The sequence below is a fragment of the Chlorocebus sabaeus genome, chromosome 23, assembly GCF_047675955.1.
Source record: "Chlorocebus sabaeus isolate Y175 chromosome 23, mChlSab1.0.hap1, whole genome shotgun sequence".
NCBI lineage: Eukaryota > Metazoa > Chordata > Mammalia > Primates > Cercopithecidae > Chlorocebus > Chlorocebus sabaeus.
Window position 1 is genome coordinate 48,953,874 of NC_132926.1, and position 127,030 is coordinate 49,080,903.

The window sequence follows — 127,030 nt, forward strand, 5'->3', positions numbered from 1 at the left end:
CCAAAATGCCTCACTCCTGTCAACACTGCCCCAAAAAGCAGTCAGAGGAATGCTTTGGTATACCTGACACTGGCCACAGAGTTAAGAATGAGGTGTTGTTATAACATCAGGCACCACACTTCTTTAACACTAATTTCAGACTCATCCAGTACAATCCAGTGTATCTTAGTTTTTTTCTATCATCTGTCAGCTGCTTAACATGTACAAATTGGCAGGTTCATGACAGATATTAACACAACACACAAGTGATTGTGAATGAGCTAAAAAGAACTTTTAACTCTTGTCCTAGGAGTTCAAGCTATACCTCAAAATTATACAGAACATCTCCCACCTGAATAAACAGGCCAGGATACAAATCTTTACACCAAAATTAACAAGGATTTAATTCCCAGTTAAATTTACCATGGCTATCTCCAACAGTATATCTACCCAATTCTAATCTTCTGAAAATTATTTAGACCCTGATGATTGGGGTATTCGTGAACAAACTTTCAGAGCCTCCAGGATTAAAGCCCTCAGTTAACAACTTACTCTAGGCAAGGGGGTCTATTTTCCCAAGAGAAGTACATGGCATTTATAATGGGAGCCCTTTTATTGGGAGATAGGGAACAGAACACAGGTGAGGGTGAAGGTGAAATATGAAGACGTTCAGAGCACACCTTTGTTCCTCTGCCGTGTTAATCCATGCTGTGCCATGCTCCAACCCTCACAAAGAGGGAGACCCCATCCCCACACCAGGCAGGGAGCCTTTAGAGCTATCTCCATAACAGATTTTTAAAGCATAGTTAGAGCTCCTGCCATGTAAGTCATAATGAAAAGTCTGCTGGATAACTAGAGCTGTAGCTATAGCTCAACTTTCCAAAACAAACTTATTCTTGTAGACACATGGTTAAACACAAAGGAGTGAAGCATTAGCTCAGTAAGACTAACTGGGCTTCTAAATAGTACCATTATGAAAAAGATACAATGCACTTAATTTCTGTATCTAACTATTTAGAAGTCAAAATGCTCCATACATTACCTATTTCCCCTCCCCGAAAATCCCCTAAAAACTGACTAAGAAATCTTCAGTATTCACTTGCTCTAGTTGATATTTAGAACAAAGTTGACAACTTAAAGCTTTATAATAGTCTGTTTTAATAGAAACAAGTGTTGGAATCAATCAATGTCCATCTCAGGAAGCTTCTTGTCTGACTCCGAAGGCACAGCTGTGTCTGTACCCTGCTCAGCAGCCTGGGGGCCTGGGTTGTCTCCTTGTCCATCCACTGGTCCATTCTGCTCTGCATTTTTTTGTTCCTCTTTTGGAGGTTCCACTTTGGGTTTAGGCTTTGAAATTATAGGGCTACAAATACTTGTCAGCTCCTGGAATGGGTAAGAAAGAAAACCGTGGTTTCTTATAAAATTAACAAATTTTACAAGACATGCTAAACCCAAATCTACCCTCTCCCACCACCCAATCCTCAACCTAGAAGCTAAGACACTATAATAAAGTTCCCTCCTAAATGTCACTTGAGGACTATTAATAATAAGGCTGTCAAGAAAAGACTATTTAAAAAAGTCTTAAATTACCTTAATTTTAGCTTCAATCTCTTTTGACTTGACAACTGGATCCATGGTCAAACTCTGCTTGTTCTGCAGATTTAGCTTGTTATTCATCCACTCCATTGCCTCATTTGTGCTTTTTTCTACCTTCGTCATGTCAGCAGCATCCAAATGATCATACTGGTCCTCCTGCAACCAGGAGACAGTCAGACAAGTGCTAAAAGGGTGATACCCTCCCTCCCAGCAAATATTGTCTAGTTTCTGCCATTTTTCAAAAACTTATAATCTTTCAAAAAATAAAGCATATTTAGCCTCACAATCTGAACAGACATTATTCAAAAGAAACCTAATCCCAATTTTTTAATACACTCAGGATAGACTTAAATTTTAAAAGCCAAGAAAATTCATAAGGTATCAATTAAAAGGCTTCAACAAGATAAACAGCAGCACCTGATTTATACAAAATCTTATGAAGATAATTTCACAATGCAAAAAAATTACATTAGATATGACAGCTGAAGTTTCAGCATGCTAGTTTGGAACCAAAACTATAATGAATACTGTTTTTAAAAGAAGGCCTTTCATGTGAACCTGGGAGGCAGAGCTTGCAGTGAGCCGAGATCACGCCACTGCACTCTAGCTTGGGCAACAGAACAAGACTCCGTCCCAAAAAAAAAAAAAAAAAAAAAGAAGGCCTTTCAGGCTGGGTGTGGTGGCTCACGCTTGTAATCTTAGCACTTTGGGAGGCTGAGGCAGGAGGATCACTTAAGCCCATAACTTCAAGACCTGGGCAACACCATGAGCCCGTCTCTACAAAAAATACAAAAATTAGCCAGGCATGAGGGCCACATGCCTGTAGTCCCAGCTACTCAGGAGGCTGAGGCAGGAAGGTCACTTGAGCTCAGGAGGCTGAGGATGCAGTGAGCTACGATCACACCACTGCACTTGAGCATGGGCAACAGAATGAGACCCTGTCTCACAAAAAAGAAGAAGAAAAAAAAAAAAAAAAAAAGGCGGGGCCTGATGGCTAATGCCTGTAATCGTAGCACTTTGGGAGGTCGAAGTGGGTGGATCATTTGAGCTCAGGAGTTCAAGACCAGCTTAGGTAACATAGTGAAATGACATCTCAAAAAAAAAAAAAAAAGACAACCCCAGTTGGGTGTGGTGGTACATGCCTACAGTCCCAACTACTGAGAAAGTAGCTGAGGCAAGAGAACTGCTTGAGCCAGAGAGGTTGAGGCTGCAGTGAGCCGAGATTTCACCACTGCACCCCAGCCTGGGTGACAAAGTGAGAACTTGTCAAAAAAAAAAAAACCACAAAAGCTCAATTTATCACTCAAAGTTTCTTACACTAACAATACGTCAAGAACCTGGGGTATAATGGAGGAACTTTATACTCCAAAGTCTGAACATTGGAGTCAGACTTCTGGCTAAATGACAGTTCTCCCAGTTTAGTGACCCTGAATGTTGCTTAAGGAAAACGAGGCTTAAAAAAGTTGGAATTTATCTATATATGTTGATACCACCCCCTACCTTATAAAGGTACTGTGTGTATAATTACTGGGCCTCAGGTGTTCTTAGAAAGACCAGGATAGAGCATGTTAGGTCAAACACTAATGAAAAGGAAACTGAACAACACTGTTCAATTCCAGATTCCATTAAAGAGATACAGCAAATCCTATGGTTCTTATTAAGATGTTATAAAACATTCCACATTACATTAATATCCAAAATAAAAAGTGCTATTAAACAAGTTAATGAGAACAAGAGAAAAAACTGCTATGTAAATGCCTCAGAAGTTAACTTTAAAGGCCGGGAGCAGTGGCTCACGCCTATAATACCAGTCAGCACTTTGGGAGGCCAAGGCAGGTGGATCACTTGAGGTCGGGAGTTCAAGACCAGCCTGGCCAACATGGCAAAACCCCATCTCTACTAAAAATACAAAAATGAGCTGGGCGTCATGGCGCATGCCTGTAATCCCAGCTACTCGGGAAGCTGAGGCAGGAGAATCCGCTTAAACCCAGGAGATGGAGGTTGCAGTGAGCCGAGATTGTGCCACTGTAGTCCAGCCTGGGCAACAGAGCAAGACTCCGTCTCAAAAAAAAAAAAAAGAAGTTAACTTCACTAAAATAAGAGTAGGAAAAAGAAAAAAAGTTACCTTGTTTTTGAAAGAGCTGATTATTTTCATATACTGTTGGATCTGTTTCCCTAGTTCTTCAAATAATTTTGGTCGTTCTTCAGATTCCTGGAACCGTATCTTAATAGGTTGACCTAGATTCTTAACAAAAGAATACACAAAGTCTTCATATGGCAGTTCGACGATCCAGAGTACTGATTTCACTAAGATTGGTGATAAAGTACATTTAATCTCCGTGTGCTACATATAAGAAGTTAAATATATTTCTCCAGGCCTTTGGAAGTATGAAGCTACTTCAGGAGGGGAATGAGACTATACCTCAGTATTGTTCTATGTGGAATTGCTTCAATTTGTCACCTGAGCCCTTATTCTCAAAACACAGCATGGAGACCACCAAAAATTAGGTGCCGCCTAATACAGATACGCAGTACTAAAGTATACTTGCCAAAAATAAAAAATGCTTTAATTTAAAATTTTAAACACCTGAATCTGATGGAGCCTCTAAATGTAACCATCAACTTGACAAATAATATTAAATACCACCATGGAGGTGAAAATCAGCAAAATCCAACTACAGGAAGATCCTACAGGACCAATGATCCAATTTCCTCATAAAATAAATAAGGAAAGGGTGGGGCAACACGGGGAAATGATGGAAGAAGAACTATAGACACAGTTATAAGCAACATCAATAAAATCTATGAGCCTTATATGGATACTAATTCAAACACAAAAATCATTTATGAAATAACTGGAACTTGAAAACAATACAACAGCGATATTAAGAAATGCTTGGTCAGGTTCCATGGCTCATGCCTGTAATCCCAGCACTTTGGGAGACCAAGGCAGGAGAATTGCTTGAGTCCAGGAGTTCCCATGCCAGTCTGGGCAACACAGGGAGACCCTTTCCCTACAAAAAAACAGCCAGGCATGATGGCACACAGCTGTAATCCTAGCTACTTGGGAGACTGAGGCAGAAGGACCGCTTGAGCATGAGGTCGAGGATGCAGTGAGCCATGACCACACCACTGAACTCCAGCCTGAGTGACAGAGTGAGACTCAAAATGCCCCAGTTCCACAAGAAAGTAATCCAGAGCTAAAATTAAAGAGAAATGTGAAAAGTTCATTCTTGTGCATCTGCAACCTTTTCCAAACGGCCTCAATTTTATGTAATTCTTTGCATTTTTAATCCTAATGTTAAAAGATGAGATGCTTTAAATACAAAACCAGATGCTGTGGCCAGGCATGGTGGCTTCACACCTATAATTTCAGCACTTTGGGAGGCCAAGGCAAGCAGATCACTTGAAGTTAGGGGTTCGAGACAGCCTGGCCAACATGGTGAAACCCTGTCTCTACTAAAAATACAAAAATTAGCTTGGCATGGTGGCACATGCCTGTAATCCCAGCTACTCTGGAGGCTGAAGCCTAAGACTCCCTTCAATCCAGGAGATAGAGGTTGCAGTGAGCTGAGACTGCGCCACTGCACTCCAGCCTGGGTGACAGAGGAAGACTCTGTCTTATAAAAAAAAAGAAAACCCACCAGATGCTTTGCTTTTACTGAGAATCCAAACTACATAAACAGAAACAGTCCTGCCCCAACTGCATTCCCTGTGCCTTTAGGGCAGGTACTAAGTCTTGCTAGTCTTTGTATCTCTTGACACCAACAATGCACTAGACATCCAATTCAGTGAAGTATTATAAACCTAAACTCAATTTTCAGAAAAATCATTTTGTTATTACAAGGTTCTAAAAGTGAGAATGACAATGAGCCTAAGTCATAAAGGGTTTAGTTCATCAAACATCATTTTCAGTCTGTCTTCTTTACTTGAGAATTCCTCCCAAATCTGAGGTCCTCAGAGGAAGCTTCAATAAGGGTTCTGGATACCTCTACTCTCAAGAGTCACTTACTTTTAATTCAGCCAACTTATCGACATAAACTTGCTTTGGCTGGTCTTCTCCATCCTCATACAACCAATTTTCAGTATCTTCTAGTTTCAAAGTAAAACTGTTACGATCCTAATGATAAATAAAATATTATAATTAGGTCATTCAAAAATTACATCCCAAATACAGTCAGAGGCATAGAATATAATGATGTATCTGGGATTTGCTTTAAAATACAAAGGGCAGCCAGGCGCGGTGGCTCACACTTGTAATCCCAGCACTTTGGGAGGCTGAGGCACGTGGATCACCTGAGGTCAGGAGTTCGAGAACAGCCTGGCCAACATGGTGAAACCCTGTCTCCACTAAAAATACAAAAAAAATTACCTGGGCATGATGGCGGACACCTGTAATCCCAGCTACTAGAAAGGTTGAAGCAGGGGAACAGCTTGAACTCAGGGGGCGGAGGTTGCAGTGACCAAGATGGGGCCACTTGCACTCCAGCCTGGGCAACAAAGCAAGACTCCATTTCAAAAAAAATAAAATAAGATAAAATACAGGGGGAGGAAGGAGATGGGAGACATAGAAAACAAGGCTGGCAAATGTTGGTCCACTTGATAGGTATGGGGGGTTTTATTATATTATTCTCCCCGCCGTGGAAGACTTTGGATAAGTTTAAAAATTTCAGAATTAAAAACTGCATTTAAAAGCAAGTGTGGCCGGGAACAGTGGCTCATGCCTGTAATCCCAGCACTTTGGGAGACTGAGGCAGATGGATCATCTGAGGTAAGGACAGACTAGCCTGGCCAACATGGTGAAACCCCGTCTCTACTAAAAATACAAAAATCAGCCAAGCATGGTGGAGCACGTCTGTAGTCCCAGCTACTAGGGAGGCTGAGGCAGGAGAATCGCTTGAACCAGGGAGGCGGAAGTTACAGTGAGCCAACATCATGCCATTGTACTCCAGCCTGGGCAACAAGACCGAAACTCCATCTCAAAAAAATTAAAAATAACAACTGAGTTAAGTACCCATCAACCAATGAGTAAATAAAGCAAAAGTGGTAGGCTGGGCGCAATGGCTCACGCCGGTAATCCCAGCACTCTGGGAGGCCGAGGCCGAGGCAGGCAGATCACGAGGTGAGGAGATTAAGACCACCCTGGCTAACATGGTGAAACCCCATCTCTACTAAAAAAACACACAAAAAAAATTAGCCGGGCTCAGTGGTGGACGCTGTAGTCCCAGCTACTCGGGAGGCTGAGGCAGAAGAATGGCATGAACCCAAGAGGCAGAGCTTGCGGTGAGCCAAGATCGCGTCACTGCACTCCAGCCTGGGCAACAGAGCAAGACTCTGTCTCAAAAAAAAAAAAAAAAAAAAAAAAAAGAAAACATGGTATATACACACCACGGAATACTACTGAGTCACAAAAAGGAGCAAAGTAATGTCTTTTGCAGCAACTGGATGGAGCTGGAGGCCATTATTTTAAGTGAAGTAACTTGGGAATGGAAAACCAAATACTGTTGTTTTCACTTATACGTAGGAGCTAAGCTATGGGTACCCAGGAGCATACACAGTAATATAATGTACTTTGGAGACTCAAAAGCGGGAGGACAGAAGTGGGGTGTGGGATAAAAAAACTACATCTTGGGTACAACGTACAGGACATGGATGACAGGTACACCAAAATCTCAGAATTCACCACTATATAATTCATCCATGTAACCAAAAACCACCTGTACCCAAGAGCTATTGAATTTTTTTTTTTTTTTTTTTTTTTTTTTTTTTTTTACAATAAACAGGAAAAAGTGAGCTTTAACAATTTAAAGAAAAATACAGGCCGGGCGCAGTGGCTCATGCCTGTAATCCCAACACTTTGGGAGGCCAAGGCAGGCGGATCACCTGAGGTCAGGAGTTAAGAGACCAGCCTGACCAACAAGAAGAAACCCCATCTCTACTAAAAATACAAAATTAGCCAGGTGTGGTGGCGCATGCCTGTAATCCCAGCTACTCAGGAGGCTGAGGCAGGAGAACTGCTTGAAGCTGGGAGGCAGAGGCTGCGGTGAGCCGAGATCGTGCCATTGCACTCCAGCCTGGGCAACAAGAGCAAAACTCTGTCTCAAAAAAAAAAGAACGAAAGAAAGAAAAGAAAAATAGCAGATAAATAACAATATTCGAATGTGTCAAAAGTGATTTGTGAATATGATGCACAAAGACCAAACTTTGCAAAACACTGTGCTAATAGACAAATTTATAAAATTTTGTGCCCCCCCCAAAAAAAACTGTTTTTAATAATTCTATTATACACATATTGCTGCAGATTTCCCTTCTAACCCATTTAAAGATGTTCACAGAAAACACACAGTAGTTAGGCATATTGCGGCAGACTTACATCTTCACTCACAAACTTCTCATATTCACCACTAAGCTTGTCTCTCATTTCATACACATATTCCTCCACTGCATTCTTAGCATCATTCCGCTCCTTCTCCAGTTTATCCTGCATGATCATCTTACCCTGAGAATAAATATTATGTATAAATTAATTAGACATTAGGACAACCGAAATCATTTCCTCTTAAATACCAATATAATTATAAAAGTAGAGCCGGACGCGGTGGCTCACGCCTGTAATCCCAGCACTTTGGAGGCCGAGGCAGGCGGATCACGAGGTCAAGAGATCGAGACCATCCTGGCTAACACGGTGAAACCCCGTCTCTACTAAAAATACAAAAAATTAACCGGGCGTGGTGGTAGGCACCTGTAGTCCCAGCTACGCAGGAGGCTGAGGCAGGAGAATGGCGTGAACCCAGGAGGTGGAGCTTGCAGTGAGCAGAGATCACCCCACTGCACTCCAGCCTGGGCCACAGAGCCAGACTCCATCTCAAAAAAAAAAAAAAAAAAAGTAGAGGCTTTCTTCCCCAAATCTTTTTAGTTCTGCAAGTCACATAACAAACGCAAGTGGGAAGACTAATCCTTGACAGACTTTGAATATCAAAAAGAGTTTTGTGGGTGGGATTAAAAAAAAGAACATAGAAACATCAAAGTATAGACACTCAAAAGCAAAATTAAAGAATTTAAGACAAAGAGAACTTTAAAAACCTCTTGTTTTTAAAACACCTATTAAATGAAAAAACCTATTGTTTTCAATGTCACTAAGTGATATCCTCTGCTGTATTATTTATTATGAGATAACAAAAATCAAATTCATTCATGCAATATAAATGCTGAAGTTTCTATAAGACAAAACTATTCTAAGATCCAGCGGAAACCTGGTAAGAAACCTCACAGACAAAAATTAATTCAATAAATGTGCTCACAAATCCCAAACCTTGCATCTCTCAATAAGAGTTACTATATTTACATACTGACTGGCAACAGAAAGGAATAAGCAAAATACTGCCACCATCAATGCTATATGATTTCTCCTACTGATCAACTTCCATGACCGCCAACCTCAAATATCCTAATCTCTAGTGAACAAATATACCCACGTATTCAAAAATGAACAACACCTCCCCTACACCAAAGATATTATATGTCAAAATTTTCACAACAGAGCTTCTAGCAATACAGACATATTAGTACCACCATAGAAGAATTGAAATAACATGGGATCTATTGCTTCAACTTGCCCTTAAACTTAATACCATGCAAAAGTCTAAATTATTTTCTCGAAGTCCAAACAATCAAAAATGCATTAAGTCACTCAACGCAGAGTCTGAATACGATAGTAACATTAATTTGTTAGTAGCTCATTGGTCCAACAGACTTTAAATAACAACCTCATTTTCAATGTACAAGTTGAGCATCTCTCTGTCTATCTGCCATAATAGCTGATTCTCAATTGGCAGGTCCACAGTACTGGTCTTCACTTTTGCCTTCTTGGCTTGGGGTGGTTGGTCCATCTTTTTATCCTTTGATCCAGCTTGAGAGGTCTAAAACAATAGAAATCATTAAGAACAAACACATATACAGACTACCTTAAACTTCAAAATGGGTCATGTTTGAAAAGCTGTTTTTGCTTTTTTTACTTCGTTCTCTTTTGATGATGATCTAAGTAACTTAGGACTACCATAACATCTAGAAAATAAAAAATAAGTCAATACGATGAGGTATCTAGAGCAGTCAAATTCATAAAAATGGAATCAGAATAGTGGCTGTCAGGGGATGGGGGAGGGGAATAATGGAAAGTTATTTAATGGGTATAGAGTTTCGATTTTTCAAGATGAAGTTCTGAAGACTGGTTACACCACAATGTCTATATACTTAACACTACTGAACTGTACATTTAAAAGCAATTAAGATGGTAAATTTTACAAAATACCACTCTCCTATAATCCCATATCAATATATAATCACTATTAAAAATTTTTCTCCTACTTTTAAACATATAGACATGCAAATGAAGTTAGCGGGGAGGGTATGAAATTTTTATGATCAGTAACATATTGGTAATTTGATTTCTATACTGTCTATAACTATTTACATTCTCACAAGGAGAAAACTCATTTCACTGCACCCTATCCACAAATGAGAATTCATTTAACATCATCTCACTGTTATTCAGTATGACTTTCTTTTAACCTTTTTCAGACACTTACAAGCCATACTTATTTCCTCAAACTGCCTAGTAATATTTTATCCACTGTTCTTTTAGGATTGCAGTGTTTTTTTTCCCCACAAACAACTGACTCTTCTAGTTTGTTTGTTTGTTTGAGATGGAGTCTCGCTCTGTAGCCCAGGCTGGAATGCAACAGCACGATCTCAGCTCACTGCAACCTCTGCCTCCCGGGTTCGAGAGATTCTCCTGCCTCAGCCTCCTGAATAGCTGAGATTACAGGCGCCCACCACTACGCCCAGCTAATTTTTGTATTTTTAGTAGAGATGGGGTTTCGCCATGTTGGCTAGACTGGTCTCGAACTCCTGACCTTAAGTGATCCACCCACCTCAGCCTCCCGAAGTGCTGGATTACAGGCGTGAGCCACAGCGATTCTTCTAGTTTTTTCTAACTGTATTATTTGTCTATATGTAAGTTTTGACTGTCAAATATATCCATATCTTTTCCTTTGAGATTATTTATGTTGCTTTCATACCCTGAAAGCCCTTCCTCATCCACAGATTAGAAAAATATTCACTTCAAGCTTTCTCCTTTTCAACTTTGAACCTTAGAATTCACCTGGAATTCAATTTGTTCTATGATAAAGCAAAATTGTAATGTCATTTCCCACCTCCTATCAAACTAACAAGTCGGCTGCTGAAATTTATCTATCATTTCTATTTCATTTGCCTTTAGAAGCAATACTATGCAAAAGGCACTTTAGTTTCTGAGCCATCTCAAGGAAGCCTAGATAACTAATACCTCTAGAACCCCCCACAGCTCAAGGGCATTGGGGAAGGGGCTGTCACTTCTCCCTTCTCTTCACCCACCTTCCACAAACACATAGGAGAACAAGTCTTTGTCTCTGCCACTGCTGCCTCCATCCCACCCAACAACATAAAGGGTCTTCCATCTTGAAAAAGGCCTGACCCAACTAAAGAATCTGTAAGCACCATTTCCTTTCCATTTTCTTTTTTAATATTACTTGCACAGCTAAAGGAAAGCAATTAAATTTTGTTAATTGACATGAAAATATATAACAGACTTAAGCCACTTTAAGGTTCTGTCCAACTTTTTTAAATGCCACATTTAAATTAGAAATTTTTTAAAATTAGAAAACTTTTTAAAATTATAAACTCCTAAGATGGCAAGATTATACACTGTAATTTTATAAATAACTTAAAAGATATTTTCAATAAAATTTAAACATGACAACTAAAAACTAAATAATAGGTTGTAAAGGATTCATTCAAAAATGTTACTACTCTTTTTGAAATAAATACATTATTTACATTATTCACAAAATACATTTAAATCCATTATTCCATGATTTAAAATAACTTAAGATGCAGTCTTGCTCTGTCGCCCAGACTGGAGTACAGTGGCACAATCTCAGCTCACATAACCTCCATCTTCCAGGTTCAAGTAATTCTCATGCCTCAGCCTCCTGGGTGGCTGGGGCTACAGGCATGTACCACCCCACCCGGATAAATTTTGTATTATTAGTAGAGATGGGGTTTCACCGTGTTGGCCATGCTGGTCTCAAACTCCTCACCCCAAGTGATCCACCCACCTCCGCCTCTCAAAGTGCTGGGATTACAAGCGTGAGCCACTTAACCAGGCCCCATGCCTTTTTATTAAAAGATGTTATTTTGGCTGGGCACAGTGGCTTGTGCCTGTAATCCCAGGGTGCCGAAGCGGGAGGATCACTTGAGGTCAGGAGTTCGGCCAACATGGAGAAACGCTGTCCCTACTAAAAATACAAAAATTATCCAGGCGTGATGGTGACCCCTGTAGTCCCAGCTACCCAGGAGGCTGAGACGTAAGAATCACTTGAACCTGGGAGGCAGGGGCTGTAGTGAGCCGAGATCACGCCACTGTACTCTAGCCTGGGCAACGCAGCTAGAGTACATCTCAAAAAAATTAAAAAATTAAAAATTAAAAGGCATGGATTATAGATAATTTTGAAAAAATTTTCAGTTTCATTATTGTTTATCGGTAATGAATTAAATTATGGGTAGAATGACTTAGTATAAACCATCAGAAACCAGCATAAATAAATCACTAGCCTAGTAAAACTAGGCTTCCTGAGTGCTTTCTTCCCATGTATAACCCAGGAGAGAGTTTAAAGGCCATCTTGCAAATAGCACACTACAAATATCACTACAAAATCTTGCTAAAAAAATTGTTCAAATAAACTGAGTTTCTCAGTATAACTATCTTTCAAGACACTGCCCCTCAGTCAAAACCATGTACTTTAAAAAGCCTGCAGTGCATACTCTAAAACACAACTCAGCCGGGCGTGGTGGCTCACACCTGTAATACCAGCACTTTGAGAGAACAAGGCAGGTGGATCACCTGAGGTCAGGAGTTCAAGACCTGCCTAGCCAACACAGTAAAACCCTATCTCTACTAAAAAATACAAAAAAAAAATTAGCTGCCATGGTGGTGTGCGTCTGTAATCCCAGCTACTCAGTAGGCTGAGGTAGGAGAATTACTTGAACCCGGGAGGTGGAGGTTGCATTGAGCCGAGATCATGTCATTGCACTCCAGCCTGGGCAACAGAGTGAAACTCTGCCTTTAAAAAAAACAAAAAACAAAAAACATACAACTCATACCTCCATTTCTTCAGACTCTGCCTTATTTTCTGCTGGTGTCTGCTGCTGTTGCTCTTCAACATGTGGTTCCTCCTGGTCCACTTGCATCTTCTGAAAAACAGGTCAAATTAAATCTTGCAATTAGGAAGACTAAACAACCTTCATTACACATTGACAAAGTCACATGGTTATGAAATTTCTGCTGAATTACCAGCAATCAGAAGGCCTATGCTTAAATTCCAGGTAGGCCACATTACCTATAACACAGAAATTTTCCGCTCTGGATCTTAGTTAATACATTTGTACAATGAGGATAACACTTGCCCTGCCTTACCCTTACATAAAGAAGAATGACTGTGGAACTGCTTTGTACATCATTAAGTACTCACAGTTCACCATGTGGCATCATTTAATACAATCTACAAAATACAACCTGAAGAGAGCATAAGCTTCTCCAGGCTTCCTCAAAGGTATTTCCTCTCAAAAGTTCCAACTTTTTCAAATAGTTCCTAAGTCAGCCTCTCTTCATCCTCAAAAGTATGACCACTGCATGTGCTCGGGGAGGTGAACACATTAAAATTACAAAGCCTAAGAACAATGATGAAAGAAGAGGTTTGTGGAGAGCCTGAACCAGTGGCTTCTCAATGCCTGCAACATATTAGAATGACCTGAGAGGCTTTTAAAACTACTGCTACCTGGGTCTCAGCCCAGACCAACTCCAGTAAAAACTGTGGGAATGAAACCCCAGCATTTGTAGTTTTGTCTTCCCAGAGGCAGGGTCACACTCTGTCACCCAGGCTGGAGTGCAGTGGTGTAAACAGGACCCACTGCAGCCTCAACCTCCTAGGCTCACACAATCCTCCTGCCTCAGCCTCCCATGTAGGTGGGACCACAGGTGTGTGCCACCACACCTGGTTAATTTTTACTTTTAGTAGAGATAAGAGTCTCACTTTGTTGCCCAGGCTGGCCTCAAACTTCTGGGCTCACGAAGTCTTCCTGCCTCAGGCTCCCAAAGTGCTAGAATCATAGGGAATTTGTAGTTTTATAAAGCTTTGATTCTGATGCACAATAAAGACAACACCCAGTGCATAATTCCAACAAATGAGTGTACAATCTATTCTACTTTTGAAAATAATTAACTGAGACTCAGAGCATTCAATAACCAGAATCAAGAATAACTCAAGTTGAGAAGTATAAGATCTGAAAGGAGAAATCAACTGTGTTCCATTTCTATACAAATTCTGCATAAAAATCTACTGCTGGTTCACTTATATTGGGGGAAGGGCAAACATATAAATCCACTCTCACTCAGCAGCTCTGTCACAACGCTCCTCCCTTGCTACCAAGTCTACTTGCTATAATTTCTAGCCAAGTCACCTCTAGGCCATCACAAATGGTATACAATGTCTAGATTACCTCTTCCTCCTTTGCATTCTGATCTGTTTCCATTGGCTCCTCATTTTCCTCAGATTTGTGAACCTCCACTAAGGATGCACTGGACACACTGAAAATGCCATGGACATTTACTCGAACTTTGACTTTCACTTTTGAACTGGAGCCATCAGACTGAGGAGTGACTTTCTGAACTGAAAACTGAGCTAGGGACATACGAGAGACAAAAGAACACATAACCTAAGAGGATGAATTCAAGCATGAATATACGCCTACACTGTTACATTATGTCTACTTTTCAATGATAGCTCAGTAACATGATGCTTAAAATAAGCAAAATGGGTCCTCTTAGAATCTTATTAAATCATCAGATTTCTTTCTTCTTTCAGTCTCTTATTATCCTGCCCCAATTAAGAACTCAAATATCTCCCAATTCTTTCCTTTCTTCCAATTTCTATTTATCTTTAAATGGTACTTTCAGATTAATTCCTAAAACATATTTGTCACATTCTCTACTGAAAAAACAAAACAGAAGAAAAAAATGATTCCACACTGCTTGTCATTTCTCAGTAAATTGCCATTTCTAGATCCAGTTACTGTACAAGGGTTTTATTTACATTTTTCTTCATTCCCAGAACTCTGAAAAGTATCAATTATCACTGTTATTCCTGGTTTTACAGATTTACAGATGGGGAAAACAGAATAGGTTAACTTTCCACAGCTTCTAAATGCCAGATACTCCTAATTCTTTACCCATATATTCTAGGTCTTTCTAGTTTCTCTCTCTCTTCTCAACTAGTATTATTTCCAGAGTTTCTCAGAGTCTATAAATACTCTAGATAACACGGTTCTGAAACCTAGGATGCTTTGATATTGTATCACCATCTCCTAATGATTTTCTGTATATATCTTTTTTTTTTTTTTTGAGACGGAGTCTTGCTCTGTCGCCCAGGCTGGTGTGCAGGGGCATGATCTTGGCTCACCGCAAGCTCTGCCTCCCGGGTTCACACCATTCTCCTGCCTCAGACTCCCAAGTAGCTGGGACTACAGGCACCCATCGGCATGCCTGGCTAATTTTTTTTTTGTATTTTTTTAGTAGACACCGGGTTTCACCGTGTTAGCCAGGATGCTCTCAATCTTCTGACCTTGTGATCTGCCAACCTAGGCCTCCCAAAGCACTGGGATTATAGGAATGAGCCACCACGCCCGGCGATTTTCTGTATACATCTTATAACTGTATGTTAGGGTCCAAATTGAATTTCGTTAATTCCTTACAGTATACAGCCCCACCTTATACACAAGTTGTAACTACAATGTGCGTTAACCAAGAAAAACTGCCGATACGATGGGAGATCCAATTAAATAATAGCCATTTGGCTGGTTCTAAACCTGTTAACGAGACTGGAAGAGGTTTTCTTTTGTAACCTAAGCCTCTAAATTTCAGAATACCGTACTTGTTCTTTCTACTACGCCAACTCTCCAAGTAGATAAGCTCTTTTTTTTTTTTTTTTTTTTTTTAAATGGAGACAGGGTCCCACTACGTTGCCCACTACATGATCTCGAACTCCTCGGCTCAAGTGATCCTCCCACCTTAGCCTTCCAAAGTGTTGGGATTACAGCTGTGAGCCACTGTGCCTTTTTTTTCTTTAAATTCCCAACTCTTACCTATAGCAGGATCTGGATAGGGCAAATCCTGAGGAGAGCTGTAGTAGGCCTCAAGAGTGAAAGGTTCCTTTCTATAAAATGTAAGGACTTTAGAGAAAGGAGCAGCATGATTTTTGGAAAAGACTTCACAGTCACTGAATGGAGGAAAAAGACAAAAACACAAATTCAGGATATTCCTAACACTTTTACCCATGTGTTCTAGGTTTGTAATTATTGTATAGTGTTAGTTTCTCTCTCTTTTCAAATGGCATTATTTCCAGATTATAAGAGTTCCCAAGAATCTTTATATATAAAGTCAGTAAAAAAAGGAATATACGTCAATCTGCACATAAAAGGCACCAAGGATTTCAGCAGAATCAAGTGTGAGAAACTAAATAAGGACACAAATTTATTCTGACTAAAATAAATGATCACTTTCCTTCATGCACTATGATAAAATGTTACGGATTTATGTAAACTGAAATGAAGAGCAACATATTACTCAGATCTAATAGTCAACTTTAGGTATATAAATGATTAATAAACATGATACCTTGATCCTTCTTCAGCTGGAGAATTCCATCTCAGAGATATTGGATATGGTACTACATCAGTGATAGAAAATTCTCTGACTTTGAAAGCAGGCGATAAGATGGCGCACTAGAATAATTTTCAAAAATTCCATTTAACAAGTATAGACATTATAAACTGAATAATATCACTAAACCTACAAATGACTTCAGAAATCAATGGTCTTTTTAAAATATTTACATTAGTAATTTAATGGTGTCTGAACAGTTTCACAAACTTCTATCATGTCAATCACCTATATAATCTAGCTATTCCTTACTATTCCTTATTTTTCTATTAACCCCAACCCTTATTTAATTGATGTACACTATTTCATACAGACATAGGTAACAGGCCAAATTCTAGTCATACTTCAGGCTCAGAGTTACCTATGTTTCTAGTCAATTAATTCATCTTATGTGCTATAGAGTACAATTACTTTTAGGAACATCACCTCTATTTTAAAACAAAGGTTTTGGAATCTCAACACCTTGAAACCACCCTGAGCTAACCCCAGGTTATTAGATACATAAACCACTGCCATCTTGTTACAATGATTTATAAACAGTTACCTATAAAAGAAAGAATATTCACCTGCAATGCACAGCCTCGAGTGACAGCTTCATCAGCATTTAATGTTGTACTAAGTTCTTTACCAAAAAATTTGCTAATCTTCTCTTTTACCGCAGGGATTCGTGTAGCACCACCAACTATCTCCACTGCATAAATATCTTCTTTCTTTAACTCTATTTTTAAAGAATTAGACAGATTTTTTTAATGAAACGAAAGAACAGTAACATCTTACCACGATGAAACAACTCAGATGTATAACAAAACTCCTCCACTCCCTCACCCACCTCCACAACACACATATACTCATGCCCAACTCACAGAGGCATGTGGCATCTGGAAACAAGTAGGTGTTTTAATTCTTAAAATAATGGGGGAAGGGTAGCTAGTGGGATTTAGGAGGTGAGGGCCAGGAATACTCAAATGTAATGCAGTGTACAGGTCCTGAATTTCTCACACGGTATCACACAAAGAAGTGTTAAAACATCAACAGACCAAACAAATATGTTAGCCGTCAGGAAAATAAGAGGGCCTCAAAGCACTGAGTTACTCTGACCTGACATTAAAAGAAAAAAAAAGGAGAATCACATCTAGCTACTCCAGTGTTCTAATCCAACACATAAACATAGTCCACATTAAAACACAGATAGAGGCCAGGCACGGTGGCGCGTGCTTGTAATCCCAGTACTTTAGGATGCCGAAGCGGGCAGATCACCTGAGGTTAGGAGTTCAAAACCAGCCTGGCCAACGTGGTAAAACCCCATCTCCACTAAAAATACAAAAATAAGCCAGACGTGGTGGCGCACGCCTGTAATCCCAGCTACTCAGGAGGCTGAGGGCAGGAAAATTGCCTTAACCCAGGAGGCAGAGGTTGCAGTGAGCTGAGATTGCACCACTGCACTCCAGCGTGGATGACAGAGCAAGACTCCCATCTCAAAAAATAAAAATAAAATAAAATAAAAAATAAAATACGGGTAGAGTTTCTTCGTATCAGAAAGAAAGAAGGTGTGTATCAATGATCTGCTGTTGCTCATAAAATATTTCTTAATAACACCTGATTTCCTTGTCACATTTTATCTAACAACCATTGATAATTTCTTGAGAAGGGCTATTTAAAGAAATGGCCTTTCCCAGTGTGGAAATAAGCCCATCTGCCATCATCACTAATTAAAAAGGAAGGCCTGTGCCAAGCTGACAGTATATCTCAACACTCTGAAATAGCAATCAACGCAACAGTGAAGTGCAGGTAAATGGTTTGTCAAAGATTTTGGGAAAATTAGTATATACTCCTAAATCAGTCACCTTTTACCCTGAGACAAAATTAAAGCATCTTATTAAGTATGTGGTTATCCTACCTTCCCTTTGCTGCAGCTCTCATCCAGCTAGCGAAGAATTCACTGACAGAAAAGCTTACAAGACTACCGTATCAGCATCGCAAAAGACAATTTTTTACCACCATTAAATAATTGTGAGGCTTATATCCAACTTTCAGTCTGAATTCAGTGTCTTGGAGAAACTTTTATTAGATTTCCCTAGACATTTCAAAAGATTACTTTGGGCAGGTGGAAGATACAGATTTTTAAAAAGCTTAATATATACTATTGAATTAGTTCACACAATAAAAATTTGTATCGCTGCTTACAAAGCTAAGATAATAAATAACAATTTCCAAAGAGTGTGAGATACGCAAACAAATTCAATCACAAAAATACTTACTGGTTTGTTCCAAAACACTACGAAGTGGTGGCTCCACTCTAGCTAAGAGATCATTGCACATCTCCAGAAATTTGCCTCTATAAAAAACATAAAACAAAAACAAAAAAAAACCACAGTATATTAAATCACATTCCACTTGTATGTGGAATAGATGGCTATAACAAAAAACAGTTAACGAATGCTGGCAAAATGTGGAGACACTGGATCCCTCATACATTCCCAGGCAATAGAAAATGAAAATGGTGCAGCCACTTGGAAAAAGTGTTTGGCAGTTCCTCAAGATGTTAAGAGAGTTAGCATACAATTCAGCAATTCCATTCTGGGTATACAGCCAAAAGAACAGAAAACACATGTTCACACACCAAACTGGTATATCAATGTTCACAAGCAGCCGAAACAACCCAGATGCCTATCAACTGTATGAAGCAATACAAATGAATGAATACAATAAGAGGAACTGATACATATTACAACACATGAAAACACTATGCTGGGTTAAAGAAGTCAAACAAGAACACAAATTTATGTGAAATATTCAGAATAGGTATATCCAGAGAAAGGAGACGAGTGGCTACCAATGACTAAAGGGAAGAAGAAGAGATGGGAAGGAAGGCTAATGAGTACAGGGTTTTTCTTTTTTTTTTTTTTTTCTTTTTTTTTTTTTTGAGACAGGGTCTCACTCTATTGCCCAGACTGGAGTGCAGTGGCACGATCTTGGCTCACTCTCACTGCAACTCAGTGAGCTCCCAGGCTCAGGTGATTTTCCCACCTTAGCCTCCCAAGTAGCTGGGTCTACAGGCATGCACAACCATGTCTCTTTCTTTTATATTAATACACATTTTTAGGTGTTTTAGGTTTACAGAGAAACAAACATGACAAGAATCTCCATATATCTTCTCCTCACCCCCAGCCCAGTTCCTCTATTAACATCTTGCATTAGTAAGGTACATTTGTTACAATTAATGAGTCAATGCTGATAAATATGATAGTTTCTATTAGTGTTCTGTGAGTTTTAACAACATATAAGTATTCACCACTTCAGTAACATACAGAACAATTTCACTGCCCTAAAACTCCCCTGTGCTCCAACTATTCATCCCTCCCTGCTCCAAACTCCAGGTAACTGTTTTATTGTCTGCCTAGTCTTTTTTTTTTTTTTTTTTTTTTTTTGGTGAGCGGGGGTTGGGGTTTTTTTCAGATGGAGTTTCAATCTTGTTGTCCAGGCTGGAGTGCAGTGGTGCAATCCCAGCTCACTGCAACCTCCACCTCTCGGGTTCAAGCAATTCTCCTGCCTCAGCTCCCTGAGTAGCTGGGATTTCAGGCATGCACCACCACACCCGGCTAATTTTTTTTTTTTTTTTTTTTTTTTTTTTTTTAGTAGAGATGGGATTTCACCATATTGGTGAGGGTGGTCTTGAACTCCTGACCTCAAGTGATTCACCCGCCTCGGCCTCCCAAAGTGCTGGGATTACGGGCATGAGCCATCGCACCCGGTCGTCTGCATAGTTTTGCCTTTTCCAAAATGTCATATAGTTGGAATCCAACAGTATATGCAGATTTTTCAAACTGGCTTCTTTTACTTGGCAATATGCATTTAAGGTTCCTCCATGTCTTTTCACAGCCTGATTGCTCACTCATTTAGGGTTTAAGAAGTAATGAAAATGTTCTAAAATTTAGTTGTGATGATGGCCGCTGAGCTCTATGAAAACACACACACACAAAAAAAATTCTTTTTTTTTAAATCACTGAATTACACATGTTAAAAAGGTGACTTCTAGTTGGGTGCAGTGGCTCACGCCTGTAGTCCCAACACATCAGGAAGCTAAGGCTTGAGCTCAACCAGGAGTTCAAGACCAGCCTGGACAACACAGCAAAACCCCATCTCTATAAAACATACAAGAAATTAGCCGGGCATGGTGGCACACACCTGTAGTCTCAGCTATCCAGGAAGCTGAGGCAGGAAGATCACCCGGAAGAGGCTACAGTGAGCCATGATCAAGCCATGGCGCTACGGTGAGCCATGATCAAGCAACGGCACTCCAGCCTGGGCAACAAGGATCCTTTCTCCAAAAAAAGGAGAAAAGGAAATGACTTTATTAAATTATATCTCAACAAAAAAGAATAGTAGGCTGGGCGCGGTGGCTCACGCCTGTAATCTCAGCCCTTTGGGAGGCCAAGGCAGGCAGATCACCTCAGGTCAGGAGTTTGAGACCAGCCTGACCAACATGGAAAAACCCCGTCTCTACTAAAAATACAAAATTAGCCGGGCACGGTGGCGCATGCCTGTAATCCCAGGTACTTGGGAGACTGAGGCAGGAGAATCACTTGAACCTGGAAGGCAGAGGTTGCAGTGAGCCAAGATCACGACATTGCACTCCAGTCTTGGCAAAAAGAGTGAAACTCCGTCTCAAAAAAAAAAAAAGAATAGTAAAGTATAGAATACACCCACCAGAGCATGCAAAACTTAAGGACTGCTAACATCAATACTGGTGAGATGTGTAGCAACCAGAGCTCTTACATGTTAGAAGTTTAAACTGTTTTACTTCTAATAGAAAAAAAAGCTGAAAAGTCACTGTCCATCAATAACAGCAAAGCTACAATGGCACAGTAGTTAGCAATACAGAAGAACAAATGACACGTGGAACAAACAAATGAATCTCAATTTTATGCTGACTAAAAAAATGCCTCACACAAAAAACTACATACTACATGATGCCACTTACAAGAAGTTACAGAATTGGCAAACAATCTACAGACTGGAAAATACAAAAAGCACATCAGTGGTTACGGAAGCCTGAGGAAACATTCCAACATAATGGTCTATTTCATAATAAAGGCATTAGTTACAAACATATGTGTATGTTGAAACTCAGCATATAAGCACTTAAAACTTGAGTATGTCATTATATAAAAATATATCCAAAAACAACGAATTCTGGTCAATATGCAAACTTTAGTATTTGAGGAGAAGTCTACATTTATAATGTCCGCAATTTAAGTTTCCGGAAGAAGTACACAGATGCAATGTACTTTGAGATATGTTAAAAACAAAACTGAGGCCAGGCCACGCAGTGGCTCACACCTGTAATCCCAGCACTTCAGGAGGCTGAGGCGGGCGGATCACCTGAGGCTGGGAGTTCGAGACCAGCCTGACCAACATGGAGAAACCCCATCTCTACAAAAAATACAAAATTAGCTGGGCGTGGTGGTGCATGCCTGTAATCCCAGCTACTAGGGAAGCTGAGGCAGGAGAATCGCTTGAACCCGGGAGGCGGAGGTTGCAGTGAGCTGAAACCGTACCATTGCACTCCAGCCTGGGCAACAAGAACAAAACTCCATCTCAAAAAATAATAATTAAAAATTGATGGTTTTATAGGATACATGAACAAATATGTAATAAAACAAGTACAGTAAATGTTAGCAGTAGAACTTAAGCGGTGACATAAGGACATTCACTGTAAAATTCTTCCAACTTTGTTTCATGTCTGAAAATATCTGAAATCAAAATTGTGAAAAGCAAAGGAAAAGACTGTAAGAAGATAGCAACAGCAGTAGAGGTTTTTGTTGTTGTTGTTGTTCTGTTTTGTTTTTTTGAGACGGAGTCTCACTCTGTCACCCAGGCTGGAGTGCAGTGGCACGACCTCAGCTCACTGCTACCTCCACCTCCCAGGTTCAAGCGATTCTCCCACCTCAGGTTCCCGAGTAGCTGGGACTACAGGTGCACACCACCAAGCTCGGGTAATTTTTGTGTTTTTGGGGGTTTTTTGGTTTTGTTTTTTTGTTGTTGTTGTTGTTTTTTGGTATTTTTTTGAGACAGAGTCTTGCTCTGTCACCCAGGCTGGAGCAGAGAGGCACTATCTCGGCTCACTGCAGCCTCTGCCTCCTGGGTTCAAGCAGTTCTCCTGCCTCAGCCTCCCGAGTAGCTGGGATTACAGGTGCCCACCACCACACCCAGCTAATTTTTGTATTTTTAGTAGACATGGGGTTTCACCATGTTGGCCAGGCTGGTCTCAAACTCCTGACCTCAGGTGATCCACCTACCTCGGTATACCAAAGTGCTGGGATTACAGGCGTGAGCCACCGCGCCTGGATGGTAGAGGTTTTTTGATAGTTTCTTTTCAAAAAGTTTAATTGCAATATAATTTACATGCTATAGAATTCACCCGTTTAAAGTATGTAATTCCCGCCGGGTGAGGTGGCTCACACCTGTAATCAGGTGAAGGGTGGCTATGCTCAGGAATTTGAGACCAGCCTGAGCAATATGGCAAAATCCTGTCTCTACAAAAAACACAAAAATTAGCCAGGCATGTCGGTGAACACCTATACTCCCATCTACTTGGGGGGCTGAGGTGGGAGGATCTCTAGAACCTGAGAGATTGAGGCTGCAGTGAGCTAAGATGGTACCACTGCACTCCACATTGCATGACAAAGTGAAAACTTGCCTCAAAAAGAAAGAAATAAAATCAAAAAGACAAAAATAAAGATGTAATTATTGACTTTTGGGCATGAGGTTTTGGTACAAAAATATTCTTAAAGTATACAATTCAGTGACTTCATATATACAGAGTTGTGCAAGCATTGCCACAATCAATTTTGAAACATTTTCAGTCTAAAAAAGAACATTTTCATCCCCCTTAACTGTTACTTTCCTCAACTCCCATAGCCCTAGGTAACCACTAAATCTACTTTCTGTCTATAGATTTGCCAATTCTGGGCATTTCATATAAATGGAATCATACAAAATGTGGCCTTTTGTGACTTCTTTCATTAGCATGAACTTTTCAATGTTCATCCATGTTTTAGTATGTAACTGTATTACATTTTTTTCAATTGCCAAAAACATCCCATTGTATGGACAGAGCATGTTTTCTTTACCCACTTCATCAGTAGATGAACATTTGGGTTGTTTCCACTTTTTGGCTATTATGAGCAGTGCGATGAACATATTCACATATGAGTTTTTCTGTGGACATGTGTTTCCATTTCTCTTGAATATGTATCTAGAAATACAATTGCTGAATAATGTGATAATTTGATGCGAATTTTTTTGGTTTTGTTTTTGAGAGGGTTTCCCTCTGTCGCCCAGGTTGGAGTGCAGTGGCATAATCATGGCTCACTACAGCCTCCATCTCCTGGGATTAAACAATCCTACAACAAAATTAGGTAACGACATATGCCCACAAACCTCAAAATACATATAGGCAGAGACAAACCACCCACAGTTGCAATTCCTGCTTAGTACCAGCTCTGTGCAAAATAAACAGAAGGAAACAAAAGGGTATATAATTGGCCTGAAAACTCCAGAATAACCTAACTCAGAGGGCCAAACTGAAAACAGAAGCTGAAATCAGCAGGGGTTGGCATGTTTCAAAACAAGTATAAAAGGCCCTAAGATGAGGTATTCAGGGACCACAGCAAATTGAGCCCAACCTAAAGTTACCTTCAAAGAAAAAAGAACTACACTGAAGAAAAACTACTGATTAAAAAATACAAACTAAGCGGGACAACACAGTAAACATACAAGAAGATAAGAGGCAGGGAAAACATCTCAGAAAGTTAAGCCACATTTTAAAAACATTTCACAAAAACAAAAGAGGAACTCACACTTATAATCCCTGCACTTTGAGAGGCAGAGGCGAGTGGATGACTTGAGGTCAGGAGTTCAAGACCAGCCTGGCCAACATGACGAAACTCCATCTCTACTAAAAATACAAAAATGAGCTGGGTGTGGTGGCGAACACCTGTAATTCCAGCTACTCAGGAGGCTGAAGCATGAGAATCATTTGAACCCAGGAGGCAGAGGATGAAGCAAGCCAAGATCATACCACTACACTCCAGCCTGGGTGACCTACTGAGACTCTGTCTCCAAAAAAAAAAAAAAAAGAACAGGCAAATCTATGGAGACAGGAAACATACTGGTAATTGCCTAGGGTACGGAGGGAAATGGAGAGTAAATGCTAATGGGTACAAGGTTTCTTTTTGGGGTGATAAAAACATGCTAGAATTAAACAGTGGTCACAGTTGCACAACCTTGGAATTGTACACTTTAAAATAGTAAGGTTTTATGGTATGTGAATTATATCTCAATAAAAGTGATACAGGAAATGAATGAACAAATCAGAATCAGAAAAACCTAGTAAGACAGGCAAGGAAGATCCAACATAATTATGTAGGAATTCCCAAAAAAGAAAACCACAACACTACAACAGATAATATAATTCAAGAAAACTTAAGAAAATTTAATTAAACTTAGATTTGTAATGTCAAACTATATAACAAAAAGGCACACTACGTACCTGGAAAAAAACTGATGCAAAATAACCAACATCAAAACATACTATAGTAAAATTATTGAGCTTTCTTTTTTTTTTCTTTTTGAGACAGGGTCTCACTCTCATTATCCTGGCTGGAGTGCAATGTGGTGTGATCATGGTTCGCTGCAGCCTCGACTTACTGAGCTCAGGTGATCCTCCCACCTCCGCCTCCCAAGTAGCCAGGACTACAAGCGAATGCCACCACATCAGGCTATTTTTTTGTATTTTTAGTAGAGACGAGGTTTTGCCGTGTTGCCCAAGCTGGCCTCGAACTCCTGAGCTCAAGCCGTCCGCCTGCCTCAACGTCCCAAAGTGCTAGGATTACAGGTGTGAGCCACCACACCCAAATGGACTTTCAAGAAAAAAAAAAATCAAAAATCTTTGGGCATCTAAGCAAAAAGAACAAGTGACAAATATCTAAAAACTATGCTGTCACACTTTGACAGCAATGTTATACACCAAAAGAAAATAGATTGTTACTGGCTGAACGCGGTGGCTCACACCGGTAATTCCAAAACTTTGGGAGGCTGAGGCAGGTGGATCACAAGGTCAGGAGATCGAGACCATCCTGGCTAACACGGCAAAACCTCGTCTCACTAAAAATACAAAAAATTAGCCGGGCATGGTGGCAGGTGCCTGTAGTCCCAGCTACTCGGGAGGCTGAGGCAGGAGAACGACATGAACCCGGAAGGCAGAGCTTGCAGTGAGCCGAGATCGCGCCACTGCACTCCAGCCTGGGTGACGGTGCAAGACTCTGTCTCAAAAAAAAAGAAAAAAAAAATAGATTGTTTCTGCATTTAAGACACTCAACAAGATAAGAAAAGCTAAGAAGGTTCTATCCAACTACAGTGACTTTTAAGTATAAACATGGCAAATTATCATCAACATGCAAGAACTTAAGGAACACTATTCACATGTGCTATCCCTTAGGAATCTGCAGCAGAATGCACTTCCAACATCAAAACAATGAATTAACACAAAGCTACTAGTAATCTACTAAAATAATCCAAAAAATTGAAAATAAGTGCTGACAAAGATGTGGAGAAACTGAAACTCAGTACAGCACTGGTGGGGTAATCACTGAGAAATATAGTTTGGAGATTCCTCAAAAAGTTAAACATAGAACTGCTGTATAAGCTAGCAATTCCACTCCTAGGTATATATGCAAAAGACCCGAAAACACGTACTTGTTCAAAAATGTCCACAGCACTATTCACAATAGCTAAAAAGTAGAAACCCAAATGTTCATCAGCAAATGAATGGATGAATAAACTGCGGTATTATCCATACAAGAAAATAACATCTGCCCAAAAAAAAAAAAAAAATTAAGTACTGATACAGAATGTGGATGAACCTCAAAAACATTACACTGAGAAGTTAGAACAAAAGAAGTCAGACACACATTACATGACTCCGCTTATATGAAAAATACAGAATATATAAATCCACAGAAACAGAAATCAGGCTGTTGATCACCAGGGACCGGAGGTAAGGGAAAACAAGAAATAATCACCTACTGGGTATGAAGTTTTATTCTGGGGTAACGAAAATGTTTTTCCATTACATAGAGGTGGCCATTGTACAATCCTGTAAATGTACTAAATTCCAGTGAATTGTTTACTTTAAAATGCTTAATTTATGGTACGTGAATTTCACCTCAATTTTTTTTTTAAGTGAAGAAACCATTAATTAAAAGAAATATACTGTCAAAACATCCGGTTTCATCAATTTAAACAAAGGTGAATGTTAAAGACTAAAAGGCACGGTTATCTCACACCTGTAAACCCAGCACTTTGGGAGGCTGAGGCAGGCAGATAACTTGAGTCCAGGAGTTCAAGACCAGCCTGGGCAACATGGTGAAACCCTGTCTCTACAAAAAATACAAAAATTAGCCAGGCGTGGTGGCATGTGCCTGTAGTCCCAGCTACTCAGGAAGCTGAGGCACAAGGATCATCTGAGCCCAGGAAACAGAGGGTACAGTCAGCCAAGATCATACCACTACACTCCAGCCTAGGTGACAGAGTAAGATCCTGTCTCAAGCAACAACAATCACACTAAATTAAGATTATAATGTAGAATATATAAGAGCTATGTATTCTGACGATGTAGATACAGTACAACTTTTTGGGTTTTTTTTTTTTTGAAGACAGCGTCTCACTTTGTTGCCCAAACTAGAGTATAGGGGCACGATCTCAGCTCACTGCAACCTCTGTCTCCCAAGTTCAAGCGATTCTCCTGCCTCAGCCTCCCAAGTAGCTGGGATTACAGGCGCCCACCATCACACCCAGCTAGTTTTTGTATTTTTAGTAAAGACAGAGTTTCACCATGTTGGCTAGGCTGGTCTCAAACTCCTGACCTCAAGTGATCCACCTGCCTCCCAAAGTGCTGGGATTACAGGAGTGAGCCACCACGCCCCACCACAGTACAACTAATTTTTTTTTTTTTTTTTTTGAGATGGAGTCTCGCTCTGTCGCCCATGCTGGAGTGCAGTGGCCGGATCTCAGCTCACTGCAAGCTCCGCTTCCCAGGTTCACGCCATTCTCCTGCCTCAGCCTCCTGAGTAGCTGGGACTACAGGCGCCTGCCACTTCGCCCGGCTAGTTTTTTGTATTTTTAGTAGAGACGGCGTTTCACCATGTTAGCCAGGATGGTCTCGATCTCCTGACCTCGTGATCCGCCCGTCTCGGCCTCCCAAAGTGCTGGGATTACAGGTGTGAGCCACCGTACCCGGCCACAACTATTTTTAAAAAACAGCACACAGGCAAATTCAGTTTTTAAAAAATTTGAACTACTTAGTAAGTATCTACTTAGCTCTTACAAACGTGTAACATTTCACTAGCAATTTCTGAAACATATTGGCTTACCTCCAGACTTCATGGAACACACATACACACACACAAGACTGCTGCTTAACAAAAACGAAAGCCATCTCTTGCAAGTAGGGGGAGAGGTGACTAAAAATTTGGATACAAGGCAACAATAAACATCATTTCAATTTTTTTACGGATAGCTCAGGCACACGTCTCCAAATACACCACCAGTCTTGCCTAAATTCTAATAGTAGAGTTCACAGTCAAAAGAACATCTTACTCCCATCATCCAAGCAACCGAACCAGGCAACAGTAACACTCTGGGTGTTTCTGAGGATAACCCCGAAATGTCAATTACCCAGAATTCTTGCAGCACTATACAAAAAGAGCTGTCACCCTCTAGTGAACCCAATCTTTCAAAAAGAAAAATTTCAGGCTGGGCGCAGTGGCTCACGTCGGTAATCCTCGTACTTTGGGAGGCTGAGGCAGGTGGATCACCTGAGGTCAGGAGTTTGAGACCAGCCTGGCCACCATGGTGAAACTCCATCCCTACTAAAACTACAAAAAGTAGCTGGGCGTGGTGGCAGGCACCTATAACCCCAACTACTCGGGAGGCTGAGGCAGGAGAATCGCTTGAACCCGGGGGCAGAAGTTAGAGTGAGCCGAGGTCGTGCCACTTCACTCCAGCCTGGGCAAAAGAGCAAAAACTCTCTCAAAAAAAAAGAAAAAAAAAAAAGAACAATTTCTTAATCACTGGGTAAATTCTTTTCAATTTAATTCTGCATTATAGCCCTTTGACCTGATTTTATGGAAATTTCATGTATGACAAATGCATATGTAAAGAACTACCAACATGTTGGAATATCCAATTAATCAGAACAAAAACATTAGTCTACATTATTAGAATAACCAGACCCAACTTTTCATAAAAAGCAGGGTCCTGAATGGTTTCTAATTTTTAAAACAGAACCAAAATTATCATATAACCCCCATGATAATTTTAATAACAATTAGTCAATTTAAGGTTAACATATGTGGAGAAAACTCACTGAACATTTTAACATCAAAATAGTAACATACTTACCTATTCATAGTTCCAGATACATCAACATCATTCATAAAACATTCAATGCTCAAAGGGAGATCTGAAGCATTTGCACTCATCAATTTCTTGAGTTTCTCACACTCCTGAGAGAGTCGTAATAATGCACGGATTTTGGACTTAATGTCTAGCTTGTATTTCTTCCCAAATTCTTCACAGAAGTGATTTACTAACACTTCATCAAATTTTCTACCTCCCAATGTTGAGTCAAATGCAGTGGCCAGAACCTTAGAGAAAAAATGAGAATTAATCTAACAATGAACCAATCAATTCTGAAACAGATGGATATATATTTACCTGGTAAGTTGCTTATTTAAAAAAAAAAAAAAAAAAAAAAAAACAGAGGGAGGATTACATTAAGGTTAAAACAAGGCAATGTATACATCATTTAATCCTTATTACGACCACAATGTAAAAATAGGCACCATAATCCCCAATTTACAGATAATGCTACAGACCTAGACAGATGAGATAAACTGCAGTTCACAAAGCTACTAAGTGGTAGAAGTGGAATTTAAAGCCAAATCTCCTTAATTCCAAAGTCCATGCCCTCCCCACTATACCAGTCTGACTCCCAATAGCAGTTAGATGTCCAAGGTAAAATATACTAACATGTCATGTACATACTTCTAGTCTACTCACTATCACAAAACTGAGTAATACCAAAGGCTCAACTCTCTGCAGTTTACTACCAAAGGATTTGTTACAGCCTTAGCTCACAGAAATATGTTTCTATTTAACCTGGAAGTCTAATTAGCCTGGGTTACCCGTTTTCAAATCTCTAACAGATTAGAAGCAAACTAGATCTAATTAGATTCAGTAACAGAAGTTAGGCTAAATAAGTGATGACATCCTTATGAAGGAATAAAACCAGTAAAAACAAACTCTTCAAAGAATGCTAAACGTCATGGGGGAAATTTTCTTAGTATGTTAACTGAAAAAAAAAGACAGGACACAGAGCTAAATATAGTGACTCCAATTGTTTTCTTAGAAAACTAGAATGAAATACACCAAGAATGGTAAGATTGTAAGTAACATTTATTTATTTATTTATTTATTTATTTATTTATTTAAATTTTTTGAGACAGGGTCTCACTCTGTTGCCCAGGCTGGAGTGCAGTGGCACAATCTCAGCTTACTGTAGTCTGAACCATCCAGGCTCAAGCAATCCTCCCACCTCAGCATCCCAAGTAGCTAGGACTACAGGCACACATCACCATATCCAGCTAATTTCTGTACTTTCTTTGTAGAGACGGGGTTTCGCCATGTTGCCCAAGCTCTTCTCAAATTCTGGGCTCAAGTAATCCCCTGACCTCAGCCTCCAGAGTAGCTGGGACTACAGGCACACCACCACACTCAGCTAACTTTTGTAGAGACAGGGTTTCACCACATTGCCCAGATTTTTCTTTACACATAAGTGTTTTCCAATTTGGGGAGATTTTTGTAATGATTATTTTTGTAATTTAAAAGTAATCAAAAGGATTGGAAAACTGACAGGTAACAGGTGACACTGAAGGACAATTTAGAAAAACAGAAGCAGATGGCTACTAATATACATCACTCTGATCCAAAGCCAGGCTAAATTATGACCAGAGTCTTCTGTTTAAAAAGATGAAAGCATAGCATAGATCTTAGAAATTCTATTAGGGATTAAAGTTTAAACACTGAGAATTACATTTGGCCCACCACTTACAGCTGTAAAAAAGCAAAAACACAAATCTCTCATTTCCCAATTATCTAAAAGATTCGCTTTCCTTTTATTTAAAAACAAAACCACCTAAAAACAATATAAACCAGAATATAAAGTGGAAATGTCTATTTTTCAAAGAAACAAGATCATAACAAATAAAGTCTCAAAATGCCTCCAAAATCACCAAATATTTAGTTTGGGGTAATCCCTCTCCACCCATCTCCAATGGGTACAAGGGGTTCAATTTAGACTTCAGCACCAAGAATTTTAATATGCATTTCAAATAATTAAAGCAAACACTTGAGAAATCCTTGGTTCTTCACCAAATTCTAGATAAACTCATCTAGACAGACAGAGAATTTTATACCTTACTGTGGAACTAGCATAAACCAGCAAACTCAACTGTGACAGAGATCACCCTCTGGCCCCTCCTTGCCTTCCATACTTCTGTGTGTACAAAACCGCTTACACTTTAGGCTTTCTAGAAATCTATAATTTCCAGTCCAGTTTGTTTTGGAATCCAAAAGAAACCCCTTTTCCAGAACACTCAAAACCTCAAGAGGACAGAGCACCTGTACCACCCTCTCAATCCCCAGTGTAAAATTCACCAAGGAACTACATGTTAAAAAATCCTCCTGCTGGGCACAGTGGCTCATGCCTGTAACCCCAGCACTTTGGGAGGTGGATCACCTCAGCCAAGGCAGGTGGATCACTTCAGGTCAGGAGTTCAAGATCAGCCTGACCAACATGGAGAAACCCTGTCTCTACTAAAAATACAAAATTAGCCAGGCGTGGTGGCACATGCCTGTAATCCCGGCTACTCGGAAGGCTGAGGCAGGAGAACCGCTTTAACCCGGGAGGTGGAGGTTGCAGTGAGCCAAGATCACGCCATTGCACTCCAGCCTGAGCAACAAGAGCAAAACTCTGCCTCAAAAAAAAACAAAAAGAAAGAAAGAAAAAAAATCCTCCGAATAACCCTGTAAGGTATGCATTATTTTTCCCATATCATAGATGAGAAAAAATAGTTGTCTCTCAAAATTTCTTAATTACCATATAGTAACACAGTCTTCTGGGGGAAAAAAAAACATGCTTACTTTCAGCTTTCCTCTATTAAATGCACATACAGAAACTTGATAAGCAGAGTGGCCCATGTCTACAAAAACTACATTTCTTGGTTTCTCTTCTAAGGCAGGAAGATCTTGCTTATAGATTCCATATGCAAGAGCAACTACAGAAGAAAAAACACAAAAATTAAACGTAACATCATCTAAGTAAATAAGATTCATTTAAGCAGGAAAAAATTTACGTATAATGAACGCAACTACATGTGTTATGTTTTAGAAATCAAATTCTTTATAAGCACTATATAATTTATTCAAGAAAAAAATTCTCTTCCAAGAGTTAAATAGTGACATTCACTTAGACTTCCTTATAGCTGCCAATGGACTCTAGCACAATTTTCCCCAAGCCATTTCCCCCATTTTCCAAATGTATTTTCCTGGACTTCTTCTACCCCTATACTATGTTTAACATCCCCACATGTTCTGTCCATGAGATGCTGCTTAATGTTCCATTCCTCTGACTCTACCAGTCCACAAGTCTAAGAGAAGACCAATCTTTAACCAAAAGCACTGTTCCACACGCTAAGTGTGCTCCTTCCCCAAAAAGCATGTGGTTAAATACCAAAATGCATGCTATAAGGGTACACAAAAAGTATTGGTCAGATTAATTCTTCACAAGTGACACAGTATCCAAAAACACCATGACACAGGTGGTAAGCAAGAGTAGCAGTGCTGAAAGCAAAATAAAGAGCAAGAAACCCTAGAGTTTTAAAATTTCACAATCTTCAATATTAACCAAGTCAAAAAATTAATCAATGGTCCTCCTTACCTGCAGTGGTTTCATTCATTAATCGCAAGCAATTAAGACCAGCAATCTGTGTTGCATCCATCACTGATCGTCTTTCTGCATCAGTATAGAAACAAGGAACCTATAAAAAAAAAAATGAATGTTTACTATATTATAGATTCTAATTTTAGTTAGTAAATTCCAAGAATGCCATCAAATACCTACAGCAATTTATTCTGTATATGATCAAGAAAATATTTCAAACTCGTAGGGAAAAGTTAGCATATTTAGTGTTAGCATTAGGATACACAATAGCGATACCATTACCTTACATACACACATTACATGGCAGACTAAAATACCAACAGCTAAAGTAGTGACTGCAGAGAAGAGTTAATATAGAGACCAGAAACTGCCATCCTTAGAAAACGACTGCTTGCATGTTGGTCCTTGCCTGCCATCTAGGATCTTGATTCACAAACAGTTCACTAAATCAACAGAAAAAATTTCCCTAAATGATTAAGAGTGGCTCACTGTACCTAAACTGTTTATACAAAAATGTAGCTTGTGCTGACTACCGGCTTTCCTTCTGGGAATCTCGAATTTTGGTTCATGCTAGGTATAGGGTACCAATGTGACTGACCCCCGATAAAAACCCTGGACTAGCCAGGCACGGTGGCTCTTGCCTGTAATCCCAGCACTTTGGGAGGCCGGGGCGGGTGGATTACCTCATGTCAGGAGTTTGAGACTAGCCTGGCCAACATGGTGAAACCCCATCTCTACAAAAAATACAAAAAAAAAAAACCACTAGCTGGGTGTGATGGCACATGCCTGTAATCCCAGCTACTCCGGAGGCTGAGGCTTGAACCTGGGAGGTGGAAGCTGCAGTGAGCCAAGATCATGCCACTGCACTCCAAGCTGGGAAACAAGAGCAAAACTCAGTTTCAAAAAAAAAAAAAAAAACCCTGGACCAGGCTCAGGCAGAATGCCTGTGGTAGAGGACATTTCACCCGTATTGTTACAACCTGTTGCTGGAGTTAAGCACATGCTGACTCTGGGAAGCTTGTGCCTGGTTTCCTCCAGACTCTGCCTCATGTGCCTTTTCCCTTTGTTGATTTTGCTTTGTATCCCTTCACTATAATAAATCTTAGCATGAGAATAGCTATATGCGGCCAGGCGTGGTGGCTCACGCCTGTAATCCCAGCACTTTGGGAGGCCTGTAATCCCAGCACTTTGGGAAGCCTGTAATCCCAGCACTTTGGGAGGCCAAGGCGGGCGGATCACAAGGTCAGGAGATCAAGATCATCCTGGCTAACATGATGAAACCTCACCTCTACTAAAAATACAAAAAAATTAGCCGGGCGTGGTGGTGGGTGCCTGTAGTCCCAGCTACTTGGGAGGCTGAGGCGTGAACCCGGGAGGCAGAGCATGCAGTAAGCCGAGATCGCGCCACTGCCCTCCAGCCTGGGTGACAGAGCAAGACTCCGTCTCAAAAAAAAAAAAAGAAAAAAACAAAAAATGAGAATAGCTATATACTAGGGCCTGTAAACCCTCCTAAGCAAATTACCAAAACTCAAGTGTGATCTTCAGGCCCCGCCCAAACATGACTCTTACCCAAAACCAGAAAAGACACTTAGGCATTCCAATATTTTACATATATTTTACTCCCACACAGAGTGTAATGCAGGAGCAAAGCTAGGGGCACTAGATGGAGGAATGGAAACAAATCTGGGAGACCAATGGAGAGGCGAGGAAAGGTAGGAAACATCTAAGAAATACAGCATCTGGTGTATCAGCCACTGGGGAATCAAGGTCACTGAATCTGAGCTTTTTAAAGGAACATAGCATTTTTATTCTTCTATAAAGAATAAAGCCCATTCCCAGAATGGTGTACACAACTATAATCCAATTCTTTCTGACAAATGTCAATTCTACTTTACGATAACCAAGGACCAAGGAATCCGTCAGGCAACAGACTCGGGGGTGAAAAAGCCACCTAACAGTCCATGCTTTGCCAATCAATGCACCAACATTAAGACAAAAGAGGCCACAAAACTAAAGTATCAGATAACAATTGCAGAATGAGGAGATTTGGTGGCAAAGCCAACGTAACCACACATATTTCAACAGTCCCTAAGGATTCCGCCATACTAAAGCACAAAGCTACAGCAGCCAGGCTTTCATCTTAAGAGAGATATGCAAAAGATAAAATCAATTGCTGCCATGTCTTTCCGTTTTTTGGATAATTTTTCTGAGACAGGGTCTCACTCTATTGTACAGGCAAGAATGCGGTGGTGTGATCACAGCTCACTGCAGCCTCAAACTCCTGGGCTCAAATGAGCCTCTCAAGTAGCTGGGACTACAGATGTGCGCCACCACGCCCAGCTTTTTTTTTTTTTTTTTTTTTTTTTTTTTGTAAAGACAGGGATCTCATCGTGTTGCCCAGGATGGTCTCAAATGATCCTCCTGCCCTCGCCTCCCACAGTGCTGGGATTAAACCAACAAGCACAGCCCTTGCCTTTGTCTTTAATGCTAGATACCAACAGCTAATACAAATAGAGAACAAGCGCCATTTACAATTGGGTGTATTCAACTAATTCAACAAATGAGTGACTACCCTGTGCTATGCTAGGCACTACGCTAGGTGGTGAAAAAAATCCAGGAAGAAGTGGGTAGGCTGAGATGAATGTACCTTGAAGAACAGAAGAGATTTAAATAGGCAGAATAACAAAGGAGGCCTGAGCAAAAGCTAAGCAGTAGAAGAAAGAAAGAAAATGAAGACTAGTTTCATAATTTTTTTTTTCTTTGAGACAGAGTTTCGCTCTTGTCACCCAGGCCGAAGTGCAATGGCACCATCTCGGTTCACTGCAACCTCAGCTTCCCAGGTTCAAGCAATTCTCCTGCCTCAACCTCCCAAGTAGCTGGGATTACAGGTGCCCACCACCACACCCAGCTAGTTTTTGTATTTTTAGTAGACATAGGGTTTCACCATGTTGGCCAGGCTGGTCTTAAACTCCTGACCTCAGGTGATCCACCCACCTCGGCCTCCCAAAGTGCTGGGATTACAAGCGTGAGCCACTGCGCCCAGCCTGACAAATTTTTTAAATAACCATTACAACCTGAGACAAAAAAACTTTACTTGAAATTAGCAGCTTTCTTCTCTCTGCTTCTTCATGCAAATTCCCAATAATGTATAGGGATCAAACTCACCGAAACAACACAGTCAACTACAGGCTTCTTAAGCACACTTTCGGCTGTCTCCTTCAGTTTGGACAAAAGCATAGCAGTCACTTGCTCAGTGGTAAAATTTCGCTCTTCCTCCATATATGTCACCTGCAAGAAAACAACAAAAACAACAAACAGGCTTAGACTTATTGTATTTCCTTCTTCATGTCCTAGTCCTAAAAGCTAAAATGAACAATGCCTCCCATTATCAACGCAACATTATCTCAAGAGGGGGTTGAAAAAAAGCTAGTTTTGCAAGTAATACCTTGAAGGTCACTTTTAGTTTTTTTTTTTTTTTGGAGGCAGAGTCTCTCTCTGTCACACTCTCTCTCTCCCTGGAGTGCAGTGGCATGATCACAGCTCACTGGAGACTTAACTTCCTGGGTTTAAGCAATCCTCCTGCCTCAGCCTCCCAAGTAGCAGGGAGCAAAAGCGCACGTCATCACACCTAGCTAATTTTTTTCTTTTTTTTCCTTGTAGAGACAGGGTTCTTGCTTTGTTGCCGATGCTGGTCTCAAAACTCCTGGCTTCAAGCAATCCTCCTGCCTCGGCCTCCCCAAGTGCTGGGATTATAGGCATGAGCCACCACACCTAGACTATTTTAGCTTTCAACCAAACACGATACTTGGAGATGAAGGACCACAATGTAAAACGACAAATCTTAAGAAAAGTTCCTTTGCAAAGGCAAATCAGTGTAGCTCACCATAACCCACACTGTCCCTCCATAAAGAGGCTGCTGGTAGAAACTATTTTACTATCTGACATACTATGTGTATTTTAATGTGTTTACTGTTTATTATCCATCTCCACAATTAGGATTCAATCTAATATGAGGACATGCATTTGTCTGACTGTTCATTGCCATAGCTCCAGCACCTAGAACAAGACCTGGCACAATAAATACTGGTTGAATTAAATAGTAAAAGATAGGCTGGGTGCAGTGGCTTACACCTGTAGTCCCAGCATTTTGGGAGGCTGAGGCGGGCAAATCACTTGAGGTCAGGAGTTCAAGACCAGCCTGGCCAACATGGTGAAATCCCCTCTCTACTAAAAACACAAAAAATTAGCTGGGTGTGATGATCCATGCCTGTAATCCCAGCTACCAGGGAGACTGAAGCATGAGAATAGCTTGAACCTAGGAGGCGGAGATTGCAGTAAACCTAGATCTTGTCACTGCATTCCAGCCTAGGCGACACAGCGAGACTGTCTCAAAAAATAAAATAAAATAAAATAAAATAAGTAACAATAATGAATGAACAAAGCTTCAAGATAAACCCCTATTCCAGATAAAAGTCTGCAACTTTGGTAACAGTTATGAATTTTAAATGTTGAAAGACTGCCTAAAATAATCCCATCCCATCCCACATGCCCATATTCCCCAATTACAATCCAGAATAGAACATGTTGCTCTCTTCTTTTAGCTGCTGCCGTAACTCAGCTTGCGTGCCACCTTCTCACTCCCCAACCCAACCACAGTTTATTCTGGTTTAGAATTGAACAGCTCTTACTATATTGCATGATGAAGATAGGGAAATATCCCTCCTAGTGCCCTTTCTAAATTATCTCTTTCTTCCCTGTTATTTGCCTAATTCTGAGGTCAATTCCTCCACTTTTAGACTTGCATCTACTTGTTTCCCAAATCTTCTTCCTAGTCTTTTTCTTCTTTGGTTCTTGCAATACTTATGACTAAATCTGCCAATACTTATCCTATTTCTTTTGTAACTAGTAAGTACTGCCCATTTCTTCACCTCCCTTTTTAACCCCTTTCTCTTTCCTGTGCTTCAGCTTCATCTTTTACTATCCCATTCAAACTGTACTTAATTACTATAGATATTTTAAGTAAACCCAGTCATCATTCTTTAGTTTTCAGAATTTTTCACTTCTAAATACAACTAAATTAACGGCTACATTGCAACAGTAGACTACCTTCTTCTCATGGTTCTCAACATCTCCTGGCTTTCCAGCCTGTTCTCCTGATTCTTGGTCTCCAAAACCAAATATCGCCATAAACTCACCTGCCTGGAAAGACAATCACGCCCCTACTCCCCCCTTGTGGATTCCTCTTACTACCTCTGAGTACAAGAAAGGCAAATGTGTCCACCCTATCCATCTCCCAGCCTCTTACCTCTTTTCTGTGATCAGTTCACTGCATACTTCACAAAGACTCCACTAGATGTACCAGAGATAAAGACCAAACTCACTTTTCCCCAGAAGAACATCTCTTTCTAAATTAAGTCCTATATCCAAGAGTATGTCCATCTATTTGCTAGTGACTTAAAACTGTGATTCCTGCCGGGCGCAGGGCTCACGCCTGTAATCCCAACACTTTGGGAGGCCGACGTCGGCGAATCACAAGGTCAGGAGTTCGAGACTAACCTAGCCAACACGGTGAAACCCCATCTCTACAAAAGATGCGAAAAATTACCCAGGTGTAGTGGCACGCGCCTATAATCCCAGCTATTTGGTAGGCTGAGGCAGGAGAATCACTTGAACCCAGGAGGCAGAGGGATTACACACCTGTAATCCCAGCTACTTGGTAGGCTGAGGCAGAAGAATCACTTGAACCCAGGAGGCCAGGAGGCGTGAGCCAAGATCGCGCCACTGCCCACCAGCCTGGGTGACAGAGCGAGAGTCCATCTCAAAAAAAAAAAAAAAAAAAACTGTGATTCCTTTGCCTGCTCTTCCAAGTCATTCCCTAAAATCACGCTAAAAAGGCCACTGCATCAGTGAGCAAAACAAGCAGCAATGGCAGTATTAACTTCAAATCATCACTATCCAGGCATCCAACCCATATTAAGAGCACCACCCACGGCTCCCAACCAAAATCCAGATCATTCAAAAAATGTCAAATAGTCTTCACCAGAAAAAAACTTTTCCTAAGCATCTGTAAGCATTTTCACTACAATGTGACATCAGAAAGGTACAGATAGATATTGAACTGATAAACTATAATACTGCATTTTAATTATAAGGCATTAACTTGACAACCTTACCTTTATACCTGTTAATCCTGTGGGCAACTGCACAATATCATATGCAAGGTTAGATTTTTCTGCCTCCACAAATGGATCAGAGAATGCTCGGCCATGGAATCTTTTAAATCCTTGGACTGTGTTCTTGGCATTCGAAATTACCTAAGAGAAAGAATATCAAAGAGTGGAAAAACTACTAATAATTTTTTTTTTTTATTTCAACAGCCTCATATTAAATTAGCAACATTTTAACTTTATACAGTCTCCTTGGTTTCAGTTTCTTCAGACACTAAACTTTTCTAAATGGTGCCCACTAGCATGTGAAGTGAGGGATGAGGGATTTGCACGGGTCTCAGAGCGGCAGGGCTAAAAACAGAGCCCTGCTCTTCCTATATCCCATGAAGTCAGGTCATTTCACTTGTATAAGTATTTTCTATTCTTAAACTTCTAGTAAACATTTACATAAAATAACTTGTAGCCTTTAAAAGTTGCCCATAGTTTATGGTTGAAAGTTTCCAGGAACCAACTCAGCAATACATAAATTGATTCAGAAATTCTAGTTAAGGCCGGGTGTCATGGCTCACGCCTGTAATCCCAGCACTTTGAAAGAGGCCAGGGCCTCATTTGAGGTCAGGAGTACGAGACCAGCCTGACCAATATGGTGAAACACTGTCTCTACTAAAAATACAAAAAATTAGCCGGGCATAGTAGTGTGCACCTGTAATCCCAGCTATTCAGGAGGCTGAGGCATGAGAATCACTTGAACCTGGGAGGTGGAGGTTGCGCTGAGCTGAGACAGGGCCACTGCACTCTCAAAAAAAGAAAGAAAGAAGTTCCAGTGAAACAAATTTCTCATAAAAGAAAAAAATATCATACTAAGTACCCAAAAATGAACACAAAAGGATATTGGGAGACTATTATTTGTAACAGCAGATGCCTAGAAACAACCTAAATGGTAACAGGGAAATGCTTAAATAAATTATAGTATATTCATACAATGAAATATATAATACGTAAAAGTTTTCAGAAGGTGGTAAGACAAATGTCTATATGATTTTCGAATAATGGCTGAACAAGTGATTTTCAAATTCCTTACACTTTTTTATCTATGTTTTCTAATTCCTCTAGAATAAGCTATCACAATTTATGAAGGGAAAATGCTGACAAAAACATTCAAAAAATTCCAGAATGACCATGACCTTCTGCTGAAGATTTACAGGCTCCTCCTCCCAATGTAGGAGATGTAAAAAGCTCCTATATCCCCTAGATGAAAGGGAACACACAGAAGTCCTTTTGTGAAACAGATGAGGCCTCCCAAATCATGTCTTCCTTGAGTAAGCTGCCAAACAGAAACTCTGTAACACAGTAACTGTATCAACCTAGAACTGGGCAGCCAGTTTAGTATAGTAACTGTTTCTCAATCATGAAAAGCAAGTTTAAAAAACAGGAGCCAGCCACTCAAATTTTAGAAGAGATCTCAAAATGGTTCAATATTGTCTACCTGCTATCTCCTAAAAAAATCTCGAACACTGTGAAAATGAACTATAAAACATCCAACTTAATTAAAACCAATTGGCCAAGTACCACTTTTTTAGGCTAATAAATTTTAGGCCCTGCCCCATTCAAAAACAGATTCACCCTATAGGGTTGCTCCAGGTTGAACCATAAGAAGGTCAAACATGCAACTCTTTAATTTTACAGATATCTCAGACACTTAGAATACAGAACTCTTGGGGTTCTGCTGCTCTGGTTATTCAGAAATCAGCAACTACATCAGGTTCCTGGTTTACAGAGTAAACTAATGGCAAGTCCTTTAATGTATTTCTAGAGGTATGCTTTCCTTCCTTTAGAAACTTGATTAATAAGATCAACACTTACCTTATATATGAGTAAGATGAAAGGCCCAACAAGACAGACTTAAGGAGCATGTAAAATATCAAGGAACAAGCAAGCCTTGCTTAATAAGATCTGGACAAAATACACCCTGGCAGTTTGCATTAAACAGATTATACTGCTAATGCTATTTTAAGGCTATGTGCTTCTCACTGACGCAGTGGTCCCTGGGTATCTGCAGGGGATTGATTCCAGGGCACCCCCTGAATTAGACCAAAATCCACAGATGCTCAAGTCCCTATACAAAATGACACAGTATTGGTCTATAACTTATGCACATCCTCCTGTATACTTGAAGTTGTCTCTAGATTACTTATAACACATAATACAAGGTAAATGCTATGTAAATAGTTGTTACACTGGATTGTTTTTATTTGTATTTTTTATTATTGCAGTGTTTCATTTTTTCCCAAAAATATTTTTGATCCACAGTTGTTTGAATCTACAGATGCAGAACCCATGGAATTCTGAGGGCTGACTGTACATGAGAACAGAGAACAGGTGTGTATGTCAGTTGTATACCCAGGGTCTACCAGTGCTAGGTACATAATGGGCATTCAACTACTTGCTGAGCACATGGATGAACAGAAGAAATAAGTCAGTTTAGGAAAAAAATGGAACTTTACCTGACTTTTAGCTGCTGCTCCAATTGAACGATTCTTAGGACCAAAAGAAATGCAAGCCCTAGAAGACAAAACACACACTTTAAGAACTAAATCTTACTGCAATAATAAATCCAAAAGCATAGCAGGCAAGATCTGAGTGTCAGCTAAAATGTCATATATTTTAATGGTACAAATCTACGATTTTGACCTTTCTATTGAGTAAATCTGTCCATGGAACGGGTTGCCTCTTACAACTGAGTCCTGTCATTTACATGCTGGAGCATAGGTCTGATGTGATAACTACCTGTAAGAGAGGTGGACTAGACAGTCTCTACCATTCTCTAATTATTTTTCAAGTCTCCTGTTCAAAATCCCAGTATAAAATAATGTACCCTCACATCAATGTATCAATTAATATTTTTAAGACAGCTCATAACTTCACCAAGAATATAGTCTACAAACCCAGAAAACAACTCTCGCCCTATTAAATAAGTAAAAAAGTAATTTTTCCAAAACTAGTTTCCAGGCACTCAATTTTATTAAGAGTTTCACTCTTAATAAAACTCTTATTTTTTAAGAGTCTCACTCTGTCGCCCAGGCAGGACTGCAGTGGCCCTATCTCAGCTCACTGCAACCTCCACCTCCCAGGTTCAAGTGATTTTCTTGCCGCAGCCCCCTGAGTAGCTGGGATTACAGGCATGCACCATCACGCCCAGCTAATTTTTCTATTTTTAGTAGAGACGGAGTTTCACCACGTTGGTCAGACTAGTCTCGAACTCCTGACCTCAGATGATTCACCCATCATGGACTCCCAAAATGCTGACATTTAGGCGTGAGCCACTGTACCTGGCCAGGACTCAGAATTTCTGACAAGGAACTTCATCCCCACTTTTGAACATTCTTCTAAATCACCAATTCATACAATATCTCCTGATTTAATCTATTTACTGCTTCTTTTAGAAAGGCGAAACTAAATCTGCTTGAAGGTTAAAAAAAAAAACATCGTGCTTATGATCAAAAAGCGCGGTGGCTCACGCCTGTAATCCCAGCACTTTGGGAGGCCAGGGCAGGCAGATCACGAGGTCAGGAGATCGAGACCATCCTGGCCAACATGGTGAAATCACATCTCTACTAAAAATACAAAAATTAGCTGGGCGTGGTGGCACGTGCCCGTAATCCCACCTACTCAGGAGGCTGAGGCAGGAGAATTACTTGAACCAAGGAGTCGGATGTTGCAGTGAGCCAAGATCGCACCACTGCACTCCACCCTGGTGACACAACGAGACTGTCTTAAAAAAAAAAGGCATTAATAAGTAAATTTTGGCCGGGCGCGGTGGGTCACACCTGTAATCCCAGCACTTTGAGGGGCCGAGGCAGGTGGGTCACCTGAGGTCAGGAGTTTGAGACCAGCCAGGCCAACACGGTGAAACCCTGTCTCTACTAACAATACAAAAATTAGCTGGGCGTGGTGGCACGTGCCTGTAATCCCACCTACTCAGGAGGCTAAGGCAGGAGAATTGCTTGAACCGGGGAGTCGGGGGTTGCAGTGAGCCGAGACCACGCCACTGCACTCCAGCCTGGCAACAGAGCAAGACTCTGTCTCAAAAACAAAACAGACAAACAAAAAAAGGCATTAGTAAGTATAAGTCAATTTTGGCCAAGTGCGGTGGTTTATGCCTGTAATCCCAGCACTTTGGGGGGCCGAGGAGGGCAGATCACATGAGGTCAGGAGTTCGAGACCAGCCAGGTCAACATGGTCTGTCTCTACTAAAAATACAAAAAAATTAGCTGGGTGTGGTGGTGGGCGCCTATAATCCCAGCTACTCGGGAGGCTGAGGCAGAAGAATCACTTGAACCTGGGAGGCAGAGGTTGCAGTGAGCCAAGATCACACCACTGCACTCCAGCCTGGGCAACAAGAGCAACACTCCGTCTCAAAAACAAAACAAAAGAAAAAAGCATAAATTTGGCTGGGCGCAGTGGCTCAAGCCTGTAATCCCAAGATTTTGGGAGGCCAAGACAGGTGGATCACTTGAGTACAGGAATTCAAGACCAGCCTGGGCAACACGGTGAAACCCTGTCTCTATTTTAAAAAAAAAAAAAAAAAAAAAAAAAAAAAAAAAAAAAAACACAAGGCTGGGCGCGGCGGCTCACTCCTGTAATCCCAGCACTTTGGGAGGCCAAGGCAGGCGGATCATGAGGTCAGGAGATCAAGACCATCCTGGCTAACACAGTGAAACCCCGTCTCTACTAAAAATACAAAAAAATTAGCCGGGCATGGTGGCAGGCGCCTGTAGTCCCAGCTACTCGGGAGGCTGAGGCAGGAGAAGGGCGTGAGCCCAGGAAACGGAGCTTGCAGCGAGCCCAGATCTTGCCACTGCACTCCAGCCTCACTGGCGACACAGCGAGACTCCACCTCAAAAAAAAAAAAAAAAAAAAAAAAAAAAAAAAAACTTAGCTGGGCATGGTGGTGAGCACCTGTAGTCCCAGCTGTGGCGGAGTCACAAGGTGGGGGTGGCTGAGGCAGGAGGATCACCTGAACCCAAGAGGCTGAGGCTGCAGCAATCTGTGATCATACTATCACACTCCAGCCTGGAGGACAGAGCGAGCGAGACCATAGTAAATAAATTTATGCAGGGTCATGCAATCTGAAAGCAATGAAGTCAGGACTGTAGGTGATGTCTAAAGCTTTGACTCTTATCCTCGCTGAACTCCTGATTCTTCCAAGTCAACAGAGTAAATAAGAGCTCTGGAACCATACTGCCTTGGTCCAAATCTGACTAAATTAGATGACCTATTAATTTGGCAGAAACATAAGCTTAAGAGCCCTGTGGAAACTGGTAGAATGCTGGGCCTCCCTGGGCTTCGGTGGTCCTTTACAACTAATGGCGAAGAACCCCTGTGAGCCAATCTCCCAGGGCAGCTACAGGAAGCCACACCTTCTATTAAATGACAGGAAGAACAAACATGGTATACCCTAGGACCTCATCAGAATTCCTCCAAATCCTAAGCTTTTGGGCCTAGAAAGTGCTGGGAGTAGCCCCTCAAAAGCAAAGGTGTCAAGCTCTGCCTTTCTGCAACTATGTCACCAATCACTAAAACAAATAAAATCTGTTTTAGACACTAGATGCAAATAAACAAAATCCTCAGTACCAAGTAAATGTCACTCCTCTCAAAGCCTATATTGCCCCTTAGGAAATTGCCCAAGGCAATCTTACCCACTTCCTCCACCTCAAAAAGGCTGCCTAGCATAAGCCTAACAATTGGCACACCTCCGTCTTTCTAAATACCACCAAATCTAAATTTCTAAGGTATATCCCACCATAACCCCAATCACAACATAACAAAACAGCAATGTTACTCATCTTCCATTGTTTCCTGCAGCCCTTTTTCAAACCTTTATCTCCTCAAAACAATTACATTTCCCAACTTTCCTGCAAATCCTGCTGAAGGGTTAATTTCCTGTTCTACATCAGTAACTCTGAAACCGTCTTGCTTCCAATTCCCTTCCTAACAAAACCAACTACCAACAAACAAAAATCTATATTCCTTAATATGGAACCTAAGGAATATGGAACTCAACCTAATCCCTTTTCCAGCTGTATTTCATCCACACAATCAACACAAGTTGAATAAAGTATCCCAATCTTCCTGCTTTTCTTATGTCACTTTTTACATCTGAAATGCCCAGTACCTTCATGTATTCTCTAGAAAAGGCATCTATTTTGTCTGTAAAGCCTTCTCACCCCACCCCGACCCCCAAATAAAAAGTAATAATTTGCCGGGCGCGGTGGCTCAAGCCTGTAATCCCAGCACTTAGGGAGGCCGAGGCGGGTGAATCACGAGGTCAGGAGATCGAGACCACTCTGGCTAACACGGTGAAACCCAGTCTCTACTAAAAATACAAAAAATTAGTCGGGCGTCGTTGCAGGCGCCTGCAAGTCCCAGCTACTCAGGAGGCTGAGGCAGAAGAATGGTGTGAACTCAGGAGGTGGAGCTTGCAGTGAGCGGGGATCCCGTCACTGTACTCCAACCTGGGTGACAGAGCGAGACTCCGATTCAAAATAAAAAAAAAAAAGAAAACATGCATGCATTGCATGTGAATGTATTGTTGTTTAATGAAGTTTTTCAGTTGTGTGTGCGTGTACCAGGTCTTAATGAAAAATGTAAAATCTGAAGTCTTCTGTTACAGATACATGCTGTCTAATGAAGCAGCCATTAGCCACATGTGGCTATTTAAATTATTTAAAACTAAATAAAATTTAAAACTCAGTTCTTATAGTCAAGGTTGCAGTGAGCTATAATCACATCACTGCACTCCAGTCAGAGTGACAGAGTGAGACCATGTCTCCAAAAAAAAAAAAAAAAAAAATACTGTTTCACCTACTGGAACTGAAACCCAGTCAGCTACCTTCAAAATTATCTATTGATGTGGGATTAAAAAAAAAAAAAAAAGTACTACTTCCATTAAAAAAGGACAGCTGAAACCAGAGTATGATCAATTTGCTGAATTGGGTCAATATGTAAAACAGCACCAGGCGTGCTGGCTCACGCCTGTAATCCCAGCACTTTGAGAGGCCGAGGCAGGCAGATCATGAGGTCAGGAGTTTGAGACCAGCCTGGACAACATGGTGAAACCCGTCTCCACTAAAAATACAAAAATTAGCCAGGCATGGTGACGCATGCCTGTAATCCCAGCTACTCAGGGGGCTGAGGCAGGAGAATCACTTGAACCCAGGAGGCAGAGGTTGCAGTGAGCCGAGATTGTGCCACTGCATTCCAGCCTGGGTGACAGGGCGAACTCCGTCGCAAAAAAATAAAAAAGTAAAACAGCACAAATTGACGGATTTTGAAAACTAAAAGCTTACATAAACCTAATATTTAAATGAGATGAATACCCAAAAATAATAACTTGAATATTAGCGCTAGCACTAAAACCTAATTCAATGCTTTTTAGTACAAGTTTACCGTAGAAAATTAGAAAAGTATGAAGAAAAAAAATAAAAACTATATATACTTCCACAACCCTCCCCCCACCACAGAGGGCCACTATTAACATTTAGGTAAATACTCCTATGTAATCCTAATAAATCTAGTAAGTCCTTAAAAAAAAAAAAAGTAAAACTGATATACCACTATCAGTTTGCTTCTCCTCAATAAATGCTCTGAAAAGTCTTCAATGGCTGAATTATTCCTTGAGGATTTTGACACGGAATAAGCATGACAAGAACATTCAAAGGAAATATATCTACTACTTTCCAGTCAACAAGAACTTTCAAATTTTGCACAGTCTACATCCCTGATCCCTATCCATAGCAGGAATCCTCTCTCATCCAAGCAGGTCAAGCTTCCTTGTTTCATAGTTCTCATTACAGAGCCTTCTGTGCCAGGTGGTGTGCTAAGCAGCCTACACTTGACAATCCTAAATTCTCTGAGAAATGGGATTCGTATAGAGGAAGAGCTGATTCAAGTCAAGTCAATGTGCCCAGAAACGTACTAGAGTCTATGATTCAAAATTAGGACCGTCTGACTCCAAACCCCATGTATACACACATTTTGGGTTTTTTCTGGTTTTGAGACAGGGTCTCACTCCGTCACCCAGGCTGGAACGTAGTGGCTCCATATCTGCTCACTGCAACCTCCACCTCCCAGGTTCAAGCAATCCTCCTACCTCAGCCTCCCGAGAACCTGGGACTATAGGTGTGCACCACCATGCGTAGCTAATTTTTTTTTTTTTTTTTTGAGACGAAGTCTCACTCTTGTCACCCAGGCTGGAGTGCAATGGTGTAATCTCGTCTCACTGCAACCTCTGCCTCCTGGGTTCAAGTGATTCTCCTGCCTCAGCCTCCCAAATAGCTGGGATTACAGGCACCTGTCACCACACCCAGCTAATTTTTGTAGTTTTAGAGACAGGGTTTTCCCATGTTGGCCAGGCTGGTCTCAAACTCCTGACGTCAGGTGATCCACCTGCCTCGACCTCCCAAAGTGCTGGGATTACAGGCATGAGCCACCGTACCCAGCCTCTTTTTTTATTATTATTGTATTATTGAGACGCAGTCTCGCTCTGTCACCCAGGCTAGACTGCAGTGGCATCATCTCGGCTCACTGCAACCTCTGCCTCCTAGATTCAAGCAATTCTCCTGCCTCAGCCTCCTGAGGAGCTGGGACTACAGGCCCGCACCACCACGCCCAGCTCATTTTTGTATCTTTAGTAGAGGCAGTGTTTCACCATGTTGGCCAGGCTGGTTTCAAACTCCTGACCTCAGGGGATCCACCCACCTCGGCCTCCGAAAGTGCTGGGATTCCAGGCGTGAGTCACGCCTGGCCAATTTTTGTACTTTTTGTAGAGATGGGGTTTCGCCATGTTGTCCAGGATGGTCCCGAATTCTGGAGCTCAAGTGATCCCCCTACCTCAGCCTCCCAAAGTGCTGAGATTACAGGTGTAAGCTACCACACCCGGCCCTGTTTTGTTTTGTTTTTGTTTTTGGGATTTTGAGATTGAGTTTCACTCTTGTTGGCCAGGCTGGAGTGCAATGGCGTGACCTCAGCTCGCTGCAACCTCCCCCACCCCCCGCCCCGAATTCAAGTAATTCTCGTGCCTCAGCCTCAGGTGGCTGGGATTATAGGCACGCACCACCACACCCAGCTGATTTTGTATTTTTTAGTAGAGATGAGGTTTCACCGCGTTGGCCAGGCTGGTCTCAAACTCCTGACTTCAGGTGACCCGCCCACCTCAGCCTCTTAAAGTGCTGAGATTACAGGCATGAGCCACCGTGCCCAGCCCCGTTATGTTTTTTAAGAGACGATTCTCATTCTGTCGCCCAGTCTTGGAGTGTAGTACTAGATCACGGCTCACTGCAGCCTTGATCACTGACCTCAAGTGATCCTCCCACCTCAGCCTCCCAAGTAGCTGGCATGCCACCACAGCCTGTTAATTTTTTAAATTTTTTGTAGAGACAGGGTCTAGGCTGGTCTCAAACTCCTCAAGTAATTCTCCTGCCTCGGCCTCCCAAAGTGCTGGGATAACAGGCAAGAGTCACCACCGCCAGCCTTAATTCATTCCCACTTCTATACATCACTCAAACTATCTGAATCCTTTATTCTGTGTATTATCTAATCCTATTTGTTCAAGTCTCACTCCAGCCTTTCCTCATCACTTTAGCCTCCACTGCTTACATCTCCTTTGAACATATTTTAGGTCTGTATCACACAGCCTTGTCCATAACTGGACTCATTCTATTTACTGCTGCTGTTATTCATATTTTAACTACATTGATTACAACTAGACAGCAGGAATCTCTATCTTACACTTCCTCTATACTACACACAATGCCAAGTCGATGCTGCTTAACCCCTAAGAAGTACTCATACATTTGCTGTTTGACTGATATTGCTTTTCCTCCATTCCAAATTGCAGGGAGTTAATTCAAATCAAGTTTAAGATCTCTCTGTTCTAATCTTTAAGTCCTAGAAATTACATCCTTTTTCAGCCAGAGAATATCACTGTTTTCCCTTTCTTAAAAGAGACTATTGACCAAATATTTATGCACATTCTGAGAGGATATTATGAACAGCTGCAATTGGCACAAATCCTTTAAAAGGTATAGTTTCGATTTTATAGCGTATGCATAGATGGGCGCAGTGGCATGCACCTATAGTCCCAGCTATTTGGGAGGCTGAGGCACCAGAACTGCTTGAGCCTGAGAGGCGGAGGTTGCAGTGAGCCAATATCGCACTCCAGCCTGAGCAACAGAGTGGGACACTGTCTCAAAAGAAAAAAAAAAAGTATGCAGAACTACTCTCAGGATATTACAACAGCTGTTGCTCTAATTCACTTTCTTCAACAATTGGAGAAAATGAGCTTTTCAGAGAAACCGCAATAATTAGACGATCAAATACAACTAATAGGCAAAACTGGAATGGAAATAGAGACATTAATCAGAGTACTCTCTGGTTACTGCATTAGCCATGGACTAGAAAGTACCAAAAAGGGCTGATACCAAACAGACCAAACAACTCATACTTTTGAGATTTGCAGTTCCTAAAAACACAGCAAATTCCTCAGTAATTAACCTTTGCACTTTAAAAGTACACAGTTGCAGAACCCAAAAGGTAAACTTCCACAGATTTCATCTTACTGTCCTAATCTCATAAAAAATTAATAAAAAATACAATATGTAATAGTATCATTAGCAAATACTTTAGTAGTATTTACTGAATCCCAGGCATTATTCTGAGCACTATGGCAAGAAAAAGGTATGAGTTATAGTTTTAACTCATTATAATTCTCATAATCTCCAATGAAGTAGAGAAATCACATCTGTTCCTACTGCAAATTAATCCCTTATATTTGTGTAAAGAATTCTGGCAATATTACTGAAACTTTAAGTATATACAGTATATCCCTTACCCTAGCAACTTCACCTCTGGAAATCTATACAACAAAAATAAAAGCATTAACATTGTAACATAAATATGTAAGGCTACTTATTGAAGAACTATTGGTAACAGCAAAAAATTAGAAATAACCTGTTTGAATAAAACATGTTAGAGCCATAACATAGAATTTTACAGGCCGGGCATGGTGGCTCACGCCTGTATTCCCAGCACTTTGGGAGGTCAAGGCGGGTGGATCACTCAAGGCCAGGAGTTCGAGACCAGCCTGGCCAACATGGCGAAACTATGTCTCTCTAAAAATACAAAAATTAGCCACGTGTACGTGCATGATCACAACATTGCACTCCAACCTAGGTGACAAAGCGAGACTCTGTCTCAAAAAATAAATACTGGATCACTTCCCACCGCACCTAGATAAAAATCCTTATTATTATTTACAAGGCTCTGCCTAATTCCTCAGATTCATCTCACAGCATTCTCTCAAGCAGCTGCAAGAGTCGTGGCTGCTCTTCAATATATCAAGCATGCAGCTCTTGCTGCTCAGGTCTTTCCCACTTGCTGTTCCTTCTGCCTGCAACAACACTTCCTCAAACCTACTGTGACCTCCAAGGTAAAACCCTACTCATCCTCAGGTCTCAAATGGTATTTCTTTCAAAGCACCTCCTATCCAACTTATTTTTGAGACAGAGTCTCGCTCTGTCACCCAGGTTGGAGTGCAGTGCATGATCTCGGCTCACTGCAACCTCTGCCTACCAGGTTCAAGCCATTCTCCTGCCTCACCCTTCAGAGTACCTGGGACCAAAGGTGCCGGCCACCACACCTGGCTAATTTTTGTATTTTTAGTAGAGACAGGGTTCCACCATGTTGGCCAAGCTGGTTGCGAACTCCTGACCTCAAGCGATCCTCCTACCTCAGCCTCCCAGAGTGCTGGGATTATAGGCATAAGCTATCGTGCCAGATCCTTCCATCCAATTTAAATTAGACCAGCTTATTCTGTACTCTCACTGTATTCTGTACTTTTCCACCTTGCCCTTTACCACATTAATTACTATATATTTTTGTTTAGCATTTGGTTTAATCCACCAGCCATGTCCATAATAACATGATCTTATTTGTTCACGACAGTACCTCCAGTCCTTAGAAAAATGGCTACCACATCAGAGGCACTCAACATCTGATAAAATGAAGGAAGCCTAAATTGGGTGGAAAATCAAGGGTCTCTTCTGGACGAGACTCCACTGGCTCCTCAAAAACCTAATCCAGATTGTTACACCGACAATCTGAAAACAAGGTACTTCCACCATAGCAAACCCTCTAAGACTTGCATCTCATTTCCACTCTCACGTTAAAACAAACCCACAACATGCAGTCTTTTTGTATGTATGAGCTCTGAATCCCTTCCTCCATAACCGCTACCAAAAAAATAAAAATAAATCAACCTTCCCGCTACCATTTTCTATTTAGCCCAAGACTCCAACAGAGTAATCAAAGTGAATCAGTCATACAGTTCAGAAATTACTTGAAATGTATGGCATGCCTGTATGTCAATGAAAACTAGGAAAGAAAATATAAAGAAAACATGTAAGGAAAATTAAAGTATTTAAATGGAATTTTCTTATCACAATTTCATGGTGTATGGGGTCATACATCAGTGTCTTTGAGGCAAATTTTTTATTTTAAACAACTCAGTTTCAAATACAATTCATGGTATAATTGTTGCAGCTACTGTCTTTCTAAAAGAAAAACAGAAGCACGGGATAATAATCTAAAAGAATGGATAGGAACGCTGTTCTTCCCAATACTTGGGATTCTCTTCCTGTGCCTCCTTTGGAGCTAAAGTGTGTTCAATCACAGGGCAGGAAAGGACCAAGTCACTAATTAACTCAGCGCTTTAGCCTTTTCAGTTCCTTGGGGGAGACATTTTACAGACCCAAGAAAACACGGATCCAAAGATATTCTCAAATAAATACTAAACTGCTTAAAAACAAACTTTAATGCTTAAAAAAAGAGCACAATACACTTCCCTGGAGATGCAAGTTAGACTACCTATTGTTAAAAAGTACAAATAGGGAAAATAGACTGCTAAAGGGCACAGGGCTTTTGGGGGGAGTGATGAAAATGTTCTAAAATTGATTACAGTAACGGTTGCATTGTTTTGTGACTACACTAAAAATGATCACTTCAACTGGGTAAATTGTATAGTATATGAATTAAACCTTAATAAAACTGTGCCGGGTGCAGTGGCTCACTCCCGTAATCCCAGCACTTTGGAAGGCCAAGCTAGGCGGATCACTTGAGATCAAGAGTTCAAGCCCACCTTGGCCAACGTGGTGAAACTCCGTCTCTACTAAAAAAGACAAAAACTAGCCAGGCGTGGTGGCGCACACCTGTAATCCCAGCTACTTGGGACGCTGAGGCAGGAGAATCGCTTGAACCCAGGAGGCAGAGGCTGCAGTGAGCCGAGATTACGCCACTGCACTCCAGAGTAGGCAACAGCGAGAATCCTTTTCAAAAAAAAAAGAAACCTTAATAGAGCTGCTAACAAGACTAAAGTCAGCAAAGGGCCGGCAAACTACAGTTTTGGTTTCTGGGATGAGTTTTCAGGGGAAGCACCTGGGTTAGGAGGTGGGGAGGGTGCAGAAATTTGACAATCAGAAGGGAAATGTGAGACTTCCGAACAATCTAGTTTGGCTGAAACCTGCTGAAGAAATGTGACAAAAATTCGGGGTGAAAATAATGGACCTTAAAATTGAGTCCCTGGGGCCGGGCACCGTGGCTCATGCCTGTAATCCTAGCACTTTGGGAGGCCGAGGCGGGAGGATCACTTGAGGTCAGGAGTTCAAGACCAGCCTGGGCAACTCAACGAAACCCCGTCTCTACTAAAAATACAAAATTTAGCCGGGCTTGGTGGCACGAGCCTGTAATCCCAGCTCCTCAGGAGGCTGAGGGAGGAGAATCGCATGAACCCCAGAGGCCAAGGTTGTAGTGAGCCAAGATCATGCCACTGCACTCCAGCCTGGGCGACAGAGCGAGACTCCGTCTCAATCAATCAGCAACAACTGAGCCCCCGAACAGGGCGCGGCAGTTCATGCCTGCAATCCCAGCACTCCGGAAGGCCGAGGCCGGAGGACTGGTTGAGTCCAGGAATTCAAGACCAGCCTGAGTGAACATAGTGAAACCCCATTTCTACTAAAAATGCAGAAAATTAGCCTAGCATGGTGGCACAGGCCTGCAATGCCAGCTACTCAGGAGGCTGAGGTGGGAGAATCACCTGAGCCAGGAGCCAGGGAGGTCGAGGCTGCAGTGAACCAAGATCGCACCACCGCACTCCAGCCTGTAGCCAGAATAAGACCCTGCCTCAAAAAAAAAAAAAAAAAAAAAAAAGAATTGAGACCCTGAATGGAAAATACAGAACTTCTTATAAGGTTTTCTCTAAGAACATGACAATGGATTAAAATGTATCTACATGTATTCAAAAGGCAGACTTTTTTATTGTAACCAATGAATGACCTGAGTGACTCACCATTTTTTAGAGCTATGTCTGCGCTGGTCCCAAAACTTACTATGGGTTCTGGAAGTCAACGAGGGCCCTTGAGCCACTAACAATAGTGGCCAACACGCTGATTAGAATGTATTATCAGGAAAGTGCAACCCTATTGAGGGGTTAACGCGCACAAAACAGAGGATGACCCAATATAGTACAATACCCCGAAATAATGTGGAAAACAAAAGCGACTGTAAAGTTATCCTAAGAGCACCGGTTTTATTAAACTCCTATCCGTGCCACCCCAATCTCAAGATCCCGAGTACATCCGGAATCCGAGCCTGAGGCTGCCCCGCCCCCACTCACGTGGGACGCTGACCGCTCCACGGTCTCGAGGCTGGCAAGCCCCAGAACCCGTTCAATTCAACTATTATTAAGTGCCTGCTGTGTGCAAAGTTCTGAGCTCTCTGTTGGACTCAAAAGACTCAGTAGGACCTGGGCCTAGTCTCTGCCCTCCAGAAAAGAACCGCGATCCGTTTACATCCTACCCCTGCAGTCCTTCCAGTTCCTATCCGTGCCCTCCGCTAGTCCGCGTACCGGCCAGAAGCCTTCCTTAGGCCGGCTGGTCACCGGGGAAAAGGCCTCGCGCTTAGTACACACCCACGCTCATAGTGGGTCGCGGCCCCTAGTGTCCTAGTACCCAGTGGGGGTCCCTGACCCACCGGGACCTCGGCTGGAACGGAGGAGACTCCTCGGCCCGCGTTCCCCAAGCAGCGAGGGTCCCAGACTGGAACAAGCATTAGCTCCTCACCCCAGTGCACGCGGCCGGCCCGGCCCACACTTACGGCGTGCAGCGGTCGCTATACTCATTAGCGATAGTCTCGATGCCGCCGGCGCGGGCCACAGCGACGTAGCAGCTCTGGAAGCCCAGGTCTATGCCCACCACCGACATGGCGCTGGCTACTGCTCGGGCCCGGGTCCGGCCACCGAGACAGGACACGGACCCCGGCGGGGCTAGCGCGTGGAAAGCAGGCCTCTTGGGCCGAGGCTACTGAGGGGCGTGCGGCGTCCACGCGAGCGCCTAGGTCCTTCCCGTGGGGACTGCAACCGAGACCGCTGCTCAGGCCGGCTCCGGCTCAGTGGCCGCAGAGGAGGCGCCGGTAGCGGGGGCGGAGAAGATCTCGAAAGATCTCGTTTCGACGAGAGCTGAGCCGCAGCACGAGAACTACGAAAGAACGGAATGTTCTCGCGATATCCCGGCTCAAACGCTTTTCCCCTTCAGGTCCCGCCCCCAGTACGTATGAATACGTCACGTCCTGGCTCAAGAACCTGGGAAAGGACTGGGTGGCTAAAAGATGGCTGGGAGGTGCAATTGGCCAACCGAGCCTGCGCGTGGAACCCGCGGCGCTGCACAGCTGCATGGAAATGTGGAGCACCTCCCTTTCCCGTAGAAAGTAGGCGAGCCGACTTGAGGGACTATACTGAGGAAGCCCTGCGGCCTACTTCCGCCGTTGTTTTTTTTTTTTACTCTCAAAGACACTTCCGGTAGTGGAGTGTCTTGCATTCCACCTTGTCGGGCGCCTGGAATGAGACGCGAGCTGCTCTGCAGATCCCACAGGGTGCTTTCTGTTCTTATCCCCGGTAGGGGAGAAGGCCGCCGTTGGAACGCGGCCCTTATGTCCTGTTCTGTCAAGAGTCTAAGATCACACCCTCACCAGCGGAGGGAAGGAGCCCACTCCCAGCCACACCACCTTGTTTTCTTTCGCTCAGCCTTGTCGCGCCGTTCTCTAAGCCACTCGTGTCCTTAGATCAGATTGAGGGGCCCGCAGGGTTTAAGCCTTTAATCCCCAGCACATTCCAAGCACCTACCCTGTGGTAGGCCCTAACTTGGATGCAAGGAACATAGGCAAGTGATACGCTGCCTGGCCTGAAAGGTCCGCTCAGACCTTTGTATGAAGTTAATAAATCTTAAGCTTCAGGACCCTTCGCTTGCAAGGCCTCCTGGGAGAACAGGTAGTTGCTGAGAGTTATGGAGAGGTCCCTCATAAGAGGAGTGTGGTGAGGGAGGAGACTGGGTAGAGGTAATCCCAGGAGGGGTTTAGATTGTAACCAGTTCAGGTTCGGTCCATCTTTCCTCTTCGGTTTTACAGTGTCTTCCGTGGGATCAACAATTTGTTGTTCATAGAGTTTCGGGTGTTCTTCTCCAGTCCTGTTACTGTAGACTGTAGAAAGCATGGGCCCCAGGGATTAGGAAGCAAATCTATGTAAGCATTTCTAATAAGTTACCCAGAGAGATCTAAGGAGAATCTGAATCTCCAAGTCTCTAGTAATGTGTTGGGATTTGTCATTTTAATTATTTGTTTTGTTTAGGGCCCCCCAATGGTATATAAGTTTCACCTCTACAAAACCAGGATCATCCCCATCATGAGGGTGGCTAAACAAGTAAAGGTGACCCCAGTACAGAAGGGCAAGTGCTATATGCACAGAATGGTGGAGACTAGGACAACTTCCCAGAAAAGGAAAAGGCTGTGTTCAAGTTTGAAAAACTAGCAATAGAGACCATAGTTTAAGGACTAAAAAGAAGTTCTCTGTTGCTGGAGGGTACACCATGAGTTGAAGGTCTCAAGGCTAGAGTACCTGCCCTTCAGCCATTTTAAAAGTGAATGAGCAAAGAAGAAATTACATTGCCCTGGTATGCCCTTCCCTTTAAATACCTGCATTTCCTGCCACCTCAGGAGGTACTTCACTTTATAGGAGCAACCCCAAACCCGGGTTGATTACCATTAAAACTTGCAAATGGCCACACATTTCTCACATTTTGCCTAATTAAAACCTGTTTTTGCTTCAAAGACAAGTACCAGGTGCTACCTGTAAAAGGGTACCGGGAGTAAAAAGAGTGGAGGCAGCAAGGAGCAGCCTTTGGAAAAACGAGAGCAGGGACATATTTGTACGTTGTATACCCGTGTTCATAGTAGCTTATTCACAGCAGCTAAAAGGAGGAAACAACCCACATGTCCATTGACAGATTAATTAGTTTCCTAAATTTAGTGTATACACGCAACAGTACATTATACAGCCTTGAAAAGACAAAGGAATGAAAGTCTGATAAATGCTACAGCATTAATGAACCTTGAAAATATGCTAAGTGAAAAGTCAAATCAAAAATATCAATTTTTTTAAAATTTTTTAATTTTATATTCAGAAATTAATATGATTCCACTTGTATCAGGCACCTACAATAGACAACTACATAAAGAGAGAAAAGCGGTTTCACGAGTAGAGTGAAATGGAGAGTTTAAGGGATATAGAGGTTCAGTTTGGGAAGATGAGAAAGTTCTGGAGATAGATCCTGGTGGTAGTTGCATAACAATGTGCATGATCAGTGACACTGATTTGTACATTTAAAAATGATGAAAATGGTAAATTTTATGTATATTTTATCATAATTTTTTAAAGTTTTTTTAAGTTAGGTTGACCTTGACCTTCCTTCCTCTGTCTGTTTTTCTCCTACCTAGGGGCAGTATCAGTAATACCAAGGACACTGTTGACCTTAATTATGACACAGTCCTGTCTCCATCTGTTTATCTCAATTGTTAATCACTGAGCAAACAGCCCGAGCTGCCTAGGCTAAATTGTCCAGTGGACCTAAAGATCACTGTCTGCGTTACTGCCTGTTTCTGCCTTCCGTCTGTTGGAAGACCTCCCTAGGTCTTAGCTAAAGTGATGAAAAGTACACCCCTATCTTATTGTGTTCCAACTTCATACCTCAACTACCTTGTTTGCCTTGGTTCTGCTTTCAGTTTAAAATACCACCAGCCCTATCAATCTTTTTAATGATTTGTCCTTCTCAAAATAAAACATAACTACCATCAGTCACAGAGAGTACTCATCCTGCTATAAATAGTTTCCTGGATCATCAAACTTATAGCTCAAGAGATTATTCTGGGATATTTAAATAAATGAAGTCAGGAAAAGGTTATTTTAGAATCCTGAGGAATCTAAAGTGGCAAGTTTCCAAGAATCACAATTGTGAACCAACGAAGTGTCCAGAATATTTAATGTTGGAGACACTGTGATCGGAGGACAAATTCTTTCCACTTGGCAGAGTATCTTAAGTATTTAAGTATTTTAGAAGCAGGAAGTTGTTAAATGCCACTCTCAAATATGATTAAATTTAGTCCTAAGCAATCACGGAAGTGTTTGTTTTTAGATATACAGTGTTCATAGGCTGCCTACCAAAAGACAAAAGGTTCTCCATCAACTGGGGACTCATATTTCTCCCTGCCAAGTGTCCAGTGGAATCCTGCCCTACACTCTGGAGCAGTTTCTGCAATTTTTTGCTTCACAAGGAAACTACTTCCTCAGGTAATGGTGATTTTCTGACCTCCGTGATCTTACAGTGTAATGGATCAATGCCTATAGTCAAAGCAACAATTCTTTCTTAAACTCTAAAACTCCAATAACTCAATAATGTAATTACCATGTCTCTGGCATTCCTACAGCACATGCTAGCATTATGGCAGGCATTTTACTGATTTCAATATCATAATTCCTTTACATAGCAAACCCATCAGGTAGGTGTTATTTTTCCTATTTTATAGAGACCTGATAAGGTTAAGGAACTTGTTCAAGATCACACAACTTTCTCACAACTACACTGCTTCTCGATTTATTTTTCTTTTAGATGATCATGTTCTGTCACCCAGACTGGAGTGCAGTGGCACGGTCATAGCTCACTGCAGCCTGGCCTCAAGCAGTCCTCCCACCTCAGCCTCCTGAGTAACTGGGACTACAGGCATGTGCTGCATGCAGCTCATTTTTTTATTTTTTTGTAAAAACGAGGATCTTGTAGCCAGGTGCAGTGGCTCACGCCTGTAATCCCAACACTTTGGGAGGCTGAAGCGGGTGGATCACCTGAAGTCGGGAGTTCAAGACCATCCTGGCCAACATGGTGAAACCTCTTCTCTACTAAAAATACAAAAATTAGCTGGGCCTGATATCACGCATTTGTAATCCCAGCTACTCGGGAGGCAGGGGCAGGAGAACCGCTTGAGCCTGGGAGGTGGAGGTTGCAGAGGTTGCAGTGAGCTGAAATGGTACCACAGCACTCCAACCTCGGCGAGAGAAAGAGACTCCATCTTAAAGAGAGAGAGGGAGAGAAAAGAAAGAAAGGGAAGGGGAAGGGAAGGAAGGAGGGAGGAAGGAAGGGAGAAAGAAGAAAGAAAAGAGGAAAGAGAGAGAGAAAGGAAATGAAGGAAAGAAAAGAGAGAGGCCGGATGCGGTGGCTTACGCCTCTAATCCCAGCACTTTGGGAGGCTGAAGTGGGCAGATCACAAGATCGGAAGATCGAGACCATCAGGTAAGTGTTAGCCAGGCGTGGTGGCGGGCGTCTGTAGTCCCGCTACATGGGAGGCTGAGGCAGGAGAATGGCATGAACCCGGGAGGCAGAGCTTGTGGTGAGCTGAGATCGCACCACTGCACTCCAGCCTGGGCGACAGAGCGAGACTCCGAAGAAAAAAAAAAGGAAGGAAAGAAAGAAAGAAGGAAACAGATGGGGGTCTTGCTACATTGCTCAGACAGGTCTTGAATTCCTGGCCTCAAGCAGTTCTTCCACCTCGGCCTTCCAAACTGTGTTTCACAGGACAGCGTTTGTTCTAGGAGATATCGATAGGTTAATATTACCATTTTTAAGGTTCCGAGAAGTCCTGTGGAAAACCTCGTTAACTTTGTGTAATCATAAATAAAAATATAAATATAAGAAATACTGGGAGCTTGGGGGCAGTGGCTCACTCCTGTAATCCCAGCACTTTGTGGGGCCAAGGCGGGCAGATCATGAGGTCAGGAGTTCAATATGGTGAAGCCCCTTCTCTACCAGAAATACAAAAATTAGTCAGAAGCGGTGGCATATGCCTATAGCCCCAGCAACTCAGGAGGCAGAGGGAGGAGAATCACTTGGACCTGGGAAGAGAGATTGCAGTGAGCTGAGATCGTACCACTGCACTCCAGCCCAAACCACAGAGCAAGACTCCATCTCACCAAAAAAAAAAAAAAAAAAAAACTACCAGATTAATGGCTGGGCACAGTGGCTCACACCTGTAATCCCAGCACTTTGGGAGGCGGAGGAGGGCAGATCACGAGGTCAAGAGATCAAGACCATCCTGGCCAACATGGTGAAACCCCATCTCTAGTAAGAATACAAAAATTAGCTGGGCGTCACAGTGTGCGCCTGTAGTCCCAGCTGCTCTGGAGGCTGAGGCAGAAGAATTGCTTGAACCTGGGAGGCAGAGGCTGTGGTGAGCCGAGATCACGCCACTGCTCTCCAGCCTAGGCAACAGAACAAGACGACTTCTCAAACAAAAAAAAAAAAAGAAAAAGAAAGAAATACCAGGTTAAAAATACTGGGAGAACATAGTTTAGTCTTGCTTTTTTTACTCAAGCATTTTTCTTTTTTTTTTTTTTTCAGATGGAGTCTCACTCTGTTGCCCAGGCTGAAGTGCAGTGGCGAGAACTCCGCTCACTGCAACCTCCACCTCCTGGGTTCAAGCGATTCTCCTGCCTCAACCTTCCAGGTAGCTGGGATTATAGGTGCCCACCACCACACCCAGCTAATGTTTGTTTGTTTGTTTTGAGATGGAGTTTCACTCTTGCTGCCCAGGCTGGAGTGCAATGGCACAATCTCAGCTCACCACAACCTCCACCTCCCAGGTTCAAGTGATTCTCCTGCCTCAGCCTCCTGAGTAGCTGGGATTAGAGGCATGCGCCAACACGCCTGACTAATTTTGTATTTTTAATAGAGACAGGGTTTCTCTTGTTGGTCAGGCTAGTCTCAAACTCCTGACCTGAGGTGATCCACCCACCTCGGCCTCCCAGAGTGCTGGGATTACAGAGGTGAGCCACCACACCTGGCCCATTTTTGTGTTTTTAGTAGAGACAGGGTTTCACTGTTTGGCCAGGCTAGACTCGAACTCCTGACCTCAAGTGATCCACCCACCTTGGCCTTCCAAAGTGCTGGGATTACAGGCCTGAGCCACCTCGCCCAGCCACTCAAGCATGTTTCTAAGCATAACGCTTTTTTTTTTTGACACAGGGTCTCACTTTGTTGCCCAGGCTGGAGTGCAATGGCTTGATCATGGTACACTGCAACTTCAACCTCCCAGGCTCAGGCCGTCCTCCTGCCTCAGGCTCCTAGGTAGTTCAGGCCACAAGTGCATGCCACCACACCCAGCTAATTTTTTAATTATTTGTATATATAGGGTCTCTCTTTGTCAACCAGACTGGACTCGAACTCCTGTGCTCAAGTGATCTTCCCACCTTGGCCTCCCAAAGTGCTGGAATTACAGGCGTGAGCCACCATGCCAGGCCCATAATGCTCTTGATACAAAAACTACCATCACAGTCCACTTCTCTTTTTTTTTTTTTTTTTTTTTTAAGATGCAGTCTCACTGTTGCCAGGCTGGAGTGCAGTGGTGCAATCTCGGCTCACTGCAACCTCCGACTCCCTGGTTCAAGTGATTCTCCTGCCTCAGCCTCCTGAGTAGCTGGGATTACAGGCACGTGCCACCACGCCCAGCTAATTTTTGTATTTTTAGTAGAGACGGGGTTTCACCATGTTGGCCAGGATTGTCTTGATCTCCTGACCTCGTTATCCGCCTGCCTCAGCCTCCCAAAGTGCTGGGATTACAGGCATGAGCCATTGCTCCCGGCCTCACAGTTCACTTCTAACTCCAAATTGGCTAAAATCCCAGGGTCTTTACTCCACTCTTGGCTATCAAACTGTCTGCTTACATAACAGCACTATGATCTAATCGAGTAGCCTTTTCTCTTAAGCCCTATTTTTTTTGTCCTTATTCAGGTTGGTTCACTTAATGTATGTGGCTTGCAGTGTCATTAATAGTCCCAGCCCTTTCCCTCTGTAACTTTTAAATGCTGTGGGAACTCTGCACAGATTTCTCTGGGCCACATAAGCTGACATTATTCTGAAATGTTAACCCTTTCATCTAGGCCCCTTGATCATCAGTGATTTTCCTGACATGACTCACATTTTCACTGGCTCCAACACTTCTCACCTAGCCCCAGACTAGGTCTTTTTCCACCTCTAGCAGCTAATGTTCCAACTCCACCCCCAAGTCCTGCCTACTGGCCTAGTATGCTGATGCCCAACATGATTCCCTGCTTTGCTCTGGCCTGGCCTGTCCCTGTCCTATCGCTGAGTATATAGGCCCCTACAGGGAACTATACTGCAGTAACAGCAGCTGCCATCTCATACCTGCAACTTACAAAACTTTTTTTTTTTTTTTTTTTAAGAGTCTCACTCTGTTGCCCAGGCTTGAGTGCAATGGCACGATCTCAGCTTACTGCAACCTCCGCCTCCTGGGTTCGAGCGATTCTCCTGCCTCAGCCTCCCAGGTAGCTGGGACTATAAGTGCTCACCACCACACCTAGCTAATTTGGTTTTTGTTTTTTGGGTTTTTTTAATTATTATTTTTTGAGACAGAGTCTTGCTCTGTCACCCAGGCTGTTGTGCCCAGTGGCGCGATCTTGGCTCACTGCAAGTTCCGTCTCCCGGCTTCATGCCATTCTCCTGCCTCAGCCTCCCGAGTAGCTGGGACTACAGGTGCCTGCCACCACGCCCAGCTAATTTTTTGTATTTTTTAGTAAAGACAGGGTTTCACCGTGTTAACCAGGATGGTCTCGATCTCCTGACCTGGTGATCCGCCCACCTCGGCCTCCCAAAATGCTGGGATTAAGGCATGAGCCACCGCGCCTGGCCAATTTGTTTGTATTTTTAATAAAGATGGGGTTTCACCATTTTGGCCAGGCTCGTCTCAAACCCCTGACCTCAGGTAATCCACCCACCTCAGCTTCCCAAAGTGCTGGAATTACAGGCATGAGCCACCTCGGTGAGTGTGAATTTGATAAAGGATCAGTGTGATGGTTAATACTGAGCGTCAGCTTGATTGAAGGGTGCAATATTGATCCTGAGTGTGTCTGTGAGAGTGTTGCCTAAGAAGATTAATATTCAAGTCAGTGGGATAGGGAATTAGATGGTGGGCAGGCTGGGAATTAGATGGTAGGCACCATCTAATCAGCCGCCAGCAAATACGAAGCAAACAGAAAAACATGAAGTGAGGAGAGGGGCCTCGCCTCCCAGCCTATATCTTTTTCCCGTGCTGGATGCTTCCTGCCCTCCGACATTGTACTCCAGGTTCCTCAGTTTTGGGACTCCGACTGGCTTTCCTTGCTCCTCAGCTTACAGACATTCTATTGTGGGACCCTGTGATCATTTAAGTTAATAAACTCTTCTTTATGTATATGAGCGTCCTACCTATACTAAAAAGGTTACTTTCGGCTGGGCGCAGTGGCTCACGCCTGCAATCCCAACACTGTGAGAGGCTGAGGCAGGCAGATTGCCTGAGGTCGGTCAGGAGTTCAAGACCAGCCTGGCTAATGTGAAACCCCGTCTCTACTAAAAATACAAAATAATTAGCCAGGCGTGGTGGTGGTGCACCTGTAGTCCCACCTACTCAGGAGGCTGAGGCAGAGGTTGCAGTGAGCCGAGATTGTGCCACTGCACTCCAGCCTGGGCAACAGAGCAAGACTCCATCTCAATAAGTAAGTAAATAAATAAATACATACATACATAAATAAAATTTAAAAATCACTTTTTGTAGTTTAGAACAGTACCTGAAATATCTCCATTAGGGCTTCTCTCTCATGTTCTTTCCAAGGGCATCCTCTCTCAAAGTAAAATTCCTTTCCAAGGTTAGGAGACAAAGTAACAGTCTGAGATCTCCATGTGAATGAAGACAAATGATAACCACAGAAATAAGAGGAGTTTAGGAAAAAGCATGTAATACAAGCACAAGAAGGAAGGCTCAAAGGGGCAAAGGCAGACAAACGTTACCAACTTTACCGTTTTGCTGAAGGGGCCGACTATGCACTATCTAATCCAGTTAGAGTAGGCTTTTTTTGGAGAGTGGCAAAAATAATTTAACATTATAACAGAACCCTTTTAAAGGAATGGAAAGTTATGTGGCAGCAAATTGAATCCCTCTAGAGATCCTACCACAGGCCAAATCAGAATGTTGTTTTAATTCAAAACCACCAGGAGGTTGGGCACGGTGGCTCATGCCTATAATCCCAGCACTTTTGGAAGCTGAGACAGGAGGATTGCTTGAGCCCAGTAGATGGAGGCTGCAGTGAACCCTATTCATGCCACTGCACTCCAGCCTGGTGACAGAGTGAGACTCCGTCTCAAAAATAATAATAAATAAAAATAACAAAAACCCACACACACCATGAGAAGATAAGATGGAATCAAAAACTAGGATTCCAAATACCATGGCCTAACTATAGAATACAGGGTACCTGGACCAACCAACCTTTTCTCTAGGTGCATCATTACTCTTCATTTGTTTGGGTCTGATTTGGTCAAATCTTAACTCAGTGTTCAGGGAGTACATGGAGTAGCTTCAAAGGGACTTTAAATATGAAGTTGCAAGCCAGATTGCAAAGGGACTGTGAATTTAAAGTTACAAGCCCAGCTGTGGGTGTGTGGGCATGCAGGCACATGTAACATAGGGAGAGACAATGCCTGTGTGCCCGATCTAGGGAGGAGGGGATAAATTAAGAAGATTGGAGAAGGAAGGGACAGATCAGAAAACAAAGAATGAAGACCTGTGGTACCTGGCTGGTTTTGGAAGGCTCCTCTTAACACTTCTGCCTGACAGTTAAAATCCTATAAACTCACATCTTGAACTTCTGGGAGATCATTCCTGGAAACAGGCCATTCTTTTCCTAGTGTAGGCAGGCCCCTGATGCCTGTTCCTGAGACCTCACTGCATGCCAGGATGAAGAGGAGGAGGTGCAGCCTCAGCTCAAAGAATATGGCCTAAGAAGGGCAAGAGTGAAAAATGGTGGCTGGGCGCAGTGGCTCATACCTGTATTCCTAGCACTTTGGGAGGCCGAGGCGGGTGGATTGCCTGAGCTCAGGAGTTCGAGACCAGCTGGGGCAAGATGGTGAAATCTTGTTTCTACTAAAATACAAAAAATTAGCCAGGTGTGGTGGCAGGCACCTATAATCCCAGCTATTCGGTAGGCTGAGACAGAATTGCTTGAACCTGGGAGGCAGAGGTTGCAGTGAGTCAAGATCACGCTGCTGCACTCCAGCCTGGGCGACACAGTAAGACTCCATCTCAGAAAAAAAGAAAGAAAAAGAAAAATGGCAAAGGGAAAAGTACAGAAAAGAAAGGGCTCCTCTTTTGAGAACCACTGAAGTCAAATATTTCATTTATTTGCCTTCTCTGAGTACACAAGTTTGCTGATTCTATCTCTCCCCACCTAGACACACACACACACAAACACACACACACACATCACTCAGCATTTGCTTTGCTTTCAAGTTCCTTAAGTTAGTGTCTTTCTCTAGGACTTTCAATGGAAGTTCTTTATTTTTTTTTGAGACAGAATTTTGCTCTTGTTGCCCAGGCTGGAGTGCAATGACGCAATCTCAGCTTACCTCAACTTCTGCCTCCCAGGTTCAAGCCATTCTTCTGCCTCAGCCTCTCGAGTAGCTGGGATTACAGGCATGCGCCACTATACCCGGCTAATTTTGTATTTTTAGTAGAAATGGGGTTTCTCCATGTTGGTCAGGCTGGTCTCAAACTCCCGACCTCAGGTGATCTGCCTTGGCCTCCCAAAGTGCTGGGATTACAGGCATGAGCCACCGCACCTGACTTGCTTGACCTTTCGATATCATACTAAATCGTTGTCTAATGAGTCCATCTAATAGTCATGCACTTCTCAAAGAAAATGTAACTGTTTGACTTGCCGTTTTCTACTGATTAAGGTTCGGACTATAAAATTAGCTGTTAACTTATAGAAGACTAATAAATTGCAAATACTATTTGTATGGTAGAGATATTAATTATTTCTTTTTTTTTTTCCTTTTCTTTTTTGCCTCCACCTCTCAGGCTCAAGCAATCCTCCTGCTTCATCTTCCGAAGTAACTGGGACTATGGGCTCATGCCACTCTGCTTGGTTAATTTATTTTATTTTATTTTATTTGCAGAGACAGGATTTCTTCATCTTGCCCATGCTGGTCTCAAACTCCTAGGCTCAAGCAGTCCACCTGCTGCATCCTCCCAAAGTACTAAGATTATAAGCATAACTCACCCACCATGTCCAGCTGAGATGTAAATTATTCATATCTGGTAGAAAAAAATATTCCCCCACAGGAGCAATGGATTGCGCCTGTAATCCCATCATTTTGGGAGGCCAAGGCAGGGGGATCACTTGAGGTCAGGAGTTCGAGATCAGCCTGGCCAACATGGTGAAACCCCGACTCTACTAAAAAAATATATAAAAATTAGCTGGGCGTGGTGGCAAGCACCTGTTATCCCAGCTACTCAGGAGACTGAGGCAGGAGAATCACTTGAATCCGGGAGGTGGAGGTTGCAGTGAGCCAAGACAGCACCACTGCACTCCAGCCTGGGTGACAGAGCAAGACTCTGTCTGGGAAAAAAAAAAAAAAAAAAAATGCTGGGCACAGTGGCTCATGCCTGTTATCCCAGAACTTTGGGAGGCTGAAGTAGGCAGATCGCCTGAGCTCAGGAGTTTGAGACCATCCTGGGCAACATGGTGACACCCCATCTCTACTAAAATACAAAAAATTAGCCAGGCATGGTGACATGTGCCTGTAGTCCCAGCTAGTCGGGAGGCTGAGACACGAGAATCACTTGAACCCGGGAGGTGGAGGTTGCGGTGAGCTGAGATGGCGCCACTGCACTCCAGTTTGGACTACAGGGTGAGATTCCGTCTCAAAAAAATAATAATAATAAAATAAAATATTATCCAAAATTATGTTTTTATGCTCTGTAGAATAACAAGTTTTGTATCTAATTTAGAGCCAAGCATAGTGTTACCTGTGAGCCTGCAGTTCCACTCACAAGTGCCTGTATACCCAAAGGAATTGAAAGCAAAGACTCAAACAGATACTTGTGCGTCAATGTTTATAGCAGCATTATTCACAATAGCCAAAAGATGGAAGCAACCCATGTCCCTCAACAGATAAATAAACAAAATGTGCTATATACATAGACTTTTTTTTTTTTTTGAGACAGAGTCTCGCTCTTACTGCCCAGGCTGGAGTGCAATGACATGATCTCTGCTCACTACAACCTCTGCCTCCTGGGTTCAAGCGATTCTCCTACCTCAGCCTCCCAAATAGCTGGGATTACAGGCGCCCACCACCTCGCACAGCTAATTTTGTATTTTTAGTAGAGACAGGATTTCACCATGTTGGTTGGCCAGGCTGGTCTCAAACTCCTGATCTCAGGTGATCCTCTCACCTCAGCCTCCCAAAGTGCTGAGATTGATTACAGGCGTGAGCCACCATGTCCAGCTCTACATGGACCATAATTCAGTCATAAAAAGGAATGAAATCCAGATAAATGCTAGAACATGAATAAACCTTGAAAACATTGTTTTTTGTTTGTTTGTTTGTTTGTTTGAGATAGGGTCTCACTCTGTCACCCAGGCTGGAGTGCAGAGGCACAATCTCGGCTTGCTGAGACCCCCACCTCCCAGGCTCAAGTGATCCTCCCATCTCAGCCTCCTGAGTAGCTGGGACTACAGACTTATGCCACCACACTTCACTAATTTTTGTCTTTTTTGTAGAGACAGAGTTTCGCCATGTTGCCTAGGCTGGTCTCAAACTCCTGGGCTCAAGCAGTCCACCTGCCTTGGCCTCCCAAAGTGCTGGGATTACAGGTGTGAACCACCACCCCCCTAGCTGAACTTTGAAATTATTATGCTAAGTGAAATAAGCCAGACCCAAAAGGACAAATAGGATATGATTACACTTGTAAAAGGTACCTAGAATAAGCAAACTCACAGAGACAGATGTAAAATAGAGGTTACCAGTGGCTAAGCAGAATGGATGAGGTTGGTTGGTTGGTTGTTTTTGAGATGGAGTCTCAGTCTGTCACCCCACCTGGAGTGCAATGGCACAATCTTGCCTCACTGCAACCTCCGCCTCCCTGGTTCAAGCAATTCTCCTGCCTCAGCCTCCTGAGTAGCTGGGACTACAGGCGCCCACTACCATGCCCGGCTAATTTTCATATTTTAAGTAGAGACAGGGTTTCATTATGTTGGTCAGGCTGGCCTCCAACTCCTCCTGACCTCGTGATCTGCCCGCCTCGGCCTCCCAAAGTGCTACGATTATAGGCATGAGCCACTATGCCCAGCCAGATGGGGAATCATTTTTAAGTGAATACAGAGTTTCTATTTGGGATGATGAAAATGTTCTGGAAACAGGTAGTAGTGATGGTTGCCAGACACGGTGGGTCACACCTGTAATCCCAGCACTTTGGAAGGTCTGGGTGGGGAGATCACTGGAGCCCCAGAGTTTGAGACCAGCCTGGGCAATATAGTGAGACCCTGTCTCTACAAAAAGCATTTTTATTTATTTATTTATTATTATTATTATTATTATTATTATTATTATTATCGGAGAGAGAGTCTCACTCTGTCACCCAGGCTGGAGTGCAGTGGCGCCATTTCGGCTCACTGCAATGTCCACCTCCTGGGTTCAGGAGATCTTCCCACCTCAGGCTCCTGAGTAGCTGGGACTACAGGCATGTGTCAACATGCTCGGCTAGTTTGGTTTTTTGTTTTTTTGTTTTTGTTTTTTTTGAGATGGAATCTCTCTTGCCCAGGCTGGAATGCAGTGGCGCAATCTCAGCTCACTGCAACCTCCGCCTGCTGGGTTCAAGCAATTCTCCTGACTCAGCCTTCCAAGTAGCTGAGACTACAAGCATGTACCGCCATGCCTGGCTAATTTTTTGTATTTTTAGTAGAGACAGGGTTTCACCATGCTGGCCAGGCTGATTTCAAACTCCTGACCTCATGATCTGCCCGCCTCAGCCTCCCAAAGTGCTGGGATTACAGGCATGAGCCACCATGCCTGGCCCTGTGTTTTTAATAGAGACAGGGTTTCACCATTTTAGGCTGGTCTTGAACTCCTGACTTCAAGTGATCCACCTGCCTCAGCCTTCTTTCTCTGTAGACCAGATTTCTCTCTCTCCAGACACTGGCTGCCCCTTAGCTCTGAATATACATGCTTCAGGACCAGCCCTATACAGGGATGAAAAGTAAAGGCTGTCAGTTCTTTTTCTTTCTTTCTTTCTTTTTTTTTCTCAAGATGGAGTCTCACTCTGTTGCCTGGACTGGAGTACAGTGGCGCAATCTCGGCTCACTGCAAGCTCCACCTCCCGGGTTCACGCCATTCTCCTGCCTCAGCCTCCCGAGTAGTTGGGAATACAGGCGCCCACCACCACGCCCAGCTAATTTTTTGTATTTTTAGTAGAGACAGGGTTTCACCGTGTTAGCCAGGATGGTCTCGATCTCCTGACCTCGTGATCCACCTGCCTCGGTCTCCCAGAGTGTTGGGATTACAGGCGTGAGCCACCGCACCCGGCATCTAAGACCGTCAGTTCTAACATAAAATTTTCAGATAAGAGGCCTTGACTGACCCAGCTCGGATCAGTCAAACTAGTTCAATCAAGTGTGGCTAGGGGTACAGGGTCACCAACATCCAGTTTTTAGAGGACTATCATCATGAACTAGAAAGATATACTAAAATGGCCGGGCTCAGTGACTCACGCCTGTAATCCCAGCGCTTTGGGAGGCTGAGGCTGGTGGATCACTTGAGGACAGGAGTTCAAGACTAGCCTAGCCAACATGGTGAAATCCCGTCTCTATTAATAATACAACGATTAGCAGTTGGGAGGCTGAGGCAGAAGAATTTCTTGAACCTGGGAGGCAGAGGTTGCAGTGAGAGGAGATTACACCACTGCACTCCAGCCTGGGCGGCAGAGCAAGACTCTGTCTAAAAAAAAAAAAAAAAAAAAAACCCTGGCCAGGCATGACGGCTCACACATGTAATCCCAGCACTTTGGGAGGCTGAGGCGGGTGGATCACGAGGTCAGGAGAGCGAGACCATCCTGGCTAACACGGTGAAACCCTGTCTCTACTACAAATAGGAAAATTAGCCAGGCGTAGTGGTGGTCGCCTGTAATCCCAGCTACCCGGGAGGCTGAAGCAGGAGAATGGTGTGAACCCTGGAGGTATAGCTTGCAGTGAGCCAAGATCATGCCACTGCACTCCAGCCTCAGCGACACAGCCAAACTCCGTCTCAAAAAAAAAAAAAAAAAAAAAAAAAACCCTAGAAGATATCTCACAGTGTTGATGTAATTAGAGGAAAAGTTGTGCACCAGAGTACCAGTGAGCAGAGGAATCCAAATAGGCCTGGGTGGGCTTTGAGTTAAATTATATAGGGGAGGGGACACTTATTTACATAACTTTCCAGTAGTTTCACAAGGCGATATGTAAGGAGTGTGGGGTTTTGGAAGGGGTCCTGATCAGAGAGGAAGTGGGGAAAGTCATTGAGAGCCAGAGAGACAGCGGTCACGTCTCTGGCATGTGACAATCCTTTACTGCAGCCCACAAACCTTCAATAAAATCATGAGATGCTTGGCGCAGTGGGATTTCTGGTGGGCACCCACAAATGAGATGCAGCCTCTTATTCAGATGTGACCTGGAGCAGGAACAGAGACAGTGAAGCCTATGTGAAATTAAATCCCTAAAAGTATAGAGTCATCTTTCAACTACCCTAGACCCTAGATGTTGGAGCCAAGAAAACCCAGTTCTCCAAGTTCAACAAAGCCCCTAGGTAACACCTGGGTTATAATTTTAAGGGTCAAAAAAAGAAAACCACGTAGATTTCACTAATAGTAGCCTGATTAAATAACCTGTGATTACATTAAGCCCAATTAACTACTGGTTGGAAATCCAATTATTCACAAGAAGAGATTTCTGAGCTCTTTTTCCCTGTTTGCATTTTCACTGGTTGGAATGGAAAGGTAAGGATTTAAAAACTCTTCTGTGTTTCTTAAGCTCTAAGACTTCCTGTCTATATTTGCTTCTTTTGGCCCAAGGAATCCAATTTCCCTGGAGCATTATTGAAATAGGCTGTTTTCTCACCTTACTGATTCAGATATCTTGAGGCTTTAAAGCTCTTAGGTGTTGGGAATAGGGACTTCTGTGACCTCTAGCTCACATTAAGCCAAATTAGGCCTTGAGGTAGGATGGGAAATTAGGAAGTAATGACAAAAGAATTGTCAAAAACAGAGTAACTTGAAATATTACCAATGCGGCTGGGCACAGTGGCCCATGCCTGTAATCCCAGCACTTTGAGAGGCTGAGACAGGCGGATCACAAGGTCAGGAGATCGAGATCATCCTGGCTCAAACGGTGAAACCCTGTCTCTACTAAAAATACAAAAAGCCGGGCATGGTGGCGGATGCCTGGTAGTCCCAGCTACGAGAGAGGCTGAGGCAGAAGAATGGCGTGAACCCAGGAGGCAGAGCTTGCAGTGAGCTGAGACCGCGCCACTGAACTCCAGCCTGGGTGACAGAGTGAGACTCCATCTCAAAAAAAAAAAAAAAAAAGAAAAAAATATTACCAACGCTTCTTAACATGTGCCGTCTCACTTTTTTTTTTTTTTTTTTTTTGAGACAGAGTTTCACTCTTGTTACCCAGGCTGGAGCGCAATGGCATGATCTCGGCTCACCACAACCTCCACCTCCCAGGTTCAAGCAATTCTCCTGCCTCAGCCTACTGAATATCTGGGATTATAGGCATGCACCACCATGCCCGGATAATTTTGTATTTTTAGTGGAGACGGGATTTCTCCGTGTTGGTCAGGCTGGTCTCAAACTCCCGACCTCAGGTGATCTGCCCGCCTTCTCAGGTAATGTGCCTGCCTTGGCCTCCCAAAGTACTGGGATTACAGGCGTGAACCACCACACCTGGCCTTGCTGTCTCAATTTGATAGAACTAAGATTTGAAAGAGGGAGGGGCAATTTTTCTGAGGAAGGAAAACATGAGACTCCTTGGACTGTCTAAAGGTCTAGAAAAAGATTCATGGTAACTTAGGAGCATCGTCATTATAGTGCCACTATCTGATTTTATCTAATTTTTAATCTAATTTTGAACAAAAGTTTGTGTCTTTTTCTGCTCTAAGAAAAAGTTTTCAAATTAAGTTCCATTGGAATTAAATTGTGACAGTTTGCCCACTGTGGTGGTGATTTTTCTTGATCTGCCCAGGACCCATTCTTTTTACCATGCTAACATTAGGAGTGGGCAGAACCCAAGCTGAGTTATTCACAGCACCTCCTCTCACTGGACCACAATGATTTGAATGAGAGATAAGCAGATAAGCATGTGACCAAGCATATGGAGCTCTCTTCAGAGTGTCTCTTTCAGCTGGTGGAATAGTCTTTCTTTCTCCTGTTTTCACAATGTTGAACTCTAGGTAAGTCCTACACTTCTGGAAAACTGATATGGTTAAGAACCAACCGCCCCCCACCCCACCCCCCAACCGCTGACACACACACCCTTTGTCCCAGCTTACTGCAAAGAATCACTCTTCTGGATAGGACTTAGATAAGGCCACTGAAGACACCCCTGTTTACTTATGGCAAGACCAGACACAGACTCTCCAAATTTGCATTATTTTCTCATAAGGGGAACTGTTTCTCCCCCTGAGACTAGCTAGCCATAGAGATATTTCCTGTTCAGCTGATTGAGACTCACCTTGATCACAAAAACAATTCCAACTGTAGAACACCCCACCTATGAATTATCGACTCCTCCCTGTAAGTGTCGGACAAACATACCCTGTCAAGAGTCTGACCTTCAGATCTAAGGTGCTTTCTCTATCACAACAGCCTGAATAAAATCCATTTCCTTATTTGCTTGGGTTTTGTCTTTGACAGGCGGTGGAATCATAAGAATGTGTTCCCAAGGTTTCAGTGGCCATACTTTCAGCCAGAGAGGCCTGAAGGAAAGAGACCACTACTTGGAGGAAAGCAGAGGCTAGTTTGTCCTGCCAAAAGGCATCACATCCTTGGTTTTGGACCGAGGAGCTTAGTTTCCCTGCTCTGGCATCTCCCAGTATCTTCCCATCCTTTAAATACACTTTTTTTTTTCAAGGATTGATTTTGGTTCACTTGCAATTTGAGGAGCCCTAACGAATCAGTCTACCACATATAAAATTCATGATGCAGGTGCAGTAGGTATGTACACATAAAAGTGTCAGGGATTAAAATATACTTTGAGGGTTTATCAATGATGAAAAACCCTTTAGCTGGATCTGGTGGTGAGCACCTGTAGTCCTAGCTAATTGGGAGGCTGAGGCAGGAGAATCACTTGAGTCCAGAAGTTTAAGACCAGCCTGTGTGGTCGTGAACCTGCAAGACCCTATCTCTATCCTCCCACAATTTTATTTTTTTAAATTAGCCAAGCATGATGGCACATGCCTGTAATCCCAGCTACTCAGGAGGCTGAGGCTGGAGGATGGCTTGAGCCCAGGAGGTCGAGGCTGCAGTGAGCTATGAATGCACCACTGCTCTCTAATAGTCCTAGCTATTCAGGAGGCTGAGGCAGGAGAATCGCTTGAACCTGGGAGGCTGAGGTTTCAGTGAGCCGAGATCACGCCACTGCACTCCAGCCTAGGCGACTGAGCAAGACTCCATCGCAAAATTAAATTAAATTAAATTAAAAATTTTAAAAATAGCCCTTCAGAACATCGATTTTTAAATGACCTCTAATAAAATTTCATCAGAGAAAATGGAAAAGAAACAGTTTTTTGTTTTTATTTTGAGATGGAGTTTTGCTCTTGTTGCCTAGGCTGGAGTGCAGTGGCACGATCTCGTCTTACTACAACCTCTGCCTCCCGAGTTCAAGTGATTTTCCTGCCTCAGCCTCCGGAATAGCTGGGATTACAGGTATGCACCACCACACCCAGCTAATTTTGTGTGTTTAGTAGAGACGGGGTTTCTCCATATTGGTCAGGCTGGTCTCAAACTCCTGGCCTCAGGTGATCTGCCTGCCTCGGTCTCCCAAAGTGCTGGTATTACAGGTGTGAGCCACCGCGCCTGGCCAGAAACAGTATTTTTTAAATGCAGAGATAGAACATGAATATTTTGTCACAAAAGTAATCCTGGCCCCACATATAATAAATGAACAATTGTACTGTATTACCTAAAGTGGACACATTTACAAATGCTGGCAATACTTGGAAATTTGAAGCAAGCTTTAATATGCATGTGATCCCAGCACTTTCGGAGGCTGAGACTGGTGGGTTACTTGAGCCCAGGAGTTCAAGAGCAGCCTGGGCATGCCCACACACACACACGTACACACAAACTAGCCGGGTGTGGTGGCACATGCCTGTAGTTTCAGCTACTTGCGAGGCTGAGGTGGAAGGATGGCTTGAACCTGGGAAGTGGAGGTTGCAGTGAGCTGTGATCGCGACACTGCATTCTAGCCTGGGTGACAGAGTAAGACTCTGTCTCAAAAATAAAATTAAATAAAAACAAATTTAAAAATTATATATAATATAGTTCTATCATATATATATGTGTGTGTGTGTGTGTGTGTGTATATATATATATATATAAAATAGAGACAGAGTTTTGCCATTTTGCCCAGGCTGGTCTCAAATTCCTGGGCTCAAGCAATCCACTCACCTCAGCCTCCCAAACTGCTGGGATTACCAGGATGAACCACCATGACTGGCCCTAAAGTGTTCTTAAGCTATATTTGCTTTTTGTGGAGACAGGCTATCTTGCCATTCTTATTTATAAAACAAATTATAATTACTGTTTTATTTTGCATTACACACCATGTAAACTTAATCTTGATTTAGTATTTTTCTTTTTGAGATAGGGTCTTAGTCTGTCAACCAGGCTGGAGTGCAGTGGTGTGACCTCGGCTCAAGCCGAGGCAACATTAGGTACACTGATACTGCAGGGGGTTGAACCTGATGATCTGCTGGCAATTGTCTAAAAAGGAAGCACACAAGTTCCCAGTCCTGAGATCTGAACTTTTCTGATTCAAGATCTTTGCAAGGCCTGGGTGTTCAATTACTTATATACTATGAGCTAGCCGATAAACTTCCAATAAATTCATTGTTTATTTAGCCAGAGTTTTGTTTTGTTTTTCTTACAATCGAATCTGAATTGACATAAGGAAATTGGTTCTATGTTATCTCAAACAAAACTGGCTGAAGGGGAGGAACAGATGTGTAATGGAAAAAGCTCAAGGCTGTGGGCCTTGGACACATCTCTTAACATGCCTGAGTCTCAGTCCCTTTTTTTGTAAAATGAGGATAAACCCTACTTCTGGTGATAAAGTCAAGAATCATTTGGGGTCAAGAAACAGAAACCTAACTTGAACTATCTTAATAAAAAAAGGAATGCAGTCTGGGTGTGATGGCTCACACCTGTAATCCCAACATTTTGGGAGGCCAAGACGGGCAGATCATATCAGGCCAGGAGTTTGAGATCAGCCTGACCAAAATGGTGAAACACCATCTCTACTAAAAATACAAAAAATTTAGCCAGGCATGGTGATACATGCCTGTAATCCCGGCTACTTGGGAAGCTGGGGCACGAAAATTGTTTGAACCCGGGAGGCAGAGGTTGCAGTGAGCCGAGATCATGCTGCTGCACTCCAGCCTGGGTGACAGAGTGAGACTTCATCTCAAAAAAAAAAAAAAAAAAAAAAAAAGGAATATACTGAGGAAGCTGAGATAACCCCAAATAATCAAAGGAAAAGCAAATCAAGTCTAGGTAGGTATTTTTCTGTCTCTCATCTCTGTTTCTCTTGGTATGTCAATTTCCTTCTCTTCTACTGCAGACTAGTTTAAATTACCAGAGGAGCCAGCAAATCCTGGACTCACAATCACACAGCCTTATGATCTATGTTACAGCAAAGTGCTGCATCGAAACCCAAGGACTTTAAGGAACCCAAGAAGCTTCATCTGAAGATAAGGAAACATTACACAACTTTTGAGCATTTTGTTTTTAGGTCATCTTGGAAAGTGGAAATAAACTGAGGAAAGCAGCTCTCACCTCATTCTGGGGAGTTTCAGGCACTACTCATGCCCTCAAGAGCCTCCTGTTTTCACTTGGAGAATCAGAGCTTCTTACCCACAGAGGCCCAGAATGGCCATTCTCAAATCCCCTTGCATAGCCATTCTTCTTTACAAAATGAGTGGTCACCCTGCTCCCCTAGTTATCCAAGTTAGTTTTCTTTTTCTTCTTCTTCTTTTTTTTTTTTTTTTGAGGCGGAGTCTCGCTCTGTCGCCCAGGCTGGAGTGCAATGGCGCGATCTCTGCTCACTGCAAGCTCTGCCTCCCGGGTTCATTCCATTCTCCTGCCTCAGCCTCCTGAGTAGCTGGGACTACAGGCGCCCGCCACCACGCCCAGCTAGTTTTTTGTATTTTTTTAGTAGAGACGGGGTTTCACTGTGTTAGCCAGGATGGTCTTGATCTCCTGACCTCGTAATCCGCCCGTCTCGGCCTCCCAAAGTGCTGGGATTACAGGCTTGAGACACCGCGCCCGGCCTCTTTTTTTTTTTTTTTTTGAGACGGAGTTTCACTCTTGTTGCCCAGGCTGGAGTGCAATGGTGCGATCTCGGCTCACTGCAACCTCCGCCTCCCAAGTTCAACTGATTCTCTTGCCTCAGCCTCCCGAGTAGCTGGGATTACAGGAATGCAACACCATGCCCGGCTAATTTCTTTGTATTTTTAGTAGAGACGGGGTTTCTCCATGTTGGTCAAGCTGGTCTGGAACTCCCAACCTCAGGTGATCCACCCGTCTCGGCCTCCAAAAGTGCTGGGATTACAGGCATGAAACATTTTCATAAATACAGTGATGAATGAAAAAAGCAAGCTAGAAAACACAACACGTAAGAGCCCAAGATTTTTGAAGAACAAGTTGTGCTCAAAGGTCACATCATCACTCTCCCTAACTCCTAATCACTCTTTAATCCCTTACTCTGAGATATTTTTCGTTAAGAGTACTTATCCCATGGGAATAGTTTTCATTCATGGTGTGTAGAAAGTTCCATGTGTACACGGATTTTATTTGTTCAAATGCTCTGTCCTCAGCTCCTAAAACATTTTAAGTGTTAATTATTAATTGAAAACATATGGCTGGGCGCGGTGGCTCACGCCTGTAACCCCAACACTTTAGGAGGCTGAGGTGGGCGGATTATGAAGTCAGGAGATCGAGAAAATCCTGGCCAACATGGTGAAACCTCGTCTCTAGTAAAAACACAAAAATTAGCTGGGCATGGTGGTGTGTGCCTGTAATCCCAGTTACTCGGGAGGCTGAGACAAGAGAATCTCTTGAACCAGGGACCGGAGGTTGCACTGAGCCAAGGTGGCGCCACTGCACTCCAGCCTGGCGACACAGCGAGACTCTGTCTCAAATGGAAAAAAAAAAAAAAAAAAAAAGGAAAAAATACGGATGACCCGGAAACACACACACACACACACACACACACACTTCAGAAAGTTATATATATTTCAGAGAACTTGAGTTTTAAGAGAATAATAGCTCCGTGAGCTGACATTAGATGTAGGTGCAGCTAAAATATTGTAAAATTTTTGCATAGTCCTTTTCTGCTTGACAAAGCAGCTTTACACAGTCCCATTTAGTACTTGTAACAACCCTGTGAAATACATACAAAACAGAAATAACGTGTATGTTTGCACTCTATGGCTTGCTAAAGTCATTCTTTCAATTGCTGGTCAACTAATTCCTTTCTATTCTCCAGACTACTTCTAAGTTTCTGAACACCACAGTTTCATTCTTTGTCTTTGTATGTGTATCCCTCGTTCGAGAATGTGGTCCTCATTTTCCACAGATAATGTTCTTGCCTGTAATCATCCTTTGAAACCCGGTTCCGCCAGAGAACCCGAGACCCACACTGGAGACACCAGCCCCTCCCCTCCCCTCCCCTCCCCTTCCGACCCTTCATCCCCTCCCTTCCCCTCCCTCCCCTTCCAACCCTCCCGACCTCCCGAGCAGGCACAGAGATCCGGCCGCGGAGGCTGCCCCAGAACCCCTAGAGGCCTGTCTGGCCCCGCCTACGTCTACGGCCTCCCGGTTGGAAGCCCCGCCCTTCCGAGGAGTTTCCCAAAACCCTGCGCGGCCGACTTTGACCGCGCTAAGATGGCGACTCCCATGCATCGGCTCATAGCTCGGAGACAAGCGTAAGTAAGGATCCGGTTCGGGCCCACGGGCGGGCTGGGAGCGGTGAAACGCGCGTCAGCGGGCTGGTGTCGGACCCCTATTGGGACCGGCAGAGAATGTCTGTTTCTCAAACACGCTTCTGGCTCCCGAGGGGCTCGGGCCCGAGCGATAAGTCTGGTGACCGTGGGTTAGCGATTTCACGGAAGACAGCCGTGTAAAGTCTGCGGCACGGGACAGAGCGGGGTTTGAAGACAACTGTCGCGTTTGGTTTCTCTGAAGGGAACGCCCACAGTTGGTCACTCAGTGATTTATGCCCCTCCGCCAACCCCACGCGTCGACAAGGGAGCCCTGAAGCCCCGGTCCGACAGCTTTATGCCGGCCGACGTAAACCTTCAGTTTCCTATTTAGCACCCATCCCTGCTGCCTTTTCCTACTTCCTTACTCTAGCGCCTTCCCTAGGAATCCTGCCTACAATGCCGACTGCTCTCCCAAGCTATCTTATCACTTTTTGGTACTCATTCTTTCAATAAATATTAATTTATCTAGTACCTACCGTTCTGTGCCAGACATCGGGTATAAAGAAAAAGAGGTGTTCAAGACAAAAATCCTTGCTTTCAGAGAGCTTACATTCTAGTGATGGAAACAGTCGATAAACTACTAAATGTAAATACAGCTGGTGATAACAGCTTTGAAGGAAACAAACTGTTGTGATGGAAAGAGAGAAAGGCCCACTTTAGGTTGGTTGGACTGAAAAGGCATCTCTGAAGAGGTGGAATTTGAACAGAGATTTAAAGGGTGAAAAATTAACAGTCGTAAGAGGATTTGGAGAAAGAGCATCCGGACAGTGGCATAATTGCTTTGAGGCTGAAACTTACTTTTTAAAGAACTGAAAGATGGCCATTACGCCTAATGAACAAGAGATAGTGGCAGAAGAGATTCACACCTGACAAATAATGCAAGGGTCACCCCAGATACCCTTTCTTATAAAGCTTTTTTTTCCAACAGCCTTTGCACATCCAAACATCTGCCTCTTTTTTCATAAAATATTTCATGCCATCTCCATTTTCATGTCCATATATAGCTCAAAGTCTGCTACTATATATATATATGTATTTATATCTTTTTATATATTTTTAATTCAAATAATCCCTTTCTTTCTCTTCTCCTTTCCATCTACACTTTCAGGCCTGATAAGAGTTCCTCAAATGTACAGACAGACTTAGGGAGTTAGAGTAGTAAGCTTGGTGAAGAGAGAAGGCTTGAAGTCAGACGGTTCTTTTTTTGAGACGGAGTCTCACTCTGTTGCCCAGGCTGGAATGCAGTGGTGTGATCTTGGCTCACTGCAACCTCTGCCTCCCTGGTTCAAATGATTATCCTGCCTCAGCCTCCCGAGTAGCTGGAACTACAGGTGCCCACCACTATGCCCTGCTAATTTTTGTATTTTTAGTAGAGACGGGGTTTCACCATGTTGGTCAGGCTGGTCTCGAACTCCTTATCTCAAGTGATCCCACCTTTGCCTCCCAAAGTGCCGGGATTACAGGCATGAGCCACTGTGCCTACCATTAAGTCAGACAATTCTGAGATCAAAAATGGGATGATAATACTTAAAGGGAGTGCTAAATGATGTCACTAGAGTTCCGTTTCTCCCTGTCTGTCTCTCACGCTTGCTCTTTGGTTGTTGGCTCCATATTTGAATAGGCTCTATTCTGTGCTCCCAAGATGGCTGCAGTATCCAGGGTCCTTTATATTCTCTCAGCTTCAAGTTGATTGTACTTCTTTGGTCTAGATTGGATTACATGCCCAATGCTAAACTATGCCTGTGGGATTGTGAATATCTGATTGATTTAGAGATCTTATTCTCCTTTCAGTACAACTGAATGGATGACCATAAGCCAATGATAACCAGGGTAGATAGGTCAGAGGAAGTAAATGAATGCAGGATTGGCAAAACTAATGTCCACTTTAAATATGAAGTGAAAATAAGACTTAGCATCTGAATAATACTGCTATTTATTGTTTCAGAAGTATCAAAAGTTAAATGTTTTTTATCTACAATGTGTCTGTATTTGGTACATGAGTTACATGATTTGTAAAAGACAAATCTTACCTTTAAGGAGCTTTTGGTCTTGTTGGGAAGCAAACATGTGGCATACTGTAAAAACCGTTGTGGTTTACAGAGTGTAAGTCTCCAAGGGATTCAGCAAAGGAGGGCCTTTAGAGGCTTGCGAAGTCCAAGAGAGTTTGGGGAATGTATTTGGGGGGAAAGCAGGAGAGGAGCCTTTACTTTTCATTTTATATTCATCAAAAAGGTTTAATTTTATTTACAAGGAGCATATATTACTTCTATAACAACAAATTTAAAATAGTTTTTAAGTTAGTAATGAGAAGTGAGAAAGTACTATCATCTTTTTTTTTTTTTTTTTTTTTTTTTTTTGAGATGGAGTTTCGCTCTTGTTGCCCAGGCTGGAGTGCAGTGACACGGTCTTGGCTCACCACAACCTCCGCCTCCCAGGTTCAAGTGATTCTCCTGCCTCAGCCTCCTTTAGCTGGGATTACAGGCATGTGCCACCTGCCTGACTAATTTTGTATTTTTGGTAGAGACGGGGTTTCTCCATGTTGGTCAGGCTGGTCCCGAACTCCTAACCTCAGGTAATCTGCCTGCTTCAGCCTCCCAAAGTGCTGGGATTACAGGCGTGAGCCACCGCGCCTGGCCTTATCGTTCTTAAAAAAAAAAAAATCTTTGGACTAACAGAAGAAAACGGGGAAAAAAGCCTAAATACAAACTCCTCATTCAGTAGCTCTTTCAGAGACTTAACTAGTCAGTCTACTAAATCAATTGGAATGAAATTATTTTTACCTTGTAAACTGTACTTACATATACCCATATTAAGTAAACTATGGAATCTAGGCAACATTTGGGGTCATTTCTTCTATTAAACCTTATATGAGATTCCACTACTTCCTCTTCAACATCCAGAGTCGTTATCAAACTTGGCTTGAAGATTTCCAGTAATGTGTACTACCTCCTGACGTGGCCTGTTGTGTTTTTCAAATCTATCTAAAAGTTTATGTTGAGCTGAAAAGAAATAATATTTATAAAGTTAAACCTCACTTCTTTCTGACTCCCTTGTTTTTGACCCTTGCTATGATTTCAGTCGGCTAAAAAACCTTGTTTTCTACTTGAATTGTCATCAAGTCAGACCTCCCCTGCCTTGTACTGATTTTCTGGACTTAAGTGTCAGACTTACCTTTGTCCTTGTTAAATTTCATCTTGTTAGATTCGACACAGAGTTGCAGCCTGTCAAGACGTTTTGGATCCTGATTCAGCCATCCATCGTTATTAGGTATCCCTGTCAGCTTTGTGTCAACTGCAGGTTTGATAAATATGTACATTTGTGTCCTCATACAAGGCATTTATGAAAATGTTGAACAAGGCCGGGTGTGGTGGCTCACACCTGTAATCCCAGTACTTTGGGAGGCCAAGGCGGGTGGATCACAAGGTCAAGAGATCGAGACCATCCTGGCCAACATGGTGAAACCCCGTCTCTACAAAAATTAGCTGGGTGTGGTGGCACGCGCCTATAGTCCCAGCTACTCAGGAGGCTAGGCAGGAGAATTGCTTGAACCCAGGAGACAGAGGTTGCAGTGGGCCAGGATTGCACTGTTGCACTCCAGCCTGGCGACAGAGCGAGAGTCTGTCTCAAAAAAAAAAAAAAAAAAAAAGGTTGGACAGTACCAAACCATGCAGGCCATAACTGGATCTTTCTCTATTTTGTCATGCACCACATAACAGATCCCATGTATTGATTCTGTGGTTGTCCCATAAGATTATAATGGAGGTAAAAAAAAAAAATTTTATTGCCTGGTGACATCTTGATGATCCTGACCCTGTGTAGACCTAGGCTAATGTGTGTGTGTCTTAGTTTTTAACAAAAAAGTTTAAAAAGAAAAATAAATTGTAATAGAAAACAGCTTATAGAATGAAGATACAAAGAAAGAAAAGTATTTTTGTACAGCTATGTGTTTGTGTGTTGTTATTACAAAAGAGTCAAAAAGTTTTAAACATTTATAAGTTATAAAGTAGGCTGGGTGTGGTGGCTCACGCCTGTAATCCCAGCACTTTGGGTGGCCCATGGCAGGTAGATGACCTGAGGTCCGGAGTTCGAGACCAGCTTGACCAACATGGTGAAACCCCATATCTACTAAAAATACAAAAAATTAGCCAGGTGTCATGGCGGGCACCTGTAATCCCAGCTACTTGGGAGGCTGAGGCAGAAGAATCACTATCACCTGGGAGGCAGAGGTTGCAGTGAGCCGAGATTGCACCATTGCACTCCAGCCTGGGTGACACAGCAAGACTCTGTTTCCAAAAAAAAAAAAGTTATCAAGTAAAATTATAGTAAGCTAAGATGAATTTAATATTGAAGTAAAAAAAATTTGTAAATTTAGAGTGGCCTAATGTACAGTATTTATAAAGTCTGGTAGTGTCATGATTACTGTAGCTTCATAGTAAGTCTTGAAACCATGTGTTAGCCCTCTGATTTTTCTCTTTTTCAGAGTTATTTTGACTATTTTATATTGTATTTCCAGATAAATTTTAGAATTAGCTTACCAAAAACTGCCGCAATTTCAGCTGGGATTGCGTTGAGTGTGCAGATCAACCTATGGAGAATTGACATCTTAACAGTATTGAATTCTCTGATCCGTGCATGTGTCTATCTCGCCATTTGTTTAGGTCATCTTTAATTTCTCTTAGCAGTGTTTTGTAGTTTTCAGGGTAGAGGTCTTGCATGTCTTTTGTCAGATTTGTCCTGAAGTATTGTAATAGTGTTTTTTAAAAATTTTAGTTTCAAAAGGCTAGGTGCGGTGGCTTACACCTGTAATCCCAGCACTTTGGGAGGCCGAGGTGGGCGGATCACAAGGTTAGAAGATCGAGACCATCCTGGCTAACACGGTGAAACCCCGTCTCTACTAAAAATACAAAAAATTAGGCTGAGACCATCCTGGCTAACACGGTGAAACCCCATCTCTACTAAAAATACAAAAAATTAGACCGGGTGCTGTGGCTCACGCCTGTAATCCCAGAACTTTGGGAGGCCGAGGTGGGTGGATCACAAGGTCAGGAGATCAAGAACATCCTGGCTAACATGGTGAAACCCCGTCTACTAAAAATACAAAAAATTAGCTGGTCATGGTGGTGGGTGCCTGTAGTCCCAGCTACTCAGGAGGCTGAGGTGGGAGAATGGCGTGAACCTGGGAGGCGAAGCTTGCAGTGAGCCAAGATTGCACCACTGCACTCCAGCCTGGGTGACAGCGCGAGACTCCGTCTCAAAAAAATAAATAAATAAAAATTTAAAAAGATTTTTAGTTTCAGTTGTTGCTGGTGGTCTTCTGTATAATGTTCTTATGTCCTCTGACCTTACTAATTTTTTAGTTCTAGTAGCTCTTTTTTTTTTTTTTTTAAGAGACAGGCTTTTGCTCTGTCACCCAGGCTGGAGTGTAGTTGTATGATCATATCTCTCACAACAGCCTCGAACTCCTGGCTCAAATGATTCTCCCACCACAGCCTCCCGAGTAACTGAAACTACAGCTGCAACCCACTACACTCAGCAATTTTATTTTATTTTTTTATTTATATTTTTTTTGAGGCAGAGTCTTGCTCTGTGGCCCAGGCTAGAGTACAGTAGCACAATCTCGGTTCCTTGTAGCCTCTGCCTCCCTGGCTAAAGTGATTCTCATGCCTCAGCTCCCAAGTCGCTGAGATTACAGGCTAATTTTTGTATTTTCAGGAGAGTCAGGGTTTCGCCGTGTTGGCTGGGCTGGTCTTAAACTCCTGGTATCAAGTGATCTGCCTTGGCCTTCCAAAATTCTGGGATATTACAAGCGTGAACCACCACTCCTGGTCACAATTTTATTTTTTGTGTAGGCAGGGTGTCGCTATGTTGCCCAGGCTTGTCTTGAACTCCTGGGCTCAAATGATCCTCCCACCTCTCTTTCCCAAAGTGCTGGAATTATAGGCGTGAGCCACTGTGCCTGGCCTAGTTGCTCTATTTTTTGGATTCTTAGGTATTTTCTAGATAAATGGTCATCTTTTATGTTCCCTTTTTAGTATGCACTTTTTATTTATTTATTTATTTATTTTTGACATGGAGTCTCACTTTGTCACCCAGGCTAGAGTGCAGAGGCACGATTTCAGCTCACTGCAACCTCTGCCTCTGGAATTCAAGCAGTTCTCCTGTCTCAGCCTCCTGAGTAGGTAGGACTACAGACGCACCACCCCACCCAGCTAATTTTTTTATTTTTAGTAGAGATAGGGTTTTACCATGTTGGCCAGGCTTGTCAACAGGTCACTCCTGACCTCAAGTGATCTACCCGCCTTGGCCTCCCAAAGTGCTGGGATTATAGGTGTGAGTCACTGCACCTGGCTGGTGTGCACATTTTAAATTTTTTTGTTGCATATTAACAAGTTGCTCTTTGAAAAATTTGTGCCACTTTACATTCTCACCAGCGGCGTCCATTTACAGAGTGGCTATTCCCCGCTTTTGCCGACAATAGGCATTAAAAAAACAACTTTGCCAATATGGGAAGTGTGTCCTAGTATTTTTGGTATCAAAGAACATCGTTTCACGTAAAAAGCCTGTACCATTCAAATACATCCTTGAACTTTACCTTAGCAAACAGAAATGAAATATTGTTTGAATAGATAATTCATTTCGGTAGAAAGAAATGGTAATTGTGTTTGTTTTGAAATTATGTTTGTCTAACTCAGCAATCTTTATGGAAGATTAGTATTTTTAGGGGTGATTCGTGAGTTGTGAGTGTTTAAAACATACATATAAAATATGTTAATCATACCTGGGCTTCATTTGTTTTCTCTGTCTTTTTTTTTTTTTCCTTTTTTTCTTTTTTTTTTCTTGTTTTAGAGACAGTGTTGCCCAGGCTGGTCTCAAGCTCCTGAGCTCGGGTGATCCTGCCTTGGCCGCTCAGAGTGCCAGGATTATAGGCGTGAGCCACTGTGTCCAGCCTCATACCTGAGCTTTAGATGATATTTGTGAATGTCATATTTATAACAATAAAAAACAAGCTCCACAATGTCTGGTGGATATTTTTAATGACTAGGGTCCCAAGCTATCAATTTCTCAATTTGGAGAAAACAACCTGTAAGCTTGGAAAAGAAGACTATGGACCTCCACCACCAACACCCTCACATATTTTGATTTTTAGGGAAAGTCGTGAAAGGCTTTGAAATGGACAGAAAGACAAGATGATTACTGAGTGCTCCGTTTAGTCCACCCTTCCTGGCTATGTGACTCTATGAGGGCCCGCTTCTTTCATTGTCTTTGCACTGTTTCTCAAATCTTTAAGTCATAGGAAACTTATAGTATTGCAGAAGATTCTTGCTCGTAAAAATGCAGTGCAGGCTGGATGTGGTGGCTCACACCTATAATTCCAGCACTTTGGGAGGCCGAGGCAGGCGGATCACTTGAGGTCAGGAGTTTGAGACCAGCCTGGCCAACATGGTGAAACCCCATCTCTACTAAATAGAAAAATTAGGTGGGCATGGTGGCAGGCGCCTGTAATCCCAGGTACTGGGGAAGCTGAGGCAGGAGAATTGATTGAATCTGGGAGGCAGAGGTTGCAGTGGCCTGGGTGACAAAGCAAGACTCCCTCTCTCAAAAAAAAAAAAGAGGCCGGGCGTGGTGGCTCACGCCTGTAACCCAAGCACTTTGGGAGGCCGAGGAGGGTGGATCTCTTGAGGTCAGGAGTTCAGGATCAGCCTGGCCAATATAGTGAAACCCCATCTCTACTAAAAAATACAAAAATTAGCCAGGTGTGGTAGTGCATGCCTATAGTCCCAGCTACTCAGGAGCCTGAGGCAGGAGAATTGCTTGAACTCGGGAAGCAGAGGTTGCAGTGAGCTGAGATCATGCCACTACACTGCAGCCTAGGCCACAGAGCAAGACTCCATCTCCAAATAAAATAAAATAAAATAAAATTTTAAAAAGGCAGTGCAGTACAATCAGTTATTGCCCAATGTCTACTGACCAGTTGTCAACTATTTGTAAATTCATTTCAGCATTACTAATTGCCCATATAAGTGTGTTGTTTGAATTTTTTTTTTTTTTTTTTTTTTTTTTTGAGATAGAAGTTTTGCTCTTGTTGTCCAGGCTGGAGTGCAGTGGCATGATCTCGGCTCACTGCAACCTCCACTTCCCAGGTTCAAGTGATTCTCCTGCCTCAGCCTCTCGAGTAGCTGGGAATACAGGTGACCGCCACCATGCCCAGCTAATTTTCTGTATTTTTAGTAAAGATGGGGTTTCCCCATGTTGGCCAAGTGGGTCTCGAACTCCTGACCTCAGGTGATCCACCCGACTCAGCCTCCCAAAGTACTGGCATTACAGGCGTGAGCCACCGTGCCCAGCCTGAATTATCTTTTCAACCAGTGACAATATCTACTGGCTCCCTCAATGACTTTTGTGTTTTTGTGTTTTTCCTGAGACAGGGTCTCACTTTGTCACCCAGGCTGGAGCACAGTGGTGCTATCATGGCTCACTGGAGCCTCAACCTCCTGGGCTCAAATGATCCTCCCACCTCAGCCTCCTGAGTAACTGGGACTACAGGGTGCCACTATACCCAGCTAATGTTTTATTTATTTATTTTTATTTTTATTTATTTACTTTTTGAGTCGGTGTCTGGCTCTGTGCCAAGGCTGGAATGCAATGGCGCCATCTCGGCTCACTGCAACCTCTACCTCCCAGGATGAAGCAATTCTCCTGCCTCAGTCTCCCAAGAAGCTGGGACTACAGATGCGCGCCACCCTGCCCAGCTAATTTTTGTATTTTTAGTAGAAACGGGGTTTCGCCATATTGGGCAGGATGGTTTCGATCTCCTGACCTCGTGATCCGCCTGCCTCGGCCTCCCAGAGTACTGGGATTACAGGTGTGAACTACTGTGCCCGGCCTACTTTTTTTTTTTTTTTTTTTTTTTTTTTTTTTGAGACAGAGTTTCGCTCTTGTCACCCAGGCTGGAGTGCAGTGGCACAATCTTAGCTCTTTGCAACCTCCATCTGCCATGTTCAAGCAATTCTCGTGCTTCAGCCTCCCTAGTAGCTGGGATTACAGGAGCCCACCACCACGCCCGGCTAAGTTTTATATTTTTAGTAGACACGGGGTTTTACCGTGTTGGCCAGGCTGACCTCAAACTTATGACCTCACATGATCCACCTGCCTCGGCCTCCCAATGTGCTGGGATTACAGGTGTGAGCCACCACGCCTGGCCTTAATTTTTGGTTTTTTGTAGAGATGAGGTCTCACTGTGTTATCCAGGCTAGTCTTGAGCCTGGGAGGTGGGAGGCCTGCATGCAACTTCACACCTTTTATTTTTAAAACAACCATGTTTTGCCGGGCGCGATGGCTCACGCCTGTAATCCCAGCACTTTGGGAGGCCGAGGTAGATGGATCACCTGAGGTCAGGAGTTCGAGACGAGCCAGACCAACATGGAGAAACCTCATCTCTACTAAAAATGCAAAATTAGCCAGGCGTGGTGGCGCCTGCCTGTAATCCTAGCTACTCGAGAGGCTGAGGCAGGAGAATTGCTTGAACCCAGGAGGTAGAGGTTGCGGTAAGCTGAGATTGTGCCATTGCACTCCAGCCTGGGCAATAAGAGCGAAACTCCGTCTCAAAAACAAACAAAAAACCAACAACCATGTTTTGAGAACATGTTAATTTCTGTGTATCATTAGTCCACATCGTTCTGATTGCTCTAATATGTGGATTAGTAATAATAGCTCTCATTTATTTGTTACTTTATGTCAGATGCCTTACTGCTTGCTTTATATACTTTCCAATCTATAGAATGGAGATATTGCTTCCCAATCTACAGAGTAGATAGTGCCCTCAATTCATTGGGTTGTTATGATTGGGTGTGACCACATATAAGTAGTACTTACTTAAATTCTTGGCACACAGTTTGTATGAGCCATGGTTATGGTCTCAGCTAATTCTCTGAATAACCTAGTAAAGTAGATATTACTACTTTTTCTTTTTAAATAGAGATGGAGTCTTGCTATGTTGGCCAGGGTAAGTCTCAAACTCTTGGCCTCAAGCAGTCCTCCTGCCTTGGCCTCCCAAAGTGCTGGGATTATAGGCATGAGCCTCTACACCTGGCCAATATTACCACATTTTTCAGAAGAGGGAACTCAGTTCAAAAATCGGCTTGCTCAGCCAGGCATGGTGGCTCACACCTGTAATCCCAGCACTTTGGGAGGCCAAGGTGGGCCGAGGCCAAGGATCACCTGAGGTCAGGAGTTCAAGACAAGCCTGGTTAACATGACGAAACCCTGTCTCTACTAAAAATACAAAAATTAGCAGGGCAGGGTGGCACGCCCTATAGCCCTAGCTACTTGGGAGGCTGAGGCATGAGAATTGTTTGAACCTAGGAGGTGGAGGTTGCAGTGAGCTGAGATTGCGTCACTGCACTCCAATCTGGACGACAGAGGAAGACTCCGTCTCAAAAAAAAAGAGAGGCCAAGGAGGGAGGATTGCTTCAGCCCAGGAGTTTGAGACCTGATTGGGCAACATAGTGAGACGTTGTCTCTATTGTAATAAAAAAAAAAAAAAAAAAAATCAGCTTGCTGAAGATCATATAGCTATGTAGTGGAAGAGTAAAGATTTCTTTAAAACTTTAAAGAAGTGCTGGGGTTACAGGTGTGAACCAGCACGCCTGGCCTCGGTTTATATTTTTACTGTCTGTGCACTACAGTTTAATTTTGTCTTTTTTTTTTTGAGACAGATTCTCATTTTGTTGCCCAGACTGGAGTGCTATGGCGTGATCTCGGCTCACTGCAACCTCCACCTTCTGGGTTCAAGCGATTTGTAGGCCTCAGCCTCCCGAGCAGTTGGGACTACAGGCATGTGCCATGACACCCAGCTAATTTTTTGTATTTTTAGTAGAGACAGAGTTTTGCCATGTTGCCCAGGCTAGTCTCGAACTACTGGCTTCAAGTGATCCACCCACCTGGCCTCCCAAAGTGTTGGGATTACAGGAGTGAGCTACCACACCTGGCTGTCTCTTTAAACTTTGTATAGAATTGTTCAATTTGGATTCTTTTGAGTCTATCTTGTATCTTATGTTAAATGAAGCTGTAATTTATTCTTTTTTATTACCATGAAGTATTCCACTGTATTCTGTACCACAAATTTCTGTTCTACTTTCATATTATTTCCAATTTGGAGGATACTACAAATCATGCTGCCAACCACAGTGGCTCATGCCTACAATCCCAGCACTTTGGGATGCTGAGGTGGGAATATTGCTTGAGGCCAGGAGTTTGAAACTGGCGTGGGCAACATAGCGAGACCCTATCTCTACAAAAACTAAAAATATTAGCCATGCATAGTGGTGGGCACCTGTGGTCCCAGCTACTTGAGAGGCTGAGGCGGAAGGATGGCTTGAGCTTAGGAGATTGAGGGTGCAGTGAGCCATGATCATACCATCGCACTCCAGTCTGGGCAACAGGGTGAGACTCTGTCTCAAAAATGAAAAAATCATGCTATGAACATTTTTATAGTTCTTCCTCTTCCCTTCCTGAACAATGCAGTCCTAAAGGTATTGGTTAGAATAGAGCACACTAGGTGTCTATGCAGAGGATCAACCTGGCTTTGAAATACTAGAGCTGAATGTGGGGTCAGGAGAGCACCTACAGAGGAGCTTGAACTGGCTTGTGATGTCAACAGGTTGCAGAGGGCATCCAGTAGTGGGGAAGTCCGGTGCAGGGCGTCAGATCAGGGGTGTCCACACAAGGCAGTTTAACAAAAGTTGTCTCCTCATGGAGAGAACATCCACACAGGGTATGTGGGTGGGTATAATTTGGTATAGGGTACCGGAGCCTGAGTATAAAGAGAAATGTGGCTGGGGGGCCCGCCTGGCAATGGGAGTCAGGGGGGTGTGGGTGCAGGGCAGATCTCAAGTGAAGTTAAGAGGATATGGGGGAGGAGTCAGCAGTGGCAACAATGGGCAAATATTTGGTTACATAAGGGGAATTGACCAAATAAGTAATCTATTAAGGATAGTGGGAACCAGGTTTCTTCTTGAAGAAGGAAATATAGAAGAGAAAAATAGCTGGGCGCAGTGGGTCACGCCTATAATCCCAGCACTTTGGAAGGCTGAGGTGGGCGGATCACCTGAGGTCAGGAGTTCAAGACCAGCCTGTCCAACATAGTGAAACCCCACCTCTACTAAAAATGTAAAAATTAGCCGGGTGTGGTGGCAGGCGCCTGTAATCCCAGCTATTTGGGAGGCTGAGGCAAGAGAATCGATTGAACCCAGTAGGTGGAGGTTGCAGTGAGCCGAGATCACGCCATTGCACTCCAGCCTGGGCACAGGAGCAAAAGTCCATCTCAAAAAAAAAAGAGAAAAATAAACAATAGTTGCTTCTCGGCTTTTTGGCTAAGATGAAGTGGAGAAAAATTTTAAAAATCTGTGAAATTGGGTTAGAATTAAGATTATCAGTGTGAAATCATGGTTTTCAAAATATTAAATATAGATGTAAGTGTGTATATTTGACAGATGAGTAGATGTGTGTGTTCCCTAGCTCTATCCGCTGACACTAACTAGGAGCAGCAATATCCCAGTAACAGCAAGCACGTGTGTGCCCCCATGTTGGCTCCAAACATTATCAGAGCACCTTGGAGAAATGGCTGGTTTCAGGCTAGGGCAGGGAAAATACAAACTGAGCCTGGATTTTTTTGTTGTACCAGAAAGCAAGGAAATACTCAAATAATAAAGGAGCCGTGTCAAAAGAACACAGAATCCAGCTTGAAGGGGCTCCCACTGACCAAAACTGTGACAATTTGAGCCTCAGACTAAAAGCTGGTGATGGATTATAACCCATTGAATAAAATGGAAAAACATTAATCCATACTCATGAATAAAGGAACTAAATATTTAATGAGGAGTAGGATATTTATGGACTTTCAAGTATTAGCCCACAAAATAATTACTGTATTAGTTACCAATTACTGTGTAACAGATTACTTCTAAAATTTAGTGGCTTATAACAATAAATATTAATGCACAATTTCCCTGGGTCAGGAATTGAGAAGTGACCTAGGTGAGTGGTTCTGACTCAGGCTGTCCCATGTGGTTGTGATCAGGATGTTGGTAGGGGCAGCAGTTATCTGAAGGCTTGACCAGAACTAGGAATCTGCTTCCCAGATGGTTCACTTACATGGCTATTGACAGAAGGGTGAGGTTCCTTGCCACATAGGTCATTGTGGAGGCTGCTTGACTATCTTGATAACATGACAGCTGCTTGACCTAGTCTTCAAAGTCACACTCCCTCACCTTGCTTCATTCTGTTAGTTGGAAGCAAGTTGTGAAGTCCAGGCCACACCCAAGGAGAGGGGAATTACAATTCCACAAAATTTGTGGACATATTTTAAAACTGCCACAATTACAAAAGGATGAAAAGTAAGTTTACAGGCCAAATGCTGTGGCTTCTGCCTGTAATCCCAGCACTTTGGGAAGCCAAGTCAACCAGATCACTTGAGGTCAGGAGTTCGAGACCAGCCTGGTCAACATGGTGAAACCCCATCTCTACTGAAAATACAGAAATTAGCCGGGTGTGGTGATGCGCGCCTGTAATCCCAGCTACTCAGTAGGCTGAGGCAGGAGAATCTCTGGACCCCGGGAGGCAGAGGCTGCAGTGAGCTGAGATCATGCCGCTGCACTCCAGCCTGGGTGCCAGAGCAAGACTCAGTCTCAAAAAAAACCAAAACCAAAAACAAAAAAACCTCACAATGGCGAAGTCTGGTAGACACTCCTTAACCAAGGGATCAAAGTGAACGTCATCAGTAATAAGACAAATTTAAGTCTTATGTTAACCTGCTAGGATACAATGAGAAGTACACAGCATCACTTCTATTTTATTCCTGCCAAAGATACTCAGAGATATCAGATGTGATAGCCAGCCTCCAAGATGGACTATGATGATCTCTGTCTCCTGGTACACCCTTGTGTAATCACGCATTATACCATGGTTGGTCTGTGTGGTCAGTAGAATACAGCAAAAGTGATGGTCTTGGTCATTCACTCTGGGCGAAGCTGTGTTGTAAGCAGCACTGTGGAAAGGCCAACATGGCAAGAAACTAAAGCCTTCTGCAAATAGCCACATGAGTGGGCTTGGAAGCAAATTTTCCAACTCAAATTAAAGTACACTGCAAAGACACCTGGCTTGTAATTTTCAAAAAAGTGTCAAGATCATGAAAGCAAGACGTGACGGAGGAACTCTTCCTACTGAAGGAGACTAAAGAAATGTGACAAGTGCAACTCTGGCGCTGAACCGAATTTGCTATACGGGACGTTAAGACATTTGATGAAACTTAAATGTGGTCTAAAGAGTAAATAGTAGGAATGTATTAATATTAATTTCTTGATTTTGATTGATATATAGAAGTTTCTAGTTTACAGAAAATATGCAGTAAAATATTTTGGGTTGATGAGGAATCAAGTGGGCAACTTACAAATGATTCAGGAAAAATAATTATTTGAAACAGAGTTAGAACTTTTCTGTAAGGTTGTGACTGAAAATTTTTAAAAGCTATAATACATAAAGGACACGCAATATTGTAAATATTTTTTGGTATACTTGCGCGTGGATTTCTATTGCATGCAAGTAGAATTGCTGAGCCATAGAGTAAGCATATCTTTTCAAATATAGTAAATGGTTGTTTTTGAGTTTTTTTTTTTTTTTCCAAAATAGTTGTACCAATTTGTATTCTTATCAACAGTGGATGGATGTTTCTTTTCCTACATAACTTTTTTTTTTTATTTTCTGTTTGAGACGGAGTCTTGCTTTGTTGCCCAGGCTGGAATGCAGTGGCGCAATCTTGTCTGGCCACAGCGTCCGCCACCTGGGTTCAAGGGAGTCTCCTGCCTCAGCCCTCCAAGTAGCTGGTACTACAGGTGCGCACCACCATGCCCAGCTAATTTTTGTATTTTTAGTAGAGATGGGGTTTCACTATATTGTCCAGGCTGGTCTCGAACTACTGACCTTGTGATCTGCCTGCCTCAGCCTTCCAAAGTGCTGGGATTACACATTTGAGCCACCACGCCTGGCCTCTTTTGCTACATATCTTTGCTAATATTTGCTATTACTAGTTTTTATTTTTAGTCTTTCTGGGAGGGGTGTAGTGGTGTTGGGGTTTTAATTTGCTTTTCTTTGATTACTAATGAATACTTTTTCATATGTTTATTGTTCATTTGTGTTTCCTAGTCCCTTTTTTAAAATTTTTTTGTTTTTTGTTTTTTGTTTTTGAGATGGAGCCTCAGTCTGTCGCCCAGGCTGGAGTGCAGCGGCGCTGTCTTGGCTCACTGCAGTCTCTGCCTCTCAGGTTCAAGCAATTCTCCTGCCTCAGCCTCCCAAGTAGCTGGGACCACAGGTGTGTGTTGCCATGCCCAGCTAATTTTTTGTATTTTTAGTAGAAACGAGGTTTCACCATGTTGGCCAGGCTGGTCTTGGGCTTCTGACCTCAAGTGATCCACCCGCCTTGGCCTCCCAAAGTGCTGGGATTACAGGCGTGAGCCACTGTGATTGGCCCCTAGTCCCATTTTTGTACTGTCTTTTTATATTCTACTTCATCTTGTTTTTCTGTTATATTTTGTCTGTTACTAGCCTTTTGAATTTCTGTACACTTTTTTTTTTTGAGATGGAGTCTCAGTCTGTTGCCCAGGCTGGAGTGCAGTGGTATGATCTTGGCTCACTGCAACCTCTGCCTCCCAAGTTCAAGAAATTCTCCTGCCTCAGCCTCCCAAGTAGCTGGGATTACAGGCATACACCACCACACCCGGCTAATTTTTATATTTTTAGTAGAGATGAGGTTTCACCATGTTGGCCAGGCTGGTCTTGAACTCCTGGCCTCAGGTGATTTGCCTGCCTCGACCTCCCAAGATGCTGGGATTACAGGAGTGAGCCACCGAGCCTGGCCCACTTTTTTTTTTTTTTTTTTTTGAGATGGATCCTCTCTCTGTCGCTCAGGCTGGGGTGCAGTGGCACGATCTTGGTTCACTGCAACCTCTGCCTGCCAAGTTCAAGCAATTCTCCTGCCTCAGCCTCCCAGGTAGTTGGGGACTACAGGTGCATGCCACCATGCCCAGATAATTTAAAAAAAATTTTTTTTTGGTGGAGATGGGCTTTCACCGTGTTACCCACGCTGGTCTCGAACTTCTGACCTCAAGTGATCTGCCTACCTTGGCCTCCCAGAGTGCTGGGGTTACAGGAGAGAGCCATCGAGCCTGGCTGTGTACACATTTTATAATGAGCTTGTTAAGTTCTGCACCCAAAGAAACTTTTGGGATTTTTATTGGAATTGCTTTGAATCTATACAGGAATTTGGAGAGAATTGACATTTTATAATATTGAACCTTCCAGTCTATGAACATGGTATATCCCTCTATTTGTTTAGCTATTTATATTGGTATTTAATTTATCTCAGTCAGGGTTTGTTTTTTGCTTTTTTGTTTGTTTGTTTTTGTTTTTGTTTTTAGATGGAGTCTCACTCTACTGCCCAGGCTGGAGTGCAGTGGTGTGATCTTGGCTCACTGCATCCTCTACTGCCCTGGTCTTGGTTCAAGCAATTCTCCTGCCTTAGCCTCCTGAGTAGCTAGGATTACAGGTGTCTGCCACTGCGCCCAGCTAATTTTTTTGTATTTTTATTAGAGATGGGGTTTCGTCATCTTGGCCAGGATGGTCCTGAACTCCTGACTTTGTGATCCACCTGCCTTGGCCTCCCAAAGTGTTGACATTACAGGCGTGAGCCACCACGCCTGGTCTAAGGTTTGTTTTTGCCTAAAAGTCTCACACTTCTTTTCTCTGTTTTCTAGGTATTTGGTAGTTTTTAGGATTATTATAAATATTATCTTTTTAAAATGTTCACTTATGCAGTGGCTCATGTCTGTAGTCTGGGAGGCCAAAGCAGGAGGATTGCTTGAGCCCAGGAGTTCAAGACCAGCCTTGGCAACTTAGTGAGACCTCTTCTCCTTAAAAAAAAAAAAAAAAAAAAATTCTTTTAAATTAAAAGATTCCTTTTAGCCAGGTGCGGTGGCTCACACCTGTAATCCCAATACTTTGGAAGGCCAAGGTGGGTGGATCACCTGAGGTCCGGAGTTCGAGACCAGCCTGACCAACATAGTGAAACCCCGCATCTACTAAAAATACAAAAAAATTAGCTGGGTATGGTGGCAGGCACCTGTAATCCCAGCTACTGGGGAGGCTAAGGCTGGAGAATCACTTGAATCCAGGAGGCAGCTGTTGCAGTGAGCTGAGATCGCGCCATTGTACTTCACCCTGGACAACAAGAGCAAAACTCCATCTCAAAAAAAAAAAAAAAACAAAGTTCCTTTTAAACTGTTTTTGTGGCTGGGTACAGTGATTCACGCCTGTAATCCCAGCACTTTAGGAGGCCAAGGTGCGAGGATCACTTGAGCTCAGGAATTTGAAACTAGCCTGGGCAACATAAGGAGACCTCATCTATACAAACTAAATACAAAAACTGTTTTTGTTATATAGAAACTCAATTCATCTTTATACGGTGCCTCTATAGCTAATATAAGGTTCCACAAACCATGGTCACTGAATCCTGCCTGCTACCTGTTTTTGGAGGCTCATAAGCTAAGAATGTTGTTTATGTATGAGCCTCCATTTTGTCCACAAAATATGGAAATTTGTTTTCTCTCATGTTACATGAGTACCTATATAACATCCACAGTTTTGCCTCTTGTTCCACAAAGACTGTAATATTTACTACCTGACCCTTTACAGAAAAATTTGCTGACTTGTACCGGGCGTGGTGGCTCACACCTGTAATGCTAGCACTTTGGGAGACTGAGGCGGGTGGATTGCCAGAGCCCAGGAGATTGAGACCAGCCAGGATAACATGGTGAAACTCCGTTTCTACTAAAATACAAAAAATTAGCTGTGCGTGGTGGTGTGTGCCTGTAGTTCCAGCTACTCTGGAAGCTGACGCAGGAGAATTGCTTTAACCTGGGAGGCAGAGGTTGCAGTAAGCCGAGATCGCGCCACTGCACTCCAGCCTGGGCGACAGAGCAAGGCTTTGTCTCCAAAAAAAAAAAAAAAAATTGCTGACCCAAATGTAAAACCTTGCTAAACTCACTTAATTCTAATTATTTCAAAATATTTTATCTGTAGATTCATTAGGATTTACAGTGTACCTAATGCGTAATCGATAAGAAATGACAGGTTTTTTCCTTTTCAGTTCTTTTATTTTTTTTTCTTCCTTGGCTGTATCAGTCCAATTTCAGGGACTGGATTTTTCTCAGTCTTCTAGGTAACTAGAAGTTGGCTGAAGTTTGTAAAAACTTGGGTTTATTCGTAGGGTATAGCCCTTCATCTTAACTCTGACACAGTTTGTCTCCTTAGCTTGTAATATGTGATACTCTCTTGTGATGGACAGACACACCCAGCACAGAAGTTGACTGAACTCTGGATTTCTGTCTTGTTCCATATCTTGTTTTAATTTTTTTTTTTTTTTTGAGACAGAGCCTCACTCTGGCGCCCAGGCCAGAGTGCAGTGGCGTGATCTTGGCTCACTGCAACGTCTGCCTTCTAGGTTCAAATGATTCTGCCTCGGCTTCCTGAGTAGCTGAGATTACAGGTGTGCGCCACCAAGCCTGGCAATTTTTGTATTAGTAAAGACAGGGGTTTCACCATGTTGGCCACGCTGGTCTCGAATTTCTGACCTCAAGCGATCCGCCTGCCTCAGCCCCACAAAGTGCTGGGATTACGAGAATAAGCCACCGTGCCTGGCCTTTTTTTTTTTTTTTTTTAAGAGACAGAATCAGGCAGGGCACAGTGGCTCATGCCTGTAATCCCAGCACTTTGGGAGGCCGAAGTAGGTGAATCACTTGAGGCCAGGAGTTTGAGACCAGCCTGGCCAACATGGCAAAACCCCACCTCTACAAAAAATACAAAAATTAGCCGGGCATGATAGTGCATGCCTGTAGTCTCAACTATTTGGGAGGCTGAGGTGGGAGAATCGCTTGAACCTGGGAGGCAGAGTTGTGGTGAGCCAATATCGTGCCACTGCACTCCGGCCTGGGCAACAGAGTGAGACTCCATCTTTTAAAAAAAAAAAAAAGAGAATCTCCCTCTGTCACCCAGGTTGAAGTGCAGTGGCACAATGATAGCTTACTGTAGCCTTGAACTCCTGGGCTCGATTGCACCTCCTCTCTCAGCTTCCCAAGTAGCTGGGACTAGAGGTGTTTGCCACTACACCTGGCTAATTTTTGTAGTTTTTGTAGAGGCTGGGTTTTACCATGTTGCCCAGGCTGGTCTCAAACTTCTGAGCTCAAATTATCTGCCTGCCTTGGCCTCCCAAAGTGCTGGGATTACAAGCGTGAATCACCGGGCCTGGCCTGGGCTAATTTTCCAAAATTTGTTGTAGAGATAGAGTCTTGCTGTGTTGTCCTGCCTAGCTGGTCTCAAATTCCTGGCCTCAAGCAGTCCTTCCACCTGTGGCCTCCCAGAATGCTAGGATTACAGATGTGAGCCACTTCAGCTGGTCAGGTTGATTATTCTTTACCCCCTTGTTGATTTGCTGATTTTTTTTTTTTTTTTGAGATGGGAGTCTCACCCTGTTGCCCGGGCTGGAGTGCAATGGCGCAATCGAGGCTCACTGCAACCTCCATCTCCCAGGTTCAAATGATTCTCCTGCCTCAGCCTCCCATGTAGCTGGGATTACAGGTGCCCGCCACCACGCCCAGCTAATTTTTGTATTTTTAGTAGAGATGGGGTTTCACCATGTTGGCCAGGCTGGTCTCGAACTCCTGACCTCGTGATCCACCCACCTCGGCCTCCCAAAGTGCTAGGATTACAGGCATGAGCCACTGCACCTGGCCTGATTTTCTGATTCTTTTTTTTCTTTTTTTTTTTTTTTGAGATGGAGTCTCACTCTGTCACCCAGGCTGGAGTACAGTGGCACGATCTTGGCTCACTGCAAGTTCCGTCTCCCGGGTTCATGCCATTCTCCTGCCTCAGCCTCCCCAGTAACTGGGACTACAGGCGCCCACCACCACGCCCAGCTAATTTTTTGTATTTTTAGTAGAGATGGGATTTCACCGTGTTAGCCAGGATGGTCTCCATCTCCTGACCTCGTGATCCGCCTGCCTCAGCCTCCCAAAGTGCTGGAATTACAGGCATGAGCCACCGTGCGTGGCCGGAAACTCTTATTTTTAAAATCATCACATCTTGTGAGATTTATTCACTATCACGAGAACAGCACAGGAAAGACTTGCCCCTATGATTAAGTTACCTCCCACCAGGTTTCTTCCACAACATGTGGGAATTCAATATGAGATTTGGATAGGGACACAGCCAAACCATATAATTATACTTATTAGACTTGTATACAATCTCACATAATATAAAGAATAAAATGTTTATTTTTGTGAATTGGACCATAAGAGTAAACATAATTTTATTCTTCATATTTTTTATAGTTCTCAGTGTGAAAGTCACAAGATAGAATTTTAAGGCTTGTATTCTACTTTTTGTTCTGTAGTGAAGCAAATAAGCAACATGTAAGATGTCAGAAATGCTTGGAATTTGGACATTGGACTTACGAATGCACAGGAAAAAGAAAATACCTACACAGGCCCTCAAGGACAGCAGAACTAAAGAAAGCTTTAAAAGAAAAAGAAAATAGATTATTATTACAGCAAAGGTAGGTTTACATGTGGTATACAAAGGAATATTTTTTAATGTGTATTTATAGACTTTATTAAAGGACCAAATGTTTAATGGTGGTTCTCCAGATTTTAATTATAATGTTAGTGATGTTTAATGGATGCTTACTATGTGCCAAGCACTATTCTAGGGTCTTTATAAGTATTAGTTTATTTAAACCTGATATCTACACTATTAAGGTGGGTAGTATTATTGTCTTCATTTTACATATGAAGAAACTAAAGCAAGGAGATGTTGAATAACTTACTCATTGTCATACAGCTAGTAAGAAGAAAAAGTATGTGTTAAAGCATGCAGCCTGTCCCCCAGATTCATGGTCTTAGTCATTTTGCTTTATTGCCTCAACTGTGAATGAAATGACAATTGAATTAAGAGATTGATTATATGAACTGACATGGAAAGCTATCCAAGAAGTATCAGGCATATTAAATAAGGTAGAGAACAGAATATATAATATGCTATGATTTATGTTTATAAAAAGAAGAATTGGCTGGGCACAATGGCTCACACCTGTAATCCCAACACTTTGGGAGGCTGAGGCGGGCAGATCACATGAGTCCAGTAGTTTGAGACTATCCTGACCAACACGGTGAAATCCCATCTCTATTAAAAATACAAAAATTAGCCAGGCATGGTGGCAGGTACCTGTAATCCCAGCTATTCAGGAGGCTAAGGCAAGAGAATCACTTGAACCTGGGCGGTGGAGGTTTTGGTGAGCTGAGATCGTGCCACTGCATTCCAGACTGGGCGACAGAGCGAGACTCTGTCTCAAAAAAAAAAAAAAAAAAAAAAGCAACATCTTCGTAAGGGCTGTTAGCTGTAGAATAGTGTCTTAAGTATTTAGACTTTCAAGGCAGCAGTCTTCCAATTTGTGGACATGAAAGTTCTTCAAGAGTTATGCAGGAACAGATAACCAATTTCTAGATTATCAACATTCATATACAATTCTTCCTAAAACAAATCTGGATGAGGACTTGCCTACTGGTCTCCTTTTCTACTTCCCCTTTTCTAACGATGCTTTTCTAATCTCATAAAAGAAAGGTATACCTCTCACCCATCTCTAACATACCTTAGTGTATTGTCCTCATGTATGAAAACCTAGACGGTTTTTCAGAATGGTGGCGTTTGTGCTGAAAAAGTGAATGGTCATAATAGTTTTGTTTGTTTGTTCGTTTGTTTGTTTTGAGACAGGGTCTCACTATGTCACCCAGGCTGGAGTGCAGTCTCATCTCACTGCAACCTCCACCTCCTGGGTTCAAGTAATTCTCCCACCTCAGCCTCCCAAGTAGCTGAGACTTCAGGTGCCCACCACCACACCTGGCTAATTTTTTGTATTTTTGGTAGAGATGGGATTTTGCCATGTTGCCCGGGTGGTCTCAAACTCCTAAGCTCAAGCAGTCCACCCACCTCAGCCTCCCAAAGTGCTGAGATTATAGAGGTGAGCCACCGTGCCCAACTGGCCATAATTTTTGAGAGTAAAAATTTTTTTTTTTGAGTCAGAGTCTCGCTGTGTCACCCAGGCTGGAGTGCAGTGGTGCGATCTCAGCTCACTTCAACCTCTGCCTCCCAGGTTCAAGTGATTGTGCCTCAGCCTCCAGAGTAGCTGGGAGTACAGGTACATGCCACCACACCCCGCTAACTTTTTGTAATTTTAGTAGAGACAGGGTTTCACCATGTTAGCCAGGATGGTCTTGATCTCCTGACCTCATGATCCACCCGCCTCGGCCTCCCAAAGTACTGGGATTACAGGCGTGAGCCAACGCACCCAGCCGAGAGTAAATTCTTTTTTAAGGTTTTTCCCTAAACAAAATTGAAGAGGACCTAATTGAATTGTCAATTAAAAAATATATTTTAATGGTATATTATTATGTGACTTGTGGAATATAACAGATGGAATGCAGAGAATTGAGTGATAGGGAAGTAACAAAAGTTTTTCCATTCCAATCAATCTATTTAGATTAGGGTTTCTCTAGGTTAAATATGTAACACTTAAAAATAAGAATTAAGCTGGGCATGGTGGCTCATGCCTATAATCCCAGCACTTTGGTAGGCTGAGGCGGGCAGATCACCTGAGGTTGGGAGTTCGAGACCAACGTGACCAACATGGAGAAACGCCATCTCTACTAAAAATACAAAATTATCCAGGCGTGGTGGTGCATGCCCATAATCCCAGCTGCTTGGGAGACTGAGGCAGGAGAACCGCTTGAACCTGGGAGGCAGAGGTTGTGGTGAGCCAAGATTGCACCACTGCACTCCAGCGTGGGCAACAAGAGCAAAACTCCATCTCAAAAAAAAATAATAAGAATTAATTCCCCAGGAGCCATCTCTATTGAAAAAATAAAATTTAAAAATAGGAATTTAATTGATGCCGAACCTGGTCACATTCTACTACGAAGAAATATTTATTTATAGATACATAAACTAGAAAAAAATCTGTCATTAAGAAATGCATTTCCGGACTGGTCACAGTGGCTCATGCCTGTAATTCCAGCACTATGGGAGGCCGAGGTGGGTGGATCACTCGAGGTCAGGAGTTCGAGACCATCCTGGCCAACGTGGCAAAACCCTGCCTCTACTAAAAATACAAAAATTAGCTGGGTGCGGTGGTGCGCCCTGTAATCACAGCTACTTGGGAGGCTGAGGCAGGAGGCTCACTTGAACCCAGGAGGCAAAAGTTGCAGGGAGCTGAAATCACACCACTGCACTCCAGCTGGGGTGATACAGCAAGACTCTATCTCACCAAGAAAAAATATATATATATACACACATACACACACACACACACACACACACACACGTGTATATACATTACCAATGAATTTGTTTTAATGTAATAGTTATTAAACTTTATACTATCAACCAGATGCTATGGCTCATGCCTGTAATCCCAGCACTTTGGAAGGCCAAGATAAGAGGATCACTTGAGGCCAGGAGTCTTAAGACCAGTCTAGGCAACATAGCAAGACCCTGTTTCTTTTTTTTTTTTTTTTCAACTTTCAGTTATTTATTAATCAGTGTAATCTCCAGTAGATTACATCAACATGATTTCTTTTTTTTTTTTTTTTTTTTGAGACGGAGTCTCGCTCTGTCGCCCAGGCTGGAGTGCAGTGGCTGGATCTCAGCTCACTGCAAGCTCCGCCTCCCGGGTTCACACCATTCTCCTGCCTCAGCCTCTCAAGTAGCTGGGACTATAGGCGCCCACCACCTCGCTCGGCTAGTTTTTTGTATTTTTTAGTAGAGACGGGGTTTCACCATGTTAGCCAGGATGGTCTCGATCTCCTGACCTCGTGATCCACCCGTCTCGGCCTCCCAAAGTGCTGGGATTACAGGCTTGAGCCACCGCGCCCGGCCACATCAACATGATTTCATGCATTTAGAGGAGAAATATTTCCTGGTTAAGTGGAAAATTGGGCAGATGGCTTCTGGAAGACCTTCATTCTAAAGCAGCTTTATAGTGAAACATTTCATTTAGAAATCTGTACCTTCTTTCTTTAATTTTCTGTAATCCACATTCACTGAGTAGAACTTGTATTGATCATTGGGACCTAGTTTGTTCCAGGGCTCTGGGTTATTCTTTCTGTCCCAACAAACATCTGGATTGAACAATGCCAGATGCAAGAGAAACAGTGCTGCTCCAGTACCTCCAGTTCCAATAAATACAAAGAGGGGGATCAGCTTCACATGCTTCTAGGCCTGACCCATGATCTGGCAGAGCATGTTTGCGGCAGAAGCCTCCGCCAGGAAAGGAGAGAGCCAGCCTAGCCACCAGGCCCTGAACTAAGTAGTATTGCCAAGACCCTGTTCCTTAAAAAAAGGCTGGGTGTGGTGGCTTACGCCTATAATCCCAACACTTTGGGAGGCCAAGGTGGGTGGATCGCCTGAGGTCAAGAGTTCGATACCAGCCTGGCCAACATAGTGAAACCCCATCTCTACTAAAAGTACAAAAATTAGCCGGGCATGGTGGCGGGCACCTGTAATCCCAGCTACTCAGGAGTCTGAGACAGGAGAATTGCTTGAACCTGGGAGGTAGAGGAGGTTGAAGTGAGCCAAGATCACGCAACAGCACTCCCACCTGAGCGACAGAATGAGACTCGGCCTAAAAATAAAAAATAAAAAAAGTATCAACTGTTAAACATGTTCACATGTTCTTATGTGAATAATAGGTATTAAATTATTGTAGAACTTTTTATAATATTTATGTAACATGCGCTTTGCAAATACTGAAACTTAGAATTGCAAGTACAAATTTTCCAGAAATTATTTTATTAGGAATGTAAGCAAAAAAATGTTTGAAAACCCCTGTCCTAAAGAATGAAATATGGGTTATGAAAATTTTCATTCTAGTTTAGGCACACACCTATAATCCCAGCACTTTGGGAAGCTAAGGTGGGAGGATCACTTGAGGACAGGAGTTTGAGACCAGCCTGGGCAACATAGCAAGACCCACCTCTACAAAAAATAAATAAATAAAATTTTATTTTGACATTTACGTTTTTCTAATTGTATCTCACAAGTATTTTGGTCTAAAACATATATAATTACATAAATCTGGCTTTGTTAAACAAAAGACTGCTGGCCGGGCACCGTGGCTGACACCTGCAATCCCAGCACTTTGGGAGGCCGAGGCAGGTGAATCACAAGATCAGGAGCTCAAGACCATCCTGGCTAACACGGTGAAACCCCGTCTCTACTAAAAATACAAAAAAATTAGCTGGGCATGTTGGCAGGCGCCTGTGGTCCCAGCTACTCAGGAGGCTGAGGCAGGAGAATGGCGTGAACCCGGGAGGTGGAGCTTGCAGTGAGCCAAGATCATGCCACTGCACTCCAGCCTGGGCAACAGAGGGAGATTCCATTCTCAAAAAAAAAAAAAGATTGCTGAGTTTTGATTCAGTTATAATTTAATAAGTATACTTCACCCTCTTATTTTACTCCCAAAATGACAATTCAGTAAGTAATTCCATTGTGTAAAAAACTTTACATGAATACATGTTTATGTTTGGAGACTCAGGAAATAAGGATGGAAGCATTATCTAGGAAATATAGAGAAGGCCAGAAGATAAAAACGTTGGCCATGTGTGGTGGCTCACACTTGTAATCCCAACACTTTGGGAGGCTGAGATGAGCAGATTGCTTGAGCTTAGGAGTTCAAGACCAGCCTGGGCAACATGGTAAAACTCCGTCTCTACAAAAAATACAAAATTTAGCTAGGCTTGGTGGTGCATGCTTGTATGCCCAGCTACTCTGGAGGTTGACGTGAGAGGATTGCTTAAGCCTGGGAGGCAGAGGTTGCAGTAAGCCAAGATCGTGCCACTGCACTCCAGCCTGGGTAACAGTGAGACCCTGTCTCAAAAAGAAAAAAAAAAAGTTAAATTTTCAGGACAGTGGTGATAGAATTAATTCTGTTTTTTCTTGTTGTTGTTGTTGTTGTTTTTATTTTGAGACAGTCTTGCTCTGTCGCCCAAGCTGGAGTGCAATGGTGCGATCTCAGCTCACTGCAACCTCCGCCTCCCAGGTTCAAGAGATTCTTCTGCCTCAGTCTCCTGGGTAGCTGGGAGTACAGGCGTGCACCACCAAGCCTGGCTAATTTTTGTATTTTTTTAGTAGAAACAGAGTTTCACCATGTTGGCCAGGCTGGTCTCGAACTCCTGATGTCAAATGATCTGCCCGCCTCATCCTCCCAGAGTGCTGGGATTACAGGTGTGAGCCACTGCACCTGGCCTAATTCTGTAATTTAAAAACCTGCTTTAGTATGCATGTTGTTTGACAGAATAGTAGCAGCAAGCCATTTGTCCCTTTCGTTCAGATTTACCAGACTTTATTCTTTATAAATAATGTGAGGGAACATAGTTTTGAAGTATTAAATTTCTGGTTTTTTGTTTTTTTTTTGAGACGGAGTCTCGCTGTGTCGCCCAGGCTGGAGTGCAGTGGCGCGATCTCGGCTCACTGCAAGCTCCGCCTCCTGGGTTCACGCCATTCTCCTGCCTCAGCCTCCTAGTAGCTGGGACTACAGGCGCCCGTGACCACGCCTGGCTAGTTTTTTGTATTTTTAGTAGAGATGGGGTTTCACCATGTTAGCCAGAATGGTCTCGATCTCTTGACCTTGTGATCCACCCGCCTCGGCCTCCCAAAGTGCTGGGATTACAGGTTGAGCCACCACGCCTGGCCAAATTTCTGGTCTTTAAAGAGTAAATCGGCCGGGCGCAGTGGCTCACGCATGTAATCCCAGCACTTTGGGAGGCCAAGGCGGGCGGATCACAAGGTCAGGAGATCGAGACCACCCTAACACAGTGAAACCCTGTCTCTACTAAAAATACAAAAAATTAGCCGGGTGTGGTGGCGGGCGCCTGTAGTCCCAGCTACTCAGGAGGCTGAGGCAGGAGAATGGTGTGAACGCTGGTGGCGGAGCTTGCAGTGAGCCGAGATTGCGCCACTGCACTCCAGCCTGGGCGACAGCGAGACTCCATCTCAAAAAAAAAAAAAAAGAGTAAATAACTCGGCCTGACAGGGTGGCTCACACCTGTAATCCCAGAACTTTGGGAGGCCAAGGTGGGCAGATCGTAAGGTCAGGAGTTCGAGACTAGCCTGGCCAGTATGGTGAAACTCCATCTCTACTAAAAATATAAAAATTAGCCGGGCTTGGTGGCATACACCTGTAGTCCCAGCTACTCAGGAGGCTGAGGCAGAAGAATTGCTGGAACCCGGGAGGTGGAGGTTGCAGTGAGTTAACATCGTGCCACTGCACCAGCCTGGACAACAGAACAAGACTTCATCTCAAAAAAAAAAAAAAAAAAAAAAAAGAGTAAATAACTCAACAGTTGGGGGACATACAGAAAAAGAAATATTTTAAATTAAAGGGCTGCTTTTGAAAAATTATGAAATAGCTATTTATATGATTCTGAGAACTCAAACTACAAATTACGGCTATTGTGCTATTTGCTTTGTTCTATTGTTCAGTAAGTAGTGATATAGCTATGTCAGCCTCAGTTTCAGACTAAAAAGTAACCATCTTAACTACTAACCTACCTGACTTTTATACAGGTGCTAAGATATGTTATCTTGCTTAAATGCTGGTTAAGTTGACTGCATGTACCATATACATCCTACAATAGCAGACTTTCCACTTGCTTATAATAAGAAATACTGTACTCTAGATGTGATAAAAAGACAGAATGTTTCCCCAGAGTAAAATGGTTTGGGGGATAGCAGAAGGGCTTGTCTGAGCTGTGTATAATCACTCTATTAACAGGAGCTTTTTTCCCCCTCGTGTTTATCAGCATTGGAGAAACCAATGTGGAAAGAAAGGCCAAGAAAAAAAGGTATGTGTGGTTTTAGTAGTGTTTTATAGATAACTGGAGGGATGGGAAAGGTGATTTTAAAATAATAGCTATGCTGGACGCGGTGGCTCATGCCTGTAATCCCAGCACTTTGGGAGGCCGAGGTGGGTGGATCACCTGAGGTCAGGAGTTCGAGACCAGCCTGTCCAACATGGGGAAACCCTGTCTCTACTGAAAATACAAAATTAGCTGGGTGTCGTGGCACATGCCTGTAATCCCAGCTACTCAGGAGGCTGAGGCAGGAGAATTGCTTGAACCCAGGAGGCAGAGGTTGCAGCGAGCCAAGATCATGCCATTGCACTCCAGCCTGGGCGACAGAGCAAATTCTGTCTCAAAAAAAATAGCTATAAGATTTGGATCTGAAGTCTCTTATTGCAATTTATAATTAAATAATCATCCTATTTTCTGATAAGTTCCTTTTTTTAACCTGTCTGGAAATGCATTGCTTCTGTTTCTCCTTTTACTCCAACTTTCTAGAGTCCTTATACCTGGGAACAATAAATAATTGTCTTCCCTTGGCTTAGAATAGGAAGTGTTAATAGACTGGTAGGAAATTATTGGCCCGCCATATCTAGTCCAAAGTAGTTAAAATAAAGATGACGAAACAGTCATCAGCTATGCTACGTGAGGTTTAAATAAACCCAATTGTTATACTGCAGCTTTATTCTAACATTATTCCCTCTGAAACGTAATATAGTAGATATGCTTATCTTGAATTCCATCCAAGAGAGTTAAGTTGCTGAAGTAACAATGCCTTGTAGAGAGAGGAGCTGTGGTTTACAACAGTTAGGCAATCTCCAAAACATCAAACCTAAGGATAACATGCTAGCAAAGCTTCAGTATATAAGCATATTTATAAACGGAATCATATGAAATTGCTTTTGGCCGGGCATGGTGGCTCATGCCTGTAATCCTAGCACTTTGGGAGGCTGAGGCAGGCGGATCATGAGGTCAGGAGTTTGAGACCAGCCTGGCCAACATGATGAACATGGTGAAACCCCATCTCTGCTAAAAATACAAAAATCAGCTGGGCGTGGGTGTGCACGCCTGTAATCCTGGCTACTCGGGAGGCTCTGAGGCACGAGAATTTCGTGAACCCGGGAGGCGGAGGTTGCAGTGAGCTGAGATTATGCCACTGCACTCCAGCCTGGGTGACACAGCAAGACTCCATCCTGAAAAGAAAAAAAAAATGAAATTACTTTTAACATTCTATTACATGTCACCTTCCCATGTATATAACTGTGTATTGTCTAATAGGTCTAAGAGTGTAACCAGTTCCAGTAGCAGTAGCAGTGACAGTTCTGCCAGTGATTCTTCATCAGAGAGTGAAGAAACATCTACCTCTTCCTCCTCAGAGGACAGTGACACTGATGAAAGCTCCTCTAGTTCCTCATCCTCAGCCTCCTCCACAACCTCTTCCTCCTCCTCTGATTCAGACTCAGACTCCAGTTCTTCCAGTAGCAGCAGCACCAGCACAGATAGCAGCTCTGACGATGAACCACCAAAGAAGAAGAAAAAGAAATAGAGTTGCTCCATCCATATTGGACCGATGGACTGAAAACATTATTGTGATTCTTGAAAGGGAATTTAGAATATGTTAAGGCCAAGTAGGTTAACTGGTGAACATTTCTAGAATTCAAAAGTTTCTCAATGTTTTACATTGTAAGAGCATAAAGAGTATTAATAATGGCTTATAGAGAGAGACTTTTTTATTTGAAGGGTGAATCTTGTTTTTCTTTTTTATCTTTAAAATATATCTCTAGAACTTAAAGCTGAAATCTGCAAATCTGTTTGTGTGATGAAACTATCTTTTCTCTCTGTGAAATAAATGCCATACTTTGTTATATATGTTGGTGGTATGTATCAGACGTATTTTCAGGATGGTGCATCAGGACATCTGGCAGTGAATTTCTAATGCTTTTGGCTGTGTGTTATGTAAGATATAATATGTTGTTACTGTAAGCTTAGTTTTCCTACCGTTAATAAATATGCTCTATTTTTACATTTATGTTCAGAAAGTTATCTGACTTTTTGTCCTAAGTAGTATGTTCAAGGAGCCTATTAATATATTTATAGTTTTTGAATGCTATAAGTTTCAAATTACTGTGTTATATCATTCATTTTCTTCTGGTTCCTTAAGTTTTTCAAGTTATCCTTTTCTGAGGAAAATTATTCTAGAGGAACCTAAAAAGGGACAAAACATTTGAAACTACTTAGGAGTCTAATATTGGTGCCTTCTGACAAAAGTCAGTGTATCAGAAAAGAAAGCAGCCATGTAAGAGGCTAACTCAAGTAGAAGTGCTAGAAATATCTTTGTGTATTAACATGCAATAAAAGGTACCATTCAAAGCAGGGGGAAAAGTAGGAAGAAGACGTAATTTTTACTGAAAATTAGGGCAATGTTGGTCACCTTTTATTAAAAGCTTTTTTTAAGCTTTCATAAAATATTGCCTTTGCTATTTTTGAAAACACGTTATGACAGTTTGTATGGTAACTGGTCATATATATGACAGTCTACTGCATATATTTGAATGACTAGGATTAATCTGGTGTGTTTACATAGGCTATACATAGTTGAAATCTAGCATGAAAGGTCAAAAAGGAAATACTGCACAATATTTCTTAAAAGTAAAATGCTGTTATTGTGATGAGTCTTTGGTTTAACATCACAGTATTCTGTGATGTCTTTTTAACTTTTTGGAAAGAGGTATCATTTGTAGAAAAAATTTGATTTGGGTTAAATATAGGTTTTTAAAACTATAAATGTTGTCTTTTTTATATTTTTATGAAAAAGCAGTAGAAAATTACTTTTGAAGAAAACAGGCTATTTAAATATTAAAATATATGTATGTTGTGAGTTTAAGGAGCCTATAATTGTCAGTTTTACAAAACCATCTGTGTTCAATGGTTGTAAATAAATTCTCAAAACATCATTTCAAAGGCTGCCTACAGAATATTATCACTTGACAGATAGAGTTAATAAATTACCAATCAGGTACATTTTATAATGTTTGTCTCTGTAAAGGTAATATTAGCAGTTAAAGAACACGGATGAGAAAAGAATGTGTTACATAGGTTGCATCACTTGCAGTTAAATAAAACTCACAATTTGTGCTCACAAGCTTAAAATTCTGTTATCTCTTTACTGTTTTATTTAATGCCAGTTCTTATTCCATTTGAGGTGTAAAGACATTTGAAGAAATTCCAATTTTAGAGTTTTACTATTATGGCTGTTAAAAATATGACTGGAGAAGTAGAGAGAGCAGGAACTCAGTTCTTCTAGTCAAGCATTTCACTCAAAAACACAGAATCAGGCCGGTCACAGTGGCTCACGCCTCTAATCCCAACATTTTGGGAAGCCAAGACGGGAGAATCACTTGAGTCCAGGAGTGTGAGACCAGCCTAGGCAACATGGTAAGACTCCGTCTCTACAAAAAAATTAAAAAATTAGCTGGGCATGGTAATGTGCCCCTATAGTCCCAGCTACTCAGGAGGCTGTGGCAAGAGAATAGTTTGAGCCCAGGAGGTTGAGGCTGCAGTGAGCCATGAGTGTGCCACTGCACTCCAGCCTGGGTAACAGAGTGAGAAAAAACAAAAAACAGAATCAATGGCAAAGTGGAGACTAACTTTTAAAGAGTTTTATTTTTAGTCCTGCCTGAAGGCAGGACTCTGGAAGTTGAGTCTCTGGCAAATGTAGTGAGTATGTTACTTAACCACATTCATATCAAAAGGAGTCATTAGATCATAGGTTTTCATTCCACACACATACTGTCTTATTAATAGACTGTACAATATAGCAATTTTGCCCTAGAATGAAAATACAGCATTAGCCATAAGTTAACACTGGAAGTGAAAAAAGTGCAGAGAGGGTGTTTCATATTCTTAGCCATATTTATTCTTTTTAAATTTTGAACTGTAGATTTATAGAAAAGTTGCAAAAATAGTACAATTTCCTTATAAACCTCATCTAGCTTCCCATAGTGTTAACATCTTACATAACCATGTCACAGTTGCCAGAACCAAGAAATTTAACATCTAGTAAAATACTATCTTTTAAAGACATCCTATTATAGCATAGTAAAATACTATTAAACTGAAAACTTTATTCATATTTTGCTTATTTTCCCACTAATATCCTTTTTATATTCCAGAATACTACCCAGAAAATACATTTAGATACTTGTACCTTTAATACAGTCTCAATATTTCAGTGTTACCTTGTCTTTCATGCCCTTGTCACTTTTAAAGAATTATTTTGTCTAATACCCCTCAATCTGGGTTTGTTTGGCCGGGCACAGTGATTCACACCTGGAATCCCAGCACTTTGGGAGGCCGAGGCAGCTGGATCATTTGAGGTCAGTAGTTCAAGACCAGCGTCACCGACATGGTAAAACCCCGTCTCTACTAAAAATACAAAAAAATTAGCCAGGTGTGGTGGCGCACGCCTGTAGTCCCAGCTATTCAGGAGGCTGAGGCAGGAGGATGGCATGAACGTGGGAGGTGGAGGTTGCAGTGAGCCGAGATCGTGCTGTTGCATTCCTGCATGGGTGACAGTGAGACTCTTAAAAAAAAATTTTGGATTTGTCTGATGTTTTCTTGTGATTGAACTGAGGTTATGCTTTTTGGAAGAATATCACAGAAATGGAATGTCCTCAGTCAATGATATCATGAGATTAATAATGTTCATGTATCTTATTTATTACTGGCAATGTTGACCTTGATCACTTGATTAAAGTGGTTCCAGGCTGGGCGCGGTGGCTAACGGCTGTTATCCCAGCACTTTGGGAGGCCAAAGCAGGCGGATTGCTTGAGCTCAGGAGTTCAAGACTAGGCAACATGGTGAAACCGCATCTCTACAAAAATCACAAAAATTAGCCAGGCATGGCTGGGCATGGTGGCTCATGCCTGTAATGTCCCAGCACTTTGGGAGCCAAGGCGGGCAGATCATGAGGTCAGGAGTTTGAGACTAGCCTGACTAACATGGTGAAACCCCGTCTCTACTGAAAATACAAAATTTGGCAGGCATGGTGTTGCATGCCTATAATCCCAGCTACTCAGGAGGCTGAGGCAGGAGAATCACTTGAACCTGGGAGGCAGAGGTTGCAGTGAGCCGAGATCACACCACTGCACTCCAGCCTGGGCGACAGAGTGAGACTTCATCCCCCTGCAAAAAAAATTAGCCAGGCGTGGTGGTGTGCATCTGTAGTTCCAGCTACGGGGGAAGAATAGGTGGAGGGATGGCTTGAGCCCAGGAGGCCCGGGCTACAGTAAACCGAGATTGTGCCACTGCATACTCTAGACTGAGCAAAAATAAAAAACCTCGCCTCAAAAAAAAAAAAAAAAAAAAAAGCCAGGCATGGTGGCATGGCATACACCGGAAGTCCCAGCTACTCAGAAGGCAGAGGGTGGGTGGACCGCTTGAGCCCAGGAGGTCCAGGCTGCAGTGAGCCGAGATCAGGCCACTGAACTCTGGTCTGGGTGACAGAGTGAGACCCTAACTAAAAAAAGGTTATAATCAGATTTTTCCACTGTATATTACTACCTTTTCCTTGTTTGTTGACAGATACTTTAGGGAAGATATTTTGAGAATATGCAAAACTCACTAGTTTTAGTGGATCAGTGGACCTTGTCTACAACAATTATTACTATACTATCTTCTTTTCCAAATGATGGTTTTCTTTTTTCTTTTTTTGAAGAGTCTTTCTCTGTCACCCAGGCTGGAGTGCAGTGGCACAATCTCAGCTCACTGCAACCTCTGCCTCCCAGGTTCAAGTGATTCTCCTGCCTCAGCCTCCCATGTAGCTGGGATCACAGGCACCCGCCACCACGCCTGACTAATTTTTGTGTTTTTAGTAGAGATAGGGTTTCGTCCTGTGGGGCAGGCTGGTCTCAAACTCCTGACTTCAGGTGATCCGCCTGCCTCAGCCTCCCAAAGTTCTGGGATTACAGGTGTGAGCCACTGAGCCTGACCCCATATAATGGTTTTCATGTTTTGTTTTTTGTTTTTTGTTTTTTGAGCTGGAGTTACGCTCTTGTTGCCCTGGTTGGAGTGCAATGGCACGATCTCTGCTCACTGCAACTTCTGCCTCCCAGGTTCAAGTGATTCTCTTGCCTCAGCCTCCCGAGTAGCTGGGATTATAGGTATGTGCCACCACGTCCAACTAATTTTTGTCTCTACTAAAAATACAAAAATTAGCTGGGCATGGTGGAGCATGTCTGTAATCCCAGCTACTTGGGAGGCTGAAGTAGGAGAATATCCATTTTCTGACACCAGGTTGTGCCTTTGACAGAAATTTAAAAAAAAAAAAAAAGAAAATACTGGAAACCAGACCTTGAATTATGGTGCCTTAATTGAAACAAGTTAACCCAAAACACGATTTCAAATTGTACTTTTGTATGCTTCCCTGTAGGTTTTTACACCCTGGGAAAAATTGTGCCCTAAAGAGATTTAGAGGTGTGTTTGTGCCAAAGAGGGAGAAAGGCTTTATCAAAGGAGAAGAGAGAAAGGAAAACCAATATGATACCTGGGCTACAGATTCCTTCTCAGTTCAACTTTAGGAGTGGGTACCCATGGAAATTGAAGACCTGGATGTTGCCAATGTTCTTGAAAGTTTTTTGTGTACCCCCAAGGGCATTTGTGTCTGCTATTCAAGCTAATCAGTAATAACCACAAACGTTAACAGAACTCTTCTTTGGAAAGTACTATACAAAGACATATAAATAACACTTCAACAGTGGTTTCCTTGGAATTCGCCATCTAGTTGGGGAGACCAGACAAACAAAATACAAAGAACATGGCCGGGCGCGGTGGCTCACGCCTGTAATCCCAGCACTTTGGGAGGTTGAGGCGGGCAGATCACGAGGTCAGGAGATCAAGACCATCCTGGCTAACACGGTGAAACCCTATTTCTACTAAAAATACAAAAAAATTAGCCAGGCTTGGTGGCACATGCCTGTAGTCCCAGCTACTCGGGAGGCTGAAGCAGGAGAATCTCTTGAACCCGGGAGGCGGAGCTTGCAGTGAGCCGAGATTGCACCACTGCACTCCAGCCTGGGTGACAGAGCGAGACTCTGTTTCCAAAAAAAAAAAAAAAAAAACCGGCAGGGTGCGGTGGCTCACGCCTGTAATCCCAGCACTTTGGGAGGCCGAGGCAGGTGGATCACCTGAGGTCAGGAGTTTGAGATCAGCCTCAACATGGAGAAACCCTGTCTCTACGAAAAATACAAAATTAGCCAGGTGTGGTGGTGCATGCCTGTAATCCCAGCTACTCGGGCAGTTGAGGCAGGAGAATCACTTGAACCCGGAGGCGGAGGTTGCGGTGAGCCAAGATTGCGCCATTGCACTCCAGCCTGGGCAACAAGAATGAAACTCCGTCTCAAAACAACAACAACAACCAAAAAAACAAAGAATAGTTGGCCGGGCACAGTGGCTCATGCCTGTAATACCAGCACTTGGGGAGGCTGAGGCGGGAGGATCACCAGGTCAAGAAATGGAGACCATCCCAGCCAACGTGGTGAAACCCCATCTCTACTAAAAACACAAAAATTAGTTGGGCGTGGTGGCACATGCCCGTAGTCCCAGCTACTCTGGAGGTTGAGGCAGGAGAATCACTTGAACCTGGGAGGCGGAGGTTGCAGTGAGTGGAGATAGTGCCACCGCACTCCAACCTAGCAACAGAGCAAGACTCTGTCTCAAAAAAAAAAAAAAAAAAAAGGAACACGAAAAAGAGAACTTTCAATTAAAAATGATAAATTGAACCCAATTTTCACTATTATTTCTTCTTAAAATTTGACTAAAATAGCAGAAAATAGACAAAAGAGCATAAAGAAAAAAAGAGGAGATGTACTAGTCAGTGTTCTCCAGAGAGGCAGAACCAATAGGAGACTCTATATATATATACATATCACATATAAACATATGGATATATATGAGGATATTTATTGTGGGAATTGTCTCTTGCAGTTATGGAAGCTGAGAAGTCCCACAATCTGCTGTCTGCAAGCTTGAGGACAAGAAAGCCAGTGGTGTAACTTAATCTGAGTCCAAAAAGACCTGGGAAGCAGAAAGGCTGCTGATGTTAAGTCCCAAAGTCCAAAGACCCAAGAACCAGAAGCTCCAAAGTCCAAGGACAGGAGAAGATGGATGTTTCAGCTCAAAGAGAGAGAGGCCAGGTGCAGTGGCTCACGCCTGTTATCTCAGCACTTTGGGAAGCCAAGGTGGGTGGATAACCTGAGGTCAGGAGTTTGAGACCAGCCTGGCCAATATGGTGAAACCCCATCTCTACTAAAAACACAAAAATTAGCCAGGTATGGTGGTGGGGTACCTGTAATTCCAGCTCCTCGGGAGGCTGAGGCAGGAGAATTGGTTGAACCTGGGAGGTGGAGGTTACAGTGAGCCAAGTTTACACCATTGCACTCCAGCCTGGGCAACAAAGTGAGACTCTGTCTCCAAAAAGAGAGAGAGAGAGAGAGAGAGAGAGAGAGAGAGAATTCTCTCTTCCTCTGCCTTTTCTATTTCTATATAGGCTCTCAATGGATTGGATAATGCCTAGGGGAATGGGTCTTCTTTAGTAAGTTTACTGATTCAAATGCTAATCTTTTCCCAAAACACCCAGAAATAGTGTTTTACCAGCTATCTGGGCATCCCTTAGCCCAGTAAAATTGACACATAAAATTCATCACCATAGGAGATGAAACAGATGAGAAATGACAACTATACTGGAAGCTGAAAAGTGGATGTTGACTTGAATAACCAAAGAAAGCCGAAGCCTAAGCCCACAGTGAGTAAAAGACAACAGGAAGCAAGCCGCAGACTCTGAAAAGCTTCCAAACTTGATGGCACCATAGACTTCTGCCAGCCAAGGCACAAGGAGGGCTTGAAAGCAGACTGGAAGAAAGTTTATATAAGGAGATGCACCCCTATGCACTCCTCTCCTGTTCGTGCTGTCTTAGTGGGTTTATTTTTTTATCATGAAATTTTGCAAGTGAACAGTAGTGAACATCTATGTTCATTTTTTTTCTTTGTGTGTGTGTGGTTTTCTTTTTTTTGAGATAGGGTCTCATTCTGTTCCCCAGGCTGGAGTGTAGTGGTATGATCACAGCTCACTGCGGCCTTGACCTCCCAGGCTCAAGCAATCCTTCCACTTCAGCCTCCCTAGTAGCTGGGACTACAGGTGTGTTCCACCATGCCTGGCTAGTTTTTGTATTTTTTGTAGAAATGAGGTCTCATCATGTTGCCCAGGCTAGTCTCGAACTCCTGGGCTTAAGCGATCCTTCCACCTCAGCCTCCCAAAGTGGTGAGATTACAGGTGTGAGACACTGCGCCCAGCAGGAACATCTATGTTCAGTCTGCCATGATTAATGAGTACTCCATTAATTAATTAATTAATTTTTTATTTTTTTTGACAAGGTCTCACTCTGTCCCCCAGACTGGAGTACAGTGTTACAGTCTCGGCTCACTGCAACCTCCGCCTCCCAGGCTCAAGTGATTCTCCTGCCTCAGCCTCCCGCATAACTGGGATTACAGGCACACGCCACTACTGTCTGGCTAATTTTTGTATTTTTTGTAGAGATGGGGTTTCACCATGTTGGCCAGGCTGGTCTTAAACTCTTGACCTCAAGTGATCCACCCACCTTAGCCTCCCAAAGTGTTAGGATTACAGGCGTGAGCCACTGCGTCCTGCCCATGACTAATTTAAAATTAAATAAGAAAGAATACAAGTTGCCATATGCTAAGAACCACTTGGAATAAAGACAATGAGTAATGTGCCTCATTTATAAATCTCCAGCTCCAGATATTTCTCTGACAAAAATTGTGGACAAAATCAAGAATGAAAAACCGGCCGGGCGCGTTGGCTCACGCCTGTAATCCCAGCACTTTGGGAGGCCGAGGCGGGCGGATCACAAGGTCAGGAGATCGAGACCATGGTGAAACCCCGTCTCTACTAAAAATAGAAAAAATTAGCCGGGCGCAGTGGCGGGCGCCTGTAGTCCCAGCTACTCGGGAGGCTGAGGCAGGAGAATGGCGTGAACCCGGGAGGCGGAGCTTGCAGTGAGCCGAGATTGCGCCATTGCACTCCAGCCTGGGCGACAGAGCGAGACTCCGTCTCAAAAAAAAAAAAAAAAAAAAAAAAGAATGAAAAACCATAGAACTGCTGGGTAACTTTTTAGTATTTGGACACTGTGCTGTCTACCTGATAAACTGATTCCCTTCCTTAAGAAGTCCCGAGGGAGGCTGGTCCAAGTGCTGTGGTGTTTACAACTAACTGATCACAACCAGTTACAATTTTATTTGTTCCTTATCCACTCCCATTGTTTCACTTGGCTAGCCTAAAATTAAACTAAAATTAAATAAATAAATAAAGAGGCCGGGTGCGGTGGCTCACACCTGTAATTCCAGCACTTTGGGAGGCCGAGGCAGGTGGATCACAAGGTCAAGAGACTGAGACTATTCCAGCCAACATGGTGAAAATCCACCTGTACTAAAAATACAAAAATTAGCTGGGCGTGGGGGTGTGCACCTGTAGTCCCAGGTACTCGGGAGGCTGAGGCAGGAGAATAGCTTGAACCCGGGAAGCAGAGGTTGCAGTGAGCTGAGATAGCAACACTGCACTCCAGCCTGGGCAACAGAGTGGGACTCCGTCTCAAAACAAACAAACAAACAAACAAACAAACAAAAAACACAAATAACAAACAAACAGGCCAGGCATGGTGGCTCATTCCTATAATCCCAGCACTTTGGGAGGTTGAGGCAGGCGGCTCACTTGAGGTCAGGAGTTCGAGACCAGCCTGGCCAAAATGGTGAAAACCCGTCTCTACTAAAAATACAAAATTAGCTAGGCGTGTTGGCACACACCTGTAATCCCAGGTACTCGGGAGGCTGAGGCAGGAGAATCACTTGAATCCCAGGTACTCGGGAGGCAGAGGTGGCGGTGAGCTGAGATTGTGCCACTGCACTCCAGCCTGGGTGACAGAGCGAGACTCCATCTCAAAATAAAAAGAAAAAACAATAAACAAATAAATTTATACACCTAAAGGGAATAAACTTCAAACAGTGAGCAATGTATATGTAGGGTATACATATAGATATGAACTGGAAATAAAATTGAGTCAATATTTTAAAAATTAGACTTTAGTGTTCATTAGCATTTTTTCCCTGTGTAAATTGCTTAAAATTATGGTTTGGATTGTGATAACCAGCTTTAAGATGGTTCCCAATGATAATCATTTCCAGTTACCTATGAACTTATATAGTCCCTTTCTACATGGAATCAGAACTAACTTATGTGACCAATAGAATAGTACAAGAATGGCAGTGTGTGACTTCAGAGGTGAGGTCATAAGAAGCATTACAGCTTCTGCTTTGTCTCTTGAAACACTCATGACTTGTTCTATTGTCCAGGCTGGAGTGCAGTGGCATGATCATGGCTCACTGCAGCTTCAATCTCCCTAAGCCCAGGAGATCTTTTACCCTAACCTCTTATGTAGCTGGGATCATAGGCGCACACCACCATGCCTGACTAATTTTTTTTTTTTTTTCTTTTTTGAGACAGAGTTTTGCTCTTGTTGCCCAGGCTGGAGTATAATGGCACGATCTTGGCTCGTTGCAACCTCTGCCTCCTGGGTTCAAACACTTCTCCTTCCTCAGCCTCCCACGTAGCTGGGATTACAGACATGTGCCACCATGCGTGGCTAATTTTGTATTTTTAGTAGAGATGGGGTTTAACCATGTTGGTCAGGCTGGTCTTGAACTCCTGATCTCAGGTGATCCGCCCACCTCGACCTCCAAAGTGCTGGGATTACAGGTGTGAACCACCGTGCCTGGCCTAATTTTTTTTTTTTTTTTTAAATAGCAATAGTGTCTTGCTATATTGCTCAGGCTGCTTGGGAACTCTTGGGCTCAAGGGATCCTTCTGCACTGGCCTCCCAAAGTGCTGCGATTACAGGTGTTCGCCAACATGCCTGGCCCACCAGAATAAATCTTAGAATATTCTGATCACCATGAAAAGAAAACCTAGCCAGGCGCGGTGGCTCACGCCTGTAATTGCAGCACTTTAGGAGGCCAAGGCGGGCAGATCACCTGACCAACATGGAGAAACCCTGTCTCTACTAAAAAATACAAAAATTAGCCGGGCATGGTGGTGGATGCCTGTAATCCCAGCTACTCAGGAGGCTGAGGCAGGAGAATTGCTTGAACCCGGGAGGCGGAGGTTGCAGTGAGCTGAGATTGCACCACTGCACTCTAGCCTGGGCAACAAGAGCAAAACTGTTTCAAAACAAACAATAAAAAAAAACCCCTGTACCCATTAGCAGTCACTACCCATTTCCAGTGTCCACCCCCCAACCACCCAGCCATAGGCAACCACTAATCTACTTTCTGTCTCTATAGATTTGCCTATTGTGGACATTTCATACAAATGGAATCATAAAATATATTTTCCTTTGTGGCTGGCTTTTTTTCACTCAGCATAATGTTTTCAAGGTTTGTTCATATTGCAGCATATATCAGTAATTCATTTCTTTTTATTACCAAATAATATTTCATATGTACATACCAATTTCATTTATGGATTCATCAGTTGAAGAACATTTGGGTTGTTTTCTACGTTTTGGTTATTATGAATAATGCCATAGTTAACATTCATGTACAGGTTTTTGTGTGAATATATGTTTTGAATTTTCTTAGGTGTATACCCAGGAGTGGAATTTCTGGATCAAGTGTTTTGAGGAACTGACTGTTTTCCAAAGCAGCTATACCATTTTACACTGTAAACCCACTAGCAATCTATAAGTGTTCCAATTTCTTCACATCTTCACAACTACTATAGTTTGGATGCTTGTATCTCCAAGCCTCATATTGAAATTTGATCCCCAGTGTTGGAGGTAGGGCCTACTGGAAGGTGTTTGGGTCATAGGGGTGAATCCCTCATGAATAAGTTAATTACCTCCCTGGTCAGGGAGTGAGTGAGTTCTTACTCTATTAGTTTACACAGAGCTAGTTTCTAAAAAAGCCTGGCACCTCCCCTGCTCCCTTGCTTCCTCTCTTAACATGTGATCTCTGCACACATTGGTTCCCCTTTGCCTTCTGTCATGAATGGAAACAGCCTTTGGACCCCACCAAAAGCCTAAGAGATGCCAGCACCATGCCTCCTGTGCAGCCTGTAAAACTGTGAGCAAAATAAACCTCTTTTCTTTATAAATTGCCTAGCCTCAGGTATTCCTTTATAGCAATACAAACAGACTAAGACACCAGCACTATAATCAAAATCAAGTATCTATCATTTTGATTATATATCTTAGGGGGTATGAAGTGATACCTCACTGTTTTGATATGCATTTCTCTGATGGTAAATAACATTGAGTATCTTCTTATGTGCTTAGTGGTCATTCGTATTTGTATATCTTCTTTGGAAAGATGCCTATTGAGGGCCAGGCACTATGGCTCACCCCTATAATCCTAGCAGTTTAGGAGGCCAAGGTGAGAGTATCACTTGAGGTCAGGAGTTTGAGACCAGCCTGGCCAATGGTGAAAATTCATCTCTACTAAAAATATAAAAATTATCCAGTCGTGGTGGTGCACGCCTGTAATCACAGCCACTCAGGAGGCTGAGGCACAAGAATCACTTGAACCCAGGAGGTGGAGGCTGCAGTGAGCCGAGATCATGCCACTGCACCCCACCCTGGGTAACAGAGTGAGAAGACTGTGTCTCAAAAAAAAAAAAAAAAACAAGGAAGAAAGAAAAGATGTCTATTGAGATCCTCTGACCATTTTTTATTTATTTTAATTTTTATTTTTTGAGATGGAGTCCTGCTCTGTCGCCCAGGCTGGAGTACAGTGGCATGATCTCAGCTCACTACAACCTACACCTCCTGGGTTCAAGTGATTTCCTGCCTCAGCCTCCCAAGTAGCTGGGATTACAGGTGTGTACCACCACACCTAACTAATTTGTGTATTTTTAGTAGAGACGGGGTTTTGCCATGTTGGCCAGGCTGGTCTCGAACTCCTGACCTCAGGTGATCCACCCACCTTGGCCTCCCAAAGTGCTGGTGGACCTTGGCCCTTTGATCTTTTTTTTTTTTTTCAGATGGAGACTTGCTCTGTCACCCAGGCTGGAGTACAATGGCACAGTCTTGGCTCACTGCAACCTCCACTGCCTGGGTTCAAGTGATTTTCCTGCCTCAGCCTCCTGAGTAGCTGGGACTACAGGTGTAACACCACACCTGGCTAATTTTTGTATTTTTAGTAGAGAGGGGTTTCATTATGTTGACCAGGCGGGTCTCGAACTCCTGACCTCATGATCTGCTGGCCTCAGCTTCCCAAAGAGCTGGGATTACAGGCATGAGCCACCGCGCCTGGTCCCTTTGATCATTTTTTAAAAACTGGATTATTGGGGGCCAGGCGCAGTGGCTTATGCCTGTAATCCCAGCACTTCGGGAGGTCAAGGCATATGGATCACGAGGTCAGGAGATCGAGACCATCCTGGCCAACATGGTGAAATCCTGTCTCTACTGAAAATACAAAAATTAGCTGGGCGTGGTGGCATGCGTCTGTAGTCCCAGCTACTCAGGAGGCTGAGGCAGGAGAATCGCTTGAACCCGGGAAGCAGAGGTTGCAGTGAGCTGAGACCACATCACTGCACTCCAGCCAGGGTGACAGAGCAAGACACTGTCTCAACAACAACAACAAAAAAACCATCGCAGGAAATATTTGAATTTATCATATGTATTGAGCCAATAGTGTCAACAGTGAACTTTATTTGCTCTTCTGGACTTAATCATTATGAATTCCAGGATTTTTTTCAGTAATGAAGCTGAATATCCTGACTTGATCTACCATATAGCAGTTTGATGGCTTAGCAGTTGTAACTTATTATTTTATTTAAGCTCAGGGCTGAGAAGGAATTTTTATTTTTATTTTTATTTTTTTGAGATGGAGTTTCGCTTTTGTTGCCCAGGCTGGAGTGCAATGGCACGATCTCGGCTCATCGCAACCTCCACCACCTGGGTTCAAGCAATTCTCCTGCCTCAGCCTCCCGAGTAGCTGGGAGAACAGACATGCACCACCACGCCCAGCTAATTTTTTGTATTTTTAATAGAGAGGGGGTTTCTCCACGTTGGTCAGGCTGGTCTTGAACTCCCGACCTCAGGTGATCTGCCCGCCTCAGCCTCCCAAAGTATTGGGATTACAGGCATGAGCTACTGTGCCTGGCCAAGAAGGAAATTTTTTAAACTTGTGATAAAATACACATAACATTAAATTTACCATCCTAACCATTTTTAAGTATACAGTTCAATGGTATTAAGTAGATTCACAGTGTTGTGAAACCATGGCCACCATTACCACCATCCATCTCTAGAACTTTTCATATTGCAACATTCAAGCTCTATACCCATTAAATAATAATTCCTCGGCCAGGCGCGATGGCTCACTCCTCTAAGCCCAGCACTTTGGGAGGCCGAGGCAGGTGGATCACGAGGTCAGGAGATCAAGACCATCCTGGCTAACACGGTGAAACCCCGTCTCTACTAAAAATAAAAAAAAATTAGCTGGGCTTGGTGGCGGGCGCCTGTAGTCCCAGCTACTCAGGAGGCTGAGGCAGGAGAATGGCGTGAGCCCGGGAGGCAGAGCTTGCAGTGAGCCGAGATGGTGCCACTGCACTCCAGCCTGGGCAACAGAGCGAGACTCCATCTCAAAAACAATAATAATAATAATAATAATTCCTCATTACTTCCCTACTCCCAACCCCTAGAAACTGCCATTCTACTTTATGTCTTTGTGAATTAGACTGCTCTTGGTACCTTATGCAAGTGGAATCATATAGTATTTGTCTTTTTTGATTGTCTTATTTCATCTTGCATAATATCCTCAAGGTACATCCATGTTTTAGCACTTGTCCTTCCTTTTTTTCTTTTTTTTTTGAGGCAGAGTCTCACTCTGTTGCCCAGGCTGGAGTGCAGTGAAACAATCTTGGCTCACTGCAAACTCCACCTCCTAGGTTCAAGGGATTCTTCTGCCTCAGGCACCCAAGTAGCTGAGATTATAGTATGCGCTAACACACCTGGCTAATTTTTGTATTTTTAGTAGAGACGGGGTTTCACCATGTTGGCCAGGGTGGTCTCAAACTCCTGACCTCAAGTAATCTGCCAGCCTCAGCCTCCCAAAGTGCTGGGATTACAGGCATGAGCCACTGTGCCCAGCTGTTCCTCCTTTTTGAGTTTGAATAATATTTCATTGTATGTATATACCACATTTTGCTTATCCATTCATTCATTGTTGAACAGTCAGTTGCTTTTACCTTTGGCTATGCTGAATAATGCTGTGAGATGGAAATTCTTATGAATGAGAATTGCCCTCAACCAGTTTTATTGAATACTAAGTGGTTTTAGAGGTTAGCTTTTGCTGAAGATGTGATGATGTTTCTTAATAAGTTCAACCTAAAATTACCAGTTAAAATGGTATTGATATGTGAAACTCTTACTGTGATAAAGTTGTTTTGGGCAATACATAATGTTATTTGAATCACAAGAAATGTCAAGTTGAGTTACACACTTCCTATGGTGTCAATTTTTTTTTTTTTTTTTGAGACAGAGTCTCACTCTGTTGCCCAGGCTGCAGTGCAGTGGCATGATCTCGGCTCACTGCACCCTCCACCTCCCAAGTTCAAGTGATTCTCTTACCTCAGTCTCCAGAGTAGCTGGGACTACAGGTGAGCGCCACCAGCCCTAGCTCATTTTTGTATTTTCAGAAGAGACAGGGTTTCACCATGTTGGCCAGGCTGGTCTGGAACTCCTGACCTCAAGTGATCTGCCCGCATTGGTCTACCAAAGTACTGGGATTACAGGTGTGAGCCACCGTCCCCGGCCTGGTGTCAAAGTGAAAACAAGACCTCAGATGTCTGTTATTGCACAAATTTGCAGCATACATATTTTCTGTGATTTGAACTACTTTGTTTGCAGCATGTTTTTGGCTCTCACATATAAAGTAAATTTCCATATTCCTTTTTATTTTTTTGAGACGGAGTCTCACTCTGTCACCAGGCTGGAGTGCAGTGGCATGATCTCGGCTCACTGCAACCTCTGCCTCCCGGGTTCAAGTGATTCCCCTGCCTCAGCCTCCCGAGCAGCTGGCACTACAGGCACACACCACCTCGCCCAGCTAATTTTTGTATGTTGAGTAGAGATGGGGTTTCACCATGTTGGCCAGACTGGTCTCCATCTGTTGGCCTCATGATGTGCCCACCTCAGCCTCCCAAAGTACTGGGATTACAGGTGTGAGCCACTGCTCTCAGCTGGAAATTTCCATATTTCAAAATCAGTTTAAATATACAATTGAGGATCTCCCATCTAATCTTCAATTGGAGGTGATTACTTTTCAATGTATATGCCCAAAGGCATATATTAAGAGAAGAGTCTAATACGATTTATTTATTTATTTATTTATTTGAGAGAGTTTCGCTCTGTCACCCAGGCTGGAGTGCAGTGACGCCATTTTAGCTCACTGCAACCTCCACTTCCTTGGTTCAAGCAATTCTCCTGCCTCAGCCTCCTGAGTAGCTGGGATTACAGGTGAGCACCACTATGCCTGGCTAATTTTTGTATTTTTAGTAGAGACGACATTTCACCATGTTTGCCAGGCTGGTCTCGAACTCCTGACCTCAAGTGATCTCCCTGCCTCGGCCTCCCAAATTCCTGGTATGACAGGCATGAGCCACTGGGTCCAGTCTATAGTAGAATTTTATAAATTTCTCTCCAGCAATGATTATTCTAAAATAATATCACATGACAGTGGATTGATATCATATTTAGCAGTACCTATCTGTGTGAAAAGATATTTTCTTTTTCTTTTTCTTTTTTTTTTTTTTTGAGACAGAGACTCATTCTGTAGCCCAGGTTGGAGTGCAATGGTGTGATCAATCTCCGCTCACTGTAACCTCTGCCTCGAAGGCTCAAGCTATTCTCCTACCTCAGCCTCCCAAGTAGCTGGGATTACAGGCATGCACGACCACACCCAGCTAATTTTTGTGTTTTTAGTAGAGACAGGGTTTCACCATGTTGGCCAGGCTGCTCTCAAACTTCTGACCTCAAGTGATCCTCCTGCCTCAGCCTCCAAAAGTGCTGAGTTTACAGGCGTGAGTCACTGCGTCTAGACAAAATTGCTTTATTCTTGTTAACAGGCCTGAAAACTTAACTACTATATTTTAAATTTTATCAATAAGCCGGGCGTGATGGCTCAACCCTGTAAATCCCAGCTCTTAAGGAGGCAGAGGCAGGAGGACAGCTTGAGCCCAGGAGTTTGAAACCTGCCTGGGCAATACAGTGAGACTCTGTTTTCCATACATACACCCAGAAAGTGTAAATGTTATCAATAAAATATTCATGGAAACTTTTATATTATTATATAAGTACCTAGATGAAATCCTTGATTTAACCGGGCATGGTGGCTCACACCTGGAATCCCAGCACTTTCGGAGGCCAAGGTGGGTAGGTCTCTTGAGGTCGGGAGTTCAAGACCAGCCTGGCCAACTTGATTAAACTCTGTCTATACTAAAAATATAAAAATTAGCTGGGTGTGGTGGTGGGTGCCTGTAATCCCAGCTACTCAGGTGGCTGAGGCAGGAGAATCGTTTGAACTTGGGAGACGGAGGCTGCAGTGACCCGAGATCGCACCATTGCATTCCAGCCTGGGCAATAGAGTGAGATCCCGTCTCAAAAAAAAAGAAAAAAAATCTTTGATTTTGCCACTTGATCTGCAAAGCCTAAAATATTTTACTATCTGTTTCTTACATAGAAAGTTTGCTAGGCCGGGCATGGTGGCTCACGCCTGTAATCCTAGCAATTTGGGAGATCGAGGTGGGTGGATCACTTGAGGTCAAGAGTTGGAGACCATCCTGGCCAACATGGTGAAACCCTGTGTCTACCAAAAATACAAAAAAACTAGCTGGACATGGTGGTATGTGCCTGCAATCCCAACTACTCGGGAGGCCAAGGCAGAAGAATAGCTTGAACCTGGGTTGCAGAGGTTTCAGCAAGCTGAGATCGTGCCACTGAACTCCAGCCTGGGCAACAGAGCAAGAGTCCCTCTCAAAAAAAAAAAAAAAAAGAAAGAAAAGGAATTCAGGGGAGTCTATCTATAAAATTGAGTAAAAGCAAGTTTGTTAGAGAAGTAAAGAAACAAAAGAATGGTACTCCATAGACAGAATGGTGACATGGGCTGCTTGACTAAGTATATTTATAGTTATTTCTTGATCATATGCTAAATAAGGGGTGGATTATTCATGAGTTTTCCAGGAAAGGGGCGGGGATTTCCCATAACTAAGTGTTTCTCCCCAATTTAGACCATGTAGGGTAACTTCTGGACATTGCTATGGCATTTGTAAACTATCATTGTGCTTGTGGGAGTGTCTTTTAGCATGCTAATGATTTATGATTAAGGAATAATGAGCAGTGACGACGACTAGAGGTCACTTTCATCACCATCTTGGTTTTCGTGGGTTTTAGCCAGTTTCTTTACTGCAAACTGTTTTATCAGCAAGGTCTTTGCAACCTGTATCTTGTGCCGACCTCCCATCTCATCCTGTGACTAAGAATGCCTAACCTCCTGGGAATGCAGCCCAGTAGGTCTCAGTAGGTCTTGTTTCACCCAGCCAGTATTCAAGATGGAGTCACTCTGGTTGGAACACCTCTAACAATTTCAGAACTTTTCAAAATTGTGTATTAGTCTGTTTTTTTTGTTTGTTTGTTTTTGTTCGTTTTTGTTTTTTTTTTTGAGACAGAGTCTCACTCTACTGCGCAGGCTGGAGTGTAATGGCGGGGTCTTGGCTCACTGCAACCTCTGCTTTCCGGGTTCAAGTGATTGTCCTGCCTCAGCCTCCTGAGTAGCTGGAATGACAGGCATTAGTCTGTTCTTGCATTGCCATAAAGAAATACCTGAGGTTGAGTAATTTATAAAGATAAGAGGTTTAATCGGCTCACAGTTATGCAGGCTGTACAAGAAGCATGATGCTGGCATCTTCTCAGCTTCTGGGGAGGCCTCAGGAAACTTACAATCATGGCAGACTGTGAAGAGGAACCACACACATCATGAGGCCAGAGTAGGAGCAAGAGAGCATAATGGGGGAGGTGCCACACACTTCTGTTTTTTTTTTTTTTCTCAGGCAGAGTCTCACTCTGTTGCTCAGGCTGGAATGCAGTGGTGTGATCTTGGCTCACTGCAACCTCCACCTCTTGAGTTCAAGTAATTCTCCTGCCTCAGCCTCCCAAGTAACTGAGACTACAGGTGCACACCACCGCACCTGGCTAATTTTTGTATTTTTGTAGAAATGGGGTTTTGCCATCTTGGCCAAGCTGGTCTCAAATTCCTGACCTCAAGTGATCTGCCCGCCTTGGCCTCCCAAAGTGCTAGGATTACAGGCATGAGCCACCATGCCTGGCTGTGCCACACACTTTTAGTCAACCAGATCTTGTGAGAACTCACTATCATGAGACCAGAATTAAGAGGATAGTGCTAAACTATTCATGAAAAACACTTCCATGATCCAATCACCTCACATCATGCCCCACCTCCAACACTGGGAATTACAATTTTACTTGAGATTTCGGTGGTAATACCCAGATCCAAACCATATCAATGTTTTAAAGAACATCTAACTGCTCAGCTTTTCAAGAGATTACTTCAAGTGACTTTATGCTCTGTGGTAGGCAGAATAATTCTTCCCCAAAGATGTTCATGTACTAATCCTCAGAACCTGTGAACCTGTGAATATACTAATATGCTTTTTTTTTTTTTTTTTTGAGACAGGCTCTCTCCCTGTCACCCAGCGGCAGGATCATGGCTCACTGTAGCCTCCACCTCCCAGGCTCAATTTATCCTTCTACCTCAGCTTCCCAAGTACCTGGGATTGCAGGCATGCACCACCACACCTGGATAATTTTTCAATTTTTTAAGAGATGGGGTCTCACTATGTTGCTCAGGCTGGTCTTAAACTCCCGGGCTCAAGTGATCCTCTTGCCTAAGCCTCCCAAAGTGCTGGGATTACATGCGTGAGCCACCCCACCCAACCTAATATGCTATTTTATCATTTATTTTATTGTATTTTGAGATGGAGTTTCACTCTTACTACTCAGGCTGGAGTGCAATGGTGCAATCTCAGTTCACTGCAACCTCTGCCTCCCAGATTCAAGCAATTCTCCTGCCTCAGCCTCCGGAGTAGTTGGGATTACAGGCACCTGCCACCATGCCACCACGCCCTGCTAATTTTTGTATTTTTAGTAGAGATGGAGTTTCGCCACGTTGGCCAGCCTGGTCTTGAATTCCTGACCTCGTGATCCACCTGCCTTGGCCTCCCAAATTGCTGGGATTACAGGCATGAGCCACCACGCCTGGCCCTAATATGCTATTTTATATGGCATGGGGGATTGAGGTGGCAGATGAAATTAAGGTTGTTTATTTAGTTGACCTTAAAACAAGTATATGAGATTCTGAATGATCTGAGTTGGCCCAAAATAATAAGAAATGTCCTTTACTTTTATATAACATATATATAGGGTGTATATATATATTTTTTTAATATTTTTATTTTTTTATTTTTTGAGATGGCGTCTCACTCTGTCGCCCAGGCTGGAGTGCAGTGACGTGATCTCTGCCCACTGCAAGCTCTGCCTCCCGGGTTCACGCCATTCTCCTGCCTCACCCTCCCAAGTAGCTGGGACTACAGGCGCCCGCCACCACGCCCGGCTAATTTTTTGTAGGTTTAGTAGAAACAAGGTTTCACCGTATTAGCCAGGATGGCGTTGATCTCCTGACCTCATGATCCGCCCGCCTCAGCCTCCCAAAGTGCTGAGAT

General features: G+C 42.9%; 2 protein-coding genes and 1 pseudogene across 9 annotated transcripts; 1 reads left to right on the forward strand and 2 right to left on the reverse strand.

Annotated features, from left to right (window-relative positions):
- Window positions 1-1,117: 1,117 nt before the first annotated feature.
- On the reverse strand, window positions 1,118-54,180 carry HSPA4 (heat shock protein family A (Hsp70) member 4). 2 transcript variants are annotated; one of them, XM_008014409.3, is made up of 19 exons: window positions 53,828-54,180; window positions 41,125-41,182; window positions 38,627-38,767; window positions 35,619-35,741; window positions 32,451-32,550; window positions 31,655-31,788; window positions 28,853-29,097; window positions 18,646-18,722; window positions 16,954-17,105; window positions 16,343-16,449; window positions 15,811-15,944; window positions 14,170-14,351; window positions 12,775-12,864; window positions 9,342-9,494; window positions 7,949-8,074; window positions 5,588-5,695; window positions 3,701-3,820; window positions 1,570-1,731; window positions 1,118-1,362 (listed from the first exon to the last, which is right to left on the reverse strand). In XM_008014409.3, the coding sequence occupies exons 1-19, from the start codon at window positions 53,932-53,934 to the stop codon at window positions 1,159-1,161; spliced, it is 2,523 nt and encodes an 840-aa protein (XP_008012600.1). In that variant the 5' UTR covers window positions 53,935-54,180; the 3' UTR covers window positions 1,118-1,158. The 2 variants fall into 2 exon arrangements, with proteins under 2 accessions (XP_008012600.1, XP_008012601.1); XM_008014410.3 differs by having other exon boundaries at window positions 53,794-53,957.
- Window positions 54,181-76,866: 22,686 nt separating this feature from the next.
- ZCCHC10 (zinc finger CCHC-type containing 10) lies at window positions 76,867-108,317 on the forward strand. 7 transcript variants are annotated; one of them, XM_038007959.2, is made up of 5 exons: window positions 76,901-77,112; window positions 80,371-80,466; window positions 97,670-97,831; window positions 105,101-105,170; window positions 106,446-108,317. In XM_038007959.2, exons 1-5 carry the CDS (start codon window positions 77,072-77,074, stop codon window positions 106,449-106,451), a joined length of 375 nt encoding a protein of 124 aa, XP_037863887.1. In that variant the 5' UTR covers window positions 76,901-77,071; the 3' UTR covers window positions 106,452-108,317. The 7 variants fall into 7 exon arrangements, with proteins under 7 accessions (XP_008012599.2, XP_037863887.1, XP_037863892.1 ...); XM_038007964.2 differs by having other exon boundaries at window positions 76,907-77,112; window positions 80,371-80,436; XM_038007952.2 differs by having other exon boundaries at window positions 76,937-77,112; window positions 105,129-105,170.
- Window positions 100,825-102,161, reverse strand: LOC140709972 (cytochrome c oxidase subunit NDUFA4 pseudogene; annotated as a pseudogene).
- Window positions 108,318-127,030: the final 18,713 nt, after the last annotated feature.

What these genes read in the sequence shown, in the direction of transcription:
- HSPA4 (XM_008014409.3), bottom strand. Translation starts at nt 53,934, where the DNA reads ATGTCGGTGGTGGGCATAGACCTGGGCTTCCAGAGCTGCTACGTCGCT. An exon ending in AATGAATGAAACCACTGCAG is followed by an intron (nt 31,789 to 32,450) that starts GTAAGGAGGACC and finishes TTTCTTCTGTAG; the next exon opens with TTGCTCTTGCATATGGAATC. An exon ending in AGAAGTTTGTGAGTGAAGAT is followed by an intron (nt 5,696 to 7,948) that starts GTAAGTCTGCCG and finishes ATTTATCATTAG; the next exon opens with GATCGTAACAGTTTTACTTT.
- ZCCHC10 (XM_038007952.2), top strand. Translation starts at nt 77,072, where the DNA reads ATGGCGACTCCCATGCATCGGCTCATAGCTCGGAGACAAGC. An exon ending in CAGCTTTGTGTCAACTGCAG is followed by an intron (nt 80,467 to 97,669) that starts GTTTGATAAATA and finishes TTTGTTCTGTAG; the next exon opens with TGAAGCAAATAAGCAACATG. An exon ending in AGAAAGGCCAAGAAAAAAAG is followed by an intron (nt 105,171 to 106,445) that starts GTATGTGTGGTT and finishes ATTGTCTAATAG; the next exon opens with GTCTAAGAGTGTAACCAGTT.